At 45.7% G+C, this 144,179-nt stretch overlaps 3 protein-coding genes across 5 annotated transcripts; 1 reads left to right on the plus strand and 2 right to left on the minus strand.

Annotated features, from left to right (window-relative positions):
• Positions 1 to 2,637: 2,637 nt before the first annotated feature.
• On the minus strand, positions 2,638 to 44,516 carry LOC144098977 (uncharacterized). The gene is given in 14 exon segments (XM_077631965.1): positions 2,638 to 7,592; positions 11,535 to 11,700; positions 16,114 to 16,940; positions 16,943 to 17,028; positions 18,853 to 18,980; positions 21,643 to 21,787; positions 27,604 to 27,751; positions 31,224 to 31,488; positions 33,178 to 33,260; positions 36,043 to 36,453; positions 39,339 to 39,584; positions 43,191 to 43,295; positions 44,100 to 44,171; positions 44,425 to 44,516. Coding segments are annotated over 14 exon segments (3,027 nt in total). The 5' UTR covers positions 44,510 to 44,516; the 3' UTR covers positions 2,638 to 7,332.
• A 332-nt stretch (positions 44,517 to 44,848) lies between these two features.
• Positions 44,849 to 73,073, plus strand: LOC144098978 (uncharacterized). 3 transcript variants are annotated; one of them, XM_077631966.1, is made up of 16 exons: positions 44,849 to 45,166; positions 45,417 to 45,624; positions 46,528 to 46,609; positions 47,867 to 48,045; positions 51,376 to 51,470; positions 54,494 to 54,658; positions 56,041 to 56,104; positions 57,548 to 57,683; positions 57,780 to 57,888; positions 58,831 to 58,980; positions 60,185 to 60,458; positions 62,323 to 62,749; positions 63,597 to 63,923; positions 65,339 to 65,831; positions 69,854 to 69,940; positions 70,141 to 73,073. In XM_077631966.1, exons 2-16 carry the CDS (start codon positions 45,480 to 45,482, stop codon positions 70,195 to 70,197), a joined length of 2,790 nt encoding a protein of 929 aa, XP_077488092.1. In that variant the 5' UTR covers positions 44,849 to 45,166; positions 45,417 to 45,479; the 3' UTR covers positions 70,198 to 73,073. The 3 variants fall into 3 exon arrangements, with proteins under 3 accessions (XP_077488092.1, XP_077488094.1, XP_077488093.1); XM_077631968.1 differs by having other exon boundaries at positions 45,047 to 45,166; positions 63,600 to 63,923; positions 70,141 to 70,336; XM_077631967.1 differs by having other exon boundaries at positions 45,068 to 45,336.
• Positions 73,074 to 76,796: 3,723 nt separating this feature from the next.
• LOC144097072 (uncharacterized) lies at positions 76,797 to 122,323 on the minus strand. The gene is made up of 7 exons (XM_077629858.1): positions 122,001 to 122,323; positions 102,201 to 102,251; positions 85,042 to 85,210; positions 83,790 to 83,914; positions 79,636 to 79,896; positions 78,597 to 78,711; positions 76,797 to 77,399 (listed from the first exon to the last, which is right to left on the minus strand). Exons 2-7 carry the CDS (start codon positions 102,235 to 102,237, stop codon positions 77,261 to 77,263), a joined length of 846 nt encoding a protein of 281 aa, XP_077485984.1. The 5' UTR covers positions 102,238 to 102,251; positions 122,001 to 122,323; the 3' UTR covers positions 76,797 to 77,260.
• Positions 122,324 to 144,179: the final 21,856 nt, after the last annotated feature.

Here is a 144,179-nt window from a genome sequence, read left to right on the forward strand (position 1 = left end):
AGGTCTCATTCCAGAGGAATAAGACACTGGTGCTCACTCTGGAACCATCATTTACATGGACCAATCAGCACTAATTGCTTGCAAGTTGAGCACTGGCACATTCCAGACCTTTCAGTACTGCGAGCCCAAAGCAAGAGGCCTCTCTGATGAAAATGTATTCCTTCATGATTTTGTCAAGACTTCTGTGTTCAGTGCTGAAAAAAGCTACCTAGATTGGCTAACAGATGAACTTCACAATACGATAACCAGCTGCTAGACGGGTCTTTCTTGGCTGAAATAGTTTTTTGAAAGTTTCATTACCAAACATTACTTCTTGGCATGTGGTTAAAGCTTTGTTGCAACTGTAGTCATTTCCCATGACATGTATAGATGAAAACACGCATAAAATGGACAAAGCACATGATGTCCAAGGCGGACACTATGCTTCCCAAAAGAGACTGCTACTTATACTGCAGCAGTGAAGCGTCCGTAGCTGCGTCGCTGCACTAAATATTTCAGCGGCACGACGTGCACCTAGCTGCTTAAAACTTTGCTCCCTCAGCGGTAACTTCATTCCATTGCTGGTGTAGCTAGTGCTATCTATAAAGCAGTGGTGTAGCCAGAAATTTGCTTGGGGGGGGGGCTCACGTTGCAGCTCGGCCTCCTCCTCCTCGTACAATTTGTGGAGGTATCAAATACATTAATAATAACTGCATTGACACTGCGAACGCTATTGTGTATTAGATGCTGCAAATAAATTCTTGAATGCCATGCACTGTCAAGACAAGTAAAATGAGTAGTTTTTCATAAAAGAATATATTTGTATGTCCCAAAAATTGTGGCAGAAATAACTGATGTCAATAGCTTCCATGTTTTTTGTCTATTTAATAAGCAAAGAAAATATCGCATGAACTTTAGAACTATACCAGTTCGAACCCAGCAAAACAGTGCATGCCGCTCATATGAAAAATGTAAAGGCCATGAAATGAACAAGTTAAGAAATATTTTAACGAATATTTGTCATTCAAGTTACAATTTTGTACATATGCAACGGCCAGGGAAAAAATCTCAATGACGCTGTCCTTCGTTCCATGTATTGCGCAGGCGCAGCCGTCACCGGTCGAGTATTGCAATTGCACTGAAATTACAGTCGCAACAGAGAGCACATATAGGACGCAGTTCTGCAAAATATACATTAGAAATGTGAAGAAACAATGGAATATCATAAGTGCAAAGATACAGCTTGATAAATGACAAAAAAGTCTCACTGGAAACGTGGTTCGCTGCATGTATACAGAAAACCTCGCAACATGATATTTAAATATATGTATAAGTGTCTAATAAATCTACATATCTAAGCAAAAGTTGCTATATATAATGCGTTGAACAAGGCAAATAAACATGTGCAATCACAGTTAGTAAACTTTACGCACAGAAAGACAAGACGATCCAGGCAAGAAAAATATATGATCGTAGAAATCGTGATACGTATTTGGGCCATACTGCAATCATGACAGCACCATATGGGTAGAATAATGGAGGAAGAATGCAGAAATCAATACGAAAATGTACATTTTAGCTGCCTGCATAGCGACAATTATTCTGCACCAAAAATTAAAGAAGGGTATTGCTTTGGTTCAAAAAAGAAGTAAAAGCAAGTAGCTAAAAAGGAAAGGACAAATGAAAGCCACAGATGATGAGGCAAGTTGAACTACCCAATATCCAAGTATGTTTGTTGGGAAACGCCGCGTGGGCCGGGCTTTGGGCTTTCGATGATCAGGGCCGGTCAAAACTGGTTATTGATGTCCTCGTAATTTTCGTATTCGCATGATAACTTTGATCATGATGAAAACTGTTACAATAAATGGCAAAAATTTCTGTGGTTTTAAAAGGTAATGAACAGTCCTAAGTTTCCCTTATCATTTATGGACCTGAAGGAACAGAGCTTTTTACTTGCATTGATTTTTGCTGCTTCGCTATATAAAGGACAGAGTTCATGAGAAATTTATATGCACAAAGTTTTGGAACTAAAAACCATGCACTCCGTAGATTCCGCGGGCCCTGCGAGATGCCGCGACGAGCCTGCTTCTCATCGAAATGCCCTCGAACTCAGTGCTCGGATAGGGCTAGTTGTGTTATGCGACATAAGTGCATGGGCACTGCCAAGAAATCCAGCCAGAGTTCACTATGTTCGTGCCGAAATGTCTTAGAGCGTGAAAAAGACATTGTATTCCGGTGCCGGTACATGACAGTATGGAAATATCCCCAGGGGGGGGGGGGGGGGGGGGGGGGGCTGAAGCGCCATAAGCCACCCCCCTTGGCTATGCCTCTGCTATGAAATTTCTTGTAACAAGACGTACCTAGCGAATTTGTTGTAATCAAGGAAACTTTTTCCTTCACTTTTTAATGTTGAAAGTTGGCAGTTGTGTTAGAATTGCGCCCTGAAAATGAATATCGACAATATACCATGTTTTAAATGGAAACTAGAAACTTCCAAGTGGGGACCATATTCCACTGCGTAGGAAGAAAGGGCATGTTTCAGCTATGTAGCTTCCGATCCACTGCCAGAAAAGTTGTTGCAAGGTATTGTGGTGTCCAACACACTATGAATTCAGGAACAAGCTTCACTGCCAGGAGACGTCTTTTGTAAGGCATATATAGATAAATAGCTTTTTATTCATATGTACAGCATATACAAAAGGCCTTGTGTTTCATTGTTACCAAAGTATTCTATGTTACACACGAACTTTAAACAATGCTGATGGCAGGAACAGCAAATGAAATACCCAGAACCTCTTTTAAACAATATGAAACAGTTGATCGATGTTCGTTGCTTGAAATAAATGACAAAGTACACTGGACTAATAACTGATGGATTTTTTTTTTCTTCAAAACAATTGTGAGGGCAGGGGAGGTGGCAGACAGCTGCAAAATGTTTTTTGCTCTAAATGCAACAGGACCAGCTTTTTTACACATGTACAACACACATACACACGCATTCACTCATGAGCTTGCTCTGGCATACTATGACATTGCCTCCTCTGGAAGTGGAAACTACTTGCAGCAAAAAACAATCTTTTAGGGAGAGGAAACACTCTGCACAACTACAGACACAAACTTCCAGAGTCTACCGTTCTTAATAGAATGACTAGAAAACGCTGCATCATTATAGATGGCGTGGGAGAAAAAAAAGGCAATTCACCTGTTTTTATCAAGGGTGAAAAGGCGGTGCAGAGAGACGAACACAGCCACAACCCTTTAAAAAACTTGCATAAAAACGTCGAGCAGCCCTAATAAATACAGTGCATTTCACAAGCTTCGTATCAAAAGCACAGCCGTCGTCTTCTGTGGTACAAAATTATGCGTCAATTGGAAATATATCAGCAAGGTTCTTGCCATTCCCTTCCACCCAGACATGCCTTCCACTACTATTTTTCCTTGTTCTGCACGTTTATCACAGTAAAAAACAACGAAGAACAAAACCTCTTCAGACACACGAGCACAATCACAGCATGGCCACAGAAATGCACACATGGGCGTGTCCGTCGGTTGCCCATCATAGATCAACACATGCGCCGAGAAAGGAGAACCCAGTTTCCTCACCACCCCAACTCCATCCTCAAGTTCTACAAAAAGCTCTCAATTTGGTGTTGCAAAAGCTTGTTCATGAAGAACAAACAAAGAGAAAGAGCTGTCCTAACTTGCAAAATGTCATACAGGCAAGGACGAGGAACACATATGGACAAGACTTGCATGTGTGTGTTCAATGCAGTCTTCTACGTGGTGCTTCACAAATAATGAACTACTAGCTCAGCATAAAAGTTCTTTTCGCTGTTCTCTACCTGGCCTTGTGGTTCCCAACGCAGTTAACACATTTGGCATACTATAACAATGGCGCTTGTTCTCCCCTTGCATCCTGGGAAACTGGAATGTTAACATCTCAAACAAGACATTCTTGCCCAAGTTTAAGGACAAGACATGCATAATGTGTGATGCGCTTCAGCTGGTACCAAACTGGCGGTATCCTTTTATGCAACTCACAATGCAGCACTTATGTAAGCCCCCTCCCCCTCTCCTTTTTGCAGAAAATATTTTCAGAATTTAATTTGCTGATGGTGATCAATCCTGCAGCCAATTATCGCTGCTTCAAAGACCTTATATAACTATCCTACAGCCAATTCTTGCTGCTTCAATGACCTTAGTTAACTTATCAATGAAGACGTTTCTTCGACTGCCGGAGTCATTTCAGTCTTCCCTCAGCACAGACTCCTGAAGAAAGGCAGCCTTGACTGCACTGGGACCGCATAAATGGTAGCTTCTACCAAGAGTACACCAGCTTATTAGTGAAGCTTCCTTTAATTAAGCACACGCACAACGACTTTAGTTCCTGCTGCACACAGCCTTCAAGAAAAAAAAAAAATAATGGAGAAAACAGCACAGGCACACACAACATGAACGATGTGCACAAAAGCAAAACCAAACTGCTCACATCAAGTTACTGCTCTCACATTCTGTGCCTGTACCAAAGCACTGCGTAAACGGTGCTGCTAATTTATGAACTGAGAGCTACGTATCACACGGCCACAGCAAACGGCCACGTTGAAATAATTACAGCAATGAGGCCAATAAATAACACAAATCGATCATTCCAAGCTGCAGCCTTTTCTTTCCATTTTCCACCTTCCAATAAGATTTCGAAAGTAATGAAAGCATCCTAAAGCTTCAAATAACATTTATGCAGAATGCAACAAAGATTTTCTTTTAGGCACATCATTTACACCTCCCATGTGAGCAAGGTAACAAAATCTTGGATGTGAGCTTTTCATTAATGACACAGTCTTCGAAACAACAACAACAAACCCTCACTAACAACCTCTGGGGGGGGGGGGGAAAAAATTCAAAGACCTCAACGTGCACATGCGGTTCTGGCGGCAATGGTTCTTTCAGAATTCTAGGGAAAAGCTGTAGTGACCTGCCCTCTTTTGGACATGCAAGCACACTGCACATTAGTCCTTAAGGCAGAATTTATAATATGCAAGTCTATGTATAACATCTGTACACTTTGAAAAACCCTATGGTAATCTTTACAAGAGGTAGAAGAAACACACAATGTGTCTGAAGCCAATGATTCAATGATTCTTTGTCATGCTGCAAAACCTACCATGTCATGAACTGAAACAAAGTGTAGAAGACCCCATAATGTGGGTATTCTGCAACCAGTGCACGCCCATAGCAGTGAAGAAATCTGATGTCGCGAGCACAGACAACACAAAGTAAAGGTTAACAAAATGAGCAAACGGCTGTTGGCAGCACTTTTTTACGGTGCTGCTGATTTCCTGCACGAAAACCGACTAGCCAATTATACGTCTTGGGCCATTGAGCTAAGTCTCTATATACATATTTACACTCAACAAGTGGTCTCGCGGTGCAGTTATGATGGGTTTCCACCCTTGCTACTAATGTATACAAAACGTGGTTGAAGACAGCGTACAGCTCACTGCCTGTGGCCACGGGCAGCAGCCAACAGGCTTTGATCATTAGCTGTATACGTGAACCAGTATTATGTGTAACCAGCATGGTAAAATGCCTTAAGTGACGTAAGGAAATCTCCATGTCCTGGGACTTTTTGTTTGTCAAACAGTTATGGAAATGATGAATGTACAGCACTGCTTTTTGAACACTGCATTAAATAAAGGCGACAACCAATTCAGGGTGAATCGCATAAATAAAGAAAACACTATCACTATCTAGCCCCTAATAAGAAACAAGCATTGGCACTCATCTGCATGCCACAAAAACAAAAGAAGGGGCCAATCACAAACATTTACCTCCCCCAAAAATTCTTCACATTTCCTCTTTAGAAGTGCACTTGAACGAAGAAAATGCTATCTACATGCAAACTAGCATTTCAGTAGAAGTGTCAATTTAAGCTGCTTCAACGACATATCGCTTCAATTAACGATACATTCCCAGTGACTTGTAGAGCAGGCAGTCACCACACTATAAAAATCTGATTAAAAAGTACAGCCTTAAGCACAAAATGCTCAGTAGCCTTCATGCTAGCTTCATTATCAATACTTACTTGTTCCAAGTCAGGTACCACAGAAATGAGTGAATGCTGCCTATCCACACTAGGAAATGTAATGAAAAACCATATTTTTATGGAAGTGTGACACTGTCTATTAAGTGACAATCAAGGACATTCAGGGCATGAGTGCAAGGCTCTCACATTGAGAGATGTTAGAAATTTAAATCTGACTTTTGTATTCGAGTGCGCGCAGAAGAAGACGAAAAAAAAAAGTGTCCCAATTTGATCAATACAAGTTGCAGAAGTGCCAAGGAGCAATAAAAACAAAAAGTGAAGCTCTTCACACACATTCAATATGAAGCAAAAAATCAAGCCCCTTTTGCCAACACACTGCTCTGTGCAAAATAAACAAAACAAGAAGACCCCAGTTAAGCCAATCGTGGCCTGTAATTCATGAAAACAGACACTACAGAAAAGCAGCAACTTGGAGCACACTTAGACGGTGGCTGCGACTTCTGCCATTTGCTGCACAATTTTGTCCCAGCTGGTTAAATTAAACGTTGAAATCAAACTGAATCCAGCAAAAGAAAGAAAAACACTGCACTGAAGAAAAGGCTCTGTTCTATGCAGCTCTGGAACTTGCGCTAATTTTTTCCCATGCTGCTCGCAGCAAATTAAAAAGAAAAGCTGAAATACCTTACTGCCGAGGTTAGGTTATAAACTTTTGACGTCAGGTCTTAAGCACTTTTTGAAAACTGCACCGAACAACCAGAACTGACTCTAAATGACTGCAGTATTTGACATTCTCACAATTTGGTCATGGCAGAAAGGCAAGCAACGATGCGAACACTGCAATGTACCGTGGCCACTGCACACCAGATGTCAAAGAGTCTCTGCACAGTATTTTCCACTGTGCAACTTTTTTTTTTTCCTGTTCCAGCAATCTTGAAAATGCCGCTTGGAAGAGCCAGAACATGCTACCAGAGCTGATAAGGGCAATTCCTGCCTTGTGTGGTGCCGTGTGGAGTGACCAAGACGCCGCCCGTTCATGACACCCCCCATACGATACGTTGCACAACGTATGAGACCCCCCCCACATGAGATGTCAAAACAATGTATGCTGCTTCCTCACATTTGAAGAGCCGTACAACGTGCTGCATCCCCAGTTTTCGGCACTTTGAAAGAGCCGCAGAAGAAGACACAGAGGGCACTGCTAGCTGTCCACCAGCCGCCTCCAATTGCACACAATCCTGCGCCCATGAGCACGTCACAGTCACGGCCACTTAGTATTTACACAGGCACACATTCGAGAGCTGACTGCACCCTCAAGTTGGCAGTGATCCACCAGGCACCTTGAGCTGGGGCTGCTGTGGCCTGTGGCGCCGCTCATCGTTTGGGAGGAGCAGGGGAAGCTTGAGGGGGGCTGGAACCAGCTGCGCTTGTACCTGGCCTGCTAGTACCTGCTGGTACAGCTGCTGCTTGGCCACAGAGGCTGGCAGTGACGTGGCTGGTGAACTGGCAACAACACTGGACGTGTCAGGCAACACGGCACGACCAGGATGTGACCTCGAACCATTCCGTGCACCTGCAACAGCAAAGAAGAGCTTAGGTCACCACCCTACTTTGACGAAAGTAGACGCAGTGACATGCCAAGGTGGAACAACCGAACTCAGCAGAAGCAGTGATGATTTGTGCTCGGTTGTCTATCTACACTGATTGCTGCATATATAGCTCTATTTCTGCAGCTGTCATTCAGCACAGGCACATTCGTTATTCAAATGTGCACTGTTATGGCAGTGTTTATGAAATATACAGGGACCGCTGGAGCACCCAAGACGCAAAGAAATTAAAAGAGTTAGGTGTGGATATCTTGCACAACAAACATCTCATTTAACTAATCTGCCTGCAAATGCTGCTAAAAACTGTCAGAGTCATTTGCCTATGTGTACTGTAAGGGCAGAGAGTAAGAAATAGCCCTTGTCAACATCTTCACCAGTCAAAATGGCTTAAAACGAATGCATGCGAAAAACGAGTAGTGATGTGATTGGCTGAAGTCACTTTGGGGCAGCCAAATCTACCTTTTGGCATAAAAAAGTGAGTGTTTGGCACAGATACATATATATATAGTATTTTCTTGTGTATAAGCCACGTATCTTTTAGATGTTTTTGTTGGTGCGACATATACCGCAAAAAATGACGTGCACCCACACGCCGTCTTTTGCCGTTCCTGGTAGCTATGTTTCAAAACTAAAATCAATGAGTAGAAGACAAGAAGAATAGAGTTATTACAGTCTTAGCACAGCGCGATCTGCTACCGTGATCCGCTTCCACGGGGATTCAACTACCTACACCTGCGCAGTGACAGGTGTGTGCTCCTCAGGGCCATCTGCACAAAGCGCAGACAGCTCACTGTGGATGCGGTTCACGGTAGTGGTATGCGGATTGCGCCATGCTTAATCAGTATCTTTAAAATTTTATCGCACAGCTAGAATCCCATATTCTCGCAACAACCAGACAATGCGACAGCAGCGTGAAGTGTGTGCCGCGCACACTCCAGTCATACTCTAACGTTTCAGTTTTAGCGTTATGGCTCTGCCACTTCATTATGTAGTGTCACAATGTGCCCGGCAAGCATTATGCCCACCCGCATATATATACTAAGGACTGATTGAAGGATTCTTGGAAAATTGTTTTCCACTAGTGCTGCCTAACGCAGAAGCAAGTTAACGTGCGGCGCCCGGGAATTCTGTTCACAAGGAAATATGGTTTTGACGCAAGCTTGGCACAGATTACTCGTAATTTGTTATAATGTAGCAGCATGTAGCAGGCTTTGCCTTTTGGCGCAGTATGGCGCAATTGGCGCAGCAATCACGCCACTGCAATAGGCCGACATGAATTCCCAACCCAGAGACACCAAACTTCTCGCCGTGCGCAGACAACTTCTGGGACACTTGGTGATTTCTTTTGCATCAGAAACAGTAGTAGTTCAAGCCACTCATACGTTCAGACAAATGAATAAGTATACCTTACAAGTTAAAAAAGCAACAGCAGTAGTTTTTTGTACCTCCCTTTACATAGGGAGTTCAAGCTGTAGGCAAAGCTGATGCTGGTAGCCAAAGCAATGAGCGGCAGTTGGCTGCATTTTGAGGGGACTTATCCTAAACCCAGCTCAGCATTTTGATCATCCGACCATGACATGCACGTGGTAAGTAAATAACACTATTCCTGCTGTTTTTCTTTATGAACAGCCACTTCATATTTTGCAACACCTGTTTAAACCCACAATTTGTGAGCGCTACAAGTGAATGCCATGAAAAGGCACGTCACAGCTTTGCTGCAGTTTCTCTGATGTAGGTTTGCAAGTTAATACACACTGGATCAATCAAAATTTATGATCATCTATATATTTATACCAGCAAGGTCAGCAATGTTCACATTCAGACTAGTTTCACGCAGTTGTTGACCAAGCGGAGACCAATAGACAAATACCATCGCAAGTTCCAGCATGTAGCTGCTGCTGTAGACAATGCCAGTAATTGCAGTTGTTAGTGGGTGACGAATGGCAACTGTGCAAGGAAAAGCAGTGATAATTCGAATGACCAACAGCAGTATACTTGTAACTATATAAAAACAACCTAGTGAAATTTTATATTTCAGCTGAAGGATTTGTATGCGAGGTGTTATCCTTTCATTTTGATGCAGAAAGGTAATGCACCTGTAATACTGCTCTTATTTCTTAATCAGAAACGTTTCGAAACTAGCAACAATGGTAAGCAAAATGCCAATAAGCACGACACCTGTTACTGAATACATCGCACCTAAATGCAGAACTCTTTTCAATGTAGCCGCATGCCTAATAACAGATGTGAGCTTTTAAGAAATACAAGCATCATGACGGCTGCAAAAATACCGCACATGCAGAGCGAGCGTGGCAAGACCTCTCCACTGTGATAAAAGTCAACTGTTGTTGGCTCAATGGAAGCTTAATTTGCCTATATTGTGATAAAATTTGAAGGCCACCTACCTACACAACCCTCATGCCTACAACACCTCCACGGCTACAATCTTACATCCTTACATTTATAGAAAACACATTTCTCCTCCCCAACCTGAACCTCTGTAGTCCCCTGCTACATTTTCCTTCTATTTGAACTGCCTTCCCACTCTGCTCTTCTCGAAATAACATGTCCCACCAATATCTATTCCTCCTAGGCTTCAGCTAGGATAATCAACATACAAGTTCTTTAATTCAAGCTGCTCCCTTTCTGTCTCTTGTTACACCTATCATTTCCTTCACTGCAGCTTGCTGATATAGGAAGTTCTTTTTTTCTATAAGCCTTTCAGCCGCATAGGTGAGTTGCCAAATCGTAATTTGAAACAATTTTTGGAGCATGTTGGATGAGCTTGAAGTTATTGTGGACTGCTTTGGAGCAGCCATAATAGCATCCTAGGCCAGATTAGAGCACATGCGCCCGAACCTAAAAGACAGTTTGCATTGGAACTGGCTCGCTTCCCCACATTGCCAGATCACCAGAGCTCATCAGAACACAATACCAATATCAAGTGAAAATGATCTGGTGAGCTGGCCGTCTGCGGAACCAAGAAGCTAGTGTTCACCTCACAACGCAAACAAGGTGTTTTCTCAGTTTGCCTCCATGATGTAGGCGCTGTTGAGTGATTGTTATCGGCAGCCGAACATACGTGAGGATCCTTTTGACATGCCTGACGATGCTTTTAGGCGACATTTCGGGCTGTCGATGGGATTAGTAGGCTGGCTGTGTCCAAACACAGGAACACAAGACGAACACAGGTCACGCTGACGAGAAAAAACTGTCATCTGTGCACATCGGTATTTTGTAACCGGAGGGGCACTGGCGGGAAGACAGGCACTGCTCAGTGTGAGCACACAGACGGCTAGCTTCTGCTTGTGGTATGCACAGAAAAGGATGGAGAAGGTGCTGTTGAGAAGGTGCCTGTGCCCCTCCAAGTGTCATCATAAGCACTTGCTAAGTGGATAAGAAATGCTGTCCTTGCACTCTTTAACATCACAAATTGTCATGCTGCGCATTGTAGGTTTCCTTCTTCAAGGAAATATCGCTGCTGCGCTGCGGTGATAACGGCTGGGCCCATGGCACTCCACTTATCGGTGGTCTCTTTTTAAAAATCCGGGTAAAAAGTTGGGGGTGCGCAAATTACGTGAGTAAATAAGGTACATAGTTTTTAAAACAAACCTCAGCATGTGAAAGGCAACTGTGCCAAAAGCTGTCAACAACACAGCTTCCTACTGCGGGCCTCACACTTCATGCAACATACTGTACGCAACGACAAATGCGTGTTCAATTTAAGTATACAACATTGTCACGGTTTTAAGTCACATTTTCAAGGAGACATTCATGCTGTACAATACAGACAGAAAAGAAATCTGAACATATAGGCTTGAGAAAAACTGGCTAGACTCTACTGTATATTCTACCACAGTTGCCACGGGCCCCCTTAAGGCCCACAGGAACAGTGGCTGCAACCTCACCTTTTGCGACCAACTGGGCTTGATGATAAGTTGTGCCATCCAGCACTCCTTGGACCGAGTGATTGGACACGGGAAACAGTTTGCTCTGGCTAAGCACCGTGTGTGGCATGCCATTGGGCAGCTGGCTTGCCGAAGGCACAGGCACTTGTGGTGCGGCCAACAGTTCCTGCAAGAAAAGGCACACACAGCATTTGCACGTAAGCGGCGAAGTAAACCGACACGGCACTGGGGAAAAAGGGTTGCAAATGCACACTTGCTTCACAACAGGGTTTCAAAAAATGTATGATACAGCAAAAAAAAATACAATAAAATAAATGATACAGCAAAAATCCCACTGTGACATATGAGTGCGTGCATGTGTGCAAATGCAATCCGAGAGAGAAAGAGACTCGGGAAGCTGACCAGGCCCAACTAAACGGCACAACTTTTCAGAAGTGAGTTATCAATGAAGGCAAAATGACAGTGATATCGATGAAACACTGTGGACAAATTTAAGTGTCTAAGTCACTGATTACTGCGTTCCAACGACAAAAACGGCTACCTTCACTGAAAACGGAGCAAGGGTGGGACAAAACACAACAAGACCAAACAAGGCGAAACACAACAAGACACACAGGAAAAAAAGAGTGGTCCATATAGTGATAAGAGTATAAATGTTGCCTCTAACGCACTGACGGGGCGTGCACTGCTTAGCCCTTGCATATCAGTTTTGCAGCATGGCAAGTCGCAGGAGAGGCCCAAATGCTGTTGCAAAATGAAGCCAGGAAAACGAAAGTACGCTGAGAGATACACGACGTGGATCGTGATCACAAAGTTGCTTGCATGGACTGAAAATTGGTTTTCGGGGAAAGGAAATGGCGCAGTATCTGTCTCTCATATCCCCAGACACCTGAACTGTGCCATAAGGGAAGGGATAAAGGAGGGACTGGCTCAGATTTTTTGCTCCTGTCATTCGCTTTCTTGAAATTGGGTAAGCTAGGATTGGTTTTCCTGAACCACTGCAGAAGCAATCAAGTGCTGCAGCTCTGTCTGTTCCACAAATCTCCCATCTCTAATGGTACTGATTGGAAGTGATAGCAGCATTAGTGCTTGTTTGCCTTCTTTGCGTTAGGTGCATTAACGTGGGTTTTTCTCCACACCACGGACATTTGCTGCTGTATTGCAATAAACAAAAACCCGAGTGCGGAACAGTGGGAGGGGATGCTCTCCAGCGAGGACCCGGCCGTCCAGCGCGGATTGGTGCGGAGAGCCTACCTGGCGGCATACCTCAGTGGAGCCCTGGACCAGGGGCCCCAACCCTGTTAAGATGGGCTGCAATAACTCATCGAAAGATGAAGAAGACAGCCCGCGACCGCTAATAACATATTTTAATATGAAATATAAATAAAGTTTTTCCTCCTCCTCCTCATCAACACTTGTAAACTGTGTTGTGGCCCAACGTGATGGCACGCCGCGCGTGGTGGCGGTACGGCTAATGATCCAATCCAAACCTGTGAGTGCGGAGCAGCAGGTATAATTGATGGTCGTCAACACACTGTCTCATATGCAAGACATACGAGTAGCAATATTGCGCATGTGTTTCTGTGGCGTTCTGGCAGTTGATTCTGTGAGGAATGAGCAAGTTAACTGATGTGGCAATTAAGTGCGAGATGCTGCGATTAGTAAGTGCCGTTTGGAAACACCAATGGCTCGCTGTGAGCTGAAATCAAGAAATTCCGGGATTTTTGAATATTCTATTCACTATTGGCAAACTATTAAAAATTTCGAATATTATCACACACACCCCTGCAAGAATCAGAAAGCCAGCAGTAGCATAATGTAAAATAAATTGGACTCTCCTGGCCTTTGATGCAGCATTGGCGCAATTTTGGTCAATTTAACGCTTTTGGTGCAGCTGTCCCACCCCTGCTGGAGAAGTAAAAAAAAAAATTTAAGTACCCATATTTCCACCACCAGTTTCTTTCACACGGAAACTATGGTGACATCGGTGCTGTTTTCAGTTACAGATCTCCGAGAACAGCACGCACTGCCATTCACTTCCAGCTGGTCAGAGTCCTTTTCATCATTCAAGTCACAAGTGTCTGAATTAAGCTTTGGAAGGAAAAAAATTTTAAATTCAAATTTTACAGAAATGTGTTGTGCTGATGAACAACCTTGCTGCAGTGAGCCAAACAAAACAATTGGTTTTTACTACGCACAAAAAGCTCAGTGTCCCTCTGGACAGAGAACCCAAACACTTCATGTCCCTCCTTCCCTGAAACTTTCCTTTTCTTTTTGGGACTGCTAGCATCCTAGAAGGTACAGGACAAGCCTCAATACAGTGCTCCCAATGATTGGCAAACCATGTATCACCAGGCTGATGTTTAGTAATTTTTGATTTAGCATGTGGGCTCACAAACATGACCTCATTTCTTACAGCTCAAGTTGACTGGACAGTGGTGGCACTTGGATGACGTAACGAAAGCTGCCATGACACAACAGAAGTCCTCAAGAGTGGCAATTAACTGAGAAGAAAACAGGAGTCCTAACTGAAGGTGAATGCTGCCTTTTTTTTTGTTGCAAGACTATTTCACAAGTGCACATTTGCTACCAGGTGGGGAAAACAACTACTTGGTAAACAAGTACAGAATGCCTCATTAAGCATACTGTATTTAGCCTGAACGTGGTGCAACCACGATTTTGAAGAAATAGTTTTTGCCAGCAAAAAACAGGGGGGAAGAAATAACGTGAGGAACGAGACTGAATTATGCCAAAATGTGGATTCAAATTTATAAAAAGTATACAGAAAATTAGCACTCCTATGTCGCGTCTTTATTGTCATAACCGCACTCGTCACAATCACAACCAGGTTTCTTTGACACTGGTTTCCTTGTACAGCCAAGAGTCACCATTTCTGTCTGACGCAATCAAGACATTGTTTTTGCTTTTACAGGGTGAATTCATCGATTTAAAATGAAGAACACTCGACCAACCCTGCCACTGCCTTAACTTACCTAAAGACCCTCCACAGCATTTACAGTCTACCAGGTTAAGTAGCACAAACCTTCCACGCAATGACACGCTTCCTCCTAACATACCTTTCCTGCTTCTGGTCCTGAACGAAAGTGTGGCCATTCAGAATTCTCAGGGAGAGAGTGTCTGCAGCAGTGTTGCATAACTGCAGTTTACATCTATTGCATATCAAGCATGAAACAAGTACTGCCAGAGGCCGAGAAACAGCGCAGCAGCACGATGGCACAAGGTCTACTCGAACGATGAAGTAAGCTGTGCCGAGGGGAAAGCGGAAATCTGAACTGGAAACGCCATACATGGATGCAGAAAAAATGCAGCGCGCCCTTCAAAGGTTGGCGGTCCTTAAAGCGTTAGCAACTGCTGAGGGGCTTTAAACCTACCCACTCATCATTTACATGATCCCGACAACCAGTTCCAGTGATCAGTGCTACACTGAGCCCATAACCAAACACAACACTGAGTAATGGGTACCAGTGGCACCACGGTGAAAAACGAAAGCAAAAAAGCCCTGGCACTGATGATTGGAACAAAAAGTCCTAGTACTGCTGATGACTGTGATGCACTTTTCACAGTGGACCCCGTCGCTGCTTCAGACTATTAATTTCTTGTCAGAAAAGCTAGGTTGCACTTCGGCAATTAGAGCCCAAGAGTGTGCAAAAGCTCACATCGTTGGTGTTCCTGTGTGTGTGACAGTTTCCTGCAGTCAATCAAATGCAAAGAGAAGCCTCGAGTTTGGCACAGCATGGAATTGTGGTTCTGCTGTCATACTACAAAGAAGGTACCGATGTGGAGCTGCAGTGCAGTGAGTGCTTCACACTGCGCCCACCAACAGAGTGGCACGTACGTGCAGTTCTGCAGGGTAGAAAACAACAAGACCACTTTTCAATTTCAGAACATGAGCAGCCCAGTTTTGAAAGTGGCCAGTTTGCCGGGCCAAGCAAAAACGAAACTTCTTGATCAACAACCAGCCCTGCGGAGCGCAAAAGCTCATTGAAAGCTTGTGTTTGGCTTGCACCTCTGAGGTTGGTGCACTTTAGTTTTACACAGGCCAAGTGGAGTGAACGCAAAGCAAGCTATGCACTGCATCCTCTTTGTTCCACAGTACTTGTGGCACTACTACTGCCCTATTCTGATGGTACACACTCATCAAGCTAAAATGTATGAGGAAATGTTAAACCAATCCTGGCTGGCAAAGAATGCACATGACTGGGCACAGTTACCAGAATTCACGTGGGGTGCCACTATATTTATTCCCCTTTACATAACGCATAGTCTAGTCAAGCTCTGCTCTCAGTAGAAGCGAGACATCAGCTATGTCGGAACAACACTATCTCAGTCTAGCCTGACTTTTAATTCCCTTCTGCGTCTTTTTTAAGAGGAATTAAAAATTTCAAGTGCAAGAACTGCCAGCTTAATCAAAACACCGGATTTTAGTTGCGCAAGAAAGCACTGTGATCGGAAATATAGGCCTCATATAACAACACAAATTTATTAGAAATTTCACTTATTTAACAGATAGTGCAATATACTTCAATGCGTTCAAGTTTCGAAATGTGGCAGCACTTACAGGCAGGGCCAGGCCTTGGGAGAGAGCTGTTGGCTGGTGGTGATTCTTCATCACTGGCACTGCAGATGCAGCGCTGCGTCCAGTGGTAGGAGGTGCCTGTTTACGTGTCCTTAACAGTGTAGGCCCTGCTGGCTGCTTCGGGGTCCTTTCGTCTAGGGGTCGACACTGCAACAGCGTGGTGCCCACTGCAGGCTTGCTGATGGTCACCGAGTGAAGCAAGCCACCACTGTTCACCTGACCATTGAGCATGTCCGCCGTGGTCACCAACATAGCCGTTCCACCATCCTTGGCAGCTGTAACACCCTGACCCGACACCTGAAGTCTCGACAGTGCCCCCAAGTGGGTCCGAAATGGAAACGTCACCGGTGTGCCCGACAGGGGCACTGCAGAAGCCACGGACGTTGCCGTCGCTGCATTCGACACAACAGCGGAAGACGACAATGATGATGCCAGAGAGGAAGCTGCAGAGGACGTCACCACGGCAGTCACAACGGAAGAGTTGGGCCTCTTTTTACGGGCACTGGATAGAAGCACATTACCACCACCACCACCAGCAGCACTGCCACCAACACCACCACCACCGCCATTGCTTGTAGTATTCCTAGAGGCAGCGGCAGCTGTCTGCTTTGACATGTGCACCGCTTTTGAAGCAGGATGGGCAACTAGGGAAGCAGGCGACGCCTGACTGCTGCTGGCTGCGACTGCGCCTGTGCTGGCAGGATGCAAACTGTTTCGCATGGCAGCAGTGGACGAATGTGATGCAGAAGGCTGTGATGTGGCCACTGTGGCAGACGCTTCAACCACCAAGGAGCCACTGAAGCTGTATGATCACTGGACCGCTGCTGGTCGTCATTAGAGTTGACGTAGCTGGACGAGGCAGCGTTGGGAAGCCGGGAACCGACGACACACAGCCTCCTACGAAAAGCAAGCAAGGCAATGTGCATGGCAGCTGTGACATGGGTGTAGGTTAGCCATTTCCTTCCCATTTGACAAAAGGGAAAGGCTAAAGAACATCAGCTACTTGCACATAGTACATCGTCATCCCCCTTGGACATGCTGATGCTGAGCTGATGCACTTGTTAGATTATGTGAACACCCCTCAAAGCTACTTTTTTTCCATCAAAATTTTACCTCACTAAAAAGAAAAAACACCTATCAAGAGAGGGGGGCAAGCACCATGGCACTCCTACATTGAGTTTTGCCAGGAAAACCATTTGGTTCACCTCAATCTCTGAAGTGTTTGTTAGTGTTCAAATGTTACGGCACATTAGCAGTTAAGGCTATCGTGCTGAACACTAGCTTAAAATGTCTGTATGTTAAAGGTTTCTGAAACTTAAAGTTTGTTGAAACATTTCCTTAAAAAACACACACACACACACACGCACACACACACACGCGCGCACGCACGCACACGCACGCACACGCACACACACACACACACACATATGCCAAATCTACAACTGCACTTCCTACCAAGAGCAACATAGGGTGGAAAGGATCATGTTTGCTATAAAACACAGTGTCACAGTGGAATGCTTGTTTTTCATCAGATATTTTGTAAATGCATATTGGGGGTTCTCAAAAAGTCAAAAAGAAGCCTTGAGTTCCTTGGAGTGTTTTAGGATCCTTGAACACGTAAATCTATGTATGCCTTAACCCACCCCTCATTCCTTTTGCCCATTTAATTATGGGACTACAGTAACAGACCGATTTTCAGACTCCAATAATTCAAATTCAGACTTAAGAGATATTTCGGACCTTGCTGAGACTGTGACGCACCTCATTGGAACATGTACATTTTCATGACCGATATTTCGAACACTGTAGAGTCCACAAGTTCGATTTTTCAGATTAAAATAGTCGCCAGCAATACTGTGGAGATAATTTTCCAACCAAAAATTAATATAGATGCGAGCGCGCATCGCTGTTGCAACCAACCGATTGGTTCTCCACCGCTGTGAGCGGCTGTGTATGGAACCCTATGGAATGCAGGGTTCCATGCCACTTTTTAAACTCCATTAAGGTTCCCTGGCACTGAGGAGATTCAGGACCCTTGATGTACAGTAGGATCTCGGCGACACAAATCTCACGGGGTCGCAAAAAAAAATCATATCTGAAATTTTGTATAATTCAGAATGCACAAAATCCATATAGAAGCATGGAAAATGTATTCACACAGATCTGTTTATGACTGATGGAATCTGGTTATGGTCGCGCAGCCACAGTTTACTACTCATCGTGACATATGCAATGGGTGGCTGCACTGTCGTGCTTGCTCGCGACATCAGTGATGTGCGGGCCAGTCACCGCCGCTCAGTGCTCATGGTGCATACTGCACAACTAGCGATCATAATGTCGGCAATATAAGGGCAACGCTTAGTGCTCAACGGTGCGGTCTTGGCTCGCGCATTTGTATCATCCATAGTGGTGTGAGAGAGTGCTTGGAACATCCAAAATTCTACTCACTTTACACAGTGCGCTTTGGCCGAGGAATTTAATGAATTTATCATCCTGAAAATCGCACCAACCATGTTCGCACCATTGAGATTCGACTGTATACAAAATGCAGTTTGCCATGACCCTGTCTCCGCATGCTTCACATAGACGTTTGTCTTGTTTCGAGCAGTATGAAGCTGTGCACAGGATGCATGCAACCAAACTCTCCAAAACATATAATGTACTGCTGCTGGCGCCAAGTATTTCACGCTCAAAACAGTAGCAGCATCAAGCAGCTCGTACTTCAGGGGGGGTGGTTGTGCGCTGTCTGTGCTGCCCAGGGCTGAGGCGAGGGCGGCCCGCGTTGCGTCCCACCGTCGGTCCAGCAGAAAGAGACCATTTCCCATTTGCCTCAGGCCAAAGGTGCACATCTGCACAGAACAAGTGCACATGTGAAAGTCAGCACAGCTGTTTGCAGGGAAAACAAAACATCATTGGAGCCCCAGTGTGGTGTGTTTTGAGAGTATGCATGAGGAACAAATGTATCCATAGCGAGATACACACACACACAAAAAAAAAACAGCGAGAAAGCATGAAGTCAAGCACAGATTTGTTACAATGTCTTCTATATGAAACACCTTTTATGCCCTCAAACAGATGTTCCCAGCATTATATTCTTGACTGTGGAAATGACCTCCTTGAACTGCAAATTCCCAAGTTATACCTATTTGGCCCTTTGTTTGAGCGCCTCATGTTCAATTTTCACTTTTTGAATTCAATCTGAAGTTTGATGCAACTCGCTGCTATTCAGACGACATTAAACTTGCATTCAATTAAACCAGAAAACTCCATTATGCGCATGCCTATTAATATTGCATGTGTTACCATTTCATCTGGCCAATTCACATTAAGTTGAAACCCAGGGAGGGTTTTGCCGACTTTCACCGAGTGCTTTGAGAACACGAAACTATAATGCAATGTGCAAAAAAAAAAAAAATAGAAAAGGGGCATCAAAAATGCAAATAAGAGAATAATGACAATAAGTATTTCAAGTTGAACAAATCTTATAGGGATTAGGCATTTTAACTGCAAGCTTTCTATGCAAATCTTGAAACAAAACAAAGGGCTACATAACAGAGCAGCAGTTGACTGATTTTTTTTTGTCTTCCAGGTGCTATCTCTTCATTACCAAGTTACTGCTACAATTGTATTATTGCAGTGTTGGCAATACTATGCAGTGTGCAGCCACTCCTTTGTGCACATGGTCGTGCATGCAGTCTTGCACCTTGATTCATAACTTCATGTATAGCCTTCCTGATTTTTTAATGATATAGTGCAAGCATCGACCAAACTGCTGGTCAACGCCTTATAACGGCGATAAGCGTGCAAAACAGCGAGAGTACGCGCACATGCACGAAGGGAGAGCGTTGTCTGCTAAGCCGTTCCAATCACGAGGACACGCGCCCTGACACAATGCCTGTTCGCAGAAGAAAACGGCGGGCAGTAGAGCACATGTGCATTACTAAGATGTAGGGGTGTGCAAATATTCTAAATTTCGAATACGAATTGAATATGTTTGATATTCGATTCATATTCATATTCGAGAAATTGATATTAGAGAATTTTCGAATATTCGAAAATTCCCGAATACTCGCCAGCGATCGTATACTGCGCAGACTTTCACAAATTCGACCATGGTAGAACCACAATATCTGGGCAAATTAGCCGATGATCGAGTTAAAAATTCCAGGAAAACAATACAGAGGCCCTACTCCCTTCCTTCTCCGTCGTTTATCACGCGGACCGATCGCATTCCGACGCTGCTAAGCTTGACCTCGTGAGAAATTCTGCAAGTGGGCTTTCCCACATATCACACGTGCTGCGAACAAGATGGCCAACGGCCCGCTTCGAACAACAGCAACGCGAAATTGTGCTTTTTTTTTAATCCTTCCATAATACCTTACATATTTAATGCCCACATCCAAAGAATGCGCCCTGTCGCCTTCATCTCTCTCCCAGCGTGACCTCCACCATCCCGTCTTGTAAACTACGCTATGCGGGAAAGCCTACTTGCGGAATGTCGTGGGAGCCTCCTGAAGGGACGCGTCAAGTTGTCACAATAGGGCAAGCGATCCTGTAAAAATCTCGCCTATAGCATGGTGCACTGTAACCTGCGCACCTCTTTAGTGGGCGTAATGGCAGGCGTGACAACGACCGGAAAGCCCCTGTTGCTAAGTAAAAAAAAATCATGTAGTTCCGGATTCTGAGCTTGCTGCTGCACCGCGGCAACTGCAACTGTCGGCCCGCGCATTCGCTGGTAGTCCAATCCCAGCTCCACGTGGCTTTCGGACGCCGAATGTCGCCAGGCATTTCTTCCGGTCCCTTGAACCGCGAATAAATGAGGTTTTACTAATCATCATGTTATTTTTTGTTGCTAGTCTTGTCATTTTATGGATTTTGTTTTGCATGACCTCATTACAGTTTGGATACTGTTACGCTGTCCAATCAAGTAGTATACATTTCTGTGCACATCATGTTTTTTTTTATATGATACTAAGGCAGTCTAGTTTTGTTTATTTTAGTTGCAAAGACCATACACTATTTTGAAAAAAATGAGGGCAACAACATTTGCTTGTTTATCATTTTCTGAAATTTTTTTTGTACTGAACAGATATTCGATATTCGAAGCCATTTTTTTCTTCATATTCGTATTTGATTCGTATTCGAACATTTCAATATTTGCACACCCCTACTAAGATGTGACGCTGAGATGTGCTTTCCCTCTTTTTTTTTTTCCTATTACGGGAAAGCACGTCTCCACATCTTAGTAATGCACATGTGCTCTACTGCCCGCCGGCTTTTTGCAAACAGGTATTTGGCAGAATGTGTGTCCTCGTGATTGGAACAGCCAAGCAGACGAAGCTCTCCCTTCGTGCGCGTGCGCGAACTCTCGCCGTGTTGCACGCTTATCGCCGTTATAAGGCGCTGACCAGCAGTTTGTTCGATGCTCGCGCTGTATTATTAAAATCAGGATAGCTGTACGTATACAACAGCCAAAAAAAAAAAATGAAAACTTGAACGGCTGATACTCACAGCTGCTGGCCGTGGATGGTGTGAGGTGTACGGGTCATTGCTGTGATCGGGCCTCTTGCGTGCCGCGCTCCCCGAGCTCGTGGAGCTGGCACCACTGGAAAGGCCGCTTGCTTGCGTCGTCGCAGGTGTTGTGTCCATTGGGGTGCTGAAAAGCAGAATTTTGAACTAAACTCAGAAGGCGTGCAAAGTAACTTTTCTCTTCACAAAACTTTCAGCATGCTGAAAGCTCGGCTACAACAAAGACAAGCACTAGAAAATGCTGAATGTTTCCTCACTCTAGAAAGCAGCATCGTACCAGCTCAGAAAAACACCCCCGTTGCCCCCCCACGTCTCCAGAGTTGACTCCCCTGTACACAGTAAACCACTTCCATGATTTCTCTCAGCATGAATGCATGCACGAACAATGTAGTGACTAACAAGCAGTGCATCTAATTTTTCCCTCAGGAACAAGCCACACCACCACGTTGAACAAGCTTCTGCTATAAGTGGTATATATTGGGCTTTATGTGCTTTGCAGCGCGTCCATTAGATACTGACTCACTCCATTAGATACTGACTCATTTAAGTTTGACATTAAAACAAAAGAGCACATCAAAAGCATGTGGTGTGGCAGGTAAACCTGATGTGTCCTGCACACACTGTTTGAATGCTGTAACAGTATTGATAAGGACAAACACTCAATCAGTGCCTTGACAGCATTGATTTCTCGTAATAGAACTGAAACGTGGGAATCGTAATATACAGTGAACCTCGGTGATACAAATCTCACAGATTCGAGAAAAAAAACGTATCATGCGAAATTTTGCATCATTCAAACAAACAAAATTCGTATGCAGAAGCATGAAAAATTCATTCACACAGATCTTTTTACGACTGACGAGACTTATTCCCTGCTGTGCGGCCACAGCTCGCTACTCGTGGTGCGTACCGCGTAATTAGCGATCGCGATTTTGGCAATGTGCGGGCCGCACACCACCGCTCGCTATGTGTGGTGCGTACCGCGTAATTAGCGATCACGATTTTGGCAATGTGCGGGCCGCACACCACCGCTCGCTACGTGTGGTGCGTACTGCACGATTTGCGATCGCGACTTTGGCGATGTGCGGGCAGCACTTAGTGCTCGACGGTGCGGTTGTGGCTTGCGCGTTCGTATCATCCGTAGAGGCGAGAAAGAGAGACTTCCGAACATTCGAAATTCCGCACATCGCACACAATGCATTCTGGCCAGGGAATTTCACGAATTCGTATCATCAAGAAATTCGTATCAACCGGGTTCATATCACCGAGATTCTGCTGTATAAAAGAGGGACACGGCTTGTTACCCAGAGAACTAGCCCCAGAAAATCTGCATTTTCTCATAAATTAAGACTAACGCTTGTTAATTTGCCCCCATCAATTTGAAATTCCGGACAATTTCGATTTCTTCTGAATCCTCCCAAGTCAACTATCTTGAATTCTTTTAGAGCAATCTAACAACAAACCAGCCGAGCTTTCTGCATTACCACCTGTGGCAGCAAACGTTCAATTACAGTCGCCGACTGTTTCTTCGGACTCCAAAAATTCGGAGTTCAGACTGCTTCCAAGCACCACCGCTCTCCCCATAGATCGTAATGTATAACAACTGCCGAAATTTTGGACACCGTGCAACCTCTCGTTTGATTTTTCGGATACTCCTTGAGCCAACTCAATCGACAGCATTTGCCCTACCGACTCTGGTCGATGCATGATTCAACTCACTGAAGGCCATTTTTGTTTTGAACTGTGCCTTCTTGCTGCCCCACGAGGTGGCGCTACTGCAAACGCCCGCTCATCATCATTGTTTCTGCGTGTTCTGGCAGTGGCTACAGCAGTCGCGGTCTCAGCTTAGTCGCCTAAGCACATAAGTTAAGCCATGTAGGCAATCCAGCAGCCGATTACAGTCGCCGACCAATTTTTCGGACTCGAAGGGACCTGAAAATTGGTCCGAATAATCAAACAGTCCGAAAAATCTGTGAAGTACAAAAAGAATCACTTTATTACCTTGCAGCAAATTTCTCTTGCTGCTGACGATTTGTGCCTGTATTTATTTTCGCCAAAGTTGTGCTTTCCCTGTACACGCAGTAGGTCAAGGCGTTTAGTTGAATACTTCCGATGCTTCTTTGAGCGACCCAGCTCGCATGTTGTCCACAACCCGAGTGTGTACCACACCGCTCGTCAAACACACGCAAAGATAAGGCACTTTTCGTTCAAAGCGGTGGAACCACAAAACGGCGACCGGATGCAACTTCGTGAAGACAGAGCGTCACTTAGTTGATGCGGTCGGAAGAATCCAAGTGACGAAACGGCGAATGACGAACATACGAGACCCGCCGCGGTTGCTCAGTGGTTAGGGAGCTCGGGTACTGATCCGGAGTACAAGGGTTCGAACCAGACCGCAGTAGCCGTGTTTCGATGGAGGAAAAACGCAAAGGCGCCTGTGGGCTGTGCGGTGTCAGTGCACGTAAAGATCTCCTGGTGGTTGAAATTATTTCAGAGCCCTCCACTACGGCGGTCGGAAGAATCCAAGTGACGAAACGGCGAATGACGAACATACGAGACCCGCCGCGGTTGCTCAGTGGTTAGGGAGCTCGGGTACTGATCCGGAGTACAAGGGTTCGAACCAGACCGCAGTAGCCGTGTTTCGATGGAGGAAAAACGCAAAGGCGCCTGTGGGCTGTGCGGTGTCAGTGCACGTAAAGATCTCCTGGTGGTTGAAATTATTTCAGAGCCCTCCACTACGGCACCTCTTTCTAACTTTCTTCTCTCGGTCCCTCTTCTATCCCTTCGCGGTTCAGGTGTCCGCCGAGCCCCAACAACCAATTTTCAACGTGTGAGACAAGCGATAACAGCCCATGACAACGTTGGCGACAAAAGCAAGTTGACGGCGATGACAATACAACTGCCACCACGAAGTGTCAGAGATTGCAGGGACCTCTACTGGCAAAAATGAGGTACCGAAAGTATGGCAAGCCAATCCAACTGCAGAGTAAATCCACCTAAATCCAAGATGGTGCCTTTTGCACCGCGAAAAGCCGATAAGATGGCCGATTTGGGCTTGCTGGCGACTGAAATTAGTCCGAAAAATCGAACTTTCGAACTTTTAAAGTCCGAAATATCCATCGCGAATATGTATGCGCGCTTCTATGGGGTGACTGACGGTGCTTCATCAAAGTCCGAATTACCCGTCGGCTACTGTAGTTTCTTTCTTCGTGCACGACTCTACGAGTAGGCCGCGTTTTTAGTTTGTGCGACTGGTTTCCGCAGGTGTTTGCCCTGTGCGCTGTATTGAGGTTGCAGTGATCCAACTCAGCACACGGAAACATTGCGTCAAGTGGATGATGGCGCCGACAGCGCCCGCGCAGTCTGCACCGGGGAGTGCTGGCAAGCGTAGTAAATATACCACAATGACAATGGCGAAAAAGATCGCCATCGTTCAGCAAGTGCAGAGCCGCCGGTCTCAGAGCACAGTTGCCCAGGAATTTAATGTTTTGAAGCAGACGGTCTTGAATTACATGCGAGACAAGACGAAGATTCTTGGCGAAGCACCCAAGTCTTCTTCCAGCCTGGAAAGAAAAATTTTAGAGATGGCAGCCACCCAAAGCTCGAAGAAGCCGTCCACATGTGGTAGTGTGCTACGGCCGCGAAGCGTATTCCTGTATCTTGAGACCTTCTGAAGCAGAAGGCAAAGACGCTCGCTCTCCAGATCAACACTAAGGGATTCATGTTCAGTGACGGGTGGCTCCGCAATTTCAAGAAGAGATATGACGTAGCTTTCAAGAGGATGTGTGGCGAGAGTGGTGCCGTCACCGGACCCTTGTTGCAAATTATTGCTTTGACACTCTGGAGTCGCTGTTGTGCCAGTTTGTGCCAGATGATGTGTTCAACTGCGATGAAACAGCTCTCTTTTATAAGATACTGCCCGAAAGAACCCTTGCTTCGTCAAGAGCGCCTCACGATAATGGTAGGCAACAACATTTCAGGGAAGGAGAAGCTTCCGCTTCTTGTCATTCGAAAATCTAAAAGCCAGAGATGTTTCAAGGGAGTGAAGTCGCTGCCGGTGTGGTACGAGGCCAACACAAAAGCGTGAATCACACAGCAGCTCCTCAGCAACTACATTCGCAAACTCGACAGGAAAGTCAAGTTGCAAAACCAGAATGTACTGCTCTTTGAGGATAACTGCGGTGCACACGGTCACATCCATGATTTCGAGTCCATCCACTTGGAATTCCTGCCACCCAACAACAGAAGTGTCCTCCAGCCCATGGATCAGGCAGTTATAAAAAATCTGAAGGTCCTCTACAAAGCATGCCTCTTGAGCCGCACGATCCTGTGTGTCGACGCCGGCAAGCAGTACGCTGTTAGCCTTCTGTCGGCAATAAACATGCTTGCGAATGCCTGAAAGGCAGTCACTATACAGAAAGAACTGCTTTCAGCACGCTGGATTTGCTGTGACCAATGAAGCAGATCCCGTGGCAACCCAGGATCTGCCGCCGTGCTATGTGCTCCCTACTGATGCCGAAAGTGTTCTTCGAGACCTGCACACTGGTGGCATCGAGATTCTGGACGCCGTCTCGTTTGACAGCTTCTCAGATGCTGACAGTGCTGTGCTGACATGCGCAGAAGTTGACGACAACGAGACCATTCGTCAGGTTTCTGCTGTTCTACTGAACGATGACTCGGAGTCTGAGGATGATGCACCATGTGCGCTGCTGCCGTCGCACGTGGACCTTGTACGTAGTGACTGTCCTTTCAGCCGTCTATAGTGACCGAACGACCCTCTCAGAGATGCAGGCTGATCTGATTGCACGTAAACGGAGCAGCGTACAACAGCACATTCACGATTTCGTTAAGCCTACTGCTGGGCCCGAGTAAGTACGTGAAAATAAAGGGTTCCTTTTTTTTTTCTGAACCTGTTTTTTCGGACACCTGTTTATTTGGACTTTTATGCGGCCCCCGTGAGGTCCAAATAAATGGTCAGCGACTGTACTGTTAGGCATCTGTAAGTGCATGGTTTATCTAACCAGTGCCAAGTCTCCTTACGGAGCCAAGGCAAAGGCAAAACCAGCTGCCGAAGCAAGGTCACCACAATCATCAATTTCTGAACAACAATAATGCTCTAAAGTGTTCATGACAACTTGTTTAATTTGTGATCGTGACATGCTTTCACCGTTCCTGCCAATCTCTACAGTGCCCCGACCAAGACGCAGTTAAGCAGGCCAACCAAAGAGGCACAAACATATGTTGACTGTCAAGTAGCAGTAAGCATGACAGACCCTGATGTATGATGCAGCTAGTAAGGTGTCACATGGGCAGGACTGCGTTAGCTACGTTTCTGAAACACAGGAATTTAAGTAAAAGTCCCGCATGACAAAGAATTAACACTGAAATTGTTCACCCTAAAAGAGCACCAAAGAGCCCCTCAGTGTTTTAGAAAGATTCATGTTAACCGTTGCTGATACATGCATGCTGGTGAGTAAGTATTGTAAATTTAGGGGTGCGGTTGCAGGTGTTTGAGATGTCATAATAAAAATGATTTTAAAAAGGTGTGTTAAAAGATAGTTTCAAAAAGTTAGAAGAGAAAAGCACGCACGCATTCAGACATTTATGGAGTACAATACTGGCGAAATAAATAAATTTGATAGCTGTCCTTGGACACAGCCTAAAATTGATATTTGCAGCTTAACTTTGTGTCATTTACACGGTGCAGCATTAAATCTCAAAGGAGGTACCCTAGATGCACAGCAATTAAATTTCTAATCCAAGGTCACATTCCATAAACTTATGACAGCAGGCGTACATCAAAAAACACAGGTGCACTGCAGCAACTGACGTCAGTTTTGTTGTCTCCATTGCACGAGTATTTGGATAGGCCAGACAATTACTTCCAATCCTGAGATATCAAAATTAACAAGCTTTGAAACACACAGTGCAGTGCACACCAACCTTTTTGGATGCTGGTCTGGCCTGCTGCTGGTTCCCGTCGAAGAGGAACCGGTGGACCCTTTTGACAATGTTGCCTGCTTGGTACTGCTGATGGGGGCTCGTACCAGCGAATGCCCCGATCCACCCGACGTTCGGTTGCCCGGCAAACCTGCAAACGAGCAGTAAACCCCCTTTGTGGTACACAGCCAACACCTCAACATCCAGCTAAGGATTAGTGTGGTGAAATTACAAAAATTGGTTGCGAGCTGAATCTAATATTTTTGAACAGTGTCGAACATCAATGTAGCGATTTAAACTAAAAACGAATGCTTACCGTAAAACAGAGCTGTGAAAGAAAAAACAAAGAAACATATTGCAAACAAATATTGTTTTCACCCATCATCACAATTTACTTACTACACCAGTAACGACTATTTAGCATTACTAAATACGGGAGGGGAGGAATCGCGAAGTAGTGACCCCAATAAACTATTTTGTAGACTTAATACCTTTTTACAATTCTCTGGCTAAGTACTTGTGTAAGGGCAACACTTTTTTCCGCGGTTTTGATGAGGTGCGGCCGTAATGCGGGACTGACACTTTTTCCGTAAAAACTTATCAGTCTAGAGCAGAGCCCGACTATGCCTCCCGTTCTTATGCTGCGACACGCATTTTTATGACGAATTAGTTGCAGTCCCAGTGAATCCTTCAAGTATACATGTAAGGATGAAAGCACTCTTGCCCTATGAATGACATGAATTAACTGCATTGAGTAGAACAGGTTGCTAGATCAGTTTAACAGCAATCATCATGTTATTCTAAGTTAAGATCAAGATCCGCTGCAGATCTGGTGCTTCAGTGACAGTAATGATGTCCTAGTCAATGATTCGGAGTGGCACACCACACATGCGACTCGTGGCTGTCAGTGTAAGATGGCGTTTGTGTGGCCTACTTTTTCGTGCACTTCACTATCAAAGGAATTATACGTTCATTTCAATAAGAGATTATTTTGTGATGGCAAACCGGTAACAAGGTTAGACCTTTTACAGTAAACCGTGGCTAGACTCAAAGCACTTTTGCTGCAGCTTCGATGCGATGCATGCTAGGCCTAGCAACACTGGGGGAACGTTGTGCTATACAGTAGCCGACGGGCAATTCGGACTCCAATAATTTGGACTTGTAGGATATTTCGGACCTTGATGAGGCACCGTCAGTCACCCCATAGAAGCGCATACATATTCGCGACGGATATTTCGGACTTCAAAAGTCCAATTTTTCTGACTAATTTTAGTTGCCTTCGGGCCAAAATCGGCCATCTTATCGGCTTTTCGGCGGCACAAAAGGCGCCATCTTGGATTCAGGTGGATTTATGCTGCAGCTGGATTGCCTTGACATACTTTCGGTACCTAAATTGTTGCCAGTAGAGGTCCCTGCGATATCTGACACTTCGAGGTGGCAGCCGGATCGTCATCGCCATCAACTTGCTTTTGTCGCCGACGTTGTCGCGGGCAGTTATCGCTTGTCCCATACGTTGAAAATTGGTTGTTGGGGGAAGGAAATTGTGCAGGAGCTATCTCACATCTCAGTGGGAAGGGATAAAGGAGGGACTGAGAGAAGAAAGAAAGAAAGAGGTGCCGTAATGGAGGGCTCCGGAATAATTTCGACCACCTGGGGATCTTTAACGTGCACTGACATCGCACAGCGCACGGGCGCCTTTGTGTTTCGCCTCCATCGAAACGCGGCCACCGCGGTCGAGTTCCAACCTGGGTACACCGGATCAGTAGCCGAGCGCCCTAACCACTGAGCCACCGCGGCGGGTCTCATAAGTGCACTATTTCGTCACTTGGGTTTCTCTGACCGTGTCGACCGAGTGGCGCTCAGTCTTCACGAAGTTACATCCGTTTGCCATTTTGTGATTGCGTCCGGCGGTTCAGCTGCTTTGAACGAAAAGTGCCTTATCTTTGTGCGTGTTTGATGAGCGATGTAATGAACACTCGCGTTGTGGACAACATGGCCCCGATTGCATTGTGGCAAATGCAATGACATGCATAGTGTTGAGCTTCGTTTTCCAACCCGCAAGCACACAGCAGCTATGCTGCAGTGGCTCTCAATGGTTGTCAGAAACTGGTTTTATGCAAGGCCTAGCATTACCACGTCTGAGCTTTTGCCATGTGTACTGGCAATCGTTCTATGGTGGGAAAAGAAGTTACCACAGTTACTCGCGTCATTTAAACATTTTTTTTTTCCTAAAATCAGGGCTTCAAAAAGGGGCTGCACAAATTAGGCGGAGATTTGGCGAACATGTCCTAAGAAACTTTACAAAGGTCATAACGCTCAATTTATACGGTATATTGTTGCATATAAGTTGACTCCGCAACTCGCGCCCCTTGCTGGCCGAAAAGAAAGTTTGACATCAAATATATGTCGACGCATACCCCCCGCCCGCCCGCCCACTCCAGACGCACGTTATTAGTCTCCCATATGATGGCATGATGGCGGGCATGCAGCTCAAAGCAATAAACACTGAACGATACAATCGCAAAACCAGCAGTCAGGGGAAAATAAAGATACAAGGCAATAAACCGGCACACTGACATGTGGCCTGGCATGACCGGTGCCAAACAGAACAGCCAACAGTTCGGAAGTTTCGGATTCTGGCACTAGGCACGCTCCCGGGGGTTACTGGAAGTTTGCTCTTGCAGCCGTTCATACAGGAAAGCAACTGCCGGCGCAAGCAAGCCGGATAAACAGAGCGCAATAGACTTTTCTTTATTGGAACCAATTCACACGCGAATTACAAACTTTTTTTGACACCATTCACTCACCTTTGCAGCCGTGCCAATCTTTGCAAGCCCCCCCCTGCGTGCACCCGTGTGCATGCTGGTGCGCTTGCGCAGCAAGGAGCATAAAATATGCGAGTAAATGTTTTTGTTTACAAACCCGGGTAATAAATTAGGGACGTGCAAGTTACGCGAGTAAATGTGATAACCGACATGAGCAGTGCAAAATGCTGCTGCTTGGAAATGCCACATGTTTCGTCGCAAGTTTGACAAATAGGAAATTTTCAAATTTCCGAATGTTTACGGGGAGTGTCACATCACATATTTATACGCACATGTTTGCACATTAATTCCGATTCCGCAGGCAGTGAAAGCTGCACTAATGAAGGTGCAAATTGACGTCGGCAATAGTCTTTGGTGAAATCTAATGAGATATGGGCCTATGTGGATGCCAAAAAAAAAGGAAAAAGAAATCTGTTGCTTACACAAAATTAATTGAAGTGGAACCTCACTCTGAAAATTGTTCGTTATGGGATGGAAACTAACTGTACTGCCTTTTATGGTTTGCAAATGGGAATCGGAAATGCACAGTCTTCATTGTAGCGGGGTTTGACTGCTGAACGCAGCAATATAATCAATACAGGTCAACCTCAATTTGTCCTCAGCATCCCTAAAAGGTGCCGATCTGTTTGCCTAATGACTTCTTATGACCGCAATGAGTCAAAAGTATTACAGGAGCCCTCAAAGCAGTTTTGAGTCACAATGAGAAAATACGAGGACCCGACAAAAATAGCAAATAATAGCTATCTTATCCCCTTCAGTGCCTGACTGAAGGGGATAAGAGGCCTGGGAAAAACTCACTTTCACTGGGGCATCCATGCTTGTTGGCAGATGACACTGCCGCTGAGGAAGACGACGACTGGCCTCCAGCATGGTGTGATGATAACGGTGATGGTGCCGATGACACTGCGGCTGCTTCTGTCCCAGAGCTGGCTGAAGACGAAGGCGGGTGTGCAGACTTGCTGGCATTGAGCGCAGCCTCCTTGGTGGCACGATGCTCAGTAAGGAGTTCGTCAAAGGTCTTGCGCCTTCCCACCACAGCCCGGCGCATTGTCAGAGAGTGGGTCTGCAAAGAAACCATTTAGAGCTTGGAACTGCTGCTGCGAAAACAAGGGATTAAAAAAAAACAAGCAAACCAAGCAAAGAGAACTTTTCAATTACCACAAGAAAGAGAAAAAGGCATTATGGGGCCCATGGAAATTTGTTAACTTACACCTGTACCACAGACCCAAGTAAAAGGCATTATTTCCCTGTTACAGTAAAACACCAGCCATCCAGACATCAACGGACCAGAAAAAAACAGGCGTCAGAAGGTTGCATTATCAAATGGCACTAAAATAAATGCCAAAAACCATTCAAGACAATACAAGAGGTTATGCGCAGTGCGCACAATAGGATGGAAATCGTGTGCGCAACACACAAAAGCAACATCATGCAACGTTCGACACGCAGGCAATGCCACAGGGGAAAGAAAAAGCATAAAAGACAATGGAAGGGTAGAGTCAACAAAGCACACTGTGGACAAGCCTAGAAGCCATACCCCCAATGACAGTACTGACATTAATCTACACTCGTTTGCCTGAAAACGACCTATTGTCATACCTGCAACTCATAAAGGTCACAATGCACAGCAGAATCCACATGCACCGCCTGTGGCTCTAGAAAAAAATATTCCTGTCATTTTTTTATCAGGTAAGATATTCCCAGCAAGAAGATGGTAATCCAGCACCACCTTGACCCTTTAAAACAGACGTACCAGAGAGCAGTTTTTGTCTCTTGAATAAGAGGTCTCTTATATTAAAAGGTTCCAAGGTTCCATGTTTTTCATTATTTACTAGGGGTGTGCAAATATTCAATTTCGAATATTCAATCAAATAGTAAAGTACTGTACATATGCGTGTATAAGCTGCCCTTGTGTACAGCCCGCTCCCCCACTTTCGGCCGCAACAATTTTGGAAAAAAAAAAAACTAAAACGTGCCAAAAACGCACCTAGCGCTACAAGATAGTGCCAGTTAGTTTTTCCCACACCACATCCATTATCATCATCGTTGCGCAACATGTTTCCGCAGCTTTCTGTTTCCGGTTTTAGCCCATATTCTACCTAGCAATGAAGTTCTCCATTTATTGAATAAAGTGTTAGACATAATGCCAATTTATGATACATCTAATCTTTGTTTGTTTTTCCTAGTTTTCTCGAACACAAACATCTGCAAGTTTACAAGAACATCATCTCTGCGTCTAGAGCAGCTAGAGCAATAATTTTTTTGCAACATGATGCTAAATGAATAAAGCATGCAATGTTAGAAGATTTTTCAATTTATGCTCGCAAACTTTTTGTGCACTCTAATCTAGACTACTCGTTAACCAGTCCTATTAACACTGAACATTAATGCACAATAATTAAAATTGACTTAATCTGAAGAGCATTTCCTACAATGCATTCCTTGTACTTTATGCTATCTAGCCAGATGTTGTTAATAGTTTTGTGACCAGTGGCTTTTTTCCTATTGTGTCTGCAAACTAAGGCACGTAAATGTGTAACATCTAGAGAAATTACTGACATAATGAAAAAGTGATTACATATTTGAAATCAGCTAAGAAGCTAAACTGGACTGCACAGTTTCGTTACATTTCGCTCAATCAAAACAGAAATGGCTTGAACATCTACATCCCGCCCTAAGCTTGTCGTTTTCCCGTGTGGCACAGCTACATGTACTTCGTATATTTTGGAAAAGGTCTCAAGACAGCACCCACTTTGCAGGTGAGGGAACGTGTGCACGGCCTCCCACTGTCTCCAATCAGTACGCCGCAGTGCTTGTTTGGATCATATTCACGATCTGCAAAGGAAAGATGAAAAAAATACACGTTTACTTCTAGACTCCCCATCATCTCAAACAGCTGTACTGCACATTCTCCCATTTTACCAGAAAACTGTCGACTCGCAGCTTTCTACGACTATACACAGCATATTCTAAAAGAGCGCCAAATCACAGGGGTCCATAATAACTCTGGAATCTATCTGAAGACAGCTATATCGCTACAAAGGAAAGTTACACAGCTTTCTCAGATTGCTTGCAGCTGAAGTAAAGTGTCCTTGTCTGGTACTCAAACCTGAAACTGCTACCAGTCTCTGGCAGGTGCTATACAAACTAAGCTAACTAGAACGGCTGGCAGAAGACAACAATGTGTCTTGGGGAAATCCTTCCAAGGTTGAGCAGGTTTCAATCCGGGGTCAACTGTTGCTTAGCATGCACCTGAAAGCACCCACACGGCTAATAAAGTTTGTGTCATAGACAGCCATACAGTAGCAGTTCAGTGGTACTGAACACTTTTCACTCCCTCGATTGAAACCTATAACACCTGGGAGGATTTCTCTCAACAAACTGCAGTAAAATGGCACACACGCACCACTCAATCATTTTCTTCTTTCAGCGGGTGAACAGCACAACAGCAACAGTGCTTTTCAAAGCAAGTACCCACACACATATCACTGCGAAAGCAATGCAGCAGCCTTGCAAGCACATGACAAAGACTTTGTCACCAACTGCGTCGAGGAGGTTGTGCTCCGGAGGATCGGGGTCGGAGTTGCCCTCACTCCTGCCGTAACTCGGACGTGGCCTCAATTTTGCCACTTATATCCCCGCCTAGGATGTCCAGTCTGCAACTCACAAGACACTGAAGTCGACACTCACCACTTGTTGCGAGATTGCCTGGCACTGAAGCCAACTAGAATTCACTACCTGGCAGCAGCGGGTCTCCACCCAGACAACCCGTCCTCATATATTGATTGGACGCAGGGGCCACATCACCGCTCCCTCCTTGCCTTCATTAGATCGGCACATCTTTCCTGCTTTATTTAACATCCACCCACTATTTTCTTTTCTTTTCTTCCAAACTCCCCTTATGGCCAGAGGAAATAAACAACACTATAAAAAAAGAAAATATATATATATACTCGCGGCAAATAAGTTACGATTACACATGCATGCAAAGCGATTCTGCCTGAGGGACTACAAGAACACAACGAAATGCCTATCTGACAAGGATGCAACAATGATAACCAAGGAACGGAGCTTGAAACGCACCGCAAAGCCTTACACTTCTGCAGAAAACAAACAAAAAAAGCAAACACACAGAGACAGTGGTGATTACCACGATTTCAACATACTGCAGTCAGATTCACTAGCTCGTGTAAAAAAACGCACTAGATGAGAAAATGTACAAGCCAAATACAGCAAATGAGAAAATAGCAAATGGTTGTCTACCATATTTCATTTCCTACAAGCGCAACACACTTGTCTAGAATTTACAAAGCTTCTGCTTCTGTGGCTGCTGCAATTGTTTTGCGCGCACAGAACACACTAAATGCCCTGCGATGGCTTTTTCCGTGTCTGCCTGAGCAGCTGTCGGTGGAGCGGAGGCTGCACAGTGAGAAGGGAGCATGTGTGGAGTGGGTGAAGTTCCCGCACAAGTACGCTTCTATGCGGTTTACTATCGATGCTATCAATGTTGATAGCAGTCTGCATTGCATGGGTTTCTATGAGAGGTATAGTGGGACCAGCTAATAAAAACATAGCATCCAGGAAAACGAAGCGCCCAGGAACATAACAGCGCAGTTATACTGTCTCAGCATCAGATGAAACTCAAACAAGGCAAATGAAATGGGAACAGCAAAACGAGATCCTGACTGGCGGTGTTTGGATACTAGTGCAGTTAATTTACACTTCGAAGGTGTGAAAAGCCACTTGTTTGGAAATGTTAAACCGACCCTGCCGGTATTTCCCATCCAGTAGCTATGATTTTTGTGTTTTTGTGTTCATGTTGCAGTTCTGTTCGCATTTCATTTCACACCCCTGCTTTGCCTAGTATGAGTTAGGAAGGAGTGTTCTGCAAACACTACAAAATATGCCAGTAGACTATTACACTGCGCAAGAAGTAAGGCCTCCACGAATCCTCTCACAAAGGCCAGATACTGGTGAGTAGATAGAAAAAACTGTTTTCAAAATGTATTGGTGTGATGGATAAAGTACAGCTTCCACAAGATTTCCTTTCAACTTCATTCCACACCAAAGTTTTCTCAATCGCACTGCATCTGGAATGGCTTAATGAACCACAGCTCTCAATCTCTGCAATAAAAGCTGACTATAAAGGAGGATGACGGGCACAGAACTTGAAAATACCGCTGAGGTGAGACTTGTACTTGCCGATGAAATGGACTCGTTTGATCACAACGTAGTGGCAGCACAACAGCAGCAGGCATGCTCGCAAGGTAAACACTATAGACATCGAGAGGGCAGAACAATGAAACATATCCAATTTTCCAGACTAAAGACCCTGTTGCACTAGTATTGTGAAGTGAGTAGACATTAGCAAAGGTAGCCTTACATATAAAATTTTAGTTTCTCCTCGATTTAACAGTACAACAAAGATTATGAAACTTCTACTTTAGATAAATCCAGAGGTCCCTGTGAGAAAAATGTGAAACACATGAATGCGCCTTCCTTGACCACATTTCCTCATAGTACACACTTTTGCACTGCTTTCATACTGGCTTTGCATTATCAGCAACTGGCCCACTGTCCATTTGCATACACCTCCTAAGAACACACAGGCCCGCACCTTTGCAGGGCAGCAACTTCCTCTCTCGCTGCATCTTCTTTCCGAGAGAGGAACCAACCGCGGCTGTGGAACCACTGCTGGCAGAGGGAGCCGCCTTTCTGATGGGAGTGGGCATCACAGTTGTGGTAGTAGGCATCCCTGTCATTGACGCGCCAACAGCGCCTGTGTTTGCAGCAGTGATGTGATTGGCCGTCTGTCCTGGCCCCGGTCCTGAGAGGAGCCCCAGCCCTCCAGGTGTCAGAGGCGGTGGCTGCTGAGGCGAGGGCAGTTCTTTTTCATGCCCAGGCGAGCTGTTCCGTGCTGCCGCAGCTTCGGGTAGTCGTGGGAGGGGCATACGCTCAACTCGGACAACAGGAGCCAGGGTGTGGTTGTTGCGTTTCAGTCTGTCCATAGCAGCACTGCTGTGTCGCCCTATGGAATGCATACATGCACCTTGTTAGGAGACTGCACACACCAGAAGTTACCTGACAGGATATTGTAGCACACCAAAAGAGAGAGAGTAAGTAAAGGAAAGAAGAAAAATGCTAAAGCTGTGGCCAGGCAACGATGCACACACACTGATACGAGGAATGTTGTCACCGAGAGCAGCTGCACATGAAAACTCTGCAGCGAGCAGTTCGTACTGTACAAAAAAAAAAAATGCTTTGCACCGGCTGGCACTGTAACCTTTCTCTCCTCAAAGCAAAAAAAAGTTGGCCAGGTTTTATCAGATGTCGCAGCAGTACTATTTTTGCAACTCTTTTCTGATCTCATGCATGAAGAATATGATTGAACGCCTGCAACCAAAAGAAACAAGTCAGAAGATAAGAATGTCAAGAGCAGCGAAAAAAGCCAGGCTAGCAAGCATGCTCCTTCTATGGCTATCTATTCCAATGATTTGGTAATAGTAAGAAACGATGAAAAACAGCAATAAGACATCAGCTTCAAGTGACATGGAAGTGTATATAAAATTTATCGTTATAAAAGATCCCTAGTACTTTGAACTAAATAGTAGTAGAATTTGGTTTAGTTTACATGATGCTAGTTCTAGATAGCCTCATTGCCTGTAAATATGGCCCACATCACAAGAGTGCTCACACCTTAAAGACTAATTTGAAGCCACCAGCTAAAGATTTTTTACAACTTATGAAGAGATGTGGGTCTTAAAACTATTTTATTTTAATTTTTGGCACAGTCCTGATCACAAGTACCATGAAAGTGTTATTCTTATGTAGAATCCAAATATGAGATTAGATTTTGAATAGCTAAACAAGAATATGAGTTATAAAGAGTTTTTTGGTTTTGTTACAGCTCTTTGTTACAGGCCGTTAGCCAAAAAAAGTTCATAAATTATTATAAATATTCAAAGAACTGCATCACACAGACACACTTTGTGCATCTAAATTTTGGCTGCACCTTGAGTAAATTTTAAAAATTAAGTAAATTTTGGCTGAGCCTTAATAATAGCAGTTTACTAAATGCACAATTTTGGCTCAAAATACGAACTGAAAAATAAACAAACCAAAACTTCAAAGATTTGAGCAAGTGTAAATTTGTTTGACGGGCCTTTTTCCTCAATTAGAAACAGCTGCTGAAAAGGCAAGATCCACCTCTTTGATGTGATGCTGTTCAGTGGTAATTCCTTGCAGCTTTTTCTCGTTTCGTTGTTTTTGAACTATGAAGTAACTTTGCTCATGCATGGAAATAAGCTGAAAAGTAAAGTTAAGCAGCGTAGGCATCAATAAAATTAAGGTCTAATGAAAAAAAAAATTCATCTTCAAAGGTCACCTGATGAGTTTCCACTAACCAATTATGGCTTGCAAAGACAAGATTAAATTGTTTTCACTTCCATTTTTAATTCTGCAACACTCATGACAAAATGCCTGAACAGGTCAGAAACACCAAAACCAAACTGTTATATGCCTGTTTGCCACTGCGCTGCGTGCTGGAAACAATGTTTTGGGAGACTGCTTGCTATACCTCACTTGGCACGTTCACCGGAAAACATCTCCTTTTCTAGGTTTCTCACACAAAAAATTATGGCTAAAATCGGAAGACATGTTCCTTATTAGTTTATGAACCTTGCATAACCAAAATCCAGAAATCAGTACTTTTGATCAAAATCAAATATTTTTCGCCACATCTCCCGATAAGTCCTCTCATACCAGATGATAAACAAAATGGCATCTTATTACCAAGGTGATAACTTTCCAGATGGTATCTTGAGGTTGACAGTGCAGAACTGAAACCAAAACCGAGGATAGAAGCGCAAAGAGAACTGCTATCGTATAAAAAACTCGCATAACCCAAGAGCTCAGATTTGCAAACATTTATTGAACTGCCAGGACATAGAGCATTGAAAGAGAGTACCTCTGCTCAACCGCTGGTAAAATATGCAAATTGACATAAGCAGCAAACCAAACAGGTAGTCAATAGGCGAACAAACAGGCGGTTAAAGTAATAGTATCAGAGCTGTATTCTTGTTTCTCACTCACAGCGCTGACACAGTTCAGCAAATCTGGAATGTTCAGCACAAAATTCTCCAGTCCGCAAAGGACACATTTTTGCATGCCACTAAAATTCTTTCAGTAAATGCAATGCGCAGTGCACATTTTTTAAAAATATATACCACCATCACGACATACAATGACGCCATCATAGTGAATGTCATTTTCTGACTGCTACTGAAAGCAGTAATGAACTGGGAGTCCTTTTCCTCTTTTGTCATCCCTGGAAATAACACAGGCTTTGTCAGCGCTTTTTGCTTCAAGAATTATCAATCACTTGATGCTGTGCACATCTGCCTTTTAAACCCTGCTATTTTTCGCCGATACATTCAGCAGGACTCTTTCCTCAAACCACTCTTCCTACCTCGGTTTTGGGAAAATTATTATCATTCTGAGCAAGTTAATGAAGGTGGACCTCTTTGACATCATTGTGCAATTCAAACATTTTTCGCAACGGAGTACAAGTTTCAAATACAGAAATTCGTGTAAGAGCTATTTCCTTTTTCTTTATTTTAAATCAGCAAGCTGAACACATATGCTGCAGTTGCTACCAGTCAATGATCTCTACCCTTCAATACGGTTGCATTTACAAGGAAAAGGTTCACTTTAGTAAATGATCACTGACCTAATGTAGGGGCGTCACATGATAGAAAGCAAGTGATCTCGCAACTGCATTCCAGCGACTTCTCGTGAATTTCAGTCACATTCGTTATTCCACGGTGGTCTTTCAGACTGTAGACTGTGCAACTCACGATGGAGCTGCAGTAAGCATTTTAAGCTTGATTAATGCACCCCTCATAATACACTCACCTGACAATGAGGATCCAGCTGGAGCCTTTGCCGTCGACAATGGGCGCCCAGCAGTCCCACCAGAGTGCCGCGGTGCAGAAGAGGACGATGTGTTAGAGGACGAAGACGAGGAAGAAGACGATGAAGAGGAGGACGATGAAGAGGAGCTGTGCCCTGAAGACTTTCCCCCGCCCGCAGGATGGAGGAGAGAGGGGTCGGCCGTACGATCTCCGCGGACAAAGGAGCCGACGCAGCCATGCCTTTGCTCTGAACGGTCACAGGGACATAAAGCAGTGTCACACAGGTATCTCTACACTTGGCAAAGAAAGAAAAATAAATTTTAAAAAGCAGCGCCGTGTGGCAAGGAAGCAGAACTAATGATCATGTGCCATCCCTTGCACCTTCTGCTGTGATTTCAGAGAAGAAATGTGAAAAAGTTTGAGACAGCGAACCAATCTGAGCAAAACAAATGCAGTTTGGCTTAAAAATGTGTGCTGAAAGGTTTCCCATAAACAGACTATCAAGAGAACAGTGCTCCCAGAACACAGGACAAGTGCTGCAGTGCCTTCCCATACGTTCAAATACTGCAAGGCATGTTTTATGCTTCATTTCGTATAGCATGCACTGCGTGTGGCTGCTGGCTGCACCTTTGCACACAACATGTTCATCTTTGTTCATCTAGGCTACAAGGCTTCCTTTTCAGCAGTGTAGTGGGAGGCTACAACACTCTTGAAGTCTATAAATTTGTGCAGGGTGAAGGGAACCCATTTAAGACCTTTTGACCTTTAGGGTTGTTGCAGGGGCTCCACCACAGTGCTGAAAAGTAAACAATGTGGCCTGCAGACCTTTGGCGGATCCTCTATATATGATTTACCAAATTTTCCCTGCTTATTCAACTTTGCACACAATGTTTTTGCATCAATTATGGCATATCAAAAAGCACTTTTCATGAGCCATACCGTTTACAAACATTTTGACCACAAGACTACTAGTTGCAATTAACCATTAGGTCCTACACCAAGGACAAACAAAAACTAGGTGCTCTATCAGAAACAAAAAAACTTTCTGTGTATGCATCATTTTTGCAGCCCTTCCACCAGATGTTTAGCAAGCACGAAAACTTATGCCGTTACAGCCACACTTGTATGCTCCAATTCTATAAGTCTACAAGCGATTTACTTCAATGCAGCTGCACTGGTGTAAGCAGACTATGTACAGATATTACATGCACGCACAGTAGTTCAGGCAGACATATACTGAACAGGTTGGCAAGCCAATCAGTAGAAGACACAGTAAATTGGTGATGATAAAATTAAAATACAAAGTTCATCTGAAAGCTACCTCCACTATTTAAATGATGCCTCAGTGTTTGTTTTGAAGAAAGTGTGCGCTATAAAATTCTGTAAAGAAAGCCTTGTTCAGGCAATGGGCTGGTGCTGCTAAACAGAAACAATAATAGCCATAAAGCAAACCGACATCAAGAGCTGTGCTTAAGTTGACAAAAAAAGGGTGAACTGAACAAAATGCAAATGACTTCTCACCAGCTTTTTAGAAACTGCAACAAAACATGAGACATAATGAACGCTGCCAGTCAATAGCTAGTGCACAATAATAAGGCACACGCCAAAAAAGCGAACTGGAATTACTCAACCACTTTCAGCGGTTCAATTCCTGCCATTTCACACTGCACTCACAGCTAGCACTACTGCTGCAGCAACAAAACACGTACCCTACCTATCTTGAGCGCAGGTGGTATTTGTTCCGTTGTGTAACGACACGGCAGCTGCAGCATAACACTTGACATTATGGTAATGAATATCCCACAAACTATGCACCACCAACAGCACAGAAATGCAAGGCATGGTCTCAATACTCCCCGCACATCAAAATGTAAGCCCGCTCTGTGTGTGGCATGTTCACATTTGCCTTTCATCTGATCTTTAAGTCAGGCACCTTTCCAGGGTTAAATGCTACTACTTTTTGAAAATAGATAAATATGACACATCACATTATTGCCCAATTGTTAATCTGCCTTTCCCTCCTGTAAAGTCTATGAAAAGAACTTTTCAGAATGCTTGACAAGTTATCTCACAAAGTTCTCTCATAACAGGAGCAACACAAACAAGTGTTGTACTAGTATCGTAACACAAGATTTCAACTGGCGCAAATATGTTTGCTGATTCAGTTCTTATTGATATCTCTGCAGCCTTTGAATCCATTAATTACAATGCATTATTTGAACAGCTACATGCCTTTGATACAACTGGTTCAGCCATAGCATAATAAGGTGACAGAGACAATGTGTCCATATCAGAGGCAACGATGACCAACAACTGCATTCTCCATGGCCAAATTCAGTTTGGTTTGGTTTATGGAAGTTTCATGTCCCAAAGAGACTGAGGCTATGAGGGTCGCCGTAGTGAAGGGCTTCGGAAATTTCGACCACCTGGGGTTCTTTAACGTGCACTGACATCACAACATGGCCAAATTCATGAACACATTCAATTCCCCATTTATAATAATGACCTAAAAGTGTGCCAAAACCCAATCTTACTTTACACTACTGAAGCCAGTTATACCTGGTGGCAGAGGTAAGGACATTTTATTTTTCTGTCTTTTTGCTCGTCTTTGCATGCTGTGTGTACACTACTACTGCACACTACAACATTACTACCTGAATGTCTGATGAATTCTTAGATTCATTATGAAATAAATGCAATGAACATGTAAGCTGGTACTGAAAAAGCATGGCTCAACATTAATGCCAACAAGCCTACTTTTTCTAACTTTGCGAAGAGAAACCTTTCAGGTAGTAACAGTACTAATTTGTTAACCATTGTGGTCACTGCATTTGATAGACACGTAAAATTTGACAGGCACATCACGCAAAAATGGTAATAGGCAAAAGGTGCTGGGGCTCACAAGCAAAATTAAGCAGTGTGTATAATCTGCTATTCATCCAACACATCTAATAACTTGTACTCACTGGATATCTAAAGAATACAAGTTTTTTCACCAGAAACTGCTTTTTTTTTTTTCCATAAATACATGCAAACATCCAATTTACAGTCAACTTGTTTTCCTAGGTACAATAACTTGCTACAGCAGCCAAAAACTCACAATAGCAAGCTGCAGCAAACTTCCGTGACACACTGTTTTGAAATATACTAGAAATTAATGGACGACTTATCCAATGCAACAACACTTCAACTGACGCTTAGTTAATGAGTCTTTGTATCAATGAATTTGTTTATTACTTCATAACATTTGCTAATTTGTTTAACATTAACAGGTTTTGTAAAGTCTCTGACTTCAGCCTCCTGAATGTAAAATGTATTCGATTCCTTTGAGAAAAGAACAGACAATAAAATGTAAATCCTCAATTTTTTTTTTTGCCTCATCATCTTACTTCCTAGCTTACCAATTACAAGGCTGAAAATTGAGAATGAATGTTCGAAAAGTGGCGAACTGCACACGGCCAGTAAAAAGGCATTTTCTTTTACAAAGCTGGGCTAAATGCGCAAAAGAAATGTCAAACAAATTCAACAACAAATTACAGGCTGTCCTTAAAACCTTCACTATAACTGAGAATAAAAATGTGCAAGCAGAAAAAAAAACTTTCCCCATGCACAGAAAACTTCCAGCACTGACTGCACACTGATAACCACATATTACACATAAGGGATACTTTATAAACAAGATACTCCCTTTTGGAAAGATATGCATAATCTAATCTACAGATATGCACAATCCACCCTCAAAAGGTGAGATCCATTTTAAGCACTTTTAACTCATACATGAACACTCATCTGTTTGCACACATACACACACACATGCCGGCATGCACACACACGAAAAAGAAAGAAAACATACCTAGGTGATTTCGTAGCGCCTGTGGTTTTGTCACTTGGTTACATATCTCGCACACTACTAAATAGAAATCATCCCAGGCCGGACAAAATCCAAAAAGCGTCATATCTGAAACAGAAGGCGCGGCAGACGCCCATTTTTGCTCGTTACCGTTGCGACACCTGCGAAAACAACTGTCCACGCCAGCTTAAGCGGGCCCACCGAGAAAGCACGTTAGCCGCTCAGTGGTTTCTGAATGCGTGCAGTAACGGAAAGCGCCGAACGCACACGACCGCGGTGGCGGCGCGACCGAAGGGGGGTGCGACGTACGGAAGCTGTCCGCGAACGTAACTTCACCACGCGCGGCACGCACACACGTTTCGGGATCGCATCATCGCAGCAACTGTCGGCGGGCCACGGACATAAACAAGGAATCCACGAACGAACCGGGAGCAACGGAGGCGACCGTCTCCGTTATCCGCCACCCTCCCCAATTTTTTTGCTTCCTGAACGGAGCCGAAGCGAGACACGAAGCTCAACACGCAGCAGCAGCAGCAGCCGCTGCAAGCAGCTTGCTCGCTTCTTGAAGGTCACAGTTTGTCGGAGGGCCAGACCAAATTGTGCAGAATGTGGCGCGGGGAACGGCGTTTTCGAAACGTGCAATCAGTTCGAATCGTCAGCGGCAGACAGCATGATCCGAAAGGAAAGGAGTTACGGGGGAGGGCTTGTTTTCATCGCGAACCACGAGCCCTCCATACGAACGGCGCACCAAAACATGAACGTTCGGCCGTCGAGCACTGCACGGCCGCGCGCGTACAGTGTTCCAAAATGCTGTGAACGCGTCGACAGTTGCACTCTTTGACCATACATGCCAAAATAATGCCGGAGAAGAACTTGGAAAGGAGCAAGAATACGTGGACGAGATTTTCTTACCCTCTTTTCTCAATTTCATGGCATCGCTCTCTCTTTTGGATGTCTCTGCCTCTGAATCTGCGTCTTCGTCTGCTGAAAAGCACGGCATCCCGTAAATGTTCATTTTAAAGCGTGACGTTAGAAACCGATTGTGAAAGAAAGGATGCAACACGCTAAAATAAGAAGTACGTATGTAACTGTGTCAGCGATGCTTGTTATTATTCGTTTAGTCTTAGCTTGTGTCACGGAGCTATTCTGCTGCTGTCCGCAGTCAAAGGAGGCACGTCATTCCTTGTCACACGCATAAAGAAAGAAAGCAAGAGTAAGAACCATCAGTTCAACTCACTTTCTGGGCTCCTGAAGCCGATAGTTTCGGCCCAAGAATTCCAAGACTGCCCTTCGCTTGCCGACACACTGTTATGGGCGGCCATTTTGAGACGATCTAGTATTTTTTACTCTTTTTTATTTGCCGTCCGGAAAACACAAAAAACATAGTATACTGACGTCACAAATCGGCAAACGTTTATTGGTGGTGACCTATTGCCATCTGCCGGTAGTGTGTCAAAACTTCTTCGCAACGTTTTCGACAGCAGTCACTTTTTTTGCACAAAATATAAATGTGTGTTCACAACTTCTGAAAGAATGGTTTTATTACAATCAAAGTGCTATTGTGAGTGACATGAATAACATTGGTTATTTAGTTTTTCTTGTTCGGGCATTCAGTTTCGATTCTGTTCCATTACCGCAGCGTGTGCTCTTCAAGCCATGTGTACAAGCCTCGATTTTAACCTTTTTACTTCACCTCCGAGTTTGTTCAACTTTGTTGGTTTAAAGTGCTTGAGTTGCGCTCTGAGATGGTTCTTAGCTTGCTCTTTGATCAAACGATGCTGGCGCCGTGTTGTGGGCGTCATTTCAAGCAATTCTTGATTTCAAGTTTCGCGGCACGAGGGCTCAAGTAGTTTACTCACGTTTGCGATTTTTTTTTTATCGGAGTCCCAGCGCCTCCGTTGCAGCGTTCGTTGGCTTGAAGATGTGCGGGATGTTCGGTGAAGCGTGTGGATTCCAAAGCGAAAACGAATGTGTTTCCGGTGCGTGGTTCGCTGTTTAGTGCTCGAATTCTGTGCGTTTTGCGCCTTACAGCCGTGCTTCAACGCGGAGGGTCATTTCGGGATTGTTTAGTCGGCCAGTGGAACCGTTGTCATGGTGTTGACCCTGTTCAAGCTTATTTTGACAGCTGGCTCCTGATGTCGTCCTCGCGGTGCGGTTGCGGATTAGTTGTTTTATCGTAATTAGAATACGCTTTAATTAAGTACCTTACGGTATATTCTTCTTGTGCAGGTGCCTGACGAGTTTTCGTGTCCTTACGAGCATCTTGTGAGTGTGTTTTCATCGGCGCTGAGCATGTTTCCAGGAAATGAGTCCCGAAATGAGTTCCCGTCATCGGAGCCAGCGCACTGGGGCCCCAAAACCTCTGCAGGCTCTGAAGATGTGATCACGCTCACGAAATCTCAGCTGCAGAAGCTTCTCAGAGCTTTGGAAGCGCAAGGTAAGAGGGTTAATCTTCTTTTTGACTGCTCTAACTCCTGTTCGTGCGTTTTATACGCCAACCTTCCTTGCTTGCCGGGATATTCGAATCTCGTGGTGGGCGAGCTGCATATCGCTTTTCTTTTTCGCAACCTTTGTTCACATACGTTCCACTTATTCATTATTTCCTTCTCGCCATGTATAATTCCACTGAAACGTGAGAGCAAAACCTGTGTTTGTTTTCATTTTCAAAAACTTGTACGAGCCGTGCGTAAAGCATTGTGAAGAGAGAGAAAAAAATCTATATTAAAATAACTTGTCTATAGTTCCGTGCAGCCAACGAGCATCAATTGATGGCAAGCAGAAATTTCGACATGATTATCTGTGCAGGCACCACTCAACGTTTTTTTTCTTCTTTTTCGCAGAGGTAGTAGTTTGTAATCATTGCAGCACCAAGAATTATAATCACTGGGTGCAGTACGCTAGTTATAGTTGAAACGCATCGAATGGGCCCCACCATGCGAGCCTAGGAACACCTGCTATAGGAGCACCTGCTATACACTGATTTCAAGAAGTATGCATTCCGAATGTCTCGTAATGCGATGGGGCCTTTTATTAGGTGTTACAAAATGAAAACAGTAAATAAAGTAAACCGACTGTAGCAGTGCTTTTGTACTGTAGCACTGCTTTTGTAGTAAAATAACCACAAAAATTGGTAACGGAATCGGGTGAAAACTAGTGCAAGAGGGTTGCCTGCAATGTTCCTCCTCTTCTTTGGCTACCTTTGATTACCATCTGCTGCTGCGAATGGCCTGTTGAGGTCGCCACCGTGTTGGTGGCCATATCAGTAAATTTCAAAATCCTTAATTAGCAGAAACTAATGGAACGTCAGCATGCACATTTCATGATTCTATGCATTTTTCAGATTCTTCCGACACCATCTCAACTGCCGCAGTGCCAACCATCACCAGTGCCCTGAACAAACTGCCAATTTCGGGGGATGACTGGTAGGCTCCTCCTGCTTCCAACTTAAACACGAAATGACGGGGAAAGGGTGCACCACAGGCTTTTAAAAGCAAATGTAACTGGACAGAAATGACTTCCACTGGAGTCTAAAAACTATTCATCCCCAGAGCTGTTAAGGTATGCTAAAGCAGTCTGGGGAGTGGGAATATAAAGCATTAAGAGATTGAGCTGCCAAGGAATACTGCTGATGAAGCCTAACAAAGCCATAATAAACCCATGACCTCTGAATTTTGTATACAGTGCTCTACCAACTGAGTGGCGGCAGTTGTCCTATTTTTTAATTTCTGGAGTATTTATGTTGCATGTATCCTAACATTGAGAGTGTTCAACTGCGCCACCCTTGTCCATAGTGGCAGAATACCAGTACGTCCTCTATTACCGTCAGTGTCGTGGAACGTGATCAAATGGTGAGGGCGGAAGCTGTGCGGGAACCTTTGTTAGGCTTCCTATGGCCTCAAGACTGTCGGAATGGAGGCCCTCGTTAAAGGGGCTCTGAAACACCTTCCGAGGAGAGCACATCACCTCTCTCAATCACTGCATTGTGTTGTCATGAAAACCTGTGCCAAATAATACACTTCTACTCGTAGCAGAGAACCCAGAATCGCGCGAAAGTTGGTGAGCCCTTCTCGCCGGCTTTTTTATGCTCGCACCCTCCTCCGTCTCTCGTACCTGTGTGTACAAGTTGAGAGATGGTTATTGGTTAGGTTCTTTCCGACGTCAGGCAGCTACCATGGCCGCGGCCAATAAGCTGCGTAGCTCTGGCTGGTCAGCAAGCTCCGCCTCCGAAGGTGGGGCCGGCGGAGGAGTGCTGACCTTCCAGCGTGCAAAAAAGTGACGAGAGGAGAGGTAAACGCTCGAAGACGCTGAAATTAAAATTTTGACTACAGATAACTCGGCGCCCACAAAGCGTATTAAAAAAATTCTTTGTGGACAATATTTTTAATGCGGCTTGCTTTTAACATCCCAGGCATACCGCAACTTTATTAGAGCCCCTTTCAGAGCCCCTTTAAGCTATTGAGCAGACAAGGTTAAGGAAATGAGCCGCTCATTGTGACATACCGAGCCCCTCATTTCCCTTCCCCTGTCTGCTCAATTTTCTTCATTTCTGCCAGATGACACTTGTTTTCATGCCTCATGTGGCATCATTTAAGGCCTGACTTTACAGTGACATTTTTGAGCTAGGCATGGTCCAAACGAGGTGTTCTGATGAGTCTGCATGGTGTCCCCTGCATGTGCAGCTTGCCAAACTGGGTGAGACGCAACAGCACAGTTGCATGTGGTGGGGAGCAGTCCACCGAGCCGACCCTCACTGGCTTCCCTCAGCGACTATCAAACTCTCATCCGGACCTTGGGACAGCATCCAGTCGCCCTTTCTCCAAGCTGGCTCAGAAGCAGCGTCAGTGGGAGAGGGAGAGAGGTCAGTAAATTGTGGGTGCAATTCTCCCAGAATCTTCATGAATGATTTAGTGTATTTAACTTGTGTTTGTTGCTTGTTGTTTCTGTTTTTTTAAATTTGTGTGAAAAGACCATTCTATCGTCTAAGTGTCTAAAAACAATGTCTTTCAGGGCCTGTGTTATGCTATGGTAAGTACTTCAAAAAAGATGGGCGAAAGTGGGAGACCTAACACATACCGATTAGTAAAAATCTGGCTTCCTTCTTGTGCTGTGGCACTCAGCAGCAGTGAGGCAGAGCTTAGCAAAGTTAGTGTTATGACTCCACAGCTTTCCAGCTTCCTGGTATTTGGTGAGCCCGTGGCAAGCTTCTGCCTGCAGGTTACTGTATTTACTTATCTAAGGTTAATCCGCTTTTCCTTAATTGTGCTCTCCAACGTCGGTGGTCGACCAATATCCCAATCACAGCCAGGACCAGGCGCAAACCAAGCTACCAAAAGAGAACAACACCAGCCACACTACTGTTGAATGTCCTGCATTCTGGCTGCCTTTGAGCAACTTCACAAACCATGGTAGTTGCTGCCACCGTCATTGTGCAGAGGTTTCATGCACCCCTTCGCTTGCGAGAGAGCTGTGCGAAAAATTATCAGGGAGTGCTGATACGAAGTTTAAGGACGAAGCCCCATGGGTAAGACCCATAGCTTTCTGTAGCGAAAAATTTGAAATTCCACAAATTGAGAACAAAGAATCTGCAATATTCTATGGGGAGCATCAGATATTTGGGTTTTATTTCTTAGCCCTTAATAAGGCGCAAGCTGCCTGCATGCATGTCTCGCATCCATACCATTGGTAAAGTTGCACTCAGAGTGACTCTAAAAATTGAATGACCAGTCTCTCAAGTCGTTTCGACCACGTTTTCATAAAATATGGGGTACACATTTGTACCAGTGGCTTCTTAAAAAGATCTCAAATATGGTACATATCCGTACCTCAGTCCTATCGACGCATAACAAAACTCGCATTAGAATTCACATTTGCTCCAGCAAGTAATATGAGGAAGTTCGCTTAAAGAAAAGGCTTAAAAGTGTACAATTTTTCAAAATTTTATTTTCCCGGCAAACTAGGCCTCGTCGAACTATACACCCGCGCTTGTAAAGTCGCACAGAACATCAACCTATTAGCGAAAGAAAAAAGCCCCTTTTGTGATTTGTTTGATAGTTCGGTAGTATGGAGCATGCAAAAACACGCTACATAGGTGCACCCTTGTCAATTGGTCTGTACTTACAAGGGGGACCACATGTGTCCCATTGTCCTAAAAAGGGTTAATCATGCCTAGCATACTTCAAATGTATGTTAATGAATATCAAAGATTGCTATTACAATTCAGCATCAGGCACTCTTGATATTCTCTTCATTTCAAGGTTGATGCTTACTGTTTGACAGAATTATTTGGCAGTTATCTGTCAGCTTCCATTGGTTGACTTATATTACATTCCAACTTTTTTTTTCTTTTTTAAGTTCCTAAAGTTAGGGAGTTAACCTATATGACATATCAACCAATATGCAAGTATATACAATATGCGAAATACAGCTATGGCTTTGTATAACTGAACATTTATTTCACGTAACACATTACCACTGTGTGTTCAAACCTATATGTCACCAGGGATTCGCCATGTTTTTCCAATGAGGTAAAAGTGTTTCGGGGCCTGGTGCTTGTCATTCTTGGGGTCAACAAACTGGAACAAGCAGCCACCCTATTCTTGAAAAAACTGTTGCAAAGACTTGCTCTTGACAAGCTCCACCGAGAAGCTTGTGACCATTGAGGTTGCTCGCCAAGGCTGGCGTCTCCTTGTGACGTAAATAAAAGCCTGAATCTTCCTCATAGTGAGTAGCCTAAGAGGTGTTGCGCTCAAAGCTTGCTGCTGATTTGTGGATATTTAACCTAATGGATAAGTTGAAACCCGATAATGAACACGGATATTATGAATTACTGGACATATCGAACTGTTCCTAAATATTTTTTACAGGCGCATGGAATTAATTCCTTTTTACACTGAATGCAGTTGGCCACAAAACGGACATATCGAACATCCCAGCACCAAATGTCGCACGCTCAGATGGCAGGCAGCTTTGCCGCACTACAAAAGTGACTAGTGGTGGTGCAGCAAGCGTCCGTGCCAAAGTCCATGCTTTTAGTTCGCTCTAGTGTTCTTATCTCGCCCTCGTCAATATCACTACGGAAGATACATTTGTGTCGAAAGTTGGCGTAGCCAGGCGGCTACCACGCATTCATTGCTCTCGTACCTGTCGACAGCCATGCAGCGGTGTTGATGATTGTAGCCTTGCCTTAACCATCCTGTGCTCATATTGGCTGTCACAGTGGTGGTGAAGATGGTGATAGCTTTCACTTCGATGTACCATTTTGCACACGACATGGCTGTAATGTGGGGAAGCCACTCTAGCCGGTGCTCGGCCTGCCGCTGTAGCGTGCTGATGGCACCCTGTGGGAAAGTATACCTAGTTGGCGCTCGTTTTTTTGCAGTCTCTAAAATCGCGGCGAGCACCTTTTAAATATAGGTAAAACTCCGGAAAAGGTCTCCTTTTTTTTTTATAACAGAACGCCCAAATTGCCGTCCAATCACTGGCTAAATTGCACTGCTGCTTCATGTGTTCCTGACGAAATTTTATATTACGGATTTCGGCTATATTGAAATATTTTGTGATTTTTTTACCTGTTTGCTATAATGTGGTTAGACTGTATTATTGTCACTGAAATTTTATAATCCTTGCTTCAAGATGTTCTGATAGAGCACGTCCATCTGGACGGTGATAACGAAATATTACTGTAGATGTGGATAGCTGATTATTATTTTTACTGTTTCACGGCTATAGACCCTGTGGACTGTTACTTGCATATGCTGAAATGTAGACTTTGGTTGCTGAATTTACTTAATCTATTTATCAAGGTGTCAGATCAGGATTGACACCTGCAAGTACATTCAAAGATAAATGACACACGAATGCGGCAACTGAAGTGCCAGCAGCAGAATAGTAAGTTCTTAGTCCAGGGAGGTTGAATTCCTGTACTGTTTGTTATTACTACCAAATAAAGTTAGACACTCATGATTTGTGAATTATAGTAGATGTTAAAGACAACTTTTGGCGCTTGTCAGTTCAATCATGTCGCACCTTGCTTGCTTTATGTTGCCATAATGCTTGACTGCGGTGTAAGTGGCGACCAAGTTTTGTCCAGACATGGGTTCAGAGTCTCAGATTCAAAGGTGTGAGTGCAGTTAAAAGAAGTTGGACTTGAGATGCCAGTTTCTTCTCCTCTTTTTTGCTTCCTGCTCAGCTGAAATGCAGGATTGGAATCCTTGGGGACGCCCAGGTGGTGGAGCTCCTCGCTGTCAGCCAGTGGCAGCTGTCCCTCCGCGCACTGACGCTCAAGTAAGTACAGTCAAGCCCACTTATAATGGCTGGAGTTACAATAAGCGCTCGTTTATCACGAACGAGGGTGGCACAAAATATGCATGAGGGCAGTGGCACTGTGTGTCAGACACAACAAACAACCGTGATAGTGGAACTTCGTTAGAATGAACATAGAGGCCCCTCAGTCAAATAACCTGTGCATACAGTAAGCACAGAGTTTGAAGAGCACCTCCAAGCCCCCATGACACCCGCCCTTGGAAAGAATGTGGGGGCCTAAACGCGCAATAGGAAAGGCAAGATGTTGTTGACAAAATGGCGCAGTTTTATCAAATGGTGCTGTCAGAAACGGATGCCTTGAAAGGCAACACCTGCGCTGGCGGAAGGCACCACCAACTTTCGTGTTAACATGCTTCTGAGCACAACGATAAGCAGCTGCGACCGGCGGCGGTCCTTTGTCAACAGCAAGTCTAGCAAACTGTGATACTTTGGAAGCTATGCTTTTGTACACTAGAGGCTGAACACAAAGGCCTGCATAATGCATCATTTTTTTGTTGTCATTCGAGGTGCGTACATTCAGGCATAAGTTTTATGAGTGGCTTGTTGAGTTCAACCATGACAAAGTGAAAAAAAATAGGAGCTCCTGCTCGTGCTTGCCAACTTTGTGACACACCATGTACGCGTGTTGCCTTCTCCGACTTCACATTAAAACGTGAAAATGCAGATGCCGATCATAAAAAGGCGCTGACCATAGCATTGTCTTTTTTTTTTTATGGTTGGCGTCTGCATTTTGACCTCTCAATATTGTCACTTGCCTGGTGCCGCGCAACCTCTGTGCCGAGCCGCAACGATGGTGAAGCGGCCACAGGCACGTGTACAGCACTCGGGCTAGGCCCAGCACAGTAATTAAAAATAATTTTTGTGTTTGACTCCGCGTCTTCCTGCCCGCTTCCATTGTATCGTGATAATATGGTTGTCCCCTTGTCCCCAACTAGACGAGTGTTCGTCTAATGCTTGACTTGAAGGTACAGTTGGTTGCTGCAGTTCTTTCAGTAGGGAAGCACGCCAGTCAAGGGCTGTCACTAGCCTTCAGTTTGCTAAATTGGCTTCACTGCGTCAAGAAGCAATGTTACAAATTCCAGCTTTGCCGCATGACAGCAGTGGTGCATGAAAAATGAGTACAAGAGATCGAAGAATATCCTGAAGCATACCCCATGTTCACCTTGTAAGTTACTGAATGCAAGTTTGATAAACGCGAACAGTAGTGCTATACTTTTACATGGGGCTTTCTGAACGTTCGATACAAACAGACCAAAAACGGGGCTAGGCGATCCTCAGTGCATCGTTTAATTGCGTTAGGATTAGCGTTAGCATTTGCTGTTGCTGCTGATTCTATTGTACCTATATATATGCGGAATCGGTCATTCTGTACTTCACGTTCATAGATCGCTGGGAGTCCTCGGACCACTCCCGGTGCATTGGTATAGTCATTAAGCAATGCGCCACTGCCCTGGCAGGTGGCAGTTTCAAACACAGCCACAGGCGGTGCTTGTGAGACCCAGGGTGCTCTTCCCGAGCAACCTCTCACAAATTAATTTAAAAGAAACCTACCACGGTGGCAGATTGTGACATCACAAGGTTTGTACCGCTTCATATGTGATGCCAGTCATCATTTCCACTTGCACATTCCCTTCCAATATTAATGCATTAATAATTTGATATATCAGGTTTGATACATCCGAAATTGACTGTATATAACAATTTTTATTTTTTTAATTTTCTGCCCACACAAATTTATGTATATAACGATCAGAGCAGCCTGCTCTGCCAATTTTGAACTACGAGGCAGGTATTGCCCCATTTGAATGCTTTTGCATCTTCACTCGCCTACAATGTTGTATGCAGCTGGGTTTTCGCTAAGTACGATAAACATTGTATTGGCGAAATTGAAGTACGAGCGCATAGAAGTCACTCACATAATCTATTTCAAAATGCGCCATTTCACCAACAGAGCAGGCTAGCAATGCCATCTTTGGAGAGGAAATGATGTGGTGTGGGAAAGGAATGACTCTATTTTGTCCATATGCCATCATATTCCATTCTGGTTTGCTTTAGTGCTTTTCGTCTAACTGAAAGGAATTAAAAAAACATGCTTTACCTTTCCCTGTCATTTTTTTCTAAAAGGCGGCATTGCGTTCTGCCTCGACAACGAGCTGTGTTGTTTTGATAACATTGCCCACTCATGATTGCATTCATTTGTTTTAGCCTGCATGAGGCAGGAAAATACAACCTGTGCCTTCCTTGGCATCCCTTTCTGTCTGACAGTATGTCACTATTTTCTCGTGGTCAAATTGTGAATAGTTCTACAAAGTTTTTTCTTCTTTTTTCTCTGTGGGAACTGTCTAGTTCAACACAGAAATGTGTAACTGTGGATGTAGCATTTGTTCCCATTAATCGGGATGAAAGATTTATCCAGGGCGTTATCCTTGGGCCTATGTATTTTTTCTCTAGCATCTAGTTAACACAGAAATGTCTAAATGTGGATGTAGCATTTGACACCATGAAATGGGGGGAAAAATATGTGTAGCATGTTATCCCAGGGCCTTTATTAGGGAGCTTCCCACTTGATAAACTTCAGTCCGTGCCTGTTAGTTGCAGCCCCAAAATGTGGAGGTGACGTCTGCTAACCGGTCTTTCCTGTCACATCATTGTGTGTGAAACTACACTTGCCATTGTGCCAAGCAATTATGGTGCAAAGGCGGATATTAGGAAACCCATGTTATAAATGCAATTTATATTAAGGTGCTATAAAGCAGAAAAGGGCTTCATTTGACTTAGGGTGGGTAGGAGCTTCTGCATAACTAACAGACTAATGCAGTATAAGACTGTGGTAGTGGCGTTTGCCATTTTTTGGAGCAAGAGAACGTGCCTGGTTTAAGCCATGCCCCATTTGGACATGTCCACTTAGTGAACACTTCCAGAATGTGGACCGTGGTCAGAACAGTTGGAATAAAGGCAATTTTTTTTTTCTGTGTCACTTGTAGGTGCTGAGGGTGCAAGCAACAACTGCAGCGTCATCTACGGGTGCCTACCCATCGCGAGTGCCATCACCACCATCCCTACCTCAACTGCCATTGAATGGAAGGGGCATGAGCCCAACGCTCGTCCGCCGTGTGCCTCCATACCTTCGAAGCCAGCTGCCATTTGGAGTGAGTAGACTTAGGCTGTGTTATGCTTGTCTCTCAAGAACATGTGATAGGGTTGCTCTTGCATACAAATGCAGTGCTGTTCACTCTTCTCTTGTATCATGAGATAAATTTCTAAACAACGCAGAGTACTACACGGTACTTCAACCAAGAGAGCTTTTCTGTTCAGTGAATTAAAGAAGCTTTTCAGCTAATCGGAGAAGAGGAACAAAAACAAAACTGCATTGCCCACTGATCAAACAGCCATTCTTGGTCAAATTTATCGACAGAAGGGGCCACCGTACTGTTTATGATGAAATAGTTCTCCACCCTTTATGCTATGAAGCATTCTTCTCTACATAGTGCAGTCTCACCATTTGGAAAGAGCATGAATGATACTGAGAGCTTGTGCTTAGCTTGTGCTCCTGAAGTTGCTGTACACAATGGCTTTATGCAAGGCGGCTCGACAGCATGCAAAGCGAGCGTCGCTTAGCACTCACTGAGCTGCTTTCCTAATTCTGCAACACTTTATTTTTAAATAGTGCTGCATGCAAAATATATGAACCAGTCACGGTTGGGAAAGAAATTCACTTGATTAGGCATAGGTACTGAAATTTTCATGGGCTGTTGCTGCAGTCTTTTGCTTTTGCAAATTTTTTGGCTTATCCCAATCCTGTCCTCAGCAAAAGTGACACATCTGCAATAATGGTACTGTAATTTTTTTATCTACATCAGGGCTTCTCAAAATGGGTTTCGTAGGCTGCTGTATGAGCATGAGTAAGGTTCCTTGGGATGCTTTGAGCATGAGTAAGAGATGGGCATTGAATAAAAATACTTATTGCTGAAAGCAAGAAAACAGATACAAGCAAAAGTGAATGAAACAGCAAATAAAAAGCACAAAGGGTATGTTCGCAAGGAACAGCGACCGATTGTCACATGCTTGTGATGACAGTGTGTGACGGAGGGGGGGAGGGGGGGTTCCTTTCTTCGCACATGTTGAAGGCTGTTGGAATTCCTTGAGGCAGAAAAGTTTGAGATCCCCTGGCCTATATGAACTTAGTATTCCTCTGTGGTGGCTGCTTAACGTGGGCTTAAGATTGGGCATCAAATTTGGGGTGTGTACTACTTGATTGTTTAGCCTGTATCACTAGGAGTACCACCACATAATGAACAGTGGGTACCAGTGTGCATGCCTTGCTTTCTTCCATTTATTTTGTTCATCTCTTATCAGCTTGTTTTTCAACACAGCAGAAGGCTGCTTGTTGGTAATACACATGCCTGTTCACATGACTGTGCCATGGTCCCCTTTGTTTATTGTGCCCTTTTAACTGAAAATAAAAAAACTATTCAGTACTGCGCATATGTCGTGCATGGTAATTTGAATTTGTTTCTCTGTACTTTTCCAGCCCTCGTACGACATGCAAGAGGGCGAAAAGGAAGAAGCAAAGAGACGCTGGCTTCAAGAGCTTGGTCAGTGGCGCCATTAGGTTTTCTGAGCCCTAGCATATTTTTTTTTTAGTTTTAAAAGACTTTCACTCCAACATCTGTTTCTCTGTCACATTTTGTGATGTCCAGGTGGGGAATTTTCAAGCGTTGAATGGTACAAATTAATTGCTTCCTTTAATCCTTTGAGCTGTTTTGTACACACAGTTGTGTACACAGCAGACTTGCAGCTTTTTCTCAGAGTGTGCTGCGCCTACCAGTGATTTCATTGTTTTAGTTGAATTTGCCATCCTGCTTGTCGCAAATAATTTGGCTTTTTTTGTGTCCTATAGCGAACGCAGTAATTAATATTTGACCAAACAATTTGCCGGGTAGCACGTTGTCCTTCGCAATTTTTATGCAGGCAGATTTTACCGCGAGTGGTAATATCGAAAATTTTGCTCAACTTCGAGTGTAATCTGCATACTCAAAGCAGAGTGATTTCACAATCCCTCGTGTGCTTACTTGAGGAATCCCGTCTTTTCGATGTTACTATTTCTAACCAAACTGAAACTTTGTGCAGAATTTCTCACATCCTTGTAAAAAGTTACCTGCTGGTCTTTTGCGCTCGAAAAATAACAAATTCCCTTTCTTGAGGCCTAAATGTACTATTTAGGGGCAACAATAATTTTCGATCAAAACAAAAATGCCGCCTGAAAGGGTTAATGATATGAGTGGGAAAAGAGCTACTGGTGGTGTATAGAAAACTAGGGTCTTCCATGCACCTAGGTTGTCAGAGCCTCTTTTTTGGTTCTACATTCACTTTCATGTGATACAGCTTCCACTGTGGTCATACCTTAAAGCACCGAAGGGCATTCACATAGCATGCTTACCTGAATATAGTAGTGAGACAGCATTGTAATGCAAGGGTCACTTTTTCTGGTGCAAAACAGGAAAAAAAAATTGAGTACATATTGTTCAGTAATGTTGACACAAATGTAAATGGAGGATCGGCTACTAATTTTATTGTCATGCAAGAAAACTAGCATCATATTAGAGTAAAACAATACGTTATCATGGTACTAGTTGCACGGTTTGTAAAATGTCACCCACTAGACGCACTATACTTCATGCAGCTTTCGGTTTTGAAAGTGGCATCAGAAGCACTCTTTCAGGTGTGCCAAAAAGAATTAAACGCACAAGCAGTTGTGGTTCATTAGCAGGCAGCTGCTTGACTAGACTGTCTGAAGGGAGCTAAATACCGTCATGCTCCTTAACCAGTGTCTACGCATTTGATATGTGCACAGTGTGAAAATGACTTTGACGGGAAGCCTGCCTGCTCACACCCTGTGTTGTTTCCCTAGTTAGTGAGCAGTTGTATTGGAAATAACATCAAAAGTGAACAATTCTAGAATATGGCCCTAGCATGTCAAGCGTGCTTGGGTGCTGGCACTCCCCAGCCTGATGGCCATTTCTCTTCTGGTTTCTCAGAATGTCAAAGAGAAGAGAGCCAACGGCGACGTCTGGAAAACAGGCATGCATCCCTGAGCAATGGTTCTTGCTGGGCAGACAGTGAGTCTCTGGGATCCGATAAAGCAACCAGGCCAGGAGAGGACTGCTCGGACAGGTTAGTCCAAACTAGTACAATGCTTCAGCTGTATGTCAACAACATGCAGGGTAGAGTTTGTCTCATTCTTCTGAATTGCTCTTTCATGTTCAACAGCGGGTGGTCCGTATCAAGGGGCCAAGGATACCAGCCCAGCCTGAGTTCCAAAATGTCTGCCAGCGATGAGAAGCGGATCAAGGCACTAGAGTATCAGCGGGCCATCCAGGTGCCTTTATTGTTGCCTGCTTGTACTTTGAAGCAGTTTTTTCAACTTGCAGTTGGATTTAGTTCTTAGTTTGTTTAGAAATGAGAAGATGGTTGAATGTTTCTGTTTCAAGATATGAGTAAAGCAGAAAATGCGTCTGAATTTGTTTGAGAAATAATGCTATCATTGGGTTGCGCATAGGAATGCAACATATTTATGCAGTGCTTAAACGGTTGTGAGCACCATTTAAAGTTTTAATTTTATTTCATGGCTCTGATTTTGCTTTCGTATTGTACTTCACGGAACACAGAAAAGTGTTATAAGAAAGTAGTTATTCATCAGCATCCACCACAGTATAGCCATGTGGCTACATTGGAAAGGAACACTTTCTCCATAAACTCATTGGATCAAAGAAAAGTCTCAGGTTCATTAGTGAAATTTGCATGGGGAAAGAATGTAGCTGAGGCTTTAAATGGACACTGAGGACAAATTGAGCTTTCCCTATATCGATCAGTTACTGCGTTCTAATAACGAAGAGTCCACTTTCACTGGAAATGGGGCTTTCATTGGCTGGAAACAGCCAAAAAATTAAATACAGGTGTCGTCGCCAAAGGCCATTTTCACACACGACCTGCAGTGACGTAGTGTGCTTTTTCATTTGCTAAACATTGAGGCTAAACCATGCTACCATCCACTTCTAGCCAGAGATCACTAACACCATAATTCTCTCAACATCATCATCGACATTGCAAGTTTTAATCGAGTGCTGTGAAAAATGTTCATTTTTAAACTCCAAATTTCTCGGCAATAATTATGTCTTTTGCTGCTAAGGTACAGAGCTACAAAAACGCTAAGCAGTCAGAATTTTAATAAGGACAGAAAATTGGAAGGTTTTCTCTATGTTTCTTTAAATAAGTGTGGACAAAAGTGTTTTCTTGGGTGCATGGCGACTGTTTGCTCCAGGCCCAGATGCAAGAGAAGCAGCAGAGGCTGCGTGCTGAGCGAGAGGCCAGAATCCGGGAGGAGCGGGAGCAGGAACGCCGCCTCGAGGAGGATAGACGCAAACTGGAGCTTGAATACCAGGAGGAGCAGCGCAGGATTCGTGAAAAGAAGGTGGGTGGCGCGAGACTGAAACAAGGTGTCTTGTCAAATCCTGACCCTAAATGGCTGTTCCAAGGCACTCCGCAAGAAATGCTCACCAGCAGAAATTTGCATAAAAATCGGGCAGCGGCCAGATTACTGGTAGCGTGCTGTGGCAGTTAATTAGATCATTGCTGTAACCAAGCAGGGATTACTTCTGGTGACCACCAATAAATATTTGTGGACTAACTGTGTCTCACAACCTGGTGTACGTGGCGACCGAGTCATTACGTCAACATGCTTTCAGACATGAAATGTGACCTTGGGAGTACTGCTATGACATCCATGACATTCAGATTTCTTTTTCGCAGTGGCTGCAAGCATTTTATGTTCGTGGCTATTCTTGGTAACAATCTGCCGTAGTCGGTGGCTCAGTGGCTTTGCCGTTCGGCTACTGATTCCATGGTCGCAGCAGCCGCATTTCAATGGAGGCAAAACGCAAAGACGGCCATGTACTCAGCGCACGTTAAAAGAATCCCGGGTGGTTTAAATTAATCTCGAGACCTACACTGCAGCGTCCCTCAAATTCCATGTGTTGCTTCAGGCATTGAACCCCACAATTTACTGTTTATCATTGCCAGTATGATGGATAGTCCTCCACGGTGGCCGTATAATTGAACTTGGTTGGTAGTTATGATGAAAGTTGTCATAGGTACATGTGAATTCACTTAAATTATATTGATTTTAGTATAGGGTGGAAGAAACTGCAGTGAAACAGTTGCTTGACTGTAGGGAACAGTATGTGAGCTTGATTGTGTGGTGAGGAGCACCAAAGGGGGAAACAGCATGATCATGGGAGTAAATCTATTTATAGTCTTCACCTGACATCACCCTACATAGCTACAAAAAAAGCAATGCAGGTTTCTACTGACACACGGGTCTTGGACGGGAATTTATTTCTGGACCTTGAGAAATTTTTCTTCAAGTTTGGCGGCCTGACAAATTTTTATGGCTGTCTTTTGTGGCTGCATGGCTATACTCGGGTAGCCACTAACCATACTCCTGCCCTTTCCCTGTGTGAGCTTAGCTGCGAATGCAACAGCAAATGACACTTGACCTTAAACAAGCTTGCACACAGAGGATCAGATTTTGAATATATATTTATCTGGATTTTGTGTTCAATACTCGTACCAATCAGTGATGCCATGCCATTTTCTTTTACCTTTTTCTTTATCAGGAACACGAGGAGAAGACCCGTCTCTTGCTGATAGCGAAAATGCAGCAGGCCGCAGCTGAAGCTGAAGCCTTTCGAAAGGCCAAGCGAAGCCAGAAGCTGCACCAGATGTCGCCACCAGTTCAGCTTGGCCAGCAGAGCTCCAGCTTTGAGACGACTGGCTCAGTTGATGCCGATTTTTCCACATCCCTGGATAGGATTTCATCATCTATGGCTGGAATGTCAAATATTGGAAGTGAAGACCAGACTGACCTATCAACTCAGCAGAACATCTCTTGTAAGTGAATAGACTTTGTGGTTGTCTTTTCTGCATTTATTTCCATCTAACGCTGGCGGCCTAATAGTAGGTATTCAGACAATTGAACAGTGAAGGCATAGTGCACTAGGCAGTATGTAACTAGGAGCAATGTCTCGTACATGTGGGTACTTGTGCAGGTACCCTTTCCCGTGCAGGGTGAGTGGCGAAAAGAAAGATCAGTGAAGCACGCTAAAATGATGGTCTCTGTCTCTGTAAAACAGTTGTAGAACAGATATTCTTAGTGCCTAGAGTACTGCTAAACATGACTTCTAAATTTCAATAGTTGAGCAAGGTAGGCCTGAATATGGTTAAGACTCGAAGGGTACTGAAAATTTGTTTGAATTATGTGGAATTCAAGTCAATGGGAGCCTTCTAATACACTCGATATTGGCAGGACCAACATGTCAATTTGAATTCAGTGGTTTTTCGAATTAAGCAATTGCAGTCTAACAAGAATCCACTGTACTGATGCTTTAGTGGTTGAGGTGGAGGGTCCCAACCGCTGTTCAGTGGCCACTAACCATATTTTATACTTGCAGTTGGTAGGCAAGGCAAGTTGTAAGGTTGCGTTCAAGTGCATGCTTGTTTCACAGATTGCCAAATTACGCTACTGTCGACCACAGCTTACTTTACGTACTTGACCTGAAAAAAAACGTTTCTTTGAGTATCAGTCAGGGTGTTACAGCAGGAGCATCCTTAGTAGGTTGCTTGTGACACATCAGAGAGTAAACTTTATTGAAATATTGGAGAGTTCAGCTGTCCTCCTGGGAAGAGTCCCTACCGAGAGCCCTCTGGCTGTACCTTCTTGCCATGTCTTCGTGATCAGCTGCTCCTTTTCAGAGGAACTGGTGGCCCAACCCTAGGAAAAGATTGGGTGGATGGTGTGGGTTAGTTATTGAGAGGAGAACATGGACTGAAGAGGGACAGGTTCATACGTAGTAGTAAACTGTAGGAGTTGCCCCACACGAGGTGCATTAGGGTGGGAAAGACCATGTCATGAGAGCATGAGCAGAGTTAACCGGGGGAAGGATGAATGGGAGGTCAGTGTGTGTGGGAATGTGCTTGTATGATAACAGATGAAAATGGTAGAAAAGGACTGGGCGTGACAGATGGCCCTTGAGCAGTTCAAGGCTCTCGATGAATGCAGAATGTTTGAGTTTGCGTGCTGTTTGTAAAACAGTGGAAAAGTGCTTGCTCGTGCACTCTAGAAAATATTATCTGGTATCATGAGTGCTCCATATTTTCCTCCAGCAGTACCGACAGTTAAATCACTGTGGCACATATTTTAACACAGTGTAACAGCATTTTAGGAACAGACTTTTCTTTGAAACACTTTTCAGAATCTTTCTTTATGTGCTCACTCTGGTGGTTTCGTACTGTGGCCAGTTCGTGGCAGAAGGAACATATTGTTCAGCAGAAAACGAAAAGGGTGACATTCTGGTTGTGCAATTGAGTCTTGGTACGTGGAGTAAGGCAGATTTCTTCAATATTTTCATCCTCTGGGAACCCCAACAGCTTTCAAAAGGGGCTTAAGAACCTTGCATGTCTTGGCTTCGATCTCTTCCACCCTGATATGCATGCAAAAATGAGCACGCAAATGTACACCCCCCCAAGAGATGCCCAAATTCAATTAATAGTGACTGGTTGTGTAGTGAAATAATCTGCTATAAGCAAGTACAGTATGATTAGTACTGAAACAAAGTGTATAAAAGAAACGGTGGCGGTGGATTTATTTACGTGCCCGGGGAACACAAAAAGCACTCCAAGGAACCCAGGTTCTACAGAACACAGTTTGAGAACCCCTAGAACAAGAAAACGCATTTACAATGTTCTTTTCTTGCAGCTGCAGGAATGCCCTCTCAGGCAGTTCCCCTGTCACCATCCCAGCCTCAAGCTCGGCCCACCTACACGCTTGCGACGCCTGCGGCCACAGTGCGTCCATCCCTGCGAGGGGGTGACAGCGACATGGTAGCCGGCAGCAAGGCTCAGCGTGAAGTGTGCTGCCAGACAGATGGTAGCCTCTCTGCATCTGTCTGCTCCAGTCGCTGCTCGCTGCTGTCGTCAGCCGGAATGGTCGAAGTGAACCCATACATAGAAAACAGGGTCTTGACACCCACAAAAGTGCGCATCGCACAACATGCTCTGCTGCGGTCCCGACAGCATCACTGCCGTGAGTTTGGCATCCAGACAGACATATCGTTGCCGTGCGGATGGAACCACAGCATTCTCTGTGATAACAGGGTGCAGTTTACTCAAGAGTTTGAAAACAGGTGCGTGTGTTTTGTCCTCTGTCTAGTACGAGCGCCAGCCATGCAGCTACAAAATAGTACACATATTAGATTTTTTTAAAGCATTCTTGTCTGTAGCCTGTCATGATGTGGGTCCTCGACCATGACATTTTGAATTCTAGTTGGGCTCCTTTACCATTGAAGCTGGCTGGAGAGCAGAAAGTAATACTATAAGGCTTGTTACTCGCTGTTCATTGGAGGTGAAAAATGTTTGTTGAATTAATTATAAATTAATTTCATATCACTTGGCTCTCTTGATGGTATAACTAGCCATTGGGCTTCATTTACGTAAATATCCTTTCTCCTCAGGGGCTATCCAAGTCAGGGTTTCTTAGCTGTGAATGTGTTGAGCATTGTTTGAGTGCCCATGAAGATGATTGAAGAGGCTATAATGGTGTCAGTAAAAATATTATCTGTGCACCTAGTTGTGACCATGAATTGGGGCAGTAATTTTAACTTTTAACACATTTTATTTTTATTTATTTTGTTTGGACAAACATTCATGTTTTTACTCAGTCTTGTCACATGCTAATAAGCGGAGGAAATCTTATTAAAAGCAAGAAATTTCAGGGATCTTGCAGTCCATTGAAACATACAGCTTTCAGGACAGTGTGATGGCAAAATGCTGTCTTTCTGGCTCCTGATCAAAACACATCTATTGCTCATCATGTGGTGCTTTGCATGACTAACCAGTCACCCATCAGGTGTATTATTGCCTCAATTTCACAGTCCTGCATTTAACCAACTTGTTCTGGCCTGTTGTTTTGAGTTTGTGTGCGTGATTCTGAGTCATTGGTTCTTCCTTTTCTTTCGTCCTATGCTTGACTAGAAGCTCACTCAGGGAGTTCCCGCCATATACAAGTGCGGTTCGAAGACTTCAGCACAGTCTGCCACTACGGGGCATCCATCGCAATGCCTCCAGCTACACACCTTGCGAGAACGTTCGAGATGCGGGTGCAACTCGGCAAACACCCATGGCCACTGCCAAGGGAAGGGTTACTGATGCCCTCCCAGCCACCATAGCCAGGAGCAGTGCCCAAAGGCTGCAGGAGTTGCGGCGACAACACTGCGAACGAGAGTCTGGGGCACGGCGTCTGCGGGCGGTCTCCCAGTTCTCGTCACAAGTTGGCCGTGGTGGTGTTGCGGAGGGGAATCGGTTAGCATGCAACTTCTGCTGTCATTTTTTCATGGTTCGGACCTGAAACCCAACTTGGATTATTTGTACTCTCAGGTGTTACTTTAGATAGGTTTTTAAGTGCAACTTTGGGAACCACTTGAGCCTAATAGTCATGTTGGCAAACTGAAATACAATTGTGTTTGTGCAGAGCAGTAGCCAGAACACAGAGGTTCTATGGCAAATAGTGATCAAACATGGGCGTTCATAGTGTGCTGAGAAATAAAAATGTATATCAGCCTTATAATTTAAGCATGAACTCAGATACAGTGAACCTATATTAACTCAGTCATACAAATGCGAGAAATATTCAAGCCTCCTACTTTTTCACCTTTTCATGTAATAAATGTAAGAATTTCTAATGCAATATCATTAGAAGCCTCATCACAAAAAAATATTTAGCATTGTGGTCTATCATAAAATTCGCTGATCGGTTGAGACACCTATCGCATCATCATGTCATATGACATGCCACCTGCCAGCCCCCCACCATCTCTTTCTACCCGAAAAAAAAAAAAAAAAAGACGTGGTCCATCATAAAATTTGCTCATTGGTTGATCTGGCGTTGTGGTTTGTCATAATATTTGCTGATAGATCAAGCTGCCGCCTAAGGCTGCCGCGGTGGCTGAGTGGTTATGGTGCTCGGTTGCTGGTCCGAAAGACTCGGGTTCGGTCCCGACCACGGCGGTCGAATTTTGATGGAGGCGAAATTCTAGAGGTCCGTGTGCTGTGCAATGTCAGTGCACATTAAAAACCCCAGGTGGTCTAAATATCCAGAGCCCTTCACTACGGCGTCCCTCATAGCCTGAGTCGCTTTGGGACGTTAAACTCCCATAAACCCAAGATCAAGCCGCCATTGTGCTCCGTCATAAATCTCGCTGGTTGGTCGAAACAGTTATGACATCATCAGGTCATGTGATGTACCACCTCTCTCTCCCCCTCCTCTCCACCTGCATCTCTGAAAAAAAAAAAATGGCCATGTGGTCTGCTATAAAATTAGCTGATTCACCACCAGTAATTTAACTAAGTGTCCCCGTAGTTATTACTTATTTGGAAATTGCTTGATTTAATCAGTTTATCATAGATTTGTTCATTTCATAAGTTCTATTCCTTCTGCCCAGTACCTCACTGCAGATTTTCATTATATTACACACTATCCATCCTTGCTGAATCACAATGCTTATCTATAGTGTTCATTGTAAATAGCTTTTTTGTGATGCTAGAAATGTTAGTCTGGAAATGAAGGTGAGAGTTAATCATCTTTGCTATTTATTGTTATTGTTTCCAATTTATTAATTTTTTTATAGAAGCAATGCCTTCTCTGTCTGCAATTTTATTATGTGCAAATGTGTAGTCTAACACGTATTCACTTTATCTTGCCTGGAATTCCTCAACAGAGGCCGGGCTCCAGTCAGGGCTACAGGCCAGGTACCCATCCGTTTCGAAGAGGAAGCCGTTCACAATACGAGTCAAAGTGAAGAGGAAGACAGCACGATCCATGACTCCTCTGGGCACCGCCCCATACAGAGCCCCCCTGTGCCAGCCCTGCGTGACAAACTACTCCTGCCATCACCTCGCTCGGACCACAACGTTTCAAATGCAGCAAACTCATCTTCAGAAGCTGCCACTACTCCAGGAAAATGTCATGAAACACCTCCAGCTTCACGGAAGCGCTGGCGCCGACAGGAGGTCTATGTGCCGCAGCATCCCATTGGTGAAGCGGCATCACCAAAGCAGAGTCCTCCAAATCGGGGGAAAGTCGATAGCACACCGGTTCGAGACCATCAGCCTCTAGGAATTGTGGAGCGGCAGAGGTCTGTGAGTGTGAGTGGTGCACGGCGCAGCCAGTCCCCGTCCCCGGACCGGCGGCCGCAGAGGTCCTCTTCTCAGGTGAGCTTCTCAGTCAGTTTGTAAGGAGGGCAGGTGATTTCATGGATAAGCGGGTAGCATCAGGTCTACAGTGTTCCGTAGGCTCAAGCATACAGGTGCATTCAAGTCCCTCAATAGAGAAGTGTCATTGCTTCTGATAGTGACGTAAGGATAACATGATAACATTGTGCTATCATGCTGCATCTATGGCCACACATTGCAGTACATCCATGCACCGTAATGTTGAGATTTCCAGCATCGTTGTCGGCGTTCAGGAAAAGTGGTCCAGAAAACCCCTAGTGACCTCATCAACAATAAAAAATTTATTCCGAAGGTGCGGGGAATTGAACCAGGGACCTTCCGACTGCAAGGCAAGCACGCAACCCATATGCCACAAAGCGATACCGCGCCGCCGCGGTTGCTCAGTGGTTATGACACTCGGCTGCTAGCCCGAAAGACGCTGGTTCGATCCCGGCCGCAGCGGTCGAATTTTGATGGAGGCGAAATCTAGAGGCCCGTGTACTGTGTGATGGCAGTGCACGTTAAAGAACTGCAGGTGGTTGAAATTTCTGGAGCCCTTCACTACAGTGTCCCTCATAACCTCAGCCGCTTTGGGACGTTAAACCCCCATAAACCAAACCAACAAAACCAAGCCGTGTTGCTTCCTGGCACATAAAGGTGATCCTAGTGTATGAGTTGCCTTATGACTGTACACTGATCATTAGGTGTGTCATTAGAGAGGAAGGAAAATATGAATGAAAAAGACTAATGCTTTCACCTTCAAAGCAGATAAGTAGTCTTAAGTGCCCTCCATAATTTTTTCATTGTGCAGCAAGTCACTGTGTGTTTGGGACAGCTGACTGTTAAATGCGTTTGGAATTTCGATTTACATGGTACTGTAAGGATTTGACGTTATTTCACGTGCAAAAGAAAATGAATAGCACTGCTGCTTCATTCTTTATACATGATGCAGAGGAATAACATGTCATTCTACACCATGGTTACTCGTTTTATGAAGTGTTGTGAAGGGAGCAGGTGTCCTGGAGTGCAGAGTAGCTTCTCCTCAATGCTTGCATTCATGTGGCAATGCACCCTTTACAGGCAAGATCCTAGTTGATACCAGTGCCACAAAGAGAGAGCAACAATAATGTCATTCGTTAGGAGGCTAAGGCCTGAAACTTAAGTGCCGTTCTGTCATGTAGAAAACTCAGACTTCCACCCTAATGCATTCTGCTCTGTTCATTTTGTTGTGAAATGCGTTCTCTTATGCCCATTACTTATGCAAAACTGCTTATTTCACATGAGATATTATTCTGTCTAGTATATATGCGATAGCATCTGCCAGGATAGAAACCCCTGCAGTTGAAAATAGTCTGAGTTACTTTAAATTGATGTTCTGGAAAAGCTTTAATGAAAACGGCGAAAACTATTTCATTTGTTCTAAGCATTGGCAACCTTTATTGAAATCTGATACTTATTTCAAGATAGTGTTTTACAAAACATCATGCCTGAGTATTGTTGGCGGCTCTTTCATCTTGTGAACTCGCGGAATAGTTTCAGGGCCCGGTCTTGAAGGCGTGCAGTTCAAAGCAGCATACGCGTAACATCGCTTTTGCAAGGCAAGCAGTCGGGAGCGAATTGAGATCAAAGGCAATGAAATGGTGCTCTATCCTGCCTTACATACTCACATATGGCATTAGCGGTGAATGGAACTGCCAACGGTCTTGTTTCGCGTTCCGGTGCAGCGCGCGCTCCAGAGGTTATTGGAAGTTTGCTGTCGCGCTGTCTACCCCTCGCCTTGGAAAGCAACCGCCAGCGTGAGCGAGCTGGGTAAATGGTGCGCTGTTCGAATTTTCTTAGCCAAACCAATTTTTGGTCAAATTAACGATTTGTTTTTAACACATGGTGCTCCGCATATCCTGCTTGGAACGGATACAGGCACAAGGCGCGCACTACCCGCAACTCGGCCGAAACTACTTTAGGCCCTGCAAATAGGTCGGCTCTGCGTATAGGTCGACCTTTTGGTTTCAGATGGTCGATTTAGCAAAAAAAAAAAAATGGAGGGCGGCCGAATTATACACTGCAATATATAGTTATGAGCACTTAAAGCATTCAAGATACATGAGTTCAAATTATAATGTTTCAGAGCATAGTGAAAAAAACTTGCTGATGAGGAAACTTCTGAAGTGATAGCCTTATTCAAGATAATCTTGTAACACTAAAATAAACGCGTGAAACTATGAATAAGAACAATATTTTAGCCCCTTGTGTGTATAAGTAGTGATTGGCTTTCTGACTGTTGACATGCCATGACAACAGCTGCTATAAAATGTGCTACCATGGCATGTGGTGTCTAGAATGCGCTCTTTAATCAAATTGTGTATGTGTATTCACGGTGCAGAAGGCCCTTCATGCCTTTCTTTGTAAATAAATGCCTCTGTATTCTTGTGCAGCATTTGTAAAATATGTACAGCTCACTCGGTTTGCTTCTGTGGCATGCATTGCCATAGTTCAAGATCACTTGACTATAAGGAGATCATACACCTTCATCGTCTCAAGCTTAGGACTTGCAGCATTGCTTGGGATCCCCTCTACACAGCTTAGAAGCAGACCCCATGAACTGCATATTTTTGGCAAAAGCTGTACATGGCAGCAGGTGTTTGCATTCATTTGACTTCTTGCCAATACTTCACAGCGCTGTATAACCTTGAACTGTCGTGCATTCATCGCAGGTGGTGTTTTGTAAGGGGGCAAAAAAAAAATAATTTCACTTGGATCATTGCACTCTGTTAGTGGTCTCATTTTCTTTGCGGAAAAACACCCGCATGCATGCATAATAGTTTGTGTTAGCTTCGCTGCATGACAAGTGTGTATACTGTGGTGCACCCTTTACAGGAAGGAAGAAAAACCTACATGCACGCACAATTTTTGTATTAGCTTCGCCGCCTAAGTGTTTGCGCCATGGTGTGCGTTTTACAGGATGGGAACAAAGCCCACATGACTGAGCACTGTTATTATTGTTCTGCACTCTGTACTGGAAGGAAAAAAAGAAACAAACCGCGTGCACGAAATTTTTTGTATTAGCTTCGCCGCATGACAACCCGTAACGACGGGGTGCACCTTTCACAGGAAGGGAAAGAAAAAAAAAATTGTTGGCAAGGGGACTTGTACGCGTTGCACCTTGCCGCCAGGACGGCTGAGGCCCGTTTCATATGCTGCGATCGGCGCGACTTTCGGTCAGTGCTTTCACATGCCGCGTGTACCCAGCGAATTCGGTTGTAGGGACACACAAGGTTGGTTGGTTTTTGCATAGGCAACCCATGATTAAACACGGCTGAAACTCTACACTGAATGTGTTGATGATGTTATAACCAGCGTAATTTTGGATGCAAGGCAATATTTCGTATGTTTCTATTAGAATAAACAGTTTATTCTATTAGAATAAACAGTTCTGCTTCTGCCGCGGCAACGGCTCTCACGTGACTTCATGCCGCACGCCGCCTCGGCGGTCCCCATCGGTCAGTCACAGAACGAGCACACCAACGCTGCGATTTAATTCCAACCGTACGGGAATCCACGGCCCTCCCCAGTCGCATACGGACAGAATTCTCAGCCTCGCAGGCGAAAATGGCGTGCACCGCACAAATCGTGGGCTTGTTCCGGTTTCCAGCCACGTTTCCGGTCTTTGGTAGTCCTCTGATTGGTCGGAGAGCTCCATCATAAACACGCCATAGAAATGACGTAAGTGAGCTAATTTTTCGAAGGCGGTTTGAATGTAATAGAGTTTCGGGACTTTCATTTGCCATTTTCTCAGCAACGAAGTTGCATTTTGATGTAGATGCAATATAAAAACGTGTGTACTGTGTGCATCTTAAATAAGCCCAGATAGTTAAAATTGATTAGGAGCCCTCCAATGCAGCGCCCTTACAGCCCACAAAAGTAGCTTCATGACATAAAACCCCGCAACCATTTTTCCACTGTCTTGTTTATTGTAGTTTTAGAATTTTGGAGCGCATCTTGTATCAACTGGAACATTTTTTTAGGATCCCTTGGTGCATCCTGAACTAGTTACCGGCTGCCCCACTCGCCGTCAAGACAAGATCTTGCAGCAGTTGTTTACGCTTCGACAAGTGAGTGTGTTGCTGTGCAGCGTCGCCTATTTCTGACCAACTTTCCCATTTTGCTTCGATGGCTTTTGCTGCACTTTGTGCCATTTGCATGATTATTTTACATGTTAAGTCCCTGAAAAAATATATATATATCATTTCTATTTAATGCCAAGATGTTAATTTTCTTGGTCTTTTTGTTCATCCTTCTCTCTCTTGCTCAGGGACTGCTCATCAAGCAGCGAGAGATGGAGAGTCACCTGGTGAAAGTGAAGCCATGATCCGGTCGAAGAGCCTCATTCATTTATCATTGTAGTTGAGCCATTATATCTACATTCATTGTGGTATGTTTTATTGTAGACGCAACCTGTGTTGTGGCCTTTAATGAAAGCCTGTGATATGTCCCCTGACATTGTTCGCCATGAGATAATAAGAGGACGAGCACATTGACTCCAATCTTTGCGTTTAGCATATATTTGTACAGAACAATGAGGTAATTGGTGCAAGTTTTATGCTTTGAGATGTCTAGTATGTTAACCTATTTGGATTTTTGTCTCAAGATGAGGCCTCATAATGGAGTTTTATACTGTGTGATCAAAACAATGTGCATTTTGTCTTAAATTATTTGCATAATTTTTTGTACTTTAATCTTGCATGTTTAGCTGGACTGTATTGAGTGGTGTGTTTTGCTTTTTAGAAATGAAAATTTTGTGGATGCACTGTAAGTGGCTGTAAGTGGTCATTCCTAACAAACTTGGTGCTGCCGCTGAACAAACTTTCGGGAAGGTGTGTGGCTTGACGCTTTCATTCTGGGCATACTGTTTGGCAAAGCATTTGCTGCTGACAGGAGTTTCTGAAAACTTAGTGCCAACATACGCACTGAGGTACTTTAATTTTTGTGTCACATTGTACAAACCAAGTCTACAAATGATGTGCTAAATTTACATCAGTCACATGAACTGTAATAATGATGTGGGCTCTTTTATGAAGCTAATTGCAAGCTTCCTGGTAGTGGTAAGTTCTGCCCAAAGAAATGCAAATGCAAGGCCTATTTCATGTACACTGTATTGTGCTGTATGTCTTCAAGAATCTTGTTATCTGTAATGTAACCTTCTTGACATTGCTTTTAGCGAGCATAGGTTTCATGTAAAGCAGCTATACATGAAGGGTACCACTGCCTTAATCTCACAAAATATATATATACATGCTAGAGTTATTGTAGTAGCTCCCTGACTGGTACGGTAGTGTTAGTCTTAGCAGACATAATACTTACTGGAGCCTTTGAGTTCAAAATATTTTCAATGCCTTGGCGCCTGCACTATTTGTTGTGCTAATTTACTATAAACTGCAGGAAGAGCATATATAAGCTTTGTGACTCATGTTTTGTGAATTTTTTTTTTGAGCGCCTTCTTCAGCCACCTTGTACAGTACCATTGGAGATACTGCATTGGTGCCTTCCGTCTGAATAGTAGGTGTGTGTGTTGTATTTGTCCTGCCTTTTTACTTGTACAGTGTAATTTTTTATTATACATTGATTTTTTTTATATATTCATGCTTATTCTCTATTTTAGATTTTAGCCTTTATGCTTCTAAGCCTTCTTGCTTCTATGCTGACTGCTTGCATGATAAACCTTTGTTATGGCTACATGCCGAGGTAATGTAGTGTTCTTCCATTGTGAAATCTCACTAGTGCGTGGTTTGTTGCACCTAGCACACTTATACATAAGCATAGAGTTTGCTAAGTGTTGATCAACTTGAGGTAGACAGCGGCAGCTGTATTAGCTGGGCTTGGCAAAGTTTGTGGTGTTGGCAGTGGCACCATGATAGTAGCAGTATGTCAGAGCATGCCGGCAAAGATGATGCAGCCATCATGATAATAGGTTGCACTTCAGCCAACAAATTATATTAAGTCTTGTTTTACCAAAACGGTGCGTTTCGCTTTGTAATAAAATTGTGTGAGAGATATAATAACCCCTTTCTGTACCTGCCACTTTGATTATACCTCATTAGTGCATTGAGCACGACTTCAGCGATGGCATTAAGTATGTTGTAGTACTATAAAGTTAAAAAAACATCAGTTCGTAATAATTGCCAATAGACCACAAAGTCCTGTATTACTCTGCTGGCAAATCACAACAGTAAGCGCAGCGTTTTAATGTTTGACCATAGGTGCCACTGTGGCTCAGTGGTTATGGCGCTCGGCTGCTGACCCAAAAGGCACGGTACTTGATCCCAGCTGTGGCGCTTGAATTTCAATGGAGGCGAAATTTTAGAAGCCTATGTACTGTGTGATGTCAGTGCATGTTAAAGAACCCCAGGTGGTCGAAATTTCCAGTGTCCTTCACTACGACATCCCTCATAGCCTGATTCGCTTTGGGATGTTAAGCTCTCGTAAGCCAAACTAAAGTTTCACTATGTCAAACAGGCCAGGGGCATCAAAATTCTCCAGCATATAATTGCATTTTTTGATTAGATTCTTGTTTAGGAAACAAGAAAAACTTACCAATGAACTACGTTTTTGTCATGGAGTAATTCTGTGGGCCGGTCCTGAATGTGGGTAGAGCTCCATCGCAGTGTTAAGTTGTATCCGACTATATGATCAGTTTTACCTGTTGCAGTTCAGCGATATGAGCCACTATAGGAATGCACAATTGGGAATCACTTGTTTCACATGTGTCAGCTTAGTACAGGCGTCCCAGAACAAAGATCAAGTAACGATCAGGTGCTCCTTCCTTTGCATTACCAAGCATATATGTTGCTTGCTGCTGCTGCATCGTTAGCCAAGTGCAACATACCATGAGACTGGATTATTGATTGCTAGCGACACCTAGTAGTGTTCATGCATCAACATAATATCAACTGTTTTCTATTCTTCCCTGTCGTTCTTCGCTTTACAAAGAGTGCCCATGATAAGATGCTGTTAAGTAACATTTAGATGCATAGTTACATAGAGGCTTCACCCTGTGCATGCACTGAGGTGCAGGTGCATCGGGAGAGAGAGAAAAAGTTTGTACAAAACGGGCACTTTTTGCCAAAGAAATGGGGTTTCTTACTTTTGTTTTTTTTTCGATTCTTGGGCTTGAGAAGAATTTTAATTGGAAACTTGTTTTTATCTGTGGTCCAGAAAGCGAGAAATAATAATTAATCTGCAGTCTATGACCAATGCGTACTGCTTCAAGTCCTGGAGAATGAGCCGCGAAAACTGTTTTTCAGTGTGCATGTACGAGCTGCGGAATACAGCTAGTGTGGCATGCAAGCCTTCATTTGAAAGGTTGTTCGCTACTCTTAATGCACATGCTCTCTTTTGTCAAGAGCGCTGCAAGGCACTTCAAGCATCAGAAAGGGGCTAACAGTGAGGCCTCACTGACTAGAAAAGCAAAATCAGAGAGGGGGCTTGCCGCTAACCTCATCACGCCACCTATTAAGCATTTCTTCCCCACCACCATGTTCGTTCGTCATCCTCCTTTGAAGTGGCTTGATAGCCTTGCAGCTTTGAATTTGTTCATTTTCACCAGGACACTACCATCTACAAGAAGGAGACTCCTCAGGCACTCGCTCGGATAGCGATGATAAGGTAATACCCATATATGCGGAATTGGTCATTCTGTACATTCATACAAACCTGGGATGTATGAATATATATGTTGGACGTTTTAATTTAATGTGGATAAGGACCACTATAAGTGCTATCCCACAAAAAATTGGATTTTGAGGAAATGAAAGGCACATTAACTGTCTCGCTTCAGGGTGGACACTTCACCTGTGCCCCTGAGGGAACTTAGGGATGAGATGGGAGTGAAAGAAGAAAGAGGTGCGGGAAATAATTTCGACCACCTGGGGATCTTTAACATGCACTGACATCGCACAGCACAGGGGCGCGCCTTTGCGCTTCGCCTCTAAGGAAGCGAAGCGTGGCCGCCGTGGCTGGGTTAGAACCCTGGTACTCCGGCCCTCGTACTGTTCACGCAGTAAAAAGGTGCCGTATTGGAAGACTCCAAGGAGCCGCAAGGGCAGAGCGGTTTTGTGCACGCGCAGGTTTTCTCGAGAGCCGGGTCTGGCCCGCTTCTATATAAGGCGTGATTCGGCCAACCCGCCGCGATGGCTCGGGGGTTAGGCCACTGTGCTGCTGAGCCTGAGCACGTGGGTTCAGTCCCGTTTTAATGGAGGCGAAACACAAGAGTCACCCGTTTGCTGTGCGATGTCCGTGCATGTTAAAAATTCTATATGTAGTCGAAATTACCCCAGTGCCCTCTTTTAAGGCACTTTTTCTCTCTTCCATCTTCGCTTCTTCCCTCACAGCAGGGTTCAGGAGTTCACTGAGAAGTGAGATAGTTACGGCGCTCTTTCCTATCGTCAGAACCACAAATTTTGACTTGCAAACGGGCGGTGGGTCATAGAGGACGAACTCCCTCGGCACCACGCTGCGAGACAAGACAGTCGCATGCAGGAAGCCAAAGCCACAATAACGGAGTCTCCCATAACATCAAGACGATTGCGCTTGTTTACAGCTGATACTTTACTGCTGCTGCACTCGCGCTCAAGCAGAGCTGTCGTTCACAGTCACAGTAGAGTGGAGGCTACAAGGCTGCGGCTTCCATACTTGTCAGGTTCGCTCGCGATCACGATTGCGAACCACGTGACTCTACTAGCAGCTGTGCTCGAGCGCGCGTGCGCAGCAGTGGCGCGTTAGTTGTCATTGTGGGGATTAGACGGGTTCCTTGCAATTCCTGCCGTCGTTGCTTCGGCACAGGCGGCTGCGGTGCACGTGTATTTTATTCCTCTCACCGATTTTCTTCTGTTTTACTGCTGTTTGCAAGAGGCAGAGATAGTGGTCTTTTCCCACAGCCATTATCATTGCTTCGGCCTCGGCCAGCTGTGGCACGCATATATTTAAATGATCTTTCACTTCAACTCTCTTACTGTCTGCACGTGACAGTGATTGTGGCTCAGCTTGAGCCAGTGGGCAGGCCTGTGCACTTTCCTTTTCACTCTTTCTTCAGTGGCAAGAACATCAATTATTTCACTTCTGTATGCTCGAGGCACTGACTTGGAGTGGGGTCCATAGGGGAATGAGAAGAAAGGGAGAAAGGTGTGCCGTAGTGGAGGGCTTAGGAATAATTTCGACCACCTGGAAACGTGCACTGACATCACAGGTTACCGAAATTGAAAATTGGTTTCTGGGGAAAGGAAATGGCGCAGTATCTGTCTGGCATCTGGGCGGACATCTGAATGGCGCCGTAAGGGAAGGGATAAAGGAGGGACTGAGACAAGAAAGGAAGAAAGAGGCGCCGTTGTGGAGGGCTCTGGAATAATTTCGACCACCTGGAATCGGATCTTTAACGTGCGCTGCCATCTCACAGCACAGGGGCGTCTTTGCGGTTTCGCCTCCATCGAAACGCGGCCGCCACATCGAAGCGAAGCTTTGATCGTTGCCCTCACCAAACTCGCTTAACAACATCGTTGCCAGCAAGTTGGCGCGAGTTTGTCGAAATTACTGAGCATTTACAGCCTGACAACTCTCGGCCAAAAGTTATTTTTGGATATCAGTGTCAGTGCACGTTAAAGATCCCCAGGTGGTCGAAATTATTCAGGAGCCCTCCACTACGGCACCTCCTTCCTTTCTTTTTTCACTCCCTCCCTTATCCCTTCCCTTACCGCGCGGTTCAGGTGTCCAACGATATATGAGACAGATACTGCACCATTTTCCTTTCCCCAAAACCAATTATTATTATTATTATATCGGTGCCTTGATGGAGAAGCTTCGCATCGGAAGACGTCTGTTAGCGACGGTTTGCATCTTTCGCTTAAATAGAAGGTGCGTTTCTCGAATGCATAGGGAGTTGTTAGGAGACACGCAGCTCGATCTGTTTTCCTAGGGTTCCTGTTGCGAGCTCTATGGACGTTGCAATTGCTCAGAAGGCTTGGCTGCGCGCATGCGCTCTATAACTTCGAACCACAGTAAAGGCGGACCATCTGGCGCCGGATGATCTGTCTGCTGCAAATCTCGTGGCTGAAGAAAATCTGTAACCGTGCCCACAGAGTATATGCAGGCTGTCAGAGGTTATGTTAACTGTTGAGATGCCAACAGGACAGGTTTCTTCTAGCCCGGCGATTCCCTGCACGAGACGCGTGCCAGCTGCCGCGAGCCTCGCGCGAGTGCGCAGCAGCGCAGCCAAGCCAGGCAGACGGCCTACAAAGTCTGCCGCAGGCTCTCATTTTTTTTTTTTGTATAAAGCTGGGACAACGTCAACTGCGTTGCGTGCAGATAGCTTACACCGACGTCACAGCAGCCACCATTTTAGCTAGGCGAGAAGTTACGCGTTTAGTATATAATTCGCTTATTGCCACCTTCTCCGGCCTGCACTGCGGTTCACCATCATGGCGCCCGTGACAAAAGGGTATTTACGTGACGTCACGGGCGCCATTATTTTTTTGTCCAGCCTTTTGGTTCAGCAGTGCAGGCCGGAAGGCGACAATCCCTTTAGACGCGCAAGCGGCCTTTCGCAGTGCTCCACAGACAATTCGAGGTTTGCATTGGAAAGTGCGGGAGCCATGCTAGTGTCTAGCGCGCAGCTTCAATGGTCCAGGCTGCGGAGGAAGCGACGGTGAACCGGTTAGACATACGTGCGGTTTTTCACCGTGCTCCATGTATGTACACCAACATGGCGGCCACTGAGTCTTCAGTGCAAGTATAGTTCACTATGGTGCAAGACATTGTTTATCGGGCCGCAAATGACGTTTTTCTTTTTTCTCCTATCTGATATGCAGTTGCAAGTCTTTACAACAATAATCAATGACTGGGTTGGCTTTGACTTCCAAGGAAGCGTCCGTAATTCGTGTGCTTGGGAAGGCCGGCAGTAAAACGCGCAAACTTTTTGTTGGCAGCTGGATATAATTGCAGCCATATTTTGAAACAATAATCGGAAACGTGTTTCAAAACAGTTGTATGCATGCTGTCTACCGCGTTCAGTGGCAGTGACACACCAGCCGTTCTGTCTGTCGAGGTCGCGTTGGGGTCCACTTTTTTCTTTTTTTCACCACCTTCTAGGACAACGCACCTATTTGTTCACCGCACAAAAACATGGCACATAAAATTTGTCAGTTCTTTTGGTCGGCACCACGAAAGAGAAAAAGGAAGGGGGCACAGCTTCGTCCGCTCGTCGGCGCTAGCGCCACCGGGTGACCAGGAGCGGCACAGGTAGTTTCAGGTTCCACTCGACAGCCGTCGCTGCCGTCGCGCAGGGGTCTCGTGACTTCACTCCAGCGGTGCAGGAACGGAGGTGTCTTTTCCTCGTTAAAAATTCTTGTTTTCGTGGTTGGCACTGAGTTCTAGTTCGAATAGAGTTAGAACTTGGTGCACCAGTACATAGGATCGCGACCGGCCAAGGCTTGCTGTTGCTGTGTTAGCCGGGATGCCTGCTGGAACCGTTGCGATGGTCGTTGCTGCGAGATGCGTAACGTACCGAAGCTCTGCTGGCTGCAGCTGCGCAAGAAAACCACAGGGGAAAAAAAAAGTACGAGAGCCGTTATGTGAGGAAGGGCCGATGATCTGTCGTAACGTCGATTGCTCAATCGTTGCGACGAATGGGCATTACGAGACCCCCGATATGTTACTGTGAGTTCGCCATAATGGAGAATCTCTATTTTTCCTCGCATTCGTTTCTTTTAGCTATTTTTTCCTCATTGGAGCTCTACTCATTGCTTTCGGTGATATATTAGATGACATGGCACCAATTAATCTAATTGCTTCATTATTTTTTCCGCTTTTGCAGGATCTCATGCCTTCATTTCTCTTAATTACTTTGTCTCTCTCTCCCCCTTCTTGTTTAGTGATTGTCTTCCTATTGTTGTGAACGTTAACACCTCTTGACCGTTCCTAACCAGCGAAAAAAGAGTTACCATTAAGTTATACTCATACAACACTGCACAAGAAAATCTCGTGCAAGATGACTATTAAAAGAAAGGCGATGCCATAGCTCAGTAGCTTTTTAAAAAAATGATAAAACTGCTCTCTGCTAGTCGCTGCGCGCGCTCTTCGGTAGTCATCGTCCTCCTCTGACGGTCACGTGATGCTACTTTCTACGTCACGCCGATCGCAGCGCCTGCACGTCCAGCGGTAAGGCAATGCGACCAATAGTGTCCTCGCGAGATTTCAGAAGTGTACTTAACATTCCAGCATGTGCCAAGAGAGCGACCATCTTGCTTTTGTTGCGCGAGTTTTCACGCCTTGCAAATAATATTAGACATGCGCCTTGTACGCCATTATTATACTAGCAGCTGTCCCGCGGAATTTCTTGCAGCTAGTGGTCTTGCGTTCTCAGTATGACGTCACGACAAAGCCTACAACGCCACTGGTGAAGGCGACGAGGTCGGCGTCACCAGTCGAGAGCGCACGCGGTCTTTCGTTCTAGGAGCGCGCGTGGCACACATGGTTTGCAGGCTATTCTCGTTGTATAAATTGGCGAGATGATCATGATGTCTCACGCTGCTCTTGGGCATTAAAAACTCCCAAACCTCTAATACATCGATTACTATTTGTTCAACGATCCCGCCTGTCCCTCTGCTGCGGAAAGTTTGACGTTATTTTTAAATGCATAAGGAAGAACAGGAGCGCTTGTTTTTTATTATTTTATAAAGAGGATCTCGACACGAGACATTCTTTTCAAGGAAACATCCTTACTTAGACGCGTCGCTTGGTATGGTCCGTACAAGCAGCGTGGAATGCGGGCTTTCCACTTGGTACGGCGGTGGGGGCTCCATGTGTGGCATGGGACCATTGTAGTGAAGCCCGCCGGCTGGAAGGGTAAGGGAGAACGGGCGTTTGCTGATTAGCTTTTCAGTCCACTGGCAACTTTTATATTTTCTCTCTAAGACATTTTTTCTTCTTATTGATTTCTTTGTGCTCGTTTCTTTACAGGGTACCGTCATTTGCCGCATGATCCAGCAGTACTGTTTTGCGCACGGTACCCCACCACATTTGGATTCGAATATGCACAATGGTCACGACAAAAGTAAACTGCGAAAAACATGTGAAAAGTTCTCTCAGGGCTGAGTCGTTTACCATGTGGAAAGGCGCATTCAGTGTTCGTACAACTAGCATTGCGCTGTGAGGAGTATGAGGGTTCGTCCAACATATCGCCACAGAATCAACATACGCGTCCCATGAATGCATCTGCACCAAACATAACCTGAGCGGCAACTCGCACCCTTTCTCTAGAGCGCGCAGAACATGTCAATTCTTCTTTTAACTTCGGAGCTTCTGAAGTGTCGCTGGTCCCTTGTAGTTTATGATATACAAGCGTTGAGCGCATGGAAACGAAGGAAATTTTTCGCGCTCATACCGGAGAGCCCTACGAGTGTATGCAAATCAGATCTCGTTTTCGTAATTTCGGCGGCGGGGGAGGGGATCCGCTAATAGCACTTGTCCGACGCTTCTTCGCCAAGCACGTTTTTGACATGCAAGTGGCTACCAGAGTCGCAGTTATTGGCGAGGACAAGGATTGACGAACGCCTTCCAGCCCTCCTCTTGAGTGTGTCTGGAATATCGTGTGTTTAACAGTTATAAGAGTGACCTTCGGCACAATCCCCTTTTCTTTGTTGTGGGCATGATCGTTAGCTGCTTTGTGTAGGCGGGCAAGATAGTGTTTTGAAGAGTGGGGGACGGGGAGGGGGAGTAGCAATATGACAGGACAAAAAAAATAGGAAACCGGTGCACATACCGGGACAGGGTGTGAGGAGCCCACTGAAGCTCGAGATGTCCCGCGGAGGAGGCGGGGGCGGGTCCAGTTCGCTGAAGGGCTCCGGGAGGGCGCCGCCGCGCTCGGGAACATCGTGCTGGTGGCAGCTGCCTTGGCCGACACCAGCGCCACCGCCTACGACGCCCGCTGGAACCGTGCCGGGTGTAGTCGCGCCGCTGTCGTGCCCCGAGAAGGAGTAGGTGTTGGCGCTGGAGCTGCCGCAGTGCATCCTGTAGATGGGGCCTGATGCAACCGGAGTGTGTGTGTAAGGGAGGAAAGGAGAATTTGTAACATCGTCCAAGCACATCTCATCATCATCAGCACCTGACTCGTCATCTGACTACTTCCACTGCAGGGCAAAGGCCTCTCCCGTAGAAGAACTGCAGATTGGGCTAGTTGGTGATGCATAGTGGTGGTTCGACAGCGCAACAGCACACACATACCAAGTAGGAGACGAGACACACAAACTAGCGCTGAACTTACAACTGATTTTTTATTGGGAAGAAGCATGTCATATATACAGTCACGAAAAAACAGCGCACATGCGCAATGTCAAGAAGACCCTAGTGATAGTAAATGATAAAAACCGCTTTAAAAGCACGTGTGCATCCGCTGGACCGCTACCCACTAGAAATCAATATGCTACATAGTGGGTAGCGGTCCAGCGGATGCACACGTGCTTTTAAAGCGGTTTTTACCATTTACTATCACTACGGTCTTCTTGACATTGCGCATGTGCGCTGTTTTTTCGTGACTGTATATATGACATGCTTCTTCCCAATAAAAAATCAGTTGTAAGTTCAGCGCTGGTTTGTGTGTCTCGTCTCCTACTTGGTCTGTGTGTGCTGTTGCGCTGTCGAACCACCACTATGCCTTTCCCGTGTCTCTCCAATTAACCCTGTATTTTGCCAAGTGCGGCCATCGTATCCCCGAAAAATCATCTAGTTGACTATTTTTACCCTCACGAAACCGAGGGTTAAATGTGAAAATGAAATCTCGTGACGGTCATATGAAACAAAAGTGTAATCGTTAGTTATTACTGTTACACCAATTGACTGGAAAGGATGCAAGCACGCACAGATATTAATTCAGGTTATACAGGGCTGGCACCGCCATGTGAATAGGTCTTTCCGACTGCAGCAAGATCAACAGAAGAGAAAAAAATAGAAATAGTATGGAGATGAAAAAAATTCTTGGGCGATTGTGCCTCTCGTTAATGCGTTTACACAGCGCAGCTGTATGACATTGTGCGATTTATGCTTTTGCAATTTGTGAATCTGCGATTTCTCCTCTCCTTTTCGATGCATGCTCGGAGTGACGTCATTCCGTCGGAGTTACATTGGCGGCTGGGAGGTCTCTGCGCGAGACAGCTCCGTTTGCGTTGACCTCACGGCTTAGGGTCACGCCTAAGAACGGGCGCCGCAAATCACGATATTTCGAGTGTGCTAAAAACATTTATCAAAAGAAATACCAGCTATGTCCCGCTTGTAGCCAGAAAAGACAGGGTCATGCAATGGCTAAGAGACCGGCAGGTGAGCAAACGACCTCGCGAGCGAAAAACCGACCTCGGGCCCTGAACTGCTGACGCCACCTGTTGCTCGCAAAACTTTGTGTGATATTAGCTAAACTGAGTGAGTCAATGAGGAGTTCCGCAAGAAATAGAGTAGATTCCCCGTAGAAACTAATCTACTACAACACGGAAAACAACTGCGTTCTTGGCGTGTTCTGCGCGCATTTAGCGGCTACGCGCGCGTGCTGCGACTTGTCGTGTGCATCATTTCGCGTGGTAGCACATGCACAGGGGGCTTGACCCATTTTTCGAGAAGAATTCGACTCCACACTATAGGTGAGCCCAGGTTGTGCGAGAAAGCTGAATGACGACTAAGCTTCGGTATGTGATCTCTCGCCAAAAGGCAGTCAGACTACAACGTTGTTAGGCAGATACTATGTGAAGCTGGTGCCATTTGTGCTATTGAAAAAAAAATATAATTTTAATCAAACAGTCAGCCCGGTGCATTACCTCACATGAAGAGGTAAGTTTCAAAAATAACTCACAGCAGATATGCATGAATGTAATTGTAAATGTTGACTGCTAATGTTGCCTGCGTACGCACATTGAGTTACTAAGTTGTAGAAAAATATATATCGAGATTAAGCCCTTCAAGCACTCCAGCATTAAAGCTGATATTCCTGAAGCCATTAACAACCTCAGCATGTGGAATCTTTATGACACGTCATTTATACTGTTTGGTATTTCCACGAGGTGAAAAAAAGAAAAAAAAAGATCTTATTAACGCTTTGACTATCAGACCGTTGAAAGCGAAAAAAAAAAACGGTCCTCTCGAGAGCTATACGCAGTACGCCATCCGCAGAGGGGCTCGTTGCTCCTTGGGGAATCGTAAAGATATAGTGCCCTTGATGTCACGACAAACTCTACACTGGCGGTCACTGGCTTAATGCATTTCTGTTTCGCGCTCAGTGACTGAGGTGTAGTTTTCTACAGATCGGCTCTGACATACTCTTATAATTTTACGTCCGGAATTACGAGGTAGCTATAGAAGAACACATAATGTTAAGAAGCACGTTTGCGGCGTTCTGCACATTTGTGCTCCTGCAATTATCTTCGTATTTCGCAATTAAATGATGCACGATCCAGGGGGGGGGGGGGGGGGGGGTTACTTGGCAGAAGAGAAAAACCAAAATGGAAATGAGGTGCGCACTCAATCGTGTCATCAATCTAGCCGCTTCATTTACTGCGTTGAAGCGAAACACTGCTAAGCTATTTCGAACAACCACCTCAGACACGCCCGGCAACCATCCCTGCGTGTCCGCCATCGTTTGCGAAATCACTCGAAGCTCCCTCGTTACCCCTCACTGCAACTCGTGCCGGGCAGCCTGTGTGCCCGTAGGGCTTCACAGCAGAACGCACAAGTTGTGCAAAGTAGGCTGCTTTCAAGAGGGGGTGTTGGAGATAATAGCGATGGTTGCTTGAAGTGCGCGATCACTTTAAGAAAAAGAGAGACATCTACAAAAGGCTCTTGAATGGAGTATAGGGGAGGGTGAGTGCTGTTCGAGGTTCTTCTCAGAGGCAGCTGCTCTAGATTATGGAATGCTTATAGCGTTTATTGAGCGTTTCAAGTGATTGAGTAAGCGCGCAAGCTTAGTTAGGCTTTTGCGGTTGCGTGTTTAATGCAGCTACCTGTGAAACTTTCGCGAGTGCGCTTGATCTGCGGTAAAGAGGGCGACGTTGCGGCCTGAAGCTATCCTGAGCAAGAAAAATAGTTTATGAGGTGGCCAATTGCTGCTTTGACAGCCTACTTAGTGACGATGTTTAGGCTGAATAACAGCAGTACTGAATTTCGGCTTCGTGCACATTCTAAATGTTTGTCCGGCGAAAGCTTTAAACGGATATGTTTAAACAGTCTTAGCCGACTTAAAATGTTCCAACTGAGCAATGACAAGAATGTAGTCCGCGTATCTAACTGTATTTCAATTACGATCAGGACGAAACGATTTCTCAACGTACATCTTTGCAGTCGCATTTCACTCCGTACCGTTCTGCCGTTCTACATACACCAATTTATTTTCCTTTACGTTTCCATGACTGCAATAAGTTATGATGATGTCGTCACAACAGTAAACTCGCCGAGCGCCTGGTTGTGAAAAATGCACTACGGCGTTTAGGGACGGTGCGTACATGGTGTCTTCCGGAGTGGACTACGTTATACTGTGAGTGAATGTGTGTATGGATTGTGGCACTACAATGGCCTATGTTCTACTGTGACTGAATATGTGCATAGATGGTGACTTCTGGAGTGGACTGTGTGGATTGATTGTGTGCATAGATGGTGACTGCAGGAGAGGAATGTGTGCTATTATAAGAGACTGTGCGCATAGCGGGGTAGATACGACAGGCTTCAGGACATTGTTAATATAGAAGAGACGCTGCGGTGGAGCAATTGCCGGCAGATAAAGCAAGGCTAACCCCACCTGTAGCATTCAACACCTCAACTCAACTCAACTTTAGGGACGGTGTGGCAAGAGTTAAAATATCGCTGCACTTGAAGATCTCGAGTAGTGTCCTCCAATGAGATGGCACAGTAGGGCAGTTAACGGAGTGTGCATGTCGCTCGTACCTCCGTTGATGGTCTGGTGCCTGTTCTTGTGCGCCATCCTGCGGCGGCAGAGCAGGCAGGCTCCCAGTGCAAGCAGCGCCACGACCAACAGTGTGCCCAGGGCGACGCCAAGGAGCAGTGTCTGGCTGTAAGGGAATAACAGCGACATTTAGCCGTGGTTGTTCGCCAGCTGCGTCGTTGAAGAACCCGTCTGCTCACTCTGAGTCGTAACTCCTCTTTCGGTGCGACGGTCTTACTTTTGAGTGACAAAGCGCACTGGTCCAGCAATCGGTGCTAGACACTGTCCTAAGACAACCGCAGCAATACTTCGCTTTCACTATTTGTTGGTACTGTAGCGACAGCTACGTTTGTAGCCAGTCAAAAAGGGACTGAATTCTCCAAGCTGTTCGTGCGTTAGAACGGACGCGTGACAGCCTGACAACCGTGATAGCACTGCGTGCGACATCCAAGGTGCGGGACAATAAAGAACCGTTGTAAGGAGCCAACAGCTTTATTTAAACAATCGTCCCCTGATTTGGTAGCGGCGCTTGTATCTTTCGCTGCATGGCTGACTAGTTGTTAAAATGTCGTCGACGACATAGCACGGCAGACTGTAAGAGAGTTGAAATCCTGAGTCTAAGATAGTTAAAAGATAGCATATATTATCTTGGCATGAAGGATTTGGCTTCCATCATTAGAACCATGTCCAAATTCCAGTGCAATATCTTGGGGGTGTTACGCACCCGAAATCACGGTGTACTTAAAGCTTAGGTGGCGAAAATGTTGCTGCCTGGTTCAGATCAACGGTTGATGATGATGATGAATTTTTTATGGCGCAAGGGCATCTGCGGCCAAAGAGCGCCGTTGCACGAGGTTGTTTCTTCTACTCAAGGTGGGGTCAAATACCCATTTCCCAAGCGTTTCACCCTAAAGGAAGCCGAGCTCCAGACCAGGGGGATGCTTGTACCCATTGTATCACCGGTGGGTACTCGGCGGCACTGGGGATCCAACCCCGCACCTCCAGCATGCGAGGCGGATGCTCAAACGACTCGGCTACCGCTGCGGTAGATCAACAGTTGTGAAGCTGTTTTCAATTGCAGCTTGCGCTGCAGTTATGTCTTAAGAATGCGACCAACCTGCCCCAAAAGCTTGGTTTAGTGAAGCATGGAGCGCCTCATTGCTGGTTCGGAGACTACCGGCTGCCTAGACTGGTGCGGCGAGCCACACCGATGCGAGAGACTGTGCGGGAGAGAGAGAAGGGGCATACACGTACTCGTGCGTCTGCGCCGGCGGTTCGTCCTCCTTCTTTCGGCAGCAGTAGGGCTCGGTGGCCGTCCCGCAGCAGTAGACGGGCTCGCCGTTGGTCTGCGCCGGGCACGGGAAGCCGTTGTTCCACTTGCCGAACTTGTCCGTGTACCCGTAGCAGAACTCGCTGCTCAGCACTGCGTGGAGAACGGGACGCCGCACGCGGTGTGCGGTCACAATCGGGCTCGGCTACTGATCCGGAGTTCCCGGGTTCGAACCCGACCGCGGCGGTCGCGTTTCGATGGAGGCGAAACGCTAAGGCGCCCGTGTGCTGTGCGATGTCGGTGCACCTTAAAGATCCCCAGGTGGTCGAAATTATTCCGGAGCCCTCCACTACGGCACCTCCTTCTTACCTTCTTCTTTCACTCCCTCCTTTATCCCTTCCCTTACGGCGCGGTTCAGGTGTCCGCCGAGATGTGATTCAGATACTGTGCCATTTCTTACCTAAAAAACCAATTATCATTTTCAAGCTGATTGGCGCAGTATGCATACGTAAAAAATTACAGGATTGCGCTTAAGTCTGCTGAGGTGGTCGAAATTATTCCGGAGCCCTCCACTACGGCACCTATTTCTTCCTTTCTTCTTTCACTCCCTTCTTTATCCCTTCCTTTACGGCGCGGTTCAGGTGTCCGCCTATGTATGAGACATATACTGCGCCATTTCCTTTCCCCCCAAACCAATTATTATTATTATTATTATTATTAAGTCTGCTTAAGAGCACAAATGCGAAAGCCTTTCCCTTTCCACTTTCCTCCGTTCATTTTTTATTTTTATTTCATTTTTATTTGAAATTTTGTTTTTAATATTTTTGTATATTTTATTTTTGATTTTGTTCTTTGTTTTTATTTTCTTGTTTTGATTTTATTTTTGCACTAATCCAATTTTATTAATTCACTAATCACAATTCACCAACCAAACGTTTTCTATTTCAAGATCTACCTACGCACTACCTAACACTATCAAACTTTTGCACATTTATCTCCACAGAATGGCAAAGTCATGCGGACAAAATATGCGGGCACTTTTTGCTGACACGACATAACCATATAATGCTTTCGCATTAATAACTTCTACTGTGCTTGTTCACACTTGAAGCGTGTTTGCAGCGAATCTCTTGTCACACTGAAACATTTGGCAAAGTAATACTACAGGGACTCTCCTCGCGCAGGGCGCTCTTGTCATTCGCCTCATGCGCATTCAGCTGTCCGTGGAGAAAACGGCCAACTCTAAAAGGGACACCCCTACTGGAGGGGTCTCTCTTGCATCCACACTATATCCGCCGGTTCTGACTACACGTTAGCGCAGTCCCACTATATTTTTCAGTGCTTTATAAAAAAAAAAGTGCGCTTCGTGCAAACGTCTAATTGTCGCAAAACATTAATCGGTTGCTAATTTTTTATTTATGCTAGACTGTATTTAATGGTCGCACAACTATTGTTTTTTATTGTGTCATATTCTTCCGATGTGGATGCTAACTTTTGTGCAGGGAGTATGTTCTCTTGTTGTAACTTATTGATTGTGCCTTTTTCCTTTGTTGATTGACTATGTAAATCTACGTCGACCATCATCTTGTGTAATGACTACTAGGCATTATTCAAGCTGTTCACCGCAGCTTTGATCCAGGAGATCAAAGCTGCGGGAAGGAAAGGAGAGGAAAACGCAAGGAAATTAAAGAAGGGAATAATTTCTCCTCCTCTTCATCGTTTTTGTATGAACTGCGCGTATATGGGAATGGCATTAAAAGCAACAAAAGTACAAAGAAAAACATCCGCCAAAAGTAAAAACCGCGCGTGCGCAAGTGAGTCAGACCGAAGCAGTCGAAAGCATACATCATATGCTGTTCCGGTATCTAGGAATAAAGAGATGCCAGCCCAGATTGAACAGAATCCAGCTTTTTTGAACGCTAATCTTGCCGAGATTTTTACTTTTCCCGGAATTCTTTTTCATTCATTTTGTTCTTTTAGTCATTTTTCATATATTTGTATTTTCTGAATAATCAATTCAGCCGAAAGTCAACGCCGCGTTATCTTCAGTTTACGATCGTTCATCGTACTTCGTTGTGTTGGAATTATGCTTTATTTACGTTGATTCGTTAACGACTGAGTCTTTCTTTCTTATCAGATAAATTAATGTTCAAGAACAACGGGCCCAAAGAAACACTTGTTTCTTTAGTGTTGCAGTCTTAGCTCTTGACTTCATTCTTCGTTGCAAGATAAGAAAAACAAACAAGCAAACACAAAAAACACGCATGAAATGAATATTACTTCCTGCTCATTATTCTGCCTCCAGGCTCTTTAGCCCCATCCTGTTGCTCCGAATAAGAAATAAATACAATACGGAGATAGCGGACTTAGCTACATTTCTTAGGCAGCATGGAAAATAATACTAGCCTTGCATTCGATGTCTACGTGGTTAGCCGTATGCCATTCCTCCGTTGCTCCCAGCCAATCCGCTCGCACCTTGACGTCTGTTCTAGGTTCTTAGCCACCATTGCACAATCTCCGTTTCTATTTCGGCTTTTACCTTCTTTGTTTTTCCCCCGTCATCGGATGCAAGCATCCAGCTACCCCTGCACCGTGGGGCTCCAGCTGTGTTTCCTCCGTTCCGTTTTGCCTGTCTTCCCGATGTGGCCGACAGAAGGATCCTTAACGTCGTTATTATCCTGTCCTGAGGCTTCTCGGCCTCCTCCTTTTCTTCTGCGATGCGTTCCACTTACATCGCGGTCCCCTTTTGTCTTTTTCTCATTGTATTTGGCTGCCACATCCCTCTCGTTTTCCCCCGAACTTCTCTGCTGTCGCCTGCCCGGAATGGCAGGCGTTGCCACCGTCCTTTTCCTATAGCATTTACTTCTCCCGTTCCTTATAGGCGCTCTACCGTCACCCCTCCCTCCGTTCTCCTTACTTGACTTCTTCGTTTCCCCTTCACTCTATCCCCTCCCTCTTCCCTCCCACCTACAGACGTTACGCTGAAGCCCCCCAGAGCTGCGAAGCTTCGCAGCTGTTGGTGGCCCGGCGGTAATTTCGTTTCTCTATCATTAATGTTTTCTTTTTATCCCTTCTACCGGTCTCCGCTGGGAAGGGAAAGGTTCGTGCGGTGTTTGTGTGGTGCTTGCGCGTTTTCGCAGTGTGAGGGTGCTTGTGTGCGTGGGTGGCGGGCGGCATCTGGAGGTGATGAGTCCTTATAGCCCTTATGGCTTCTTCGTACTGCGGCGACGCTCGGATTCGGCTCCCTTGTCCCTCGAATGCGGGTCCGTCATGAACCGGGAAAGAGAGGAAATAAAAAAATAAAACGTAGAGTTAGTAAATATAATAACCGACGCGCGGGTGTGCGGCTCGGTTCGTGCTTGCGACAGCGCGCGAAACGGCTGCTCTAACCGGCGATGGAAGCGACGTGGAGGCTCTGGGAATGGAAGGAGGAAAAACAGTTCGGAAATGGCGCGGCTGTTCTGAGACCGTTTCTGTGTGGACGCGAAGGTGCCCCCCAAAGCGTGGGTCACTTTGCGCGCACTTTTTGGGTTCTGCAGATGAAAGGCGACCGTTTTGCAAGAGAAGAAAAACAAATGGAAGACGGACCCGAGTCGGTCAGTCTACGTGAACTCAATGCGTACTGACGGACGTTCCTATATGGAGACTGTGCGCAGGCTACTTAAAACACATAAGAAAAAAAGAGCACTGACGAGTTACTTTCTTTTCCTGTCAGAAATACTGAAATTTCAGCTTTACAAGGTGTGGAGTGAGGCGCTTGTTGCGGTTATCCCTGGCCAGAGCCGATCCATAGGCCCTGACTGTGGGTAGAGTAAGTCAACATATTGCGAGCAGCTGTCACAGAAGCAACTTAGGCGATTGTGCACCATCATGCGAACGGACATAGTGTGCACTTATTTGTATACGGATGCAGCGCTTGAGACAGTTGCTCTCGAAGTGCTGCTACCCAGAGGTTTTAAATAATTCCAGGCTATGTTTGGTTCGCTTTGACGACAACACATCAACAGTGTGCAGCAGTGTGGTCATGTACCTTTAATTGTAGAGTTGTACAGGCGATTTCAGCTTAAATGCCAATGGGTACACCTGTCTTGGAACCGTTGGACGATTCGATTACCAAGGAATATTGTATCGATTCTGCATCTGAGGGCACTAACTTCACACATTATTGCGCACCATACCGTTCAGTGAAGCAATTTTTTCTTTTAGACTAACTGCATTTTGCGTGGTGATTGACCGTCCAAACAGTTCATTAGCGCTCTGTACCGGTCGATGTGCACTAGAATAGCTTTGTAGACTTTTGTATGCCCCATCTGAACCGAACCTCCGACTTGTCCTCACAGCAGACGACATATATCCACATTGAATGAGTGAAAAACTCTCGAGAGTATTCGACGTCGAGTCCATCGGGCACGTCCTTTACTCTAGGGCTCTAAAGGCCACGGCTGCAGCGCATGCCTGCTGGACAGCGAGAGATCGGCCAAGAATCGAAAGGAAGGAAGGAAGGCCTCAGACGTTGCTGGCACATACCCACTACGGGGGAGTGGCCAAGACACAGGCGGTTAATTACTGGATAAAGGAAATTTTTGACGGGAAAAGCAGTGGAAATAGTATGTAGTCTGATAGATTGGAAGAGGGAAGGAAAGGGGTCCAGTTAACTTGGAGATCGAAGGCGGGACAATTGCTTAATGTGCATAATAGTACACAATGCCTGTAATGTTGCAATGTCTTACTGACTGAGATCGGGAAAAAGAAATTAGAATGGGAGTCGCTGCGTTTCTTGAAGAAAATTTTGCAGAAAGCATGGAACACTATTCCTTCTTCTTCTTCTTTACCTCAGCAAATATGGCACATACCCACGCGGGGGGATTGGCCAAGGTACAGTGTTTGGCCAATCTTGCTTTTCCTCTTTCTTCTTCACCAACACCATCGCCACATTCAGAAGTATTCCTGCTAGATACCATGACCATGACTAACTGAAACTTCGCATCGAAGCGCTGGACAGGGCGAGTAACGTTATCATTTTGTTCTGCTCTTTAAAAAATTCTTGGTAAACGATTATTTCTGGTAACCCAAAAAAGGACAAACACATGAATTCGAAGTTCATTTTTTTTTTGTTCTTTTTCTTCCTCTCTCTCTAGCTCTCCGCTGAAAAATCTAATTTTCCTATTCTTGCGCTTTCGAAACTGTAAGATAAAATTTTCACGTTTTTTTTTATTTCAACGACTTTATAGAGTGGAGCTCTTCATAGATGCTGCTAGTTCGTGTTTCACGTTTGTGCTGCACTGTTGGTAATGATTAAGTGGTAGATAGATTGCAACCCTCGCTGCTCGGGCAGTCGTGCACGTCAATAATCTTCTCCTCTTTCTGATGGTGCTGTCGCATCAACACTCTCTCCTCCTCTTAACACGTACGAGAAAGCTAGCCTAGGCAGGCAAGCGCACCACGTGACTCTTGGTGACAGAAGCTTGGAGGGATATTCAAAAATAGAAAACTAAACGTGACTGTCATGTTCCTTCATGGACAAGCTAACTTAAAATGACAAAATTCATAGGGACACCTAAATCTATTATGAGTTGGAAAACATTAGCAGCTGCTGATGCCTTTACCAGAAGTGATGTTACATTCAGTCTAGTGATATCACTTCCTCCCAGCCAATGGGAAGGCTCCGGTCGGGTGACGCCACTTCCCTTGAGCCAATGGGCGAATTTCGGAAAAAGAATTTTGACCCCATAGGACTTATGTGGCTATGTGCCTCAACGAGAGCATGAATTAAAAACGAGATAAACATCGGCATGATAGCGCTGCATATACGTATCTCATTTCGTGGGGAATGACTCCGCTGTGATAAAGATTGTGAAAGGACATTTGCGGAAACTAGGTGGCAGGAGGAACAAATTAAGGCTTAATTAAGGCGCACCCTTCGCCTCGCCTACATAGAAAACGCCGATCCAGGCGCCCTTGTCTGCCCCCTCGTTGCCGGTGCTAATATCGTTACCGATTCTCGTCCTCCTAGCCGCACAGCGCCAGCGATGGTTTCTGGTTGTCGCTGCGTAATTTCAGGTTAGCCTGTCCAGGGTTCACAGGGCTCACTTAAGACGTCGACAAGAAGGCTGAAAAACGACCGGACACAGCCCTTACAAAAATGGTTTATAGACACTCTATAAACTTCTTATATGCTATATTGCCTTCCTATAGATAATTATTTTTGTCTATTCATACTCTATAGACTTTCTCTTGACAAAAGTCTACTAAAAGTGTATGGTCATAATTATACTAATGTCTGTAGACTGTGTATGTGATTTGTCTTGCCTATAGATTGTTCTGTAGGGCGTATGAGAGTCCATAGGCATTATAGACAGAAGTCAGTGGACAGCCTATAGACTGTCTAAAGAAATTTTTGTAAGGGAGCAGTGACTATTCCGATGTGTCCTCTTCTCGAAGTGTATGACGCGTGTCCTGCAATAATTTTTGCTTTATTATTCTTTTTTTGATCTTTGTAGGTTGACCCCCGTGATTATTCCAGTACACGTTAGAACCCAGAATTAATTCTTAGCGCCTTCGTCCTTCTTTCTGAATTCTCTCTCTATATGAGAAATGCCTCAAGATCAAAACCAACAAAGAAAAGAGCAAACAGAGAAAAGAGCCAACGAGAGCATTCAAGTACTTCTTTCATAATTTAGGAGTGCGCATGTTGGTTTTAAAGAAACTTAAAGAACAAGTCGGCTCGACAAACAGGTTTTTCTCAAACTACAGGGCCTCGGTGGCCCGACATGCGCATTTTCCGGGACGAAGTGAAACAGGAAGAAAAAAACTAAAACCAAGAGTGCAAACAAAAGAAGGCCTTGGTTGATGAAGATTAAATACTGTCGCGGTCGACTTTTGACTTACTGCGTGAGGCGACCGCTGTCCATATAGGCAGGAACTATGAGCGCGTGTTTGTTTAACCTCCCCGCGACCCAAGTCGTCCTCCGTGTTTTCGTTCTTGTGCGTAATTTCTCGTTCGCGATTCGTTTGCTCACGATAGCTCTCCTGAACGCGTGCGTGTCGCTGTTTGATTGCGTCCGAAGGAGCGGGAAATGCAATAACTATACAAGAGCAGAATTCAGAAGACGGAACTTTAATTGGAAACAGAAAGCAAGACAGCGCAGTGAATACGAAAAAAAAGCCAAATACACAAAAAATTACATTGTGTTTGAGCTCAATATTTTTTACACGTTGGCTCATAATACTTGACCAGTGATGATGGCGGAACGTATATGGCACCCAGCGAGGGTACCAATCATGAAGGAAGGAAAGAACTCAAGAGAGAAGGTTAAATCACATTTTTTGAAGCCGCTCCTTTCTGCTACACCCCCCCCCCCCCCCCCTCTTGGCCGCCGTCTCAGCTCGCTTGCGCATGCGCAGCAGACAATGCAGCAGACGGCGCCGCTGCACAGAACGTTACTATTGGCTGCGCCGTCGGCCAAAGGCTCCCAGTAGCCCTTGCGAAAGCGCTTGACTTCCGGCACACTTTTTGGCGTGCAGCTCTGGTAGCGGGGGCCTCTCCTGTGCTTTTCTTCCTCCATGGTAGCAATCGAAAACTCGCTTTAAAAAAAAAAAAAAGTGACGTCCGATCGCCTCGAATTTCCTCTTTTGTAATGTTATTATTGTGTATGTTGAGACTAAGCAGAAAATGGCGACATTTCACAAGGCATGCTATCTATCTTTACCAGTATATGACATCCTTGAGGATTCGCTTTTTTTTTTCAATCGTCAATAAACTGGCCTGTTAGAGAAAAAAAAATGGCCAGGGAGGGTAGTAAATAAATCCCAAGTTTGTCTACTTGAAAGCTATCCGCCAACGTGTACTCTGCGAGCCACACATACCAAATATTGATATATTGCCCGTATATTTTATATGTGGCCGTCTGACTAAGACATGTATATATATATATATATGGCGTCGACAGCAAAGCGGGTACATTCACTGCAACAGGGAGGACATTCAGAACAGCATCGGAAACACCTAAGTACTACACATCGTCCTGGAACTGTTTCCGCGTTCTCGCCCGGGCGGTAGCGACGCTGGCAAAAAAGCAAAATAAAATAAATACCTCCGCAAAAGTGACACCGGTATAAACAAACTGCAACCGCGTACTCGAGCCACATATCAGCCAGGCTATATGGCCGCTTGGTGCTCGTTTCCCTTTCCATCGAGCACGTATACACATATATTCTGGCCCATACACGACCGCGCCGCCTCCCAGGATGTCCACTTCGCGACCATCAAGCCGCGCAGCCGTCAGGCTGCGCTGTTGCTTGAAGGCGCAATCTGCGAGGCACCGATAGAGGAACGTCGGAGCTCGGATCGGATGGGGCAAGTTGCTGCGCGCTCTCCGCTGAGACTTGCGCAAATATTTGGACAGCGCCGTGCGCCTTTCCGCGGAGATAGAAAGAAAGAGTAGACACAAAAACCTCTTATTTACCGACGCCAGCCGCTCCTTTCATATATATAGTACCCCCCTTTGGGCGACGCCCACTGCGACAGTTTGGAAACAAACTCGCTGGAGGAGGCTACTTTTCTGGGGGAGCACTTTAGAAGCCCTGGAATAGCCTAGCAACGTGGCGTCGGAAGAAGAAGATTGGGCTTAGAGCACGTTCCGTTGAGCGCGGAACCCTTCCATCTAGCCCCCCCCCCCCCCCCCTCCCTCCCCCGTGTTTTCTTTTTACTTTATTGTTGTTTTGATCCCGCGCGCAAATGTGCCGGCGGCGGAATAGCTGCACTGCGCAGTAGGGGCTGCATAAGCATACATAGCGAAATATAAATATATAAAAGAGCACCGCGCGTGCGAGTACTGGAGCCGCGTTTCGGCAAAGTTGGCGCCCGTAAGCTCTCTCGTGCGATCGTAGCAGCGAAGTGTACATGCCCGGGTGGGCTGCGTTTGTATAGTACCTGGCAAAATGCTGGCGGTTGGATTTTTGTTGTGGTACATAAAGCATTCGTTTTTATCGAACGACACGTGTCGGTAAAAAGAAACATAATAATGTAACGCCGAGAACGCGTCTTTCGACTGATGTATGGAAATAAACCGCGTTTTTAAGTGAGACCACGCGGAAGACAGCTCAGAATGCAACGTGATAGTGCATGCGCTCCATGTATGTCGTACTCCCTCTAAGGTGTTTGCGATGTGTGTGTGTGTGTGTGTGTGTGTGTGTGTGTGTGTGTGTGTGTGTGTGTGTGTGTGTGTGTGTGTGTGTGTGTGTGTGTGTGTGTGTGTGTGCGTGCGCGCGTGTGTGCGTGTGCGTGTGTGTGTGTGTGTGTGTGTGTGTGTGTGTGTGTGTGTGTGTGTGTGTGTGTGTGTGTGTGTGTGTGTGTGTGTGTGTGTGTGTGTGTGTGTGTGTGTGTGTGTGTGTGTGTGTGTGTGTGTGTGTTATACGAGCTGGGTTTTGTGTCGCGGTCTCTCATGCAACATGGTCGAAAGGTGTGAGAAATGATGCGTAAGCTGCGTTTCTATGAGGTGCATCGACAGAACGTAAGTTCATGAGAGTAGCGCAGAATATCACTGCTTTGTCGACTCAAACAGTGTATGGTCGTGCCTCGTCAATATGGTCACTCTGGTTTCCAGGCAAAACTGCCCATAAAGCGAAGTCGTCTGCAATAACGAATCGCGAAGAAAAAAACACTAAGAAAAACGCTATGATCAAGCTTTGCTGCTGTGCATATTAATGGTCAGAAAAGTTGAAATTGGACATAATGTTCGGAGCTCCAGTTAATTATTCTGGTCGCCATTACGCTTGAGTCGCTTTGGCGCAGACTCTTGATGTCTTGCGTGGCTCGATAACCTAACTCCAACTATTCGCATCCCACGACCCGCTTTTACGCACCTGTATTGAGTCAGCTGATAGATGATGACTGCGGCTTCTGCTACGCAGAAATGCAGCACAAGCTGCAGAGAAGCTTCTTCACTGCCATTCTTGCAGTGTAGCAAATGGTGAGGCGTTCCGACCGGGCATGTTGGCATGCAAAGCATGAAAACATTGAAAGGAAAGGCCGTCACTGAGGCATTTGCGTTTTCCTGCTGCCTTTAGCAGGTTTCCTGCATTTAGAATACATGAAAGGAAACGTCTTGTTGGGGCAGTCGAGGTATTGTTCTCATCGCCGACCATATTAACGCAGCAAAATTACATGGGCCTCGATGGGTTCTGTGCATTTTCAGCCGTTCATTGTGCGGACAGCGAATTTCGATATTAACAGAGCGTAAAATACGTACGAAAAAAAGTTGTCTCCAGAAAAACTGTCTGCAGTTCGAGGCGTCCATCATAACAGGGAATTATTAAGGAGTGAGTATATAACAGCTGCACCTTACCGCTGTTCACCTACGGGGCAGAAATGTCGAGGCTAACGAAAAGGGAAAAATGAAGGACAATGCAGAGAGCTATGAAAAGGAAAATGATTAAGAGACAGGAAGAGGGCAAAGTGGGTCAGGGAAAAAACGCGGGTTGACATTCCAGTCGAAATCAGGTAAACGAATTGGCTTGGGCAGGGCATGTAATGCAAAGGCAAGATAACTGATAGTCGTTAAGGGTAACGGACTGGATTCCAAGAGAAGGCAAGTGTAGCAGGGGGCGGCAGAAAGTTAGGTGGGCGGACGAGATTAAGAAGTTCGCGGAGATAAGGTGGCCGCACCTGGCACAAGACAGGGTTAACGGAGAGATATGGGAGAGGCCTTTGTCCTGCAGTGGGCGCAGTCAGGCTGGTGATGATTATGGTGATGATGAATAACGTGTCAAGGACTGTGCAGTGGAGTAGAAAAACATGAAACAGTCCAAAGGCTACGCTGACCACTGAAGAAGAAAAATAGCGAAATTTGTTGCCGTAATCAACAAAGTGAACGCTAAACAAGCAATGCATATAAAGATAAGACACATAATATAGCAAAAACATTATATTTTAGTACACTCCACTGCCTAGCAGAAAAAGGCTATCGGGCTAAGCCAGACGAAGCAAAAGTGAACAAGAAAATGATGATTTCTTGATTGTTGTAGAAACAGTACTTTATGTAAACAAAAATAAGTGACAATATTTTCTTCTAGGTCATCTTCGCATCGCCGCTGACCGCATACGTCAGCACGGTCAAAACTATTTTTCCAAGCGCAAACTTGTCAGCAGGATTTGTCTGCTTTCCGAAAAGGTAAGTTTGTTTTCAATATCAGCCTTCTTTGATGTGGGATTCAAAGTGCCACCGGAGAATACAGGAATGCAAGCTTGCCAGCGGGTTTCTTACGCTTTAGCAAATACAGTCCGCTCTTGCCTAAACCTGCAAGAAAAGTACAGACCACCCTATGCCTTCCTCACTTCTATATATATATATTCTTGCTTCACGGTATAATACCGGTTATCCCGAAGGATATTATCCTAACAGCAAGGGTCCACATATTCGCTGTTAACTTATGCGCACTCTCAAAAACAAAGCTCGTGGCTGTCTACTTTCTGTGCAGCTGCAAGGCTGCGATGCTGAACTCTCGCTAAACAAGATTAGACTGGCTCGGGCTCCTTCGGGGATCCATGTAAAGCCGAAAAAAAAAAACTGCGCTCTCGTAAGGATGTGTGCTGGTTTGGCCGTAAAACAATATTATCGTAAGTTTAGAAGTAAATAGTTCTTTTTCTGCCACCCGTTCTCTTGCGAAATCCGCTTTTTTTTTCTGTCAAAAGCACATTGATGTCTGCATCGGATCGAAATTGCAGCCTGGGCTGCAGCTGCCTGAACAAAATATCAAGTCGACAACTACTCGTGGAAATAAAACAACAGCGGTAGGAAGTTTGCATTCTGGACCTTGTTATAAGCAGCCGTACACTCCTCGATTTGACAAGCGGAGGCTGGGAAGGGGGGGGGGGGGGGTCGAAGCAGTGACGTTGTGTTACGTTAGGGCATTGCTTGTACTATAACCAGGGAGCCTAATAACCTGTATCTTTTATTTTTGCTTGCAGTGGGCATACGCAGCAAACCGTATGGATCTGTGTTGTATTTTAGGAAACCAAGTGCAGGCGGCTTCAAAAAACACCCGGTCTTTGGCACAACTTTTGTACAGTCGAGCGACATCCTTTAACGAAACGCCAAGCTCTAGTACGCTGCCTGCTTGATCTTAATATGCTGACAGAAGATCTTTTAAGAAAACAAGAAATTCACAGGGACGCCTTAATCTATTATGTGTTAGCAATGCCATTGTGTTGTGCGCGTGTACTTTTCTTTCGTTATTATGGACTCCACACGCGTACGACCTGCATGTATATTACAGTGTAAATAGAATATTTTTATACATTACCTCTCCCCCCTCATCCTTTTTGCCTGTTCCCTCACCTCTTTCATTTCATTTCTCCAGCCTACCAGCTATCCTTTATTTCCGCTGCCCCAGCTCAGGCGCTACCGCGGCGATGGCAGGTGCAGGAGCTAGCAAAAATCTTTTCCTTCCTTTTTATTGTTATTTTAACAACAAACCAGTACTACTAGCAATGAGGTAGCATTAGCTGTTGACGCCTTTACTGGAAGTGACGTCAATTCCCCTAGCCAATGGGAATGTTCCGGTGTGATGGCATCACTTCCCTCCAACCAATGGGCGAATTTTATGATCGACGACGCATTTTGGACCCGTGCGGCATATAATGCTATCTTATAAAAAAAAAATCCGGGGCAAAGGAGTGGCGTTCCTTTCGTTTTTAGGGCGAACTGCGAGCTCAAATGTTTTCGAACACGGAGACACCCCTCCAGCCTTAAACTGCGTAGTAATTGCTCCATACAACTATCCCTAATCGACAGGATTAAATGGACGAAACTCCTTTTCCAAAATTCAAAAGGAAGTGGATACAATTGAAAGAACCATCCCGGATCCGCTCCCGTTCCGAAACACTTTCAACGGCGCGCTGCGTCTTCGCATAAATTGAGCCCGTCTCCGTTCGACGCGTCTCTTCTGGGCACATCACCGACGCCGGAGTGTAGCACCGATTCCTTCTTGTTCGCATTCCGTTGTCCCTCCTCCGCTCTCCCGAAAGAGACGACGCGAGTCTTCCCGCATACGCGCTCCGACACCCGGCTACCGGTTGAATGATCCATAAATAATTTAAACCGGCCAAGCGGACCGGTTCCTTTTCTCCCGCCGCAGGGTGGAAGCGAGAAGAGATCGAGGTTTTCCTTTCGCGCGCGCGCGAACACAAAAGCGCGCCAACGCGTGCTTTCCCGCGCTTCGCTCTTTCTCTGCTTGGAGGGGGGGGGGGGGGGAAGAGGCAAGGAAGAGAGGGCTTAATCACAGAGCGTGCGCGCGCGCGCTTCTGCGCCTCTGTGTCTGTGTGTTCGCGCGCGCGCCACAGCCTGACGCCAGCCGTGAGCCCCTGGAGTTATTCATGAGCGGCACGGCAGAAGAGCGAGGGGGGGGGGGGGGGGGGGGGGGGGGGCTTCCGATGGAGCGCGATCGATTCTGCGGGCAGCCGGCCGGCCAGCCAGCCAGCCACTCTGGTTCCCTTCCTCCATGCAGCGTGGTCTTCTTCTCTGCCGGTCAGGCGAGCAAGGAGGAGAAGCACTACGTCAGGAAGGCTGGGCTGGCATCGTGTTCGTGAATATTTGAACGCTCACCGCTGCCGCTGCCGCCGCTGCTACGATATAGAACGCCTCTTTTCCTTTCATGCCACACCTCTTTCTCCGCCGCGCGTCTGCTGAGTTGCCGCATTAACTTGTTTCACCCAGGACACACTCTGACTAACGCCGAACGCGCGGCCTGGCATGATGTAGCAAGTACAATAGTAAAGCGTACAGTATTCTGTTTCGTAGAGCCGCTTACGACACGGTGCGTTCCTTCTACTTTAATGCAGTTGCATTAGAACTCTCGTTCTCGAGAAAAACTGCCGCCTGGACATACGTTCGTGTCACAAAAAAGCAGGTGGCCCAACTGGCACGGTGGGCAGGTTGCAATTAAATTAATTAAAATAACTTCATTGCAATTTCCGCCTAGAAGCCAACGTGGCGCTGCGCATCATCTCATTGGTCGATGGATAGGCAGCCCCCAAAATTAGCCTTACGGAAACTCGGGACGAGCAACCTTCTAGTCTCACAAGCCCCCGCCGGTGGCTGTGTTTGAAACAGCCACCTGCCGGGTCAGTGGCCCATTGCATAACCGCTGCACAACTGCGCCAGTAGTGGTATCAGGACTCTTTGCTATTATGAATATATGAAAGAGAAAGAGTACTTGCGCGGTAGAGATCTTCAATGCTGTCGCATTGACTCTTAACGCTAGGTCAAGCTTCGTCCATGTTTTTTAGATTGACTGGCGTTTCGCGCAATCAGATACGCTATATTCGCCGTGTTCAGTCAAGTCTCGATCGGCTTCACTATGCATGTCGTGCTGACGTCGTGGTGTTGCAACCCTTATGCGTAAAGATTGTGTAGAAAGCGTTTATTTTTCCAGACAGCCCCCCCCCCCCCCCACGCACACACACACACACGCACACTCACGTACCCCTGCCCCCCTCCCTAGTGTAATGCCCAATAGGACGATATGTAGGCGCTCTAATAAATATGATAAATAAATAAAGAGCGAAATGGGTTTGCTTTGTTTATAAGCCATTAAAGAGGCTCTTGTGGAATCTGTGGAAGTCCTAATTTTCGGAGAAATGTTCACGAGAGTTAATATCTTTTGTCTTCGAGACACTTGGAACCAATGTATAACCAGCCACACAGCATGTCCCAGAAGCAAATAACTTTGGGCCCTAATGTTTTGAAACAGACTCTACGTAATTATAGAAGTAACTTGGGTAAATTACTGCTATGGCTTACCTAAACAAGGGTGCCGTTAATTGTGCCGCTGCAAGTCGGAAAAAAAGTAAGCGCTCACTCGATGGGGCAGGAGTCTTACGGATTAGCAAACCTTGCGCAAGGTTGGGAAGCTCGCACAACATTAGGTTCGATTTGGTGGGAACAGGTTAAATTAAGTTAGGCTTCTATGACTCCTTGACCTCATCCCGTATGCGGTTAAGGGTCGCGTAGAACGACCCTGACCTCTGCAACTGTCGAGACAGCTGTCTGGTTTCGCAAGTCGCTGTCCCCGGAGCTCTGTTGCAATGCCGACAAATATTGCCTGTCTGGTAGTTACGCTTGCCTTAGTGAAAAATACCAAACGAGAGAAGCAGCAAGATGATGGCAAGAGGAGAGGAATATCGGATGAAAATTTGGTGGGCAAGATTGTGTAATTTTATTCCTTTGCTCAGCGTATTGTGAACAACCATCAGCAAATAAAACACGACAGTCCAAGCGAGAGGTTTCTCGTTTATCTGGAACTGTGTGACGGTACAGAGGCATCTCTTTGTGAACGTTTGCATGAAAGGCTGCAGGAACCCTTCATTGTCTTAAGCATGTGTACGGCGACCATAAGCACTGTATACCAGGAGGGTCCGGTGTAGTTGCAGGGCCCTACTAGAGCGAGTGCACAAATCCTGTGCTTGCATTTTTTTTTATCACGGGTCTCATTTTGTATCTGCAAATGCGCGAACTTCGGCTCTCCCGCGCTTCACGCGACAATTGGACACTATTTATTGTGCGTATGACCAACGTCGAGGGCAGCTTTGTAGGCGTGGCGCCTTCCAAGTTGACTTTAGGGCCCGACGTAAAACATCGCGCGTTGTGGAGGATTTCTTGCCGGTTCCCTGCCTTTCCCGCCGCAAGCATTTTGCTAACCCAAAAACATCAGCGACGTCTTGTCCTGCTCCATTCGTGTGCGTTGTGCACAAATATACCACGTACAGCGAGGTTATAAGCCACGCTTAAGATGCGTCGACGATGTACTGCCCCGATCTCTACAGCCGCTTTCAGCATGCTCATCGAGCAGTACACTCCACCACTTTGATCTCCCACTTTGAAGTCGGATTTTAAGAGCTCGTTCTCCTCCGTTGTTTTTACATGAACTTCTTCACCTAACTGTACTTCTGCATCATCCCTGCGTCATGCCAATACCTGTCGCTTCCTGTGCCCACTAGCGTCAGCCGGTATGAGTACGTTGTGCTGACGTAACTAGCGCTCTTTTCAACGCTTTTTATGCGTACGGTGAGACGCAATTAATTAAATATCGCTTATTCCGAAATGCTGGTTTATACAAACGGACGCTGTGGAGCCGTCGACATAAAGTGTATAAGACAAGTTCTGCTTGACATGAATTCCGCGTAATTTGAGGGAATATGCTGTTTATTTCGATGAGAATTACCGAAGGTCCGCTGTATTATCGTAGCTCGCCAACTTATAACGTCCCTTCCTATCTTATAGTAACTGGGCGTATGGTGACTCATCAAAGCGACCTATATAGTTTTGGAGAAGCCTGGGACGTAGCTGGCTGCGTTTATGCCGCCGTGATACGCTGCATGCCACGAGTTTGAGAGGTTCCGCGGGAATTTTGATAACGGGGCATCTGCAGCATTTGCACGAAACTGCACTGAATGTTCGCCCGAGATCGTTGCTGGTGAGCGCTTTTCTTCGCTGAACAGTACAAACGCGAGCGGTTGGTTATGGATCACGTCACAAAATTAAATAAAGAGCATTTCAGAAGTCTTTTTTTTTTGCGTGAACTCTCGCTGTCAATTTTTTTCGCTTATGCATTTTGCAACACGTGCAGCGTCTCCGTAAAGCCGTTGCTTTAGGCGTTCATTTAAAATTTGTAGTATCAAGCAGTATAATTTATCTATTGATTGATTAATTGACTGATTTATTGATTGATTGATTGATTGATTGATTGATTGATTGATTGAGGGAGGGAGGGAGACGTGAAATATAGTCGGTGGTGCATAAGTTCGCGGACCTACGACACAGCAATTCATACTTCTCCACAAGGTACTGTGAAATTAACTACCTGCTTGAACTCCAGTCGGTTCATTCCTGGGCATAGCAGCATAGTGCAACGGACACTAAAAAAAGTGCTAGAGAATACTAAAGAGAAGACTAAACGTTTGCGCTGGCCTGTCTGCATATAGTGGCGCTTGTCTCGCTAGTTTGCTCGCTTCAAGTCTTAAGCGCCATTTGGCATGCGCTACGTAACAGTCCACCTATATTTATTTGTCCGCGAATGCAGAAATAAACTTTATAGATTTTAGTGCAGTAAATATGGTGAAGGCGACACCAAAATGATTCCTCACCTTTGTGTCCCTCTTTGGAAAGAACGGGGACCTCCATTTCCCGGACTGCACCTGTAAGAGCAAAGGAAGACTGACTCAGTTCAGTGCGCAACTTGATTACTTTCACTGGAAGTTTGCTTTCTCTACGCACGCACAGACGCTCTTAGTTATTGCGTTCAGAAAATGCAGTGAATCTAGCGATTAGCAGGCTTGTGAATGAAGTGGCAGGAAATTTTTAGTCTTCCAAGTAATTTAACGCGCCTTTGCGTGACCATGCCAATGGCATGGCATCTATTCTGCGCCTTATAAATGACTTTCGTGTATCTTAGCATAAACTTCTTATGTCTGTTTTTTTTTAATTTTGTTTCTCCCGACTCTGAGCCTCTGGTCGTGAACGCTATTCGGCCGGAAGAGGTGGAATTTTGAATAAGAGGCGGATGGCCAAGAAGCTCGTTCGTGGCCACGTCTGGGTTCTCATTAAACGCAGGTTCTCTGATGTTACTCTGGACAAATCGTGAGGTTACAAATCAATGTGAAATTCCACTCGTTAGCTTGGAAAAGAAATGCCTGAGCGCGTAGCGATAAATGTGCTACAATCGGCGCACAAGAGACCCGAAAGTAACCTTCTCTCTGGTGCAAGGAAGTGGCAACGACAGTTATATCGCACATCCGCCTCCCCCCTTCCCTAACAAGTACACCCAACCTAGGCCCAAGATAGACCAAATCAGGGCCCAACCTATGCCCGACTAAGGCCCAACTTAGGCCTGCCTAGCTGGAATACAACCTGACCCACATCGCCCACTTCTCAGCCCATATGCTATTTATTGCCCAACCGGATAACGCTCTTCAGCCATTTGGGAAACGCGAAAGTTTCTGATTACGACGTACTACGCCAACCTCCTTTCCAAACAACTATCGGTGTAAAAGGCTGCGGATGGTGGCTGCTTATACCGGCACGAATCTAACCTACGTCACTGATAAAACGCCACTGACGAACGACCTCATTCTGTGTCCTGTTCCCGATACTAGCAAGATTTTCCTTGCCATCAGGCCCAGATTTTCATTAAGCTTGGCTCTTAACCTGCGGCTCTCACCACAGCCATCGTGGATGTGTAATTGTGTGCATTATAAGCTCTAACCCTGTCTGTCTTTTTAGCAATCATAATCCGCTTTTTTGTCTTGTGTTTCTCTGCCTAATGCGAGAGAGAGAGAGAGACAGAGAATTAACTTTTATTGTGGAAAAGCAGACCGGAGAGGGCTGTGGCTCAAGCCGAGCTTTGTACTTTTGAACTGCCTGTACTGCTGTAACTGCACAGCCCATGGCTGGATCCTGGTGAAATACTCTCGGCCCCAGCTGAAATGAAGTCGACCCGCCGTCTCCACAGGCAACGAAGGGAATGCGGGAAGAACCGAGATTGAACGGGAAAGGGGCAAGTGGAGGAGGTGTTGCGAGGCGTTGAACTTTAATTAGGGAAGACATCGGTCGAGATTAAGAGGAGGCGGAGAAAATGCCGCTCTGGCGACGGCGTGCTTTAAGGGCAGAGCTGGCTGGCAGCACCGGAGATCGATTTTTCCATTAGAATGACACGCGGCAGCCTATGGGAGGAGAGCGTGTGCACCGATTGGGATCAGTGGTTCTTCCCCGATTCGCGATGTTTAAAGCGAAGGCACCGTCGTAATTCGGGACAAAAGATCAAAAGCCAAAATCTTCTATTTCATTTTCTCTCTCTCTATGTTATCTCAAGATATCTTCTGTGAAATTCTTCCGGATTACCCCCTGTGGTGTTCTCATGGCGAGTTTGAAGGCGCGGGTTTCATTCGTCTCTTGCAAAAAGTTCTTTAGACGGTGTATAGACTGCCCATAGACTTCTGTCGATAAAGTCTATAGACTTTTTATAGAGGAATCTTATAGACTGGTCTGTAGAAAACACAAATTCAATACAGTCCGAAGACAATCTACAGATTTATGGCCATATACTTTTTGTAAACTTTTGTCTATTGACAAAAATTATTGTGGGGCCCTAAAAAGAACGAAAAATGAAGGGTCCCTGCCTATAGACAGTATGTAGACTATGGGTAGACAAAAGGAAATATCTATAGGAAGGCAACAGAGTCTCATAAGAAATCCATAGACCGTTCTGGCGCACTGTCCGCATTTAGATAGGAGCGAAATGTAAACACTGTCGCGTGCTGAGGTTTCGGCGCTTGCTCGAGAAACAGTTGGTCGAAATAATGCCAGAGCCGTTCACTACGGCCTGACCCGTAGACTGCCATGTAGATTTTGAGAACGAGAAAATTCATCAATTTTTCAATATTGCTCATCATGTAAAAAAAAAAAGCTCTGTGGATTTAGTTGTTAATTTCTCTTGCTTATGTCATTTTAAAGTACGAGCTCGAACGACTGATTCCTAATGGTGTTTGATAACCTCAGAACGGTTTTGCAGTTGCCAATACACAGTTTGCGTCTATATTCTTGGCGTACAAATGGCGGCCTACATCTGCATCTACTGTCAGACCATAATCAAACGCCCACACAGCGTATAAGCGGACGCAATTTCTCCCTTTTTCCCATTCATCTAGAGTGAACAACTGTAACATGTAGTTCATGCTTGTTCACGGAGGGTGCGGCATATCGTACATTCAACAAGCGGTGGTAGGTCAACGTCGCGCTACATACTCAATGAACGACGCAAGAGAGAGCTTGGGTTTGATAAGGCTCATCAGTAGTATTATTGAAGCCTCCCCCGCGTATTTAATCGTGTCGTACACACTAAACAAATTCTCACCCTTAAGGATGCAAATAAGCTGTCCCCAGACGAACACCCTTTTGGGTGCTAAAAAGGGTTCAGATATCAGCACCCTTCAGGAAAGGTGCACAGCATGATAGTTTAGAGGGCGCGCGTCAATCCAAGGCTTTTGCTTCATGGGTGGATCAATGTGGAGTGCCCTTCTAACATGCATTTGTGGTGGTTATGTAAAAAAATAATACCTTTTAATGAGGGTGCAACCATTACATCTTCTAAAGTACCTTCTAAGCACCTTCCTTAAGGGTGCTGATCTCTGCACCCTTTTTTAGCATCGAACAATTGGAAAAGGGTGCTCGTCTCTGGACAGCTCATTTACACCCTTAAGGGTGAGAAATTGTTTAGTGTGTAATCATCCGCGGTGCCTATTCATCTGAGCTCATTTACAGCTCATTTACACCCTTAAGGGTGAGAAATTGTTTAGTGTGTAATCATCCGCGGTGCCTATTCATCTGAGGCTTAGCCTGCGGTATAGATATTCTTATTATATTCACTTTATGTGCGATAAATGAAATGTCAAGAGACGGACGCTACAATTTTGTTTAAATGTTTTGTTACAAGTTTGTTTAAATCGAAAAGTCGAACCACCGTCTAAATGCCGGCATGGCTTACGACTTTGCGAAAAATCGGAAGCTCCGACTGAACTAAGCGGCGCGGAGCGTTCCGATATACGCGACAAGCATTTGGGTTATTAACAAGAGGCTGTAGCTTTATAAACATCAACAACAGCGGTCGCAGATGGCGTTACGTCAAGGATACTTTTCGCTCTTTCCTTGTTATAATAAAGACAGCGCTGTGACAGTTCCCACAGTTGGTTCCTTTTTTTTTTCCCCCAGCTTATAATGTAAAACTGGAGTGCGCCTCTTTCTCGCCTCTTTTCTCTCATCGAGCGACAGTTAAAAGATCTTTAAAGGGAAACAAAAAAGTAGTACGAGAAAGGGTATGAATGAAAAGCCTTGAAGAAGACGACACGCCTTGGCTCTTTCTTGCTGGGCTCCGAGGCTGTGGGAACGCAGCGAGCGAAGCCGGAGCCAAGTGCGGCGGCAGCAGCTGACCGTGAAAGCCTTCCGCACAAGCTGTTACATCTTCAGTCACTTTTTAAACACGACATCTGCGAAACACATGTTCTTGTGAAGTTCGGCGGCGGCGCTCGGCCCTGTCTGGAGCGCCGGAACGGTTAGTGATTCGCAGTTCTCATCATTCTTTCTCCGTTCCCCTTTTTATAACTCCTGTTTTTCTTTTTTTTTTTTGGGGGGGGGGGATTCATCGGTTCCTGTTACTCATGCCACGACAGTCGCGCTACACACTAAAACGCGAATACGCCTATCTGAGAGTCAAAAAATATGCCGCCACCGTCTGGAAGACGTTGAAGTTACGAGCGTTAGCTGTTTGGTAGCGCAATCTATCGTCCATGCGATGTATTACCACCTTTGACCAATTTCGGCCGAAAAAGTTTTTGGACTCTTTGGAGGGCCGTTTTACCTTACCTCAAGGCGGTAGGTGCCCGGTCGCCATGAGGCATGAAATCGTGCGCTGCCGAGTGCTAACGTCACGGTCACCATATTAAGGCTAACCATAACTAAATATTAACCTAATTAGGCGATATTGGTGCCTAACATGTTCTACTAATCGAGCCCGTTACGAATGTGTCATTAGATCACGATGTCATCGCTTATTAATTATAATCAATCAAATTTAAGCCTAACTATAACTAAATATCAACTTCATTAGTTAATATTAGATAATATCTAATTCGTTTTATGCTGACTTCATTATTACTGAGGTATAAGCGATTAAACATAGTCACGTGACTAGTTAATTATGACATCACAAAATCAGTGACTTCAAAAATCAATCATCAATTCTATATACTAATTACGTCACCAATCAATCACCAATTGGGTTGCTATATCGATTTATTATGGAGGCCGCCATCTTGAATTCCTCGGACTCGGAAAATTTCGCGCCGAAGGGAGGTGGTAGCGGACACCAAGAAATTGAGAAACATGATGAATAAGAGCTCACGCTCTTAAAAGGTAGTAAGCTGCTCTCTAGCGCACTTACACCATCAGTGGAGGACTGCTTACTCCCTTTCCACTCCTTTCTGTTTAGAGTATAGACCGAGAGACTTCCATCGTATTATAAGCACAAACAAACAAAACTTCGAATGTGTCGGTGTACTCTGTTGTTGCTTGTAATTCTTAGTTAATGCATTTGGCCGCGAAGGGTATACAGAATAGTTTTTTTAATGACGCGGCCACTACACCCTGTATATTAATATAATCGGTCATCGAAACGCTCTTTTCAGTCTACTTATGCGTTTCCACCAATCGCTCGTCATTCTTCGCGACTTATTTGACTTCAGGACAGCCATGACTTGTACATGATAAAGGCCATGACTTATACATAACTCTCGCCCGTTTCATGTACTGAGATGTGGAGCTTGTTTGTTGTCGTCCGTCATGTAGAGCGAAATGTGAGTTTTTATGGGTATAACTTGACGGTAATAGACTTAATGTGCCGATTTCGTGTTGCGACCCTCAGTGGAAATCATTGTTGAATCTTTTTTTTACAGCTATTGTTATAACTGCGTAAGTAACAGCGCCTTCTGGTGGCGCCGCCAATAGCGCTTTGCTGTTTCACACGATTGCTCGTTCGCACAAGTGGCGAATATTCGCAAAAATATTCGATTCGTATTTCATTCGGTCCTCTCACTATTCGACTCGGTTTTAGCTAAACTATTCTTATTCGAACCGGTTTAGAAAAAAGTGCTATTCGCACACCGCTACTACAAAGGAAAGCTATACAACCTTTTTAGAAACTTCGCAGTTGAAGTTAAATTCTTTTTGATCCGGAGATCAAGCCAGACCAGCAGTTGACAGCGCGGGGATGAATTGATCAACAACTCGAAGCATGAACGGCGTATTGGGATGTATTTAGGGGAATCCCTCTACAATATCTACTTCGTCTTGGAATGTAGCTTTATTTACCGAAGAAGGCACCGTGGTAGTGCCGCGTTTACTGCATCTATTCAGAGCACGGTGTTATATGGCATTCTAAGCATAGGGGCAGACAAGACGCGACACAATGACCTTGTTCACTGCTGTCCCTCCGCTTGGTGTTTCGAGACTTGCGCATTAATCATCCTTTTTCAGTGAGGCTCTAACTTCTCCAATATTTTACGCTTCCGAAATCATTCAGAGCACTGCGGCGTTCACAAAAAAAAGGTATTTCACGCTTTAATTCGCTGTGGCACTCATTCAGAGGTGAATTCGGCTGTGGTTCTTGCAAAGACGGAGGTCTCGTTAGATATACATCACTCTCCGTCATCAAACTGCACGCTACCACTCCACTCCAAGCCATTCTCGAGTCGTAAAGTGCGGCTAAACTTGGCGACTGGTTTACGGAAAGCAAGGCGCGGCACTCGAATGGAAACGGTGCCAACAATCCTACTACCTTTATCTGCCCAGGCCGCGGAACAAAAAAGGGGGAGAAAAGTGGCAGCTTGTCGGCGCCAAACGAGGCGAGTTGAGCAAATCCAATCAGGGCCCAATCGAAAGTCCCACTTGCCAGCTCTCGCCCGCACAGCTCGGCCACTGTGTGTAATACGGGCCCTGCCGGCCCGCTTAGCTGGCAGGGCGAGAGCGACACAACCCGACGAGGCCCTTGAAAGCGTGAAGCCGATGCCGCCGGCATCGCGGTCGATGTTAGTGAAGTGGGCCCGCATTCAGAGCACGCTCACAGTTCTCTCGCAGCTTCGTGGCGCTAGCGTAGTTCCTCGTGATTGCGGCCGGAGCCTGGGGACCGCGCCCCTCGCCATAGGGACCCCGCCGGTAACACGGCGCGCATGGAATTTATAATGCGGCCCCTCTGGGTTCCATCCTCCTCTGGAGGAAGGCGCAAGTCAGCGGAGAGGAGAGGAGGAGACCGGCTGGGAGAGAAGAAACGAAATACTTGGGGGTTTCTTTTGCGAAGCATGTCTCGAAGCTCGTGTAGCGTATCTGTGACGCTGTTCTGCTGTATACGTCCACTGTGGAATTCGTGTGCGGTATTCACTTTATCGAATTCATGCGGGAGCTGCGAAGATCTTCTGGGGGAGAGTGCAAGTCAGCAGAAAGTCGAGATGAAAAGCAGATGAGGAAAATTCCGGGAAAGGAACGGGATATTTGGTGTTACTTTACGGAATAGGTCGAAGATTGTATAACGTACTGTCGCTGTTGTGTCACGCGTCTAGTATGGAATTCATTCGTGGAATTCACTAATTAAATTTACAAATATAATACGTGTGTGGAATTCATTTCATGGAATTCATGCTGAAGCATTGGTAGTTTGACGTTACATAGAGAATGAAAAAAAAGCATAGACAACAAAACACACGAGCTCAGTATTCGGCTTGTTCGCCTTGTCCTTGTTGCTTTGCGCCGTAATCTTTCTGAGAAGCGCCACTACTTGGTCAGCTTCCGTTTTAATATCACGCTCATATTTTTTGTCGAAAAAATATGAGCGCGGAGTTTTAGCGTTTCGCTCGATCGACGGTGATTTCTGCTTGTATCATTTTCCTCATCATCGTCGCCGCCTTTCTCAGTTACACGGTGAACTGGTCGCCCTGTATTCAGAGCTTGTCCTGGTGTCCGACATAACTCTTCGCATCCGTATGTATGCGTGCTTCATCCTTAATTCCCCATTATATTTCGTTTCTCTCCTTTACACTCTCTCTTTCCCATTTTCCAGTCCAGGGTGGCCAACGTGAATCCCCTTCTGACTATACCTCCTTCCCCACGCTCTTTCTTCACCAGCCATGCTATGAGGTATCTGACTTCGCGTCATTGGTAGTAAGCAGGTCGATATGATGGCCCCATCTTGACAACTGTTTGCTCTGTAGCTTCTCTCTAGTTGCTGCCTAGTTTCTGTATAGTTTGCGGCCTAGTTGCTGCGAAGTCGCGTTAAGAAAAGAAAACGGAGACAGGAGGAAGGAAATGCGTGTCGAGTAACTCTCTTACCTGTCTCTGCGTTGTTTTCTCTACACCATTTATTAAGCATTTTCGATAAATTCGAAGAAAATAATTGCCATTTTCTTTCGGTCTTACGACGGGCGTTGTACACGCTTCAAAAACGACTGTGTATACTCAGTCGCCCCACACAATCCGCCCTTACGCTAGAGCCTGTGGGGACTCGCCCCGGTGCCCCCTTTTCGTTTGCTTTCCCTCGATGCATCGTGCAGCAGCAGGCTCGCCTCGAGGAGGGGCGCATTCCCTGGTTATTTACCTTAACTAACAAGAGAGGGCGCCAGCTTCGCAGCGCGAGAGATGCATGGCTTGCGCGGGAGAGAAAGCCTCTTCGGCGGGGATCGTCAGCGCGAGCGGACGTGTCGCTCGCGGCTCCGCTCTTCGCCAGCGGGGCGAGGGAGCGGCGGGAGACTTGCTCCCGTATTTCGTCCCGTCCAGCCGCGGAGTATCCTTTGCCCTAGCGTGGTCGAACATTCGCTCGCAATCTTGCTCGTGAGTTGGACGACCTCGATTCCTCAGCGTATTTTGTTGCTAGCTGGCGTTATTGTTGTTGTAGCAATAAATGCCTGTTTTTGTCAGCCAATGTGTCGTTCCTTTGTTCCGTCAGAGCAAGGACCACCGTGGTTGACGTGCGCTCGGTAGCGTACGTGATCACGGGGTGGGGTCTGGTGGTTCTGAACTTGAGTCGGCCGCGGTTAAGCGGGGAGAAACTATTTATTTCCCCTATAAAAACCCCATAAGCCGGAACACTCAGCTGTACTTTTTTAAATTTAATCTGTGTGCCATACTCGGGTCAAGCCACGCGCTTGACCTATGCAGCGCCTGATGATGGAAAGCGGGACTTGGATTTATTGTCCGCTTAATGAGCGCGTTAAAAACATCACTACCTTCTTGCAGGGCTGCGCGAGCTAAAACTGGCATCAGCTAATGAGGGGTAGAATGTTCGCGGAGATGTTTGCGTATCCGAGTGACTCTTGACTAAGCTGGTGACCGTGCAGAGTCTAACGATGGTAAACGAGGCGACCGGCAGTCGTCACGCGTTCTTTCGGTCGACCGTGCAGCTTGGTGAATTCGGCTTTCGACTTGCTGACGACCTCTTTAAGCTTCACAATATTACACGGTTTTCGTGAGGGCATAAGCAAAATGAAAAGAGCAGCAATTTAGCATGGCCATAAGCATCAGTATAAGTATAATAATATAAATGAGCACAAGCAATGCACGCTCACACGTGTAAGTGAAATATTTCAGCGACTATATGGTCACTAAGCACAAGCTGGCAGAGTATTTGCTCACAGAAGAACATTGCATTTTCTAACCTCTCTTGAAGCAAGCTTGTCCTTCGGCTGACAGACCCGTAAACGCGAGGGGGACACTGTTCGCCTCGTGGTAGCAGCTGTGATTGAGCTTCACCGTTGCCGTGATATTTTTCTTCTCCCAATCTAAAGTATGTAGTGGCATTGGCACCCCCCACATTCCCGCATACAAGGCCACCGCTGCGGTGCAAGAACATATGTGTGTTACCGCACAGACAATATAAGTACTGCGACGACCTTTATTTTTTGGTTTTGTCTCTGTTTGGTGGAAGTTTAAGCCTAGCAAAGAATATCTGCTTCCTGATGGTAGTTATATGTCACTAAACATGCACTCTTGGCACAGAAATACCTTTCCTTTTGAGCAGAATGTTACCTTCGCTCCGGTTACAACCAGTGCGCTACACATTCAAAACGTTTACACCAAAGCAAGATGGAGGCGAAATGCAAAAAAACTCATTGTGCTGTACGATGTCAGCGCACGTTAAAAAACCTCAGTTGGTTCAAATTAATGTTCGCAGAATCTTCGCTAAAAGAGGATTTCGTTGTAGAGCAATAACTGCAGAGAGAACTTTCTTTGGCGTCGGCGCCGTGGGTGGGTCGAACGGCTGAAAGTTTTGGATTTCTTTTATACTATGAGTTGCGCGTTCACTGAATTGCATTTCCAGTGTCTAAGTGCGTGAAAGGTAACGTCGATGTAAGAACGACACGCTGTAAAAGGTAGCTTAGGCCGGGAAAGAAAAGAATAAAAGAATACTTCACTGCGAAAAACTCATTTCCTGTTCACCGTGCCATGAGAAACACAAAAATTTCCACAAAAATCCTGCTAAAGCTTGTTTCCTTGCAAACCGTCATTACATTTTTTCGTCGTTTTTGTCTCCTATGCGCCTTTCGAAGATTGCCCTAGCCTGCGCCATTTCTTCGTAAAAGCTTTCCTCCTCCTCCTGTTATTGTTATTATCGTTTCAAGAAGTCAGCGTTCAGCGGGATCAGCATTTTCGCTGATCCCGATTAAAAGTTGCGGACCCCGACAGCACGAGCTTTCGGTTGCTGACTCGGCAGAACCTTCTCCTTTTTTCCATTTCTTGTTCCGATCAATACACGGAGCAGCAAAAAGCGTGCCCCGGCTGCGACACTTTGGTGCTTGCGCGCAGCCGAAAGCAGAGGCCTGGATTATTACTGCCGCGACCAAAAGGGCAAGACGAGCAGCGTCGTGCGCGCTTTTAAAAACTCGAGCGCCTCGTCAGCTTCGTTTTTTTTTCCTTCGCGCGCATTTCCCCTCTCGCCGGACGGATGGACGGAAGAGAAAGACGAGAGGGCCGCGCGGCGCGGTCGGGGGAATGCAAATGGAACGGCGCTGGCAACATCCTTCCTGCCATTCGCGCGCTTTTTGGGCGTCGCGTTATGAGCGCTTGCTCCTGTGGCGGCGGCTTACAGAGGCGACAACCCATTGCACCCCCCCCCCCCGTTGTTCTGCCCTCCTCCACATTTCTCCTCGCCCTCTATACTTCCCCCGTGTCCCGACAAGAGCGAAGCGGGTCGTGGAATATTGATGTCTTGCCCTTTGGGCACCCCGGTTTCGGCCTGTAAAACTGCAGCTCTCCTGTTCCTTTTTTCCTTCCTATTTCTTTCCTTTGCCTTCCACTCGCCTCGCGCGCTACAGCCTCTGCGTTAGTAATAACTACCGCTAACTAGCGCTTACCTAAGCAGGTATGCAATCCTAGTTTGCCTGCTGCTGTGACCCTGTATAATGAATGCCTCTCGCTGCTTACAGCAAGATGCAATTTCAGGAGATTCATTGATTTATTGAATGAATGAATGAAACACTGATCACCTTGAACCGCTATCTTTTCGTTCATTCTCATTGACTCGGTGCCAATTACTTTGCACTCATGTCTCGTGTTATCCTATTTTTTGTTTGGCGCTTATGCCCCGCTTTCTAAATAACGAAAGTATTTTATCTGAAGAACATGGGGCTTCGAAAACATCCATCAGTGCACTTATGGTAACTCTGACATTACTGAGAACACAGCTATTACAAAAAAAAAATGTTCGTTGTCAACTTAAACCATTACTGACTACGTTACACAGACCGTTTTCCTCATAAGCGCGCGTTTGCAAGGCTTTCGGTGTCCGATGCAAGGCGTTAACTAATACCAAGCCTGCTTAAGCTGCCAGAGAGGGAACACCATTAACGAAGTCTGCGCTAACTGATCGTGATGAAGAATGATCGCGACTCTCCTCGCGCAAGTCAGAAATGGGGGAATGAAGCGCACGAAAGCAAGACATGCATCAAAAAGGAAAGGAGGCCAGAGGCGCGCGAAGATAGAAAAGTAAAGAAAGGTTATGCCTGGAAGCGACAATCGCTCGAAGATGAATGACTCTGTTGCGAAAAGTGGTTTCGATCAATAAGCGGCAAGGCCAGGGAGCGAGGGATAGAACCCTTCTGATGGTCTTGTAAAGGGCTCGGCCGTCGGACCTCGCACTTGAGGCCTCAACACTACTTTGGGCTGTATAGTACTCGAGCTACACTTGATTCGGGGTTTTGCTCGAATGCCGGGCAGCTCCTTGATGGGAAATTTTCTGTTATTTGCAACGTAAAGAAAAAGAAGAAAAAAAAATTAACGGTGCGTGTTTATTTTGCCGGTTCACAGGCTTCTTGAGTGCTGCCGTTTCGACGTCAATTGAAGCGCGTAAGGCACACTATCAACAAGAATACGCCTGTATGGGAGTAAAAACGGAGTAATGTGTCCTCTAGGGCACTCCATTTTATAAATGGGAGATCGCTAGAGGACAGTTTACTCCGTTTTTAATCCTTTCTGTTTAGACGAATGCACAAGACGCGAAGAGCCCTCCGAATAGTTAATGCAAACAGTTCGAAATCACTATTATTGCTTTACGTTTTCAAAAAGAAGAGCGCAGAAATTTTCTTCAGTAAAAAGGGAAAGGGTATTTTGCGCACATTTGTGCCGTGTCCCATATTTTCTGCCTCATCGTGAAGACTAAGGTTTTTGAAGCGAGTAAGCAGGATTTTACTTTCAAGTTCTGTCTCTCGGAGCCCCTCAGATTTTTTTGTGTGTGTGCATGTGAAAACTTACATTAAAAACTTGACATTCCAAGTCGCGTGATCGAAGTACGCTTCAGCATGAGCAACCTAACCTTCAAGCACCGGCGCATCTCTCACGCTAGCCGCGGCGGCTCCGTACCTTTGGACTTCGGCTGCTGAACTGCAGGATGCAGGTTCGAATCCCAAGCGAGACGGCCGCAGTTGGATGGGAGCGAAATGCAACCGAAGAACTGTCTTGTACTGTGTGATGTGAGTGCACGTTAAAGAACCGCAGGTGGTCAAAATTAATCCGGAGCGCTCCACTACTGCGCCTCTCATAGCCCATTTGCAGCTTGGGGACGTTAAACCGCATATACCAGCTGCTAAATCCTATTTCTCTTTCTGGGCATAGTGTAACGGCTATGTAAGGACCATCGATGAGTGAATGAATGGGCGAGTGCAGTATCGGCTCGAATCGGCGTCTTTAGGAATAATTCTTGGGATAAAGTGATGACGCCCTAGTACCCGCTGGCCAGAGGTATGGCGACCATGCTTTACTGTGGCGTACCGCCCACATGAAAAACACTTCAAAAAGAGAAAATTTAAGGGCTGTGTAGGCCGCGGAAAGTTGGTGGCGACACTGTTCTCTTTCTTTATTTCTTTCTTTCTGTCTTTCTTTCCTTTTTTCTTTCTTTTTCTCGCGTTCTCTCTCTCTCTTTCAAGTTTGCTTTTAAGTTACTTCTTCTAAGTTTTAAATCATCAGGAATTCCACTCCAGGTTCGGGCCCCATTAAATTCGATTAGTCTTCGACCGTGAGTATTAGGGCATGGTGGGAGGATGAAACTGATGGTGTTTCATACTTCCCGGCAGCATTAGTGATGGGACCTTGTAACGGTGAAAAAAATTTGATGCTGAATATTATCATCATCGCTTCTCATAAGGAAACGCTCGTTGTCGGGAATGGTCCATAATGCCCCACATGTTCATTGGTCTCCCTTATAAGCGCAGAGTAATAGAGTACGAAGCCCTTCTAACTCTGAAAAAACAGCTCGCTGCTTCTACGTTGTTGCTGTAAGTCCTCTACCTTTTCAGCATGTCACGACGTTTTTTTCCGGAATAATTTCTGAGTAGATAGCCTGAAATTTACGATAATGTCTACAGAATGGTGTCAGCACACATGTGGGTCGACACATAAGAAGACCGTACTCGCCTTCAGGCTCGCTCCACTTCGCTTTGGCTTTCTTTAGTCGGATACAACTCAAGAACGAAGCGGCTTTTCCCCGTCAAATGACCCCTTTCCAGCCAATGGCGTCGGTCGATTGTCATGAACCTGTTAGCGTGACATTGCAGGGTGGGGACTGTCCCCGACCACTGAAGGAGTGGACTATCCCCGTTCATCGGCCACTCTCTACACTATCGCGCTAGCAGGCTCATGAGACTCGCCCGACGCCATTGGCTGGAAGGGGGTCCTTTGTCGGGGAAAAGCCGTTTCGTTCTTGAGTTGTATCCGATTATAGGCAGCAGTGTCTTTGCAACGAGTAAGTGTGAGTCTCGCATAGAACCGGCACCCTGGCGCTCTGCTTGCACTCATTTCCCTTAGCAATGTCAATCGTGGGCAGCGCGCCAGCTGAAGCGGACGTGAAAGGAGCAAAGACGACTGCAAATATTAACTTGCACAACCAGATGGCCCTGTCTGCTCGCTGAACTGAGCCTGTTTTGCGACTCCCTGAAAGCAGGCCGCCCCTAACTCACGCGTGCCTTGCGTATGCATACGGCAACCTACTTTGCGGTCTCAGAGCCCGCTCTCCGATATCAATGGTTGTCTACTTTCATAAAACCAGCCGGTCGGAAAGTACTCAAGCTGTCTCCTCTGAGTAAGCGTACGCTATTAGTGTGTGTTTCTGATACGTTTTGAAAATAATCATGTTAGGCTTAACTTACTAGATTAAACGACTATACCGCAGTTTATATTCTGCGATAAGGCTAAACGAAATACGCGAGTTTATCTAGCCGCTCGATTTCTCCATCGCGTACCTTAATTGTTATTAGATAATAAGTGAGCATCACATCAGGAAAAGTTCTTTACTTCTATAACCTTCAAATCGTGGTACTTCTCCTTGCGCAGTTGGTGCCAAAGAAGAAATATATATATATATATATATATATATATATATATATATATATATATATATACATATATATATATATATATATATATATATATATATATATATATATATATATATATATATATATATATATATATATATATATATATATATAATTGGAGGTTAATTGGGAGGGGGATTTTGTTCTAGAGGGTGCTCAAATTAATTTTATCGTTTTGATCATGACTATGACGGCTCTGAGGATGCACTCCTATGACCATTACTGTGCCGACTTATGGTGCACGCCTATGATCATGACTATGATAAACCACGTACACCTCTCATTCTTACCAACTCCCTCTTGTTATCAGACTTCTCTCCCTTCCTACAGTGGAGCGCACGCAGACCAGAGACAAGTTCTCCAAATTGACTTCTCTACCCTTCCTTGTGCTGAAGATTTTCTCTCTCTCTTGATCCACTTAACGGACCTCCTCGTCCGCGGCCGACCGGACCGTGTCCTGCCTCAGCGGGGACGGAATTGCACTCAAGGCGGTCATGCTCGAGGCTCACGTGAAGCGGATGCAAGAGGGGCTCGCGACGACGCCCGAGTATAGCGAGCAAAGGGTTCCCCGGTCACCCCTGATGGAGTGCCGCCGGCTCTGTTCTTGCATCGATCTGTTGACGAGGCACGCGAGTGCGCGACTCTAGCGTCGCGCTCGTGCGCCCAACAACAAGCGACCCGCCGACAGAAAGGAAAGGAGGGGGGGGGGGGGTTGTCCGCTTTCTCTCCGCCCCCTCCTAGTCGGAACAGAAGGACCCGGGTGCCCCCCCCCCCCTTTTTTTTTTTGGTGTCGCCTCATGAATATTCAGGAGGCGCGTTCAACACGGTGCTTAGTGCCAGGGAAAATAACTAGCCCGCAGCCTTCGTCCCGTTTGTCACAACTTCTTGTTCCCGTTTTTTGGCGGGCGGGCCGACGCTCGATCTGGGTGCGCAGAAGTCTTAAAGGACAGTATGTTCAGAACACGGCTGGCGTAAAGCGATTCACTTAGCTTTCTCCCTATTTTTTTTCTTTTTGGGAGTTTTTGCGTGCTGTTTTTATGACGGGTTTTTCCGGCCGAAGTTGGACCGTCGGCTATAAGAGGTGCCGTAGTGGAGAGCTCTTCATTAATTTCGAACACGTGATGTTTTGTATTTACTTATTTTATTCGTTTGTTTAATGATCCAAAAATCCACAGTGTGAAGGGCGTAATACTGCTACCAAAATCATAGCTCGCGGGCGTTTCTCCATTTTGCCCAGATCGAACTTGCGGGTGCCGTTGCCTTATTCGAACTTGTGGTCGAGCGCCCAATAAGTAGCCGAACGCCTTGGGAATAGAGCCAGCGCGTCGGCTAAATTCGCGCCTGCTGTCATCTGTCCTAATAGCAAATTTTAAGAATTGTCTTAGTTTACCAAAAGATCGCTTTGAAAACTTGTGAAATGCAAAATTTCGGAGCGATTGTACGCAAGTGTATCAGAGTTACTGCAGATAATTCTGAGCTGCAGATGGAATTTAATGAGTGACGTACGTATTCGGTCTTCAACAATATGGGACTGAAGTATTAATAAACAGCACGTTCTTGTCGTTGTTTCCTGCATCAGCACAAACGCTAACGTAGAGTAGGAAACCAGGTGGGGACATTGGCTGGAAAGCACTGACACTGCTTTAAAAACCGCCGTTGATTGCCTTATAAAGCGGGACCCTCATCATCAGGTTATTTTTAATGTTGCATTTGTGAAAAACTTTCCCACCAAATGCCGATTCGTTCTTTTTTTAATGCATTACGCGGCTACGTTTCAAGTTTCACGCGCCGACACTTTTCTGTCCGTCCGTCCGTGTATGGGCTTGGATAAGAACAAATTGCAGACCTCTATATCCACAAATAGTGAATTACATGCATGAACACGAATATTGTATACCGCATGCATGGTCGAATAAGCGGGAGGGTGTAGGTTATTCGTGATACCTAGGTGAGCTTGGAAGAAGCGGAATAGGAGGAAAGGCAGTAGACGAAGAGAACAGCTACGAAGCATACACGGACTTTATGAAAAGTTGCGTAGGAAAAGAAAAGACATAGACCGCTCTCAATTCATGTGCTTACGCAACCTGCGAGTTAGTACCGCTGGAGAGTCGCGGTGTCGCCTTGAAAATTCATCTGTCAATTATATCGCATGGCTAATACGCTTCTGCTGCATTGGGGCATTTGGGCCTCTTAACTCCTCTCCATTTCGCCGACTCAACCTGCTGAGATTCCGGGCGAAAAAATCAACTTGTTAAGTTGTTGCCTAGTATAAAGAATTTTGGCGGGCATTATCATTGCAGATGTCATAGTAGGGCGGGGTCACCACGAGAGCTGCTAACAGCCATACCGCTTTGCTCTGAAAGATGACGGCTAATTTTCACCTATATAAAGCCTGTATTACTGTTCGACGCCATCTTTTTGCGGTCGTTTAATGCGTATGCGGATATCGGTAGTGGCTTCGTGCCCCGCAAAAAAAAGTATGTGTGTGTGTGTGTGGGGGGGGGGGGGGGTGGTTACAGCTCTAGGTTTGCGCTAGATGTGACCCACAGGTGTCATCGTGGAATGGCGTACGTTGGGGTCACCGATGGGCGAAATAAAGTACATGATACGGCACAGGACACCTAAAGAATTTAATACTATACAATATACCTGTTGTGGAGCAAGAATGACGCTGAAGGAAATCAATGTGGAGTATTATTCACTCACCTCTTCTCTCTTTCTTTAAGCAGTGGCAGAGGATTATTTTCTTTTGCCAAGGAGAGTGAACAGTTCCTTATTCGACGATGCTCAATACGGGATCACCTTTTTTTTTTTTCCATAATGATAGAATCGAAAGTGTCGAAGTCAGAACAACCCCTGGAGCAGTCGCCCTCGATTGCTGAGGTGGTGCTTATGAGTATAATAATAATAATAATAATAATAATTGGTTTTTGGTGGAAAGGAAATGGCGCAGTATCTGTCTCATATATCGTTGGACACCTGAACCGCGCCGTAAGGGAAGGGATAAAGGAGGGAGTGAAAGAAGAGAGAAACAAATAGGTCCGTAGTGGAGGGCTCCGTAATAATTTCGACCACCTGGGGATCTTTAACGTGCACTGACATCGCACAGCACACGGGCGCCTGAGCGTTTTCCCTCCATAAAAACGCAGCCGCCGCGGTCGGGTTCGAACCCGGGAACTCCGGATCAGTAGTCGAGCGCCCTAACCACTGAGCCACCGCGGCGGGGCTTATGAGTATAGTCGCCGTTTACGAATTTTGCCAGAGTGAGGACCACTGGTGAAGTCTTTGAAACTTAAGCAACCGCTAGCAGCAAAACCCGGCAAATCAACATCAAGTGAAAAAAAAAAAACGCTTACACGCAGTCCTTTGCACCTAATCTGCTCCATAGCTGTTACGCCTTCGAAACGTAACTTTTGTTTATAATGTCTGTATATGTTTTGGCCCTCTAAACAACCGGCAAAGTAAGTTACTATTTCGGGCTGTAGACCTGGTTAGATTTCGAACACCGTATCGAGCAGTCGCGTTTCTCAAGAACATTGGAAGAAGGGAGGAGGGAAAATACATGCATATGTAGTCAAACCTCGTTATAACGAAATAATGTATATAGCGAGGGAATGACGATTCCCCCCGGAAGCTCGGTCTGCACGGGTTATAAAGAAGTTACGGCTATAACGAAGTAATCTCCGGGCCCCTTCAACTTCGTTATAACGAGGTTCAACTGTATTATATATGGAGGTTTAACGTCCAAAAGAGACACCTAAAGAATGAGGCATGCCGCAGTGGTGGGCTCCGGATTGTTTTCTGTCACCTGAGTTTATTTAACGTGCCCAGGTGTCGCACAATATACGGGCATTTTGCGTTTCGCCTCCATCTAAACGCGGAATTGAACCCACATCCTTGGGCTCAGCAGCCGAGCGCCTAACCATTGAGCCACGGCGACGAGTGAGAAAAGGCGCCCAATACGACATGTTGGCGGTGTCAATGTGCAACATAAACGCGCCGTAGAAACACAACGTGTGAGGCTTTGCTATACGAACACCTTTTCATGCGTGTACATGTGCATGATATGAGGGAAGCTTACTACCTAGTAATCACATGGTGATAAGAGGGCACGGGACCAATAGAAGTTTGTTTGGTATGTGAAAGACCTGAAACTGAATGCTTGCTATTCTTTTCAAAGACTTTAAAACGAACCTTTATGTCTGACATTTGTACAGAAGAGACGAATAAAACAGAGTCGCGGTTTCAAAACACGCAAATTCGCATATTTCACAGCTCGGTCGTAGGCTTTTTATTTAATCCGCATTCTTGCCAAAGCCTAAGAAAATTCTACTAGGGCATTCCAAGAAACGATTTCGCGTTTTTCTTAATGCGGGCGGGGGAGGGCATCGAGCCTGTTCTGAATATTTTCAAACAGAAGTGAGCGCCGCGAGCTCTTGAATGGACTACTGGTGACAAATGGATACTGGCACGTTCACTCAAAAAACAAAAACGGTTTCTTTCTGCCGGCGGTGCTCCGGCCCCACCAATGCACTTCTATATTATGTTGCTGTCCCACTGCTAGCGTAATGTCGCAGACGGGACCATCAGTATAAAAATGCGGTTTTAGGGAAGCTTTCAGGCACCGATTCCTCCACACTTTCTCAGTGTTGTCCTTCGTCTCCTTTTTTTCCGCTTGGATTTTCTTTAGAGCAGAGAAACTGGCAAGGACATTTTCATTCGCCGTGCGCGTTCTTCTTTCAAGGCGTTTGCGCCTCTAGTAGCACCAGCCAATGCATTTGGAGTAAACAGCTCAGTATCCTATGCATTTACTTTCACATTCTTCCGTTGCTCATCTTTCCTCCGTCACAACTAGAGTGTCCTCGAGGCACAGCGTGAAGAACGTTGCTGCCATGAGCAAAGGCTACCTTCTCTATGACGCCATGCAAAACTCACGAACTATGCACGAAACGGATGGAGTCGCGGTATTGCGCTGTCCACTGTACGAGCCGGGCTGCGTCTTTTACCTCCTCCCAATTCTAGCTATAGGCTTCGAGCTTTTCTCTCTCGTTTTTCTTCGTTTCTCCAGCAAACATCTCGCCACCCCCCCCCCCCCCCCCCCTTCTGCTTATGGAAATGGTCTATATACTGTCTATAGGCTTCTTGTATACTCTACTGCCTTCCTATATATAATTCCTTTGTCGATTAATATTATATAGACAAAAGTCTACTAAAAGCGCATGGCCATAAATCTATAGATCATTGTCTATAGACTAGACTACAGGATTTGTCTATATAAAGTCTAGAGGCTTCATAGACAAGTCTGTGGACAGTCAAAGAAATTTTTGTAAGGGCCCCTCCCACGTTGTTTTCCTGGCTCTCTCTCTCTCTCTCCTCTTTGACCCCCCTGCGGAATCGCTTTTGTCTAGCCGTTCAGATCAACGGGGCGCGTAGGTTGCACGTAACGAAGGTATCGCGAGTACCAAGTACACAAACACACACTCCCACCTGGGTGCAGAAGCAGCCTTGTCCTTCAGGAAAAGCGGGCCGCCGTTTCGCTAGTCCATGAACCAGCCGCATCCACCCACAACACCGTCGCCCGGACAACGCATGCTGCGAGCCGTGGTCGTCGTATTCCACGTCCGCAGTTCGCACGGCGGTCCCGTTTCATGGGAGGACATGACACACAGAGGCGCACGCCCCGGCGACCCCGAAGCACCGGGGGAGGCTAAGAAGCAGCGTGGCTGAGGAGTAGCAGCGGTGCTCGCGAGGCGCGCGTAGACTAGACGGACACCGCATCCGCCTCGGTGTCCCACCCGCGGCTGACTGCTGCTCCTCTGGGTGCCGCTCCGACTGCGGAGCCGGGCGCCGAGCGGAGGAGGACGACCCTTCGCTTCCTCTCTCTCTCCTTCTCTTTCCTTCTCTCTCTCCTTTTCCGAGCTTGGTCTCGAGACCGGAGAGAGCGGAGCGAAGGAAGAGGGAGCGAAGGAAAAAAAAAAGAGAGAAATGAAGAAGATTGGAAGGAAACGGGTGCGGCGAGACGGCGGCGCGTTTGCGTTCAGGCCCCTGGGTTGTGCTGTGCTGTCAGTGAACGGCGGGCTTTCGGATGCGTGGTTGGCGGCGAGCCGTTGCCTTCAACAGATGCGTTAGCCCACCGCGAGGAAGCGAATGGGGAACTTGCGCTGAAGTTTGCGGTGCCGATTGCAGCGCCATAACACACTGCCTAGCGAGAAGAGCAAGCAGTTTTGGGTAGTACTATTAGTACTTTTCCGCGCCACCTTCAGGCGCTTATTGGCGTGAGCCTCCGCGCTCTGTCGAAGGCGCACGTGCCGTGCGTCAGCTACCTGGGCTACGCCGAGAGAAGCTAGGCAATGAATGCTGTCAGCCAAACGCGGGTATCTAATCGCGCAGAATGTGTTCTCGCGTTTGCAGCGGCCCAAGCGGCTGACAAGAGCAGTTTTGAGTCACCGAATGGAACAATTGCAGTGCCACCTTGGCAGCGCAGGTTCCCCTGGTTTTGAACGGAACTAAGTTGGTACAATCTTCCTTGAAAGAAACGCTCGTTAAACTTCTGGAGCAAAGGTAGAGGGATGTGCCGATCAGTTTTTAATCTTTTTTTTTTCAGTATTCCTGCATTCGCGTCCAAAGCTGTCACTTAAGGAACTTACGTTTACGTGTAAGGGGAAAGCAAGCAACTTAACCGCTGGCGCTAGTGTAGCGATTGTAGTTACTGTGAGTTTCTTATCCTAAGTCACTCTCAAAAACATGTCCAAGGCTTGGTATACGTTGGCATTCTGAATTGTGAAATGCACAGGGAGCCTGGCAGCAGTAGAGAGGCTGTAGTGGCTATAGCTTCAGTTATTTAGCGTTTCTTTCACCTAGTGTGCAAGCCAGGCATACCGGATAAAATTGGTGTCTGAACAAGCTAAGCCCTTTAGTTACACCAAAATGTGCTCTAGTAGAATCTCTAGCTGGTGCGTCCAAGCAGGTTTGAATTCCTTTGAAGGAAGGCGTATTCAAGTAAATCATGATAAGCATCTCATGTCCGACCGCGGAAGCCACGAATAATATTTCAGGATACTGAACATAAATGATTTGCTATGCTCAGCTGCCTAATTGATTGACAGTATTGAGTCCCCGCAGTCGGCCGTACATCAATTTGAAAGGACTTCCTTGTGCAACTCAAAAAATTATTTTAAACGCACTGCTACTTCCTTAAGGTTGGAGAGGTTCACAGTATATCTTTTTGGTAGTCACAGCAGAGGGCTGTACGGCTTTCATTCTGATGAATCAGAAACTGCTTTGGGAGTGGGTATTACAGCTGAGGTCTCGTTTGTTCGTTCTATATTAAAGAGCAGTCGGCGCGCGAAATAGAAGGAATGCTCTATCGCTACCTTCTTATCGTTCACTTAATTTTCTTTTGCAATGTGAAAACAATGAAAACGTCTCACACCTTCTCTCCTTTGAAGTCGTGAGCAACCCCAGAAAGAAGAATTGGAGATAAATGCAGGAGAGAGCCGAGGTGCGCCGAAGAAAAACACTTTATTCGAAGTACTTCTATGAGCCGCTGTGCGTTCGTTATGAAGTACGAACTGTTCGCGTGCACTTAACGAAAGAAACTAAATTGATCCAGACAACGCGGGAGGTGTACAGGAGCATGATTAATCTCATCCAATTTCGCTTGAACAAAAGCCTCGCGAGGTGATATTTTTGGTTGTAACCTCTTTTGGATTACTCCCGAAAGCATTGCATTCCAGGATGATAATGAATTTTTGAGCAAAACAACTTTAAACATATCAATGTTTTTGCCGTTGTGTAAAGGTCGGCTTTGCTTGTATCTGATAAACTGAGGAAACCTAAGCTCTGACGCCAGCTGAATGCTAGTCGCCTTAGCTTTAACATTGATAAATTGGTTACACTTGAGCTCTGGCGCTGATGCCTTTCGTTTTCTAGTTGTTGGGAACTCAGCTGGAGCAATCCTGAATTTTCATCTGCCAAACGCTGAAGCTCATTTGAGTGCTGATTTAGACGACAGCATTCTCGTAACTGGAATGCTCGGATAGATAACTGGAATAATTTTGGTAAAGATCAATTTCGACATCGATTCCTAGCAGATAGTTACTTCAGCCTTGACAAATTTCACTTTTTATTCGTTGCCCAAACTCCAAGTAGCTTCACATTTTGCCGCCCATTCCGCAATGTCTCAATCCTCGGCAGGTTTTTTCAGCAAAGCACTCAGGCGTGTCAGGAGTAGAGCAAGTTCAGGACTGCTTCGAGATCAGATGAGTTGGCAGTTACCCCTAAACCGTACCAAGAATAGCTTGGGCTTTCGCCAGAAGTTCCTATAGCACTTTTAACTTCAATACTCCTATCCCAAGCAGCACAGGTAGTCAGCCCAATATTGGGATAGGATGGTGTTACTCTGGTCCTTTGTAGGACCGGCATTTTCCAATATATCTCCAACATTGGGCCGATTACTTTGCTGCTTGGGATATGGGAGTAAAAGTGAGCAACCTGTCCTATAGCGCACACCCTTTTATAAAAACGGAGCGCGACAACTTACTTCCTTTTTGCTCTTTTCTGTTTAGAGCGTAATACATAAAGAGAAACCTTTACGCACGACTGTTCGCACATTAAAGAGGCGCTTAGGGCAACTCTATGCAACCCTAGGCAATTACTTCTGCACGGCATTTTGCAGAACGACGTACTGTGCTTTTTATCCCGAAGAAAGCCAACGTGTGCAACACCATCGTGAAATAATGTTCTCCGCGAATGAACTCTTATCTCGCTGAAGTAACGGAATGTCCTTGGGACACCCCGGTGCCCTCAACACACCGAGCGTATGCAGGGAGCGTCGGGCATAGAAACGCGATGCGCGGCGCCACAGTCGACGACCCGAGGAGCCGGAACGTCTCCGCGACATGTGTCGGTCGGTCGAGCGCACGCTACAGCAGGAACGGCAGCAGCCGCGGCCGAGGCAGACGGAATCTCCGTGGCTCGTCCGGCCGCGGGAGTGGCCTGGTCGACTTCAGAGTTGTGTGACGCGTGCGCTCTGACCCTTCGACCTTGGGGAGAACGCGAAAAAAGGCGCGGACAACATCAAAACGAGAGAAGCAGCCACCGCCGGCAAAGAGGCGCTCCCCCAACAGAAACAGATACCACGCCCTGTATAGCATGAGTCGCCCGGAACGGAAGAGCGCAGGCCACATTTGAGCCTGGTCATTACGCCGTCAAGCCCCGGCGCCGCGCGGGTGGGATTTCTCGGAGGGAAGCCAACGGCGATCGCTCACGGGCTTCTCGATGTGTCTGCCCTTCCCCACATTTCTCTCAGCACTCTTTGCTTCCGCTGGCCTAGAACATAAAAACTAGATGTGCGGTTAGAGGCCATCTTGGCAGGCCTGCACGTTGCGAGTGAGACCGCAATGCCATCAGTCGGGGGTGGCCGCTATGCCGTTAGGAATTCGGTCCTGGCGGCCATGGACGGTGCTGATGTTTTGACGAGAGTTCTAGAACCGCGCGCATTGGTACGCGACACACTACAACCAGAGTCCCTCAATACTTTCACTGCTACAACGATCAGCCGCTAGAGCCGTATTATTTGGCTGAAATCCTTTTGAATGCGGACGCTGGAGGTGTATTTGCAACACCTCTATCAGATGAGAGGGAGGCGCAGTTTTTACAACTTCCTGGCAATAATAATAATAATAATAATAATAATAATAATAATAATAATAATAATAATAATAATAATTGTTTTTTTAATGAAATGGCGCAGTATCTGTCTCATACATCGTTGGACACCTGAACCGCGCCGTAAGGAAAGGGATAAAGGAGGGAGTGAAAGAAGAAAGGAAGAAAGAGGTGCCTTAGTTGAGGGCTCCGGAATAATTTCGACCACCTGGGGATCTTTAACGTGCACTGACATCTCACAGCACACGGGCGCCTTCGCGTTTTTCCTCCATAAAAACGCAGCCGCCGCGGTCGGGTTCGAACGCGGGAACTCCGGATCAGTAGTCGAGCGCCCTAACCACTGAGCCACCGCGGCGGGGCAACTTTTTGGCAAGTCTTTTCATTTTGGATAAAAGCTCCGAACTTTCAGCACTGAATTGTTTTTCGCGTTCTGATGCCATATATTTTATTTATTTTTCATTTAAAAAAATTATGATGCCAAGCTTGAGAACAACAGAGTGTTAGCGACTTGGTGCATGTTGCTAGAGGACGGTGGCGCAAAGACAACACAAGAAAAAGAGGGACACGTGCACTTTTGCTCGGCCGTTTCAGATAGATTAATACTCCTTACGTTATAGCTCCAATGCGCAGAACATGGAAAACAGTAAGCCACATGTCATACCAGCCAGGATTTGTAAATGCGCAGTTGGGCGATACCGGGATTGTTAGCAGTGAAGTACGGCGTCGGGGTCCTGACAGCTGTCGTGCACCCGCCCTTGTCGGCTTCTTTCTGCTAAGGAAGCACAGCGCTGGGCGTGTAGGGTATAACTTTGGCGTGGGCGCTGCCGGCCCCCGCCTCGTTCAGGGCGGCGATGAAGTAGGTGTAACATCCTTTCGTAGCGGTCGCTGCTTTACACGCAGAGTCAAGGGCGGGAATTGAGAGCAACACCTCTCCGGCATTTCGGCCGCTTTTGCGTCAAAGGACGGCAAATTTATATTTTTTTAATGAAGTCAACTGAGGGTCGCATATGTTCCTTGACGAGGACTTTTCGGCTAGTTATAAATTTCGGTGCGCCATGGTATTTGTTGTGTTCACTGAAACTAAGCCCCACGCCTGTCTCCGAACCACCTTATCAAGGTACATAAGAAATTTCTCCGTTGAATCTTTTCTTAAAATTTGGGATAATGCGGCACGGAACTGGGAGCGTAACCGATCAGGCAAGTTAAAAGCGGTGTAGCTCCTTTCAACTGCTGTCATCAGGAATGAATACGACAAAAGTATAGCAGAAGGAAAAAAAAATAATTCTATCCTTTCAAAGCTTTTAATTACATGGTATAGATCCAGAGACGGTGCGAAAATCAAATCACCTGTGTTAGGAAAACAATATTAGATATATATGATGTTAAAGTAATAAAAGCGTACATTATCGCATAAAAAGCGTTTAGTGAAAGGCAGGCGAACTGCGTAGGTGGACAGAGACTGTGCGCTTCATATGGTGGTCACTAAAAATCAGTAGGCATGTGAAAGCTAAGGTTACGTTCTAAAAAATACTCTCAATTCGTATTCTGTCGCGCAGTAATGAGCATACGCACGCTAGCTTCATTTTTCTCGTTTTGATTCTATTCATACGGGCTTCATTAAACGATACGATGGGAGATGGGAGGGGGGCTGAAAGTAGTGGGTTTGCTACACAGTCCAGTTCTTAACCCGCTTCGTTATCGTCTAGCTTTCGTCAGCTATATCTTTATGCTTTGCATATTTTATTTTATTTTATTTTATTCGTGAATTCTAAACGCACTTATCCATGCCATCAGATTGGGTGCGCGAAAGGCTGCAAAAGTTCCTTCTTCGCGATCGGTAACAAGCGGATCCTGCCGATAAAAAAAAAAAAAACATAAACCTGCGCCCACATTCCAACTTCGTATTTTATGCATTTGAAAATGTGGTCTTATCCCTGCTTGACAAGAACAGGAGAAAAAAAGGTGCAAAGGCTCTTCGCGAGCGGCGGTCACATATCATTTGCCAAAAGTAAACGAGCAACGGGGTTTGCTTCTCAGCCATACTGTGGAGGCATTGCGGCACTCCTAAGGACCGTACAGTCTCGAAAGGTTAGGACAAGGGTTATCCTTACCTTACACAGATTTGGAGCTTAAGGGCTGCCACAAGTGCCCCGCTACAGCTCTAAGAAACAAAACCCGTTGATCGTTTACTTTTGGCAGAGGCAGCTACACATGCCTTATGCGTCGTCTGGCCCCTTCAGCGCCATCATTTGAGAAAACTCAGCAGTATGGAATTGTGTGGGCTTAGTGTATATAGTTGGAACAAATCTATTAAAACAACCGTAACATAACGAAGCTCCCCAGATGTAACTAAAAGCGCTATAGAAATGAGACTGTAACCAGAGTGCAGTGACCGATATGGAATGAAAAATTATAAGTGTAACGTCATAAGGCACGAAGAGAGAAACCGGGATAACAGAGAAGTCGCGAGTTGGAGATGTTTCGGGGGAAACCAAGAAGAAGAAACGGGCAATGGTGAGACGTCTAATACGCTGAACTAACATCCGGTGGTCTGTTAGACTGTCGGAGGAGATACGGTGAGAATGAACTTATAATCGAGGGCGGCTGAGAACCAGGCGGAGTAACAACCTTGGGAAATTTGCTGAAATGGAAGAAGGCTTTGCCCTGCAATGGACTCATTGCGACTGATGATGATCAAAAAAAGAAACTTGGCTTACGAAACGGGTGATAGTAAAAAGGGGCTCATATTTATGCCCGAATTCACCGACTAAATCTGCTTCGGGAGATCCTCTAAAGCGAAACGCAGCCTTGCGGCTTGCAATCTATTCTAGCCATCCTAGTTAGCTCGTTAGATCAACTGGTACAGCGGCTGCTGGGCCGACTTGGTTATAGCGGGTTAGAGCCGTAGTCCGAGTCTGGTATCAACTTTCATCTGATGCGACTTCTGAGTTTCATGGGCCAGATTTCAGACAGCAGTTTAGATTTTTTTCGGAAGCTGTGTGGCTAAACTAAGTTGTGAGTTTCCATAGTGCCTCTCTTGCTGAAAGAACGCCAGGACGTCACTTTCTAGCTGGTACATAGAATAAAGGTTGGCTGTTTAAACAATTTTAACATTTTTCCAACTCGCTGAAGCCTTCATTCTGCACATGCTTTCGAAATATTGGCCGGTGGTCTGTCGTTTCGCTCCCCTGATGACTCTGTCTGCGGCGCCGTCTTGCCTGATGGAATTTCATTTGATTTTTTAGCTAGTTTGTGGGGCTGTCGCCAGGAGTGCTGTTTTCAGATGACCATCAGTGTAGCTCAGTGGCTGTTACGTGTGTGTGTGTGTGTGTGTGTGTGTGCGTGTGCGTGTGTGTGTGTGTGTGTGTGTGTGTGTGTGTGTGTGTGTGTGTGTGTGTGTGTGTGTGTGTGTGTGTGTGTGTGTGTGTGTGTGTGTGTGTGTGTGTGTGTGTGTGTGTGTGTGTGTGTGTGTGTGTGTGTGTGTGTTGTGAAAGCTGTTTTGACTCATCGTTTTTAATGTTTGCAACAGCACCCATTCACAGTTAGCAAATATTTCTTCCATTTGGTATCGAGCTGCAAAAAAAAAAGAAGAAAGGACGTACCTATCTCTTCGTTCCACTAAGTTTTATGTAACCCTATGGTTCACTTTATGTCTAATGTAGCCGCATTCGTAGTCTTATTTGTACTTCATCTCGCTGGAACCTTTTGAAAGCCGTACAAGGCACAGAACGTCAGCTTTTGTGGGGCAGAATTTGCTGGCTACTTAGAGAGAGTGGCTACTGACTGAACGACAGCTTGGCCTGTGCGCATAGTGCTTGCTATCCTGATCGACCAATACGCAAACTACGGCCAATCTCGAAGCATTGTTATGCGTGGAAAACAGCTTTTCACACTGATGCTTTGAATTGGCGGACGCCGGATCTATAGCTTCCACAACACTTGAGAGCCTAAGGCTTTGGAATAGTTGGTAATCCTTCGTGATTCGATACCGCAGTGCGCAAACAAATTAGTTTAGTTTATGGGGTTTAACGTCCCAAAACGACTCAGGCTATGAGAGACGCCGTAGTGAAGGGCTCCGGAAATTTCGACCACCTGGCGTTCTTTAACATGCACTGACATTGCACAGTACACGGGCCTCTAGAATTTCGCCTCCATCGAAATTCAACCGCCACGGCCGGAGTCGAACCCGCGTCTTTCGAGCCAGCAGCCGACCGCCATAACCACTCAGCAAACAAATTAAGACGAAAGACGAACTCGAGGCGAAGACAAGCCATGGCAAAACGACACTTAGCGGTTTTAATGCTGCACACTGAACCTGTCTTTGAAAAATATCATCTTAAAATTCAGCAAATATATGACCAAACACTATTAAAGCAATTTTATTTTTCAGTCTTCGAAGACATTGCATGCCATTCACTGAAGTTGGAAACTTGGAACATTCTGCACCAGTACGACTAACTCGTCATACAGACGTGTGGGAAGTTCCCAGGTCCCGAGCTAATTATGGTGATCAAATGCTACAGTGTCGCCAACCCAAACTTCTAAATAGTTTTCATAGGCATAGCCTAACTCCATCTTGCAGAGTTCACAGTTCTCATGAAATGTTACCACTAATCAATAAGGTCCACCGCTTGCTATGCGTTTTACGCTGCATTATTATTATTCCTTTTTTTTAAGCAATCGCGCCTTTTTTATCTTTGCGTTATATACATTTTTGCTTTCATTGCACTGTACCCATTATGATCTGTTACCCCTTGAAAGCTCTCCAGAAGTTGTATGTATGCATTCCACTGCTGTTGCTTGTACAGAGGTCGAGGGCTCCTCAAGGTGCTTGCATGCAGCTTTTACCTCAGCTTCCTCCATCTGTGACAATGGGAAATCACGAAAATGAAATGAAATGAAATGAAGAAGCAAAAGTGGGATATACTACTCAATCTTTAACTACACTGCTTCGCAGCGCCAAGTTTGCGCCGTTTGATGAGCAGGAGCGTTGCGGGTGTAAGTGAGGAAACTGACTTGCGTGTAGACAAAAAGGGACTCCACTTCAGCTATTAAAACGCCAAGTCCGGCCGTAGCGTGCCGGGTGGATGCAACCTACTCGAAGCTCGAGTGGTAAACCACCTTTGCTCTCGACAGTAAAAGTGACTGCATGCAGTCTACCTGCCCGCACGAGCAGGCCATGTTACCAAGACATCACCTTCGGGTGGCAGTAAAAGATGCTGCTCACATTACAGCCGTTACGGGCGCACTCTAAGTAAGTGACACAACTAACGTTAAATCACGAGTCGCCATTGGGCACCATCTAGCATGCTGACGTCACACCCTTTAGAAGTTATACGACCGCAGTGCGACACTCATAGGACAACGACCGCAACATGATCTTTTCCTTGAGCTTCATTCATTACTCTCGGACAGCCTGAGCAAAAAGAAACGCTCACATTACTCTAGTAACGGACGCATTCTACGTAGGTGGCGCTACTAACGCCGACTCACGAGTCCCCTTTGGCCATCACGCCTGTTGACGTCACTACTTTGAGAGGTTACGACCATACTGCGAACCTTCGCCTATAGCAGGGGATAAAAACGACTGCAACGAACAGTATAATCTGATTACTTTTTTCCTCTCTGACGCCATTCTACGATTGCACAGTTAACGGAAGAAGGCTCGCAGCGCTCGCGGTCTCTCCAGTATAAGTCTTGCCAGCAAACGGGCTTCGCGAGTTCGCCTCCGGATCCCGAGCGACTCGTTTTTCGCGAGCCTTGCCCGGGCCTCCTCTGCGAGAGGCAAGACGGAGCTTCGCCGGCCCGCGACGACGTTATGGGCTCCCGGGTCTTTTTACTGCGCCCCATCGCTGCAGATGTGCCGCGGGTTCAGCGTCATTAACGGCTTCTGTGCCGCTCGGCGCGCGGCATGTCGGCACCAGAGCTAGGGCTAGAGAAAGGGAAAAAAAAAGGAAAACAGAAAGCAAGGAACTTGGTCTGCCCCTGCAAGCTGATAACGCCTGCTCGGATGCCGCGCGCTCCTATGCGATTATACTTCAAAGCATGTCCCTTTCTGGGCTTTCTTTTTCTTTTTGCCAGAGCCTTCTTTTTCAGCTTCCGGGTGCGATGGTATGCCTTTCTTTTTTTGTTATTCTGTTTCAAGCTTTTCCCGGGTTACTTTTTTTTCTCTACTTGTAATGCACTTCCTCCCGAGCTCATCATCGCTCTTGTGATGCATTGCGCTTGCGTTCCGAGCTAAGGCTGGAACATTTAAATGTAACGCTCTCGTCACACCCTCGGCACGTTTCTGTCACTTTCATGATTAATCCTTTTCGGGGTGCAAAAATAAAAAAAGAAAGGAAAACTGTGATAGAATTCACTTTTCAGAATAGTTTAGAGATCAGTTGTTCAAGATGCCCGAGGCTTAAAGGTACTCTGAGGAGAATTACTGCCAACTTTGGTCGTAGTAAAACCAATTCTATGGCTGTGTTTGGGTATGCCTATGTTTGTCCAGCAGCGAACGACGGATTTACTGTAGAGAAAATTGCATCTAAAAATTGTTGTGCCACTGGATTAGAACTCATTACGTCTATACCAGAACAGACTCTGTGATCACAATTTTAAAGTGAATGACGATGTAGCCTAGCCTTTGGAATCCGCGAAAAAAAAAAAGAAAACCGGTGCCAAGTTTACTAGAATACTGGGCAGAGGTCACGACACACTTATTAAAAAAAATCGCCGTTCGTAGCTTACAAAAGTTCTATTTTCAGTTACAGTAGCATCTTCGTTGTTAGAATTCGGAAACAACAAGAACAAGATTCCTTGGCTAATACCCCTTAAAATATACAGTCATCGAAATCTCGTCTCTTGCACCACGGGGTTCTAGGTCGATATCTAATTTCGGGAAGAATGAATGACGTTTATTCGGAACAAAAGAATTGCTATTACTTTTTGTCCCTACCGCGACTGCCGATGAAGCATAGGAGCTGCAAGGAGGATAAGGCAAGAAGTCATCCCGGTTGAAATAAAAAATAAAGTCTTAGTGAAGCTGGAGCAGTACTTATCTTTGAAGAGCGGTCTTAGCTAGAGGAGAGGTCTGAAAACGCCAGCCTCGAAAGGAGTTGGGAATGAAGATTGACGTCGCCAAACGCGCGTGAGTTCCTAATTAACTTCGGGCCAGGAGAGTGCCTGTCTCTGTGGTTGAAATGCTCGCAATGTCATACGTAGGCAATATAGATCCCGAACGTAGATGGTGCAAAGCACGTTCAGCCTAAGATGAACGCAACCAGAAAGAGGCCCATACGGGTACGTCGGCACGTGCCATACCTGTCTCCTTTTGTACTTGTTTTCAGCCGGATAGACGTGGCTTTGACAGAGAATGCTCCAATTCAGCAGAATCGGGAATGTTCTCGGAATGGAAAGGGGTTGCGAGAGGGTGAGGTGGGTGGTGGAAGACGACACTCACATTTTCTTCCGCGTTTTGCTGACAACATCAAGTGGCGTTATCTGGTTTACCAACGGTTCAGAACAGAGAAAACCGCTCGACTTGGAGGACCAACGTTTCCCCGTTCGCTTTCCACAGCGAAAAAAGAGCCCACAGTAAACTCTGCCCGCCACAACTTCTTCGGCACTCGATATTTTATTTCCCTCTGTAGGCGGGCGCGAAATGGACTTCTGACTGCGTGAAGGCGCCAGCCGTTCTCACAGACAGACGCAAAGGCGACGCTGTTGGTTGGTTCGAACAACGCGAGCCGCCTCGCGCTAGAGTGAAAACGTCAACGGAGGGTCTGCAGCCTGGAATTGATCGACGCGCCGGCGCTGCTGTCGAGGGTAAGGGAGTCGGCCGAAAGGGGAGAGAGAGGCGAAGTGAGTCCGTAAGAATGAGAAAGAGTGGGCAAGGAGGGGGCGCAGCCACAACACCGCCAGCGGACATCAGAAAGAAAAACTGCAGACGAAGAACAACTGGAGGAGACTGCGGAGAAACGACACGCGAGAGGGTGATGAGGAGGGTGCAGCGGAGGCCCGCCAGAGGGAGCAAATAGCGAGCAAGTAAGCAAGCCGCAAGCAAGCAAGGGGAGCTGCGATGCAAGAGGAGCGAGCAGCAACGATTTGATTAGTTCACGTCTCAGTTCACTGTCCAAACTATCGCTCACGCTCCGATGAGCAGCAGCCAGCGGCGCCGAGCGCGAGAGGAATAGAACGAAGAGCGGAGAAAAGGAAAGAAAGTAAGTCGGAGGAAGAAGGCCGTCGCGGGCTGGCTGCCGTCTGTTTAAGAAAGAGAAAGATGATGCGACCCAGAGTCCGGTGAAGGAGGAGGAAAATGAAGCCCGAGATTATCTGAGAGCGCTCGTCGACCACGGTAAATAGAAGAAAGAAGAATAGAGAAAGATAAAAGAGAGAATAACAGAGAGGAAAGAGAATTTATATTTGAACCGAGCGCGGATCTCCTGCGTCTTCTCAAGTTCACATGCGTTAGATAAAGAATGCGGATGCAGAGGATATTTTGTTCGCCTGTATTATATAGCGAGCTCTCATGAAGGGATGAAAGGGGCCGGTTTGCGCAGAGGACGCATTGAAAGTAACGAGGCATGCTGAGATGAGTTTTGAGAATGTGCACAAGGTAATAACTGTACTCGAGCGTGCTTTTTGAGTTCAGGTAATAAAAATGAAGAGGAAAGCAGATTATAAAAGCGAAAAAAAGCTAATAAAGTAATGCAGTGTCTTCCAAATGCAATGCATGAAAAATAAAGTTAAGCTGGCAGTATAAATTCAAGCAGTAGAGTATTGTTTATTACAGCCGCATAAACTTATAATGTACCTGACAGAAACAACATAACGTCAGCCAACTACTGTCAACATAGATGTGTTCAAAGTTTGTGCCTTGGATGAAATATAACATGTGGGCACAAAATTGAATTCAGGATAGCGGAGCGAGCCACGGAAAGGAAAACGATAGGGGTAACTTCAGCTAGGGAGGCAGCAGGGTTGGTCTGGCGTCATAAAAATTGCCAAGAGCTTACGCCCTGCTGCATAACGCACTAAATTCAGCGAAAGTTGTCGCCGTGCAGCTGCCTCTCTTTTGTAAGTGCCTAGAACCTACTGCCTAACAGTGTAGCTGAAGCAAAAGGCAAATAAGTACATGAGGCAAAACGTATGTACATAGGGATATCTAAGAGTAGAATTGGTCTCCCCCGCAGATCACTTATAGAATGAACCTTCAGTAGTCTAATCACTAATCACAAAAACAATTAGGAAAATCCCTCGTTACTACTGATGCTTCTTTTCTTTTTTACGAAGCTCGTGGACTCGATAGCAATCGCTCAGATATCATACTGTAATAAATGGCCTTTCTCCCCGTACAAACCGTGTTTTGTCGGGCCGGAAACGTTATGTAATCTCCGTTATTTCCTATTGTGATTCCCACCCTCTTTGTACTGTGATTGCTGTTCGCCCTTCTCCTTTATAATGCACCTTTTTCTCTGATGTTATGCTGTAAATAAATAAATAAATAAATAAATAAATAAATAAATAAATAAATAAATAATCTTACTCAAATCGCGCATGCGCTTTCTGTCACATTTCTGGTCCCTGCTTCAAGTACACGTGAATTCACGCAGGATTTTTCCTTGCATTTGTATAGTTTAGACATTACAGCGCGTGAGAAGTTCACCAACCTTCAGCAAGAACTTTCGCAACCGGCATTCCTCTCCCGTGCCCGCGTTCAACTAGACAGCGGAGACGAGAGAGCTTCGCCAGGCCTCCAGCGAGTCTAGTGCAGAGGGGAAAAATGAAAGAAAGAAAAAGAAACGGACGTCTTGTCCGTTCCTGTGACTGACGTCACTCGTTCACTCATTCATTCGCAACAGAGGGAACGAGGAAAGAAATCCGACCGCCGCTCTATTAATCTTTCTCTCGAAGCACTCACACGTAGTAGGAGTAACATCCCTACGCGATGTCTGCAAATGTGCCGTACGACACATGCTGTCTTTCGTCTTGCAGTGGAGCACTTGTCGCTCTCTCGAACGCCGCGTTGCGGCGCATGCCAGCTTGAAACGGATGTACTCGTCTTAGCCGAGGCGACATCTTAGTCGCCCGCAAAGCTCCGGAATCGTCCGTCATTTCTCACTCGCAGAAGCCTGCATGTAAATAAAACCTTCGTCACCTCGCTTCGCGTAGAGCTTACATCGTCACTCGCATTCAGCCTGCTTCTTATTTGAGATTTTTGTGTTGAAAAGCTAGCGGACTTTTTTGAGCGTCAGAAGATTTGATGACTGTAGCGGTTACTTTATAGTAGCCTATATCCATGTAGTTGCATCGCATTGTAAATCTGAGGCTTCGTGATTGCTCGTAGAGGTGTACGACTAATTTAAGACAGCCGCTTTTTCGTCAGGCTGGGTTAGCGCTTTTAGACGTTAATAGCCATCACAAGTGACACCGCAGCAAGCCTCATCGTCGCCATCAACATAGTTTCCACGTCCACAGTAGTCACTGTCGCCACTCATCAGTCACACTGCTCGTTGAGATTTAACAGTAGTACTCCCACCACCGTTATCGTATCGCTGTCATCATTTTAATTGTACAGGCAACAGTCAATGTCTGCCAGAAAATAAAAAATGCAAGCAATAATTTCATTGTATCCCTGCCACCCGCACTACCGGAAGTATTGTCAACTTTTATCACCATCACAGCGCATTCTCGCCACTATTGTTTTATTGCTTAACAGCGCCCGTACTAAAATACGCAGCTTAATGCACTACTGTCGAGTTATGTGATTGTCTCGTGTAACCTAGCGGCTGCGAAGTTTGGTGACAGACAAAGCCGTTAAACTTGCTTCTTGATGTTGAGTAACCTCTGATATGCAAGATCACGTAGAGTATAATTGAGTTCAGAAGCACGTGCTCTGGCTGATGCGCTGTTTTGAAAGGAATGAAAAATTTCTCATTGGTTGGTGATCAGCTTGTTGTAGGAGCAGGAATGAATGAATGAATGAATGAATGAATGAATGAATGAATGAATGAATGAATGAATGAATGAATGAATGAATGAATGAATGTCCTAACCAGGACACGTTTTACTAGGCCAAAGTCCAAATGTTAATTTACATTTCGGTTGGACTTCAGTGACACAAAGCACCGGCGTAGACGCATGTTCGCGTTGTCAGTATATACAGTCCGAGCGACGCATCTTAATCGCTTAGTTAAATCTAGGTAATTAAAGTAGCGCGCCGCTATGCTGTTCCAAAGTTCGTAGTTTTAGTTCGGAACTGTTGGTGGCTCGGTCTGAGCAGCGGCGGATTGTGCAAAAGTTTCCGTGTAATGAGGCTCGCCTGAAAGAACCGACAGAATAACTGCTGATTTTTCGGGACGTCCTCTACGACCATGTTTACGTTGCGTAGAAAATGGTACCTTGTTTTGCATATCGTGTTTCGGTCGGTCCCTATAGGGATCAGATAACGCATTCTGTTTAACTAAAGGTTCCCGGAACTCAACGCAGGCGGGAGATTTTGAGAGTGCTTAATACCAAGGAAAAGAAGTTAATACTACACCCTCTAAAGCGAGATCTGCAGTCATTTCTTCTTTTTTTTTAGGGGGAGGAGGAGGGGGGGGAGCTTATGACGAAAACCTAGATGATGAAGCACACACTAGGCGTGTGCCTACGTACTGCATGCTAAACTGGGTGCACATGACACATGAGCCAAGCGTGTTTTCACTACGATGTTCGAAAGGGCTGTATAAACTGCAGGGGCTTTCGGTTAATACACCCTGACGCTAATGGAATTTCAAGCACGAAAACACCGACGGCGCCGGTTTTTTTTAAATTTCACCGCTGTTTCTTGTTTTCCTTTCCGCTTTTTACCATAACCGAAGCAATGGTTAGACCTGGAGTGAGCAGGAAATTAACAAAATGAACGTGTTTCACGTGATAAGCCCTTACTTTCATGATTCATAAACATTCTGCAAACTGATACTGAAAGAGAACTGATACTCGTATGTTTAAATTTTTTGCCACACACTTAGACAAGTTCTCGTGTGCCTAGAACTGTAAGCACGAACGAACTGCATGATCCACCCCTGCACTCACAGCTTATTATTCATGTCCTTATCAAAATTCCCGTTATAATAGTTATCATTTTTGACTTTTTTTTAATGGTGCAAAAGCAGCTTTGGCCACACAGAGCCGTGACGCTAGGTATTTTTTTTTTTGTTTAGAGAGGGTGAGTATTTTCCAAGCATTTAATCCGAAAGAACCCGAACACCAGGCCGTGGGAAGTTTGCACCCATTGTGCCACCGATGAGTGCCCGGCTACTCTGGGGACCGAACCCAGCGACCCCCGTATGCGAGACGGATGCTATCAAACCGCGAGGCCCGCGCTGCGGTATCCCCGTAAAATCTCATATGTTCGAAGGAGACTGGTGTAAAGTGTGGAGATCAGCTGATTTTCACGCCGCTGTGGAAGTCAAAAATGGACTGCTTGACTCGTTCAAGGCATGAGTTAATGCCACTAAACGTTGACGCAAGACACGACAGGTAGCGCCTCCGTTTGCTGAACACCAAATGTTGGCCAGGACGTGGGCGTGAATTTGGGACCGCAGTTTCGCAAGTAACTGGGTTAACCTCCTCATGCAGAAATTATGAAAGAATAAAAAAAATCGTTGCCTCTGCATTGTGCAAACTAATGCACTAACATTCCAAACCTAATATAGAATTTTTATAGCGCTGCTAAAATTCGAGAAACCTGCAAGTCGTGAATCCGAAACAATAGGCATTCAGCTCACTTTGCGCAGCTGGTCCGAGTTGTGTGAAACACCGACCCGAAATCCTCGAACGACCTCGAAGGCCCAGGAACAGGAGACAATTTTTTATCCAAGAAATGTGTTCCTATTTTACCCGCAAAATTTATTAGAAAATGAGAGACAGGGAGTTATTGTTGAACGCAAACGGCAAGCCGCACATTCGCGTCCACTTTTTTCTCCACGCAGCTTCTTCACAGTGGCGCCAAACATTTTGATATGAATGCGATGGCCACTGATAACATGTTGACGTCAAACGGTGCATGCATGCTCCATGTACAGTTTAACCTCATTATAGCGTACTTGAAGGGACACTGCGATTAGTTAGATATAGCCGTAGATTCGTTATAGCCCGTGTTTGCCGAGCTTCCAGGGAGAATTGTCATTCCTTCGTTATATCCATTATTTCTTTATAAACAGTTTCGTTATAACGAGGTTCGACTGTAGTAATGAGTACACGAAGTGCAAACAGTGCGTCACGAACTCCCGACAATGGCTCTTAAAAAGGGTGAGCTCAGCCCTCAACTATCTTGACTTCCTACGTTTAACCATCGTCAAAGAAATGAAATGGGCAGACATTCATATAGCGCATGATAATCTGGTCTTTCTTATCCTCAAATTAGATCAGAGCCGATACGCATCAGAGATAGCGCGCAGCGTAGAGAAAGCTAGAACATGTATAAAGTGAACCATAGCCTGATATCAGAAGTCTGTTCATATGTTACGAATGTTTCGTGAGTGGCCGTTAAATCATCGCCTATCAACATTCGCTACAAGATAGGCAGCGGTCAGTGATCAACTAAGGTAAATATGAAAACAGTGCGCCACAACACACTACAATTCTTGCTCACCTTTTGCGTAGTGTGCCGTACAAAATAATACGCAAGCTTGTGCCAGAAAATAAAAATAAATTCGAGAGCAGCATGACATTGTTAAAAAGTAAAACGTTAGAGATCACTGCGGTAACCCGAATTGGATAAATGCGAAAGCATTGAGGCCTCCTCTCTTTTCATTTCATTTTGAGTTTTCAAATTTGGCTCCACGATTCGATTTGAAATTTGGCGCCATGGTTTGTTCCCGTCCACCTACTTGTTCTCAACCATTTTCTACATTTATGACATTTTTGGCTCTAATTAATTACCTATCTTCCGATTGACATCAAATTTTTTCTCATCATTTTCACATCGTCCTCTATCGATTACAACCAATCGTTTGATGCTATCTCTTCTGGGAACGGCATAACTGCTGCGGACACATTTTGCGGACATGAAACCGCCGACATAGCCTAGAAATTCTTTCACATTAGTAAAAATCGATTCATTCGCGAATCAAATATTGATGCTAATTTATTGCATATGACCTACTGTTAAGAATCTTGTAAGAACAGCTCTCTTTTCAACGTATTAAAGAATAACTGTTGTTTAATATCCATAGATCTTTTGTTCAAAGACGATCACGAAGAGCAACAGCCTTTGTGAATTCGGTGCCTGATTACCTGACGTCAGCTGCGGCTTTCACAAAGCCACGCGCTTCTCACTGACAGAAGCTATAGCTAGTCGTGTGCGCCAAAAAGTCGGGGTGGTCGGGTCGTTAAAAAACCGCGCGGTCCTCGTGACGCCTGATTAAACAACGACTTCCGGCCTCGTCAGTCATCTCGACGCCACTTCCGAGAAACCCCGGGCAAGGTTACCCGTGAACCAGAAAGAAAAACTCGCCGCAGAGGCCTAAAAAAGGGAAAGAGGACGGGAAAGGCGAAAAGTTTGCCGCCCCCCCCCCCCTCCCTCCTACCCTCCCACATCAAGCCAAGCCAAGCTGACTCGTGGGCGTTGCGGGAGTCGACGGCCCCGCACGGCGGTGTTGCGGCTGGGGTTCAAACCCAGCCGGCGGTGAACACAAAACGTGCGAAGCCTGTCGGCCTCTTCCGACGAGGTCCTGTGGCGCCGCCTGGTGGCAATTCCGCCCCCCCCCCCCCCTCCTCCCCCCCCCCCCCCCCCCTTTTACATCACGCCCCTACAGGCCTGGATCTTCTGCGCGGTGATGCTATATGGCAAGCCGTGGCTATTTTCGGCGGGAAGGCGACGTGTCGCGCGGTGCGACGCGATATTCTCGAGCTTTTCAATCTTCTCAACGGCTTCCCGCCTCCTTTTCGGCCTGTTTTCGGCCAAAGTGCCCCTTTAATCTGCGCTGCTACTCCCGTAGTGCGGCACCACATCCGACGCCATGCGCTTCCAAACCTCTGCATGTTGAGTTTCTTCTGTTTTGAGCAGATTTCTTTTTATAACACAATTTCCGTGTCATTCGCCGCATCACTCTGACCCGTGCGAGCGATCTGGAAGCTGCGAGATGACGGCGGTTCCGGGAAGGAAGGCTTCCTCCGGAAGACTGGCCTTATGCGCAGTCGAAACGGCACGCCCTAAAGTCCGCAAGGGAAGAATGTCAGTTTGCCGACGTGTTTATAGTTCGCGGCACTGACACTTACATCCATTCAGATTAGCAATATGATGGAAGTTACAGCGGGGAAGTTTGCAAAAGGATGACAAGGATTTCAACCGTTCTTCCCCTGTTCTACCTAATCTGCCTCAAGTGCATCCACAATCTACTGACCCTTGTAAGAGGGCTGTCCCTGTCTTGAGCTTTCTGTTGCTCATTTCTTTCGATGCAGTGGGTGCAGTGCGCAATTGTGATAATCCAAGTTGAAAGAGCGGAGACATCGCATTCTATCTTGTTAGTCTGGTGTGTTTATTGGGACATTGGCAACTATGGTTATTGTGAGCCAAAGGAGGGATTATACACTTTCGTGTATTTTTTGTTTTGTTTTTCTATATGAAATCTTGCTCGGAATCTGTACGTTTCTAATGTAAAAGGGTTAGAAGTACTCAATCCTGGCTTCTTCACCTGGCCTGTTTGTGTGTATCAATATATAAAGGCTAAATAACGATATTCTTCATGCTTAATTCGGCGTTGTCCACAGTAGTTCCAATTTCCTGCATTCCGTGAAGTTATCACATGAAAATCCTCTTCCCTTTCTTATTTGTCTCTCTTTCCATTCACTTCGTGCAGGCCAGCCAGCTGGAACTTCTTGTTAATATCTTTGTTTTTCCGCACCTCTTCTGTCTGTCCTCTTGCCTAAGGCCTCGTGGAACTGAACCCATGCACAGTACCAGCACAACATTAAATCGACGTACAACAGAATACTGGTAGCTTGCACAAAGGCCACTGCTACAGCGGCGCATTAACGACCAGGGTCATCTGAATTGGCAGGCTAAGTAGCGCTACATGCATCTGTCTGCCTTGCGTCGTCCTGCTACACTAGTAGCATAAAGCCCTACTTGTGCCTTTCTTGCTTTTGCGTTTGTGCACAGGGTTCTATACATTCAGTAGCTACGTTCGGCGCACGTTACTGCGCCCTTCCCAACCACGTAGTTTGGTCTTCGCTTCCGGTCTGGGCGCGCGCATTTCCTCCCACGGCTCGAAGCCGTTTCCGGAATGAATGGGGTCGATAGGAACGGCGAAGCAGAAGAAGCGAGCTGCTAGGCCGGCTTGCGTCCCCGAGAGCCTGTTGCGAGGCGTAGGGACGCCCGCGAAAGAGAAATGAAATGCCCACTCAATTTCCTCCTTGCAGCTCCTGCTCAGTGATGAGGGGAGGAGAGGAAACAGGAGGAGGGTGAGAGGGGAGAAGAGACGAGGGGAAAGGGGTTGTCGGAGCGGGGAGCAATTGCGTAATTGGCACCGCCGACTTCCCATTTGCTGACGTGGTTCACGCAAGCCTAATCGCCTTAACGGGGAAGGTGCCCGGCACTGGGAACAGCGCGGCTGCCCGACCAATCTACTTGTTTAGGCCTCTGCTGCTTAAGGTGCTGTCATGGCTGTTGGGCAGGGGACTATGGAGAGATGTTGGTAGATATGTGTTCCTTTTTTATATCGTAAGTATCCAACCGGTGTGACTGATTTGGAGCCCTGCAGCAGGGCCGAATGCTGAGAAGGACGGTCCAATGGCCAGGAAAAGTGCGAGTTCATCATCGGGGAAGTCCAAGCCACTGGATAGCGACTCATCCTATTCGCGTACGGCTCGATTCTTTTGTTTTTGGTATTTTATATTTCATATCGACTCTTTGACTCCTTGACAACCTAGTCTTATATAGTTTTAATTATATACAGGGAGCTTGACGATGAACGCTGTTAGGTGCTGGTACGAAATAACGAGACAAAAACGAATAGTTCAGGGAATTGCACTCGCATCCAACGATGTAAGAAGTAAGTTTTTGCTGCCCGTATCTAACCAAAGCGTCCCCTCTGCATTTATTCATTACTGACTTACAGCATATCACTGCGATGCAGCCAGCTCTTCATGAAATCTCGCGATGTTTGGCTCTACTCCTGAAGCGTCACAAACGTAGCTCAGCTGTCTGAGCCCGTAAATGGGGTTCTTATGGTGATTTTTTAAAAAATTTTTGTGCTTTTCAGTCTATCACTCCATGATACTCTACATCTGACAGCAGCGCATAATGTTTTATGACGCTGTGCAAAGCAGAAAACGACGCTTTATTGCGGTGCTAGGAAGGTGAAGAATTACACGAAGGTACGCGAACTAAAGTAATACTTCGTAGTAGAGCCTCAAATATTTTGTCAGTTTGATTTTTTTTTTCTCCACTTACTCTGCGTCCTGCCAAGGCCTCGAGCTCGTTCGCAGACTCCCCCGCAGCCCCACCGGAGTGGCGTGCTCGAGCGCGCGGCGGCGGCGGCCGGCGACTATAGAGTGAATATTTCACGTGTGCACCGCGCTCGCGGGAGAGGCGTGGTCCTCTTGCTGCGGAGAACACGCGAAGCTGGCTGCTTGTATGGAGCCAGTCGGGCGCAAAATTACCGGTGGCTGCGGAGAGGAAGGAAGGACGGATGACGACAGGCGAACCCGTTAGCGGGCCGCTGGCTGGAGAATAAATGAATAACTCAGGAAGTGGAGGAGCAGGGAATAGGGGGGGGGGGGGGGGGGGGGTGTAGAGGATGCCGTTCTTCTCTTCCAGAGCGTCTTCATTTTCACTCAGCCGAGTAATGTCCGCCGTTCCCCTTCCCTGCTTCCACCCGCCGGCTTCTTCCTCTGCCCACTCGCGTATTGGTTTCTGCGTCGCGGGGACGGCCGCCCGGCACGCCATCGTGACATTGCGCTGCTGTGCTGGCACCGCGGTCGGGGGGTGTCCCTTTCTTGTCCACTTTCGGAGGCATCTTT

The sequence above is a fragment of the Amblyomma americanum genome, chromosome 7, assembly GCF_052857255.1.
Source record: "Amblyomma americanum isolate KBUSLIRL-KWMA chromosome 7, ASM5285725v1, whole genome shotgun sequence".
NCBI classification, from domain to species: domain Eukaryota; kingdom Metazoa; phylum Arthropoda; class Arachnida; order Ixodida; family Ixodidae; genus Amblyomma; species Amblyomma americanum.

What these genes read in the sequence shown, in the direction of transcription:
- LOC144098978 (XM_077631966.1), top strand. Translation starts at nt 45,480, where the DNA reads ATGTTTCCAGGAAATGAGTCCCGAAATGAGTTCCCGTCATCGGAGCCA. An exon ending in ACGCTGGCTTCAAGAGCTTG is followed by an intron (nt 56,105 to 57,547) that starts GTCAGTGGCGCC and finishes CTGGTTTCTCAG; the next exon opens with AATGTCAAAGAGAAGAGAGC. An exon ending in AACTCAGCAGAACATCTCTT is followed by an intron (nt 60,459 to 62,322) that starts GTAAGTGAATAG and finishes CTTTTCTTGCAG; the next exon opens with CTGCAGGAATGCCCTCTCAG.
- LOC144097072 (XM_077629858.1), bottom strand. Translation starts at nt 102,237, where the DNA reads ATGGAGGTCCCCGTTCTTTCCAAAGAGGGACACAAAG. An exon ending in CCGCCGGCGCAGACGCACGA is followed by an intron (nt 83,915 to 85,041) that starts GTACGTGTATGC and finishes ATTCCCTTACAG; the next exon opens with CCAGACACTGCTCCTTGGCG. An exon ending in GCACCAGACCATCAACGGAG is followed by an intron (nt 79,897 to 83,789) that starts GTACGAGCGACA and finishes CGGTTGCATCAG; the next exon opens with GCCCCATCTACAGGATGCAC.